This window comes from Lissotriton vulgaris, chromosome 7 (genome assembly GCF_964263255.1).
Source record: "Lissotriton vulgaris chromosome 7, aLisVul1.2, whole genome shotgun sequence".
Classification (NCBI taxonomy): domain Eukaryota; kingdom Metazoa; phylum Chordata; class Amphibia; order Caudata; family Salamandridae; genus Lissotriton; species Lissotriton vulgaris.
In genome coordinates this window covers 1,244,206,622-1,244,350,800 of record NC_141695.1, presented here as the reverse complement: position 1 = coordinate 1,244,350,800, position 144,179 = coordinate 1,244,206,622, and the positions used below count along the sequence as shown (strand labels likewise).

Below are 144,179 nucleotides of genomic sequence, written 5' to 3'. Positions count from 1 at the left end.
GATGTCCGACGTGGCCAGGCCGCCACAATACGTGGATAGAAAACACATGCGTAGCGCCACTCTAGCGGCTCCCCCTGCCCACAAAAAGCGGCCCAGGGCGGAATTGACCTGCCGGAACTACCGCGGTGCAATTGGGTGTGGATGGTTCTGCAATTGATAAAGGAGGCGCGGAAGGGCAACCATTTTAAAAATTGCCGACCTGCCATAGATGGTAAGGGGCATTCAAGACCAAGTTTTAATGTCCGTTTGGACCCTCTCCCATACCGGCAACACGTTGCGCTCCCATGAGACCGTCGCGGACTCGGACAAGAACACACCAAGATATAATATGCCCCCGGCCGCAGTTCGCAAGGCTGACGCCCACGAACCTGTGTCCGCCCCGTCACCCAGCACCCATAAGGTGGACTTGCTCGGTTTAAGGTAAAGGCCTGACACCTCACCAAAGATGCCCATTATCTCCAGCACTCGGGGCCCAGATCTATTCAGGTCAGTGAGGAAAAAGAGGACGTCGTCCGCGTAGAGAGCGATTCGATCAGTAAGGCCCCCCTCCCATACAAAGCCCCGCAGCTGCGCATCAATGCGCACCCAAGAGGCGAGAGGCTCCATGATAAACGCGAATAAATATGGGGACAGCGGGCAACCCTGACGGGTCCCCCGGCCGATGGCGAACCTCTCCGACATCGCTCCAGAAACACGCACAGACGCTGTGATATCAGTATAGAGAAGTTTGATATAGGATATAAACACCGGGCCCAGATTAAGATGAGGCAGAAGCGCGAATAAGTAGGTCCAACTTACCGAGTCGAAGGCCCTATCTATGTCTGCCAAGAGCAGGGCCGCCCGCTCTCCCGTGGCCCTTATCGCGTCTACGGCAGTCTGTGCCCTGCGAATATTGTGTTGCGTCGCTCTACGTGGCATAAAGCCCGCCTGATCCGGGTGGACCAAATCGGCTACATATGGGAGGAGACGATTCGCCAACGCCTTAGCCAAAAGTTTAGCCTCGATGTTAAGCAATGATATAGGGCGGTACGAGTCGTGACGATCAGGGGGCCTACCAGGTTTCTGAAACACCACCACCTCAGCATGTCGCCAGTCAGCCGGCAGTCTACCCACTTCCCGCGCTGCCTCTAGTGCGATCCTATAATGGGACCCCAATTGGAGATGGAACTTCTTGTAGAATTCACACGGGAAACCGCTCGGCCCGGGTGCCTTCCTGCGTTGAGCTGCCCCAGCGCATCACCCAGTTCCTCCGCCGTGAGGGGAAGGTCCAATGCCTTTGGAGTCTCAGTGGAGACTTCCCTTGCGGGCAAGTCGGCGATAAATGTATCAATCGCCTCAGTCGAAAGGCAATCCTGTGGCGCATATTGCTCCGCATAATAGCTGGCAAAGCCAGCCGCCAGCGCCGCCGGGTCCATAATGGTGACACCGTCTCCATCCGTAATCCCTGGTAGGGCAAGCGGTTGCAGAGTACCCTGGCACAGTTTGTGAAGCATAGTACAAGACTTGTCACCCCATTGATGTAACCTACTCCGCGTGGCCAGCCACGCCTGCCGAGCCTCGTCTAGTAACACCGACGCATAGGACTGCTGCGCCTGCAGAAGCCGCACCACCACCACTGCGTCTCCACCCGGGCCGCCGCCTCCACTATAGCTTCTCGACGCCTGCAACGGGCTGCCGCACACCACGCAATATCAATTCCCCTCAGGGTGGGTTTCATGGCTTCCCAGACTACCACGGGATCCGTGCCTTCCACCAGATTTTCTCGCCAGTAGTTAGCAATCGCACCACGCATGTGTTGCACATAGTCGGCTTGCGGAAGGTGCCAGGAGGACATCCTCCACCGGAATGGCTGCCTCGCCCTATGCAGGTCAACTACCACGGCCACAGGGAAGTGGTCAGACAGCCCCCTAGGCAGGATAGCAGCCTCCCGTACTCTATCCAGGAATCCACAAGGCACGAATACATAATCCAGCCGGGAGAAGGAACCATGGACTGCAGAGACATATGTGTATTTGCGGGCCCTGACATGCATGTGTCGCCAAACATCCGCCCAGCCAAGCCCCTCCACCATGGCGCGCAGCCAAGTAGGGACGGCAGCAGCAAGCGCCCCCTGCATCCTCCAACGGTCCTCACGCATATCCATCACATAATTCCAATCTCCCCCCAGCACCGCTAGGGAATCCGGAATGTCAGCCCATACCGCAAACAAACGCTCAGCCAGGGACCACTGCAAGGCGCGGGGAGCATAAACACAGCCAAACACAATCGATTCCGTGCCCACCATCCCCTGAACAAACACATAACGGCCCTGGGGGTCTATCCACTGTCTCTCGTGCACGTAAGCCAGCATCCGATGGATTAGGATAGCAACGCCCCTGGAGCCCCTGGAGAACCCTGCATGAAAAACTTGTTGGTAGCCATACCTCTGCAGGCTCAGCACTTTCGTCCCCATCATGTGAGTTTCTTGTAACAACAAGACATCGGCTGCTTCCCTCCTACCCCACCGCAATATCGCCCCCCTCTTGATTTTGTCCAGCATCCCTCTAACATTCCAACTCACTATACGTAGTGACTCCCTGGGGAGCCCCGGGGTGGAAGCCTCAGCCATAGTCCCACGAGACCCAATACCAGAGCACCCCGCACCAGGCCCAGGCGCACAGCACATCATAGAACAAGGCATTAAAGGTCGCGTGTACCCCCAACCAACCCACCCAAACCCCCCCTCACCTGCCCCCCACACAAACCCCTCAACTTCCCACCCCCGGTTCTACACCCCCCACCCCAACACTGAAGTATCTGTCGCGGCATGGGCAACCTCGGGCCCAAAACAGAGCGCCCAAGGCCAACCATACCAATGGATCCCAATTACCCACTGAACCAAGAACCCCCCTCCCGAGTTAATTCCCACTCACGTAGGAGGCAGGTAGCCCCTGTATTGAGGCACCCCGAACCCTTCCCCACAGTCCCACCCAATGTCAGGAAAACAAACTAGTCGTGGCAATATATTCAGTGTTCAATCAGCAGTACAGCAAAGCACAGTTGAAAAGCTCCTCTACGCTTGAGCACATGGCCTCCATAGAACGGCATAGATCCCCACAGTCTCTCAGCGGCCCTTTCCTGAGTGATCAGAGTCAGTAGGTGCAGCAGATTGAGTTTCACTGCGAGAGGTAGAGCTTTTCCGAGATCTAGACCTCCTGTTCCTTTTGCCACGGGCATTCTGGTCCCCCCGGTCCTGCAATGGATCTCTCGAGTGTCCCAGGTCCAAGCCCGGTTGAGCATGGGGCCTGACTCTCACCGTTTCATCAGTCCACTTGAAAACGTCATCCGGCGTATCAAAAAAGTGAGTCCGTGATTGGAAGACCACCCGTAGGCGGGCCGGGTAGAGCAAGGAGTAGTGAATTTTTAGGCCTCGAAGTTTCGCCTTAGCGGCCATAAAGGAGTGTCGCTGTTGTTGTACAATTCTGGTGCAGTCGGGGAAGATCATGATCTTCTGATTTTCAAAGAGAAGGGAGTCTTTGGCACTCGCTTCCCGCAATATAGTGTCCCTGTCATGAAAGTTCAGGATTCTAGCAATCACCGGTCTGGGCCGCTCTCCCACCGGCGGCTTCTGCGTCAGAGCTCGATGGGCGCGTTCAATCACAAAACAGCGGGACAGGACATCCGGAGGGGAGCCAACTCTCCAGCCACTGGGCCAAGAACTGTTCCATGTTGCCCTTCTCACAACCCTCCGGAAAACCCACAAAGCGAAGGTTGTTTCTGCGCGCCCGTCCTTCAGCATCCTCCACACGAAGCGCTAGGCCCTTTTGAATGTTTCCATCACCGCCATTTTCTGCTTCAGGGTCCCAACATCATCCTCCACCACCGAAATCCTAGACTCGGCAACCGTGATTCGCGCCACAGCGTTGCGTAGGTCCTGGCGCAGTCGGGTTACGTCTTCTCCAACCGCTCCAATCTTGGCATCTAACATATCCCTGGACTGGGTTATCGCCGCCATCAGCGCCGTGTTGTCTGGCCCCGACCCTCGGCCCCCCGATGCTCCGGGACCCCCGCTCTGTCCCGTAAACTTGTCGATGGGACCCTGCTTAGCAGGCCCACCCCCCCTCTGGTCATGGCTGAGGCCCACTCCAGTGCCGCCGCCCTCGGAGCGTTCGCGGATGTTCATGGCGGGCGATCCGCACCCCCAACAACTGCCAAGGGTAGTCCACAGGCAAGATGTCCCCACTGCAGGCACACACCTCCCGCACACCGCTGCCGTCCGCCACTGGGGGGGGGGGCACGCGCAAGGTTCTTCAGGTCGAGTTTCTGCACGACCAGGATCTGCCAGGGCCACCTCTCCCTATAGGTTCCACCGCCCCAGAGTGTACAAGCTCGCCTCGTGGTCCTCCAATATTGCCCAGGGACGCCTCAGGCCTTTACACAGCTTCTGTTGAGTGTCCAGGAACACTGCGTGGTGTTAATCCGGTCACACCGGCCACTCTCGCCCACAGGTCAATCACACCAATATGGGGGGGCCCGGGGGAATCACTCACTGTTTGTCGTCCGTCGCCAGGCACGGGCTCAAGTCTCGCCGGTCAGTCTGGCCAGGCTCCAGTCTGTGGCCCAATGGTGCCCCGCAGCGCTGTGTCCAGCTATCAGTTGCAGCTACACAGCAGGGGCCGCTGCTCCTCAGGCCCCACAGTGTCTCCGCTCAGTCCGATATCGGACCCCAGCACCATCAGGCGGGAACCGCCAAACTCAAGGCCCCGGCTTCACTGGGTCCAGGTAGGGGGCTGCTCCCCACAGGCGTCCGCTGTGCACTGATCTCCGCCCACCGCACAGCAGGGATGACCGAGGACACGCTCGTTACTCCGCCAACACAAAGCAGCTCCTGCCCCAGGCAGAAGGACAGTGCCACCGGCCCTCGAGCGAGCTCTCCGGCTCGGACGCGCCAAAATTGAGGCCCCGGCTTGCCGTCCGGGACTAGGCCGCAAGCCACCGCAGCCGATTCCACCGCACTGGTCGGTGTAGGAGCGCCGCTCTCTGTACCGGAGGACTCCGGGCACCTTCAGCCACACTTGCCCCACAAGCGGTCTGCTGTTCGGGTCCGGGGGCCAGGATTATATGTCGGATAAAGATCGGGCCGGCGGGAGCTCTAGAAAGCCACGTCCGCCATCAACGCCCGCTAAGCCACGACCCCCACATTGTTTTATTTTTGATAAACAACATGTTTTTTTTGCTTTATTTTTCTTTAAACTATCAAAATTCCAGTACAAATTAATGTGGGGACTGAATTTATCCAGTTTGTTCTCTAAATCTCTCTCTAGCGCTGATCATCCGAATATAGTAAATTGGGGGCATTTTCACTTCTTTTCAGGTTTTAGATTAGTTCAAAGAGAGTAAGGGTGACACTCTAAAATGAATGCGAGTGTGGGGTTTAAAGTGTTGGCATGACGCTGGCTGACATTCTGCTATTTGCAAGATACCTCTAGCCTCAGAGATGGATTTACCTTGAATAGAGGCATTTCTGCCTCCAGAAGAGATTGAGTATTACTCAGCCCATGGTTAAACATAACTTTTTAAAGTACTCATCTGAAGGACACCTCCACCCTGCCTTGAGGGCACCTCACTGGTTACCAGTTGCGAGAAGAACCTCCTTGAAGCTGCTTTGTATCTCACACAAAGCAAATCATGGGAAAAAAACGCTCTTCATAACGAAGAAAATCAACAAATACATACAACAAAAGAACCTACGCTCAAGGTCGCCCCACCTCATTAATTCTACATATAAGAAAAAAATCAAGGGTAGAACATCTTTCGATGTTCAAGCAGCCGAACTATGGAACTTCCTACCCACAAACATAACATTCTCAGACGACTATCTTCACTTCAGATGATCAGTCAAGAGTTGGCTCTTCCCCACATGATGTCTATACTGACAGCTCAAGAATGTACCTCAACAGTTACTCAGACATGACAAACTATACTTTTCACAGTATGGAACAAAGCTGTCATAATACACATACACATCATTGAAATTTGAAGTATGTGTTCTGTTATAAGCAAGATGCATTTATATAAGGGGAAAATTATATATTACATCACAAGATAGATACGTATTTCATGCCATGTCAAAAATGCTACACCTATGTACATATTGGTACATGCATAGAGGGTCATGCTTGCTACTAACACCTACAATAAGTGCCATGTGTGTATATTTAGATATATACAAGTCAATTACAATTACATGAAACCATAAAAAATGTAATGCATAAAAAATGTGGAAAGCAAGCCATGTAAATATTGCTACCTCAATGTATATATGGTAGGCATTTATATAGAGGGGCGTCATCAAGCAAACTTTACCAAACATAGTGCGTGTGTGTATATATATATGTGTATATATATGTGTGTGTGTATGAATTAATTTCATTTTGCTATTAACAAACCCTTCCTGTCTTCCCATCCCTTCTCCCTCTTACTCATTTCAAATCTTTCTAACTGCTATGAACTCCCAAACGACCTTCCCAAACTTCCACCCCTTCTTTTTAGCCATGCCACCCAATTAACAAGCACACATGACCACTGCTTACAAAAACAGTCTTACTACTTCTCCTTCTCAAATGTACTCCTAGCCTTCTATCCCTATTACAAACTCTACTACACACACAAGAAATCAAGAGCACAATCATGTCAGAACTAATGCACAAAAAAATAAAATATTATATTAATTACTAAGCTTAGATTCCTGAGTAGTGTGCTACTCGCCAAAACCCCACTACAATGCCTCGGCAGTTGTTATAAGAGCTATATAACTACATTTACAATGACATTTAAAATGAAAACATATGGAGAATAGGACAGAAATATAAAGATAAAGGAAAACAACGGACAAATAATGCAGGCTGTAAACCATTGGAAAGGAGTCAGAACAAAAATGGAGAATTACGAATAGTTCAGCATGATTTTTCAGCAAGAATTCATACTGGGTGATTCTCATAGCAGCTATTATGGCTTATTACAAGACTGTGTAGTCTCTTGAATTATTTTATGTCAAATGACCTGATTGTACTTGATGCTTCCCTATTCTTTAGCCAAGCTAAAGTTTTAGTTTTAAGGAACCTCCAAAGGTTCATGTCTTGTCATACTTGGGAACATTTGCGTTGGTAATGCTCATTTTTGGGTTCACTAGCTGCGCCATCCTCTGTTGCTTTATTTTTGGCGTTATAACTGTTGTTATTTATTTATTTATTTATTTATTTTTGACATTTCTAAAGCGCGACAAATACCCGCAGGCGTCTCGGCGCTGAAAATGCACTTACTTGTAAAGAGGAGACCTAAAGAGAGTAGTGGGGAGTCATTGGTCAAACAGCCAGGTCTTTAAAAGTTTACGGAAGTAAAGAAGGGAAGGACTCAACCTGATATTTTGGGGGAGGGTATTCCACAATTTCGGAGCTGCTACTAGAAAGCGGCGATCGCCCCAGGACACTGTTTTGGAGCGTGGAATGACTAGCTGGTTGAGGGTGGCAGATCGAAGCAGTCTACTTGGTTTGTAGAATTGGAGTTGCTCTTTCAGAAAATGTGGTCCTTGATTTTTGAGTGCCTTGTAAACTATACATAAGGACTTGAAATGTATTCTGTTCCGGATTGTCAGCCAATGGTATTCCTTTATGATTTTTGATATGGGCTCATATTTGGTCTTTCCAGAGAGCAGGCGTGCTGCCGCATTCTGTATGGATTGTAGTTTCCTTATGACTCTGGACTGTGCATTGAGGAATAAACCGTTGCAGTAGTCCAGAGTTGACAGAACTAAGGAGCTGACCAATGTTTTGATGGCTGTCTCCGGGAGAAAAGGGCGAATCTTCCTGATCATCTTCAGTTTGTGATAGGCCGTACATACTGTTTTATTTGCATGGTGCATAAAGTTAAGTCCTTCGTCGAAAGTGACTCCTAGATTCCTGACCTTGGCTGTCGGGCTCGGGGGAGTGCCAAAGGCTTCTGGCCACCAACAGGATGGCCAGGCTGGGAGAAGAGGTCCAGAGATGACTACCTCAGTTTTTTCTGAGTTCAATTTTAAACAGTTGGTAGCCATCCATTCTCCTATGTCAAGCATTCCATTTTTAAATTTCTTTGCCACTAGATCTCCATCGCCTTTAATAGCTAATACCAACTGCGTGTCGTCAGCATAGGAGGTTAGGCTCATCCCGTGTGCTTTGATGACATTAGCAAGGTCCGACACATAGATGTTGAATAGTGTCGGACTAAGGGATGAGCCTTGGGGAACTCCACATGGTGACGAAAGTTGCGCCGATTGGAAAGGTCCTAATGTGACCGCCTGCGTTCTTCTAGCCAGAAAAGACGCAAGCAGGTCTTTGGCGGAATGACAGATGCCGAGCTTTCCGACACGGTCAACCAGTATGGTGTGGTCGACCGTGTCGAAAGCTGCGGATAGATCCAGCATTACCAGGATCGCTGTCCCACCTTGATCCCTGATTGCCCTGATATCGTCAGCAGCCTTAATCAAGGCTGTTTCGGTCCCGTGGTACTTCCGAAAACCGAATTGAGTGTCGTCCAGGAGGTGATGTTTTTCAATATATTCCGATAACTGGGAATTCATAGCCTTTTCAATTACTTTAGCTACGAACGGGAGACTCGCAATGGGCCTGTAGTTTTTCAGTTCATTTTTGTCAAGGGAAGGTTTTTTTATTAGGGGTTTTAATAAGGTGTTTTTTAGCTGGCTCTCCTTGAAGGTGATTTGGCAGTGAAGGCTTGATAAATATCATCAACCTTGGTGAAGAAAAAGGTGGCTAGAGAGTCACACAATGCTTGTGAAGGAGGAGGAGTAAGATCAGGAGTGTTGCCTGACAATGATTTGGTAATTTGGTACAATTGTCTGCTAGAGTTTTTAGCTTTATGAATTTGGTCTGAATAAAGCTTTTTTCGCCTTTATAATCATAACTTTATAAAGCGCCAATGACTCTTTATAGCACATTTTGCTGGCTATGTTGTTAGCACCAGTCCGTCTAGTATATTTGTTTTGTCACTTGATTGGAACTCCACGACCTTCATATTGAGCTGTCTGGAAGTGACTATGGCCATGCTTGGATTTGGCACTAAACTAGATTGGGAGCAGGTGACTGAACTTGGAGGAGCAGGGCTCCTTATCATCCATGGAGGGTCCAAGGTCTCTGCCACCTAAGAGAAGATTGAGGGTGTCTTGAGAGTTTACATCCTTTCCTTTGCGAACCAGGATCTTCTAAATTCTGAGATTTGTAAATTGCATTTTGGAATGCTGGGAATAGCAGGGGGAGGACTTGGGCCTCATAGTCACTGGACTCATCAGTATGCCACTGTGGTATTAACAGAACATGCCGTTAAGGCGACAGTGAACCAGTGCTGATCAAGAGGGTCCTATGAGTAGTTGGGAAAGAAGCTGAGGGGGGATGTAGGGATGGCAGACAAGCTTCCAAATGCCCTCTTCTCTTCTACCTCCCGCCTGCTTTTAACCAGCATTATTTGGATTCTTTGTTCACTTCTTTAAAACAGTGAGGCAAACACCGCAGGCTCCTCCAAGCGAACTCCTCAAACAGATGACTGTCTCGCCTGATGGCTTGTTTCAGAGGTCTGAGTAAAAGGTTGCGGACTTAGGGTTAGCTTTCTGCCCTCCCTTGTTTCTCTTACTTCTGTCACATTGGCTCTACTCTTGCCCTTTGTCATTTTACCCCCTTAAACTTCCAACAGCTGAAAGAAAATATAATTCATTTGTCGCCCTTTGTTGTAAGTTTTGCTCCTTTATCTGATGGGTTCATTATAGTTCATGAAGGTAAGGGAACGGCTGAGTCTGGACTTGCTATTGCAGTTGCTAAGGATGAAGGTTTTTCTGTATTATGACCAGGGACCCATTAACTAGTTTAAATCTGTACATTTAAGTGTTTTTTCTTTGAGCTCTGGATTTGGCGTGATTGATGGATTTTCCCCTCCTCTTCAAGGTGTTCAGTTCTGAGGTAGGGATGTCTGAGGTGACGGTAATGAGTGGATTGCCTTTTACTTTTTACGTAAAAAGCATCCTTATGGGGATTTCTCTTAGACCTAACAGTGCTTCACCATTGTTAGGATGGGAATGGCTTGTGTGTGGTGTACAGGAGTGTTCCTTGCCCTGAGTGATTTTTAGCCCTGGCTCACACTAATCAAGTTTGTGTTCAGAGGCCTTTCTTTGTCCCTGACATAAGTAGGCCATGGATTTGTCCTGTGACTTGAATGGGTGCACCAAGGTCGCTCTGATTTACTGACAGTTGACTACTGTCCCTGTCATGGGGTTGGCATCCAAAGTGATGGTAGCATACCATGATTTGAGAATCCCTAGTGTGATCAGATCTTTTTTTATCTGAGTCACTGTAGTGGACACCTGCTGACCCACTCATGTAAAGTTCATCTTCTATGCCCTTACCAAGTCCCTTGCACTAAAATCCTGAGTGCTTGTTTTGCATGTTTATGTGCTGTGCATGCATGCTGTGTGTGAGTGACTCAGAGTAATGGAGGCCAGTTGGATTCATTTGTTATTCCCTTGGCCTGGCTTTGCACAATAAGGAGGTGCAGATTGTGTTTCCAGACAGTGGAAGTGTATTGCTGACATTCCTGAAGCTGGAGGGAGATTATCTACACTTTCAAGTGAAGGGTCTTCAGACAGCTCTTGTTTAGATATTCAATGAAGCCTTAACTAGGAACTGCTGATTAGTTCTTTAACACTGCCATTTGGTGGAATGTAGGGGTGAAGATTGGAACTGCAGGCTGTATTGTGCCAGCAGGAAGGTTAGGAAAGCTTTTGAGAGTGCCTGCCCCTTTTCCCCTTTGCCCGTTCAGTTGGGATGATGACTACCGGTGCAGAAACCTCATACCTGTTTGTGCCACAGTTGTGGGCACTCCAGTTTGGAGACCACCCTGCAGTGAGAAGCGTCACTCTACAAAGAATGTACCTGGAGGTCAGCCTGGAAAGGACACTTGAGAGGGAATTCTACAGTTTCTGACAGTTGATATGTATCTCCTGTCTACCAGTTGTGTATAAATGTGGGACCCACACTGGTTGTTCCAGTTTCAAGTCTTCTATGGCCAAAGAATGGAGTGATCCGCTGAGTACTCAGAAGACTGCTGTACATCTAGGATCTGTGTCTGAGTGACAGCCAGTCTCCTAGAAATATGGGGATAATGATCAAGCTTGGGATTTCTTGCTTGGGGAGCTGTATACCTATCTGGTATACAGCTGGTATACGATCTGAAGTGTCTAACTACTTTCTTGCTGAGAAAGGGAAGGAAGCTCCCTACCCTGCAGGAGAAGAGACTGTCCAGGAACGAGCAAGGTCAAGAGCATCACCAGTGGCTGTAGGGTGCCCACAGTGGTGCTGGAATAATTTTCGCAGTGGGGGTGCTGCCATCAAAGTTACATCACTGACGTGATAGGAACTGTGCAAAATTGAAGCATCACATGAAAAACAAGTGTAGCCACAACCATTCAGCAGGAGAGTGGTAAGTGTGTGATATGTAGCCGGTGGTGCAATTTGGAACCCACGGTTGCAAATATATTACTAATGCACTGCACATTTTTCATTGAAATGGCACTAAATTGAACACATGCAGGCTTACTTATAACTCTTTTCAGCGCAAAAATGATAAAGTGTGGTAATCAGCTTTCAGTAAATATTCATCTTTTGCACATCACCAAGTAAAGTTTCTTGATTTATTTTGATCCTAATATAATACATATTTCCATCACACTTCAGAATTACAAAAGAAAGGGCTTCATTCAAGGATTCATAATTATTATTATATTTTGAAACATTTGTACAATTAAAGTTTTGTTATGAGTAAGATAAAAACTTAGTCATACAGCCTTTCCTTTAACACTCAGCAAGATTGTCACATACTTTATATTGCAAAATCCGCTCACTTGGCAGTCAGAGCTGAAACCACAGTTTCCTTAACCCCTTCTATGCGTCGGACAGCCAGGAGCCGTCCGACGCTAAAGTGCTCATGTGCGTAGGACAGCCAGGCCCGGACTGGACATAGCGGGCACCGGGCAATCCCCCGGTGCGCCGCAAGGGTGGGGGCAGGTTTTGAGCCCCTGGGGGCCGTTTTTGCAGCATAGCTGCAAAATCGGCCCTGCAACAAAACCGGCCAAAAACCGGCCCCTGCAAAGCGCTCAGCGGCACCTCCAGCCCCCCGCGTGGGGAGGGGGGGGGGGGGGGCCGGCCGAGCACTTTGCCAGGGCCGGTTTTGGTTCCCAGTCCGGCCCTGAGGACAGCCACCGGCCAGCCGCGCACATGGCACAGGAAATCCATCTGGTGCGGGCACCAAAGGGATTTCCTTTTCCCCCCAAACAGCCTTCCCCAGCTCCTGAGGCTGCTCAGTTTTTTCACTGAAATGACCATCAGCGCTCAGGTTGCGCTGACTTAATTTCAGTGAAACTGAAATGAGCCGATCGACTCATATCAGTTTCACTGCCTCTGTGCTCAGGTGGCTATCTCAGCCCCCTGAGCACTGAGGCAGAGAGGTATCATTGGAAAGGGACCATTCTCCCCTTTCCAATGGTACCCCTCCGAAGTGGATCCCAGCTTGGTGATCACCGCTGGGCACCAGGGAGGGGGTAGCAGTACCTTGGACCAAGAGGCCTTCACTCCCCCCCCAAAAATTTGGGCAAATTCAGTCTTTCTGCCCCCCCCCCCCCCCCCGGGGAGGGCAGAACGCTTACAAGATGGCAGGGATTTATTTTAATAGTATTTAAGGGTGGGGCTGCCCTAAATGGGCATGCCAATGCCCCCCCAAATAACCTTCACAGACTTTCTGCCCCCAATAAGGGGAAAATGAGGATTATTATACCGGTCTGTCCGCCGGGGGCAGAAAGCCCACTAGATACCAGAGATTTTATTTTTTTTATAAAAGAGGGGTGTGGGCTACCCACAAAGGGCAAGACCATGCCCCCATCTAAATACATTTGGAAATGTTCTTTCGGACCCAGGGTGCGGTGGCAGAAAGCACACTAGGCACCAGGGATTTTTATTTATGAAAATGTAGGGGTGGGGCTGCCCAAATTGGGCATGCCAATGCCCCCATCCTTCTAACAAAATGATCACAGTATTTATGGCCCCATGAGGCAGATGGGGGCAGTATCCCTTGATCTGCCCCCCCCCCCCCCCGGCCGGGGGACAGAAAGCCCAATAACCACTAGCGATTATGTTTTTTTTTATACGTAGGTGGGAGGCACCCCTACTAATTATACAGTCTTACTGCCCCCTTTGGGGGCTGATGGGGGAAATAGTGTTATTGCCAATTGACTTTCTATACATGTTTGCCTTCCAAATGTAAGACAATGTGTGAAGAAGAAGTCACTTTGAAAAAAAATGCTCTAATTCACATGCTAGTATGGGTACGTACCCACAATTTCGGAGATATGCAAATAACTACTGCTTCTAAACTCTATATTTTGTTCCCATTTCAGAAATACATAGGTGCTCTTGATACCTATTTTCACTCTTTATATTTTATCAAATGAATTGCTATATACCTGGTATACAATGAAAACCTATTACAAGGCATAGCTCAGTTATTGGCTCTGTGTACCTCAGGTTCTTGGTGACCCTACAAGTCCTATATATCACCACACCTAGAAGGGTCCAGCGGACGTAACAGTATATTGCTTTACAAAATCTTCCATGCCTAGAAGAAGTTACAAGTAAAAACGTTGGCACAACTCACTGTTATTTTCTTTTATTGTTGTACACACATGATACTGAATAGTGACTGATCCGCAGACCGTTCCGAGTTCTTATCTACTGCCTGCGAGGGAACTCCGAGCACGCAGCTGGGACTCCCCTTGGAGATAGGTGGGAACACACTGAGAGACGTGCCCTAGAACTCAGGAACACTGCTGACTAGCTCCTCTGATATTACTGGCGGACTCACTTGGATGAGAGACATATTTTCTGTGACATAGATGTGTTAATGTGTTTATCTTATACTGTTATAACAAAGATGCAGTACCAGACATTCTACCACTAAACCAAAATACGTAGGACACGTTGTTATTTACCACTTTATTCGGAATACTTCATATCGCTGTCTCTCCACATAGACGTATCTAAACTGTGTGTCACCATGGACATGGTGACAACCGACGTGGATGTTTAACTTTTTGCACGCAGTTATCGGTTGTTTAAAAAAAAAATGAAAAATTGTTAGACCTATGATTTATACCAAATGTGAACTGATCACTAATACGTACGCTTGATAACATTATGCCGCCGGACCCCAGGGTTGTCGGCTCAAGGGCTGTGTTTCATCCGCAAGTCTTAATGGACACCTACAGATGTCGCGGCCGGCCCCCCCCAGGGTTGTAGGACTTAAGCCGTGTTTTTGTGAGAATGTACAATAAAGGTCTTTTAAAAAAAAAAAAATGACTGTTATTTTCAACTCAATTTCAATATTGTTTTTTTTTCAACTGTTAGTTTCTATAGGAAAACCTTGAAGGATCTACACTAATGACCCTTGCTAAGTTTATAATTTTGTCTACTTTCCAGAAACATATAGCTTCTGGGATCCATTATTGCTTCATGCCAATTTCTACCATTAACTGGAAGGAGGTTGAAAGCACTATGTCCCAGTAAAATGCTAAAACTGTATAGAAATATTTGTTTTTTCTAGAAAATGTCTGCCTGTCCCTTTTTATTTGACCATACTGGGATATAGTCACCAAGTATCTGGCTCAGTGTACGGAGCGCACCTTTGATTAGACGTGGGCGACATGCCTACTAGGTTTATATCAAAGGTCCAAAAGAATAAAATGACAACCCGTTATATAGATTGGGACTCATAGTGGCAAAACAACTGCTCACAAGGCGTTGGAAACCCTGAGCCACCAGCCGCGAATGCCTGGTTCCAATCACTTGGAAACAGCCACTGGCAGCACTATGGGATGTGATATTGTCAGATTTCCACACACTGTGACAGTATTACTCCGAAAATCTGAAAAACGTGTCTGAAGACGATGAGGAGTGAGTCTTAATTAATAACATAGGGCGCATGGCAAGTAGGCATGCTAATAATAAACAGAGAGGCAGATTCTAAAGACTGTGGGAGTGGTGAGCCTCTAAGATCTGTTCAGACGATCTATCAGCTATTCCAGAATTCAGAAAGCCAACACTTTAATGGATGGGCAGTAGAGGGCTGTGGGAGGGGGTGAGTGAGGGTGGTACAAACATAGCGAGATGATGACGTAGAACTCTTGAGAGTAAATGCTTATTTATTGACTGGAAATGTGAGAGGGGGTAACTGTATTATTCTTTTTCTATGTTATGTTAATGTTACAAACAGATTGAAATTGTTGGCAATAGGCATCACGAATACTGCAAATATGTCAGGCATGACTTAATCAAGCTGAAGCATCGTAGACACAAGCCCTGAAACATTTATAGCTGATCCTCAAAATGTTTTGTTGAGCTATGACCCAATATGTGTAAAACACAATATTCGACATTTGAAAAGTTGAAAACTTCAATTAAAAAAGTTAAACAAAAAAAGAAATATGTGCTCCATAAAGACAGTGGTGAACCTCGGAACAATCCCTCAAATTCCAAAGGAGCGCGGGAGCAAGAAGGTGAATTACAAAACTGAATTTAAAAAAAATTCTGATGCCACGGGGAAACTAAAAGCTGATTTTGTTACTGACCATACATATACAATCTCTGAGTCCAATTTTGGGAATGCTGAGACTGTGAACAACACTTGAGGTGGAGATGACCCAACACAGAGTTCGATTGCTTCTAATAAGGGCAGATATCAGAGGTTATGACAACCACCAGCCGGTGGGGGAGGGGGGGAGTCGCAAAAGAGCACTTTGTTCAGAAAACTGTGACCAGTATATGAAGCCCTTAGAGGCTTAGATGATATGCCCAGGTTGTTTTCATTCACACTTGAAGACGTTGTGCACCCTGTCGTGTCTTCCTCGTTATAACAACAGACTACTTCTTTATGTATCTAAGAGCTTTATTCAACAGGTGCTCTCAGGTCCCTACTCTAACTGACTAGCCCATCCCCTGGATCCTCCTCTTCCCCCAGCCCACTAACTCCGCCCACCCAGCTACTAGAACGTTTACAATACCACATCTAACCCTTTCTTGACAAAACGGAATAACAAGTTAATTCACAGTTCCTCAATTAGTCGTTTAGGCCAATGAACAGTTCGTCGGGGCCGTTGGGAGCCTCCTCCACCGGCAATCTCATTCTCAGCCTGGGTGTCCGTATGAATAGGGTTAATGTTCAGAACAGAACTCTCACTGCATTCACCATTAGATGGCTCAACTGTTGTAGCGAGGGCGTCTCTCAGGACTGGGGCACACTCGGGAGTGCATGCGACATGCTGTTGGGGATTCTCTGACCAGCAGGTGCTGTGGTCACTAGGGCGCCCTTCTGACATGTGGTAGTCAAAGGATCGTCCCAGAATTGACAGTCTGCCTCCACTGATTGTTCTTGCTTTATCACCACAGGGTAATCTGTTTCTGGTTGTTGCTCTTTTGGAGGAGGGAGAGAGAGTGCGGATCCTTTCAGTCTCCGTTTAGTTATTCAAAATCAATGGGGAAAGGATCACTAGTCCTGCATAACCAAGGTCTGCAGGTAGGTAGATAGGTGTCTCCCAAATAAAAGACCCTCATACACGTGTTTTTAGAAGATCTCGTAGCGGAATATGATGTGTCCCCGCTCCTTGTTACACGTGTGTGCGTAATCCTTGGGTCAATTTTTGTATGCACCCTCCGCCAGGAGGTTTTACCTTTGGTTAAAACAGTAGTGATCGTGGATTGTGGGTGGTGAAAAAGTGAAAAAGGGGAGGATATTAAAATACCCGGACAGCCAGGGATTCAACTTTAATAGGTCTGGATTCGGGCAAAAAAGTTATGTTTGTGCAGCTGTGGAATTGTCTATGAATTCAAGCGCACTCAATTAGTGAGATTAAAATACGGTCGACGTGTTTCAGCCTTGGTTGCCATTTGGTCAGTAGGCTTTCTTCAGGACCAATAAGTGATAAAGTGAATAAAGGTGAAAGAATAGGTACATTTATAACCTGATTCTTCTGACAATAGGAGGTCGCATTGTACCTCTAGTTTTCCGAAGCATTGCTTCTTCAGGGATTACGGCAATTGGGGGTAGGCTTCACTCTAGCCTTCTCCGCCCTTCGTGCAGCATGTGCTGTCTCTGCCCGTAGTCACTCGTTTCCGTTTTCCGAGGGATAGCCATGAACCGATCACTAGTGCCATTACCTGGTGGCCACAGCGAGGTGATCTTTTGATGGTGAATGTTGAGCTGCTTTGTAAAATCCTCGAACTGTGAACTAGTGAATGGGGAACCATTTTCTGTTTTCAGCCCTTTGGTAGCACCCCATGCATCAAAGACTTCGTCAAGCATGGCCATAATATTGAGCACACTCGGGGAGGAGACAAGCTGAGCAACTGGGAATCTGGAAAGTTTGTCCATCACCACGAGGACATACTGGCCCGAAGGTAACGGGCCATGAAAGTCTATGACTAGTTCTTGCCACACTTCTTGAGGTAGTCCAGTCTTTGGCAGAGGCTGGTGTGGACCTCCAGCGTTGACTACTTTGCATTGTTGGCAATCCTGCAGCGCTAGTTCAACCATGTGATCGAGTGAGGGAAACCAGACCCATTCTCTCACAGTTCTCTTGGTGGCCCCCACACCACGATGACTGGTGTGCGCTAAATTGATGATTCTCTGACGTAATTTACTGGGAATGATAATCCTTTGGTTCCTTAACAGAAGCCCGTCAGGGGTGACAGACAATTCCCTCCGAATGTTTTGGAACACTTGCAGTTCCTGCCGAAGTTGTGGATCATTCGCCCCTTCTTTGTTAACGTCTCTCCACCGGTGGTTTCGTAGACAATATAAGATTTTTTTGAAAACAGCATCATCTCTGGTGGCTTGCCAAACATCCTCCAGGGGAACTGCCGGTGACTTGACTTGATCTGCCACACGATGATAGCATTCTACCGCTGCTGCTAAATCAGTGGCAGAAGATGAAAGCAGAGAGCGTGGCACATGATCACCAATGTCGGCTGACTCCCGGGGTTGAAGGGTAGCTGCATAAAAGTCATCGGCCATAACCACCTTGTCACTGGTACCCTTTGTTGTAGCCTCTGACAGAATGTGCCCAGAGAACTTGAGGGTGGAACAATGAAACTCACATTTCTCTTTGTTTAGCGTTAAGTTAGCTTCCACCAGAGCGTGATATACTCTATCCAGTGCCTTGTCATGTTCTTGTGTGCTGGACCCATATACTAGTATGCTATCTTTGTGGTTCAGAGTATTGGGTATATGCTGAATGACTTTTCCAATTGCTTTCTGCAGTATTTCTGCTGCTGCAGGGATGTCTTCACTCATTGGTTTGTAACGGAATAGTCCCATGTGTGTGACAAAAGTCGTGATGTATCGCGACTTGTCGTGTAGTGTTAGCTGGGAATACCCACGGTTGAGGTCAAGTCTGGAAAACACTTTAGCATTATTTAGTGTCCATCTCATGTCACTCAGATGGGGCCCTACAGGGCGCTCCTCGCCAAGGGCCATGCCGGGCGCTCTCATATCCACACACAGGTGTACTCTTGTGGGCGTCCCTTTCCTGGGGACGATAAGAACTGGTGACACCCAGGGGACAGGACCACGTGCTCGCTCAATAATGTCATCTCTCAATAGTTCTTGTATCTCCTTTTCGACAGCTTGTTGGAGATGCCAGGGCACCCTTCGGGGTTGTTGAGCCACAGGGCGGATTTGTTCATCTATGCGAAGTTTAATCTGAAACTGGTTCATCCTTCCCAGACCCGAGAATAGCTTTGGGAACTGGTGCACTATGCCTGGGTCATCACCACCTCTATACAGCATTTCTATCAGCCGAAGGCGCTCGGTAGTAGGCAGGCTGAGGAGACAGTCCGCCTCTGGACCCTCGATAACATGAATGACAGCTGGTATTGACATTGCTTTGTATTGACGTGTCGTGGAAAACTTTCCAAGACAGGTAAGCGGCTCTTTGGCCATCCACGTGTACACCCGGACGTAAGCAGGGCTTAACTGCGATGATGCTTTCATTTTTTTGTATTCATTCACTGATATATAGTTTAATGACGCTCCGCTATCTAACACAAATTTGGCGGCGTGACTCCCTACCCAGATGTCAAGGCGGGGATACTTCTTTAACTGATCTCGGTCGGTCACCATGCTCACGTAGTCATCCGTGTATTCAGGTTCTCTGGATCCTGACCAGGACTCTCATGACGACGGTCTGCGGGTCCACTGAGATCGTCTCGACTCCCTGCTGGAGTTTGATGATCCGGACAAGGATTTGATGCGATCTTGCACTGCTCGCGCATGATGACGCCAAGCGCCCGGCCGGGACGCTTGTGCGGCGTCACCTTCCTGTTCACGTCGGTGATCTCCACACATAGCTTCAAAATGATTCTGGCACCCACACTTCCAACACTGCTGGCCCATCGCTGGGCAGGCGTCTGTATGTGGAAAGTCATAGCCACATCTATAGCATTTCTTGGCACGATCCACCCTTTGATCATGCCAACTGATTTCATGACGCCAGCGTCTGGCTGGTTGGCAATGCGAGGATGGCCTGGTTCTTCTGGGCCTTTCGCTGGAACGCCGGCGGGATCGGACATTCTGAACCCGGTTGGCCTGTTCTCTTTTTCCTACACGCCCTGACTCCATTTTCTTGGCGTGCTCCTCGGCCTGATCGTGCACTCTTGTCATCTCTTCGATTTCATCAAGATTGTGACTTTTCTTTAGCAGTTTCCGTCTAAGTGCTTCAGACTGACACCCATCAATGATTCGAAGCCGTATGGCATCTTCAGTGGAAAATGTGTCAAAGTCGCAGTATTGGGATAACCTACGAAATCGTGTTATGTACGTGCTCATCAGCTCTTCTGGGTCCTGACGAGCCTGGTGAAACATATATCTCTCGTAATCAACATTACGCTTGTGCAGGAACTTTTTGTTTAGGGCCTCACGAACCTTGGCATACGTCCCGGTTTCAGCCGGGGGCAGTTCTTTTATCACTTTGCTAATGTCTTTTCCAACTAAATTACGCAATGCAATCAACTGATCTTCATCCACCGTCACCTTGGACCCTTTGATGTAGTCCTCGAAGTCTTCAACCCACTCCTGCCACCGTGGACCCATGCTTCCACCAGCTATCAGAGTCAATGGCTCTGGGGGCCTCAGGTGGGTCATGCCCACCAGGATTGGCTTGGCTTCTCTTTGTGGTGAGTTGTGCGTTGACATGATGAATTATTTATCTAATGTTCCTGTTTCCTGTAACACTCTATCTCTCTTGACCACGTGTGGTCATTTGGATTGTCTTGTGCTTGTTCAAGAACTCTGTCGCTGCCTCTGAGCAGTCGTGTTATTCACTGTTCACAGTTTCAAGAGATGCCCTTATTCACGCTGAGCAATCATCTCATGTTATTCATGTTTTCATCAGTTCATTACCGTGTGGCTTGGAATGTCTCGGGCTTGTCTTCATGCAACAGGGTCACCTCATTCATGTGACTCTTCGGTACACTGTACTCGTGACACTTTATGTCTGCAATTCTGTGCAACACTACGAACACTCGTGTCCTTCTTTGTCTTGCCTCTCGGGGTGATGCGCTCTTGGTACAGTCCGTTATTCGATCATTACTGTGCTCGAATTTCTTTAACTGAATGGCGCGCACTGATGCCTGACTCCAAGATGGCCGCTTCACTATTGACCTGGGAGGTCCTTCCCGTCTTGCCTGACTTCAAAATGGCCGCTTGACTGACAGTTTTCACTCTGCGATGTCCGACGACATGCACTCTTCACTCGCACGATGCGTTGCAACAGGGACTCACCGGTCGCCACCACACTGCTGGCACAACGATCTCTCCAATCGTCTGCTTGTCTCTCACCGGCCACTCCGCTTCACCAGGTACGCTTGGCCGCAATTCAAACTTCGGCTTTTCGCACGCATGCCACTTCGCACGCTTTGGGGTGAGGTTCTCTCGTCGCGGGCTATCTCATCTGTTAAGTACTTTTCCACGCATTCATCCTGATCTCACACTTCTTACGATTTTGTGGCACAGTGGTACTGGGTGACTTCAGAACTTGTCAGTAGGCCTCACACCATGCCGGGCCTCTTAGCTTCTCACCGCTTCAGGCGCGGACCGGCGCCAAATTCAAAACTTCACCAATGCTCGACTGCGCTTCTTTGCTGGGGGCTCTACGCGATCTCCCGATCATGGAACAGATAGGAACTGCTGGCCTCTCTTCTCTGGGCGGCAATTCTTCTTGGGGCACTTGCGTCGCAGCAGGGACTTTCTTCCCAATTTCTAGGAACGGGACCGAATGTCATTTGCGGGTTCAGGGACAGCAAGCTGTGCAACCCACCCTCGTCGCCAGTTGTCGTGTCTTCCTCATAATAACAACAGACTACTTCTTTATGTATCTAGGGGCCCGATGTAGGTGGCCCAATACCGATCGGTAACGGCCGAAAATACCGATTTTTGGCCCTTACCGAGCGGTATCCAGCCATCGGGATGTAGGAGCCTGAAATCCGGCCGAATCGGTCTTTTTACCGAATCGGTATAGATACCGAATCGGTAAAAAACCGAATCGGAAATACACCGAATCGGTAAATGAACGAATCGCTAACATACCGAATCGGTAAATATACCGAATCGGACCATTTACCGAATCGGTAGAGTTACCGAATCGGTAAATAGTCCGAATCGGACCATCTACCGATTCGGTAGAGTTACCGAATCGGTAAATAGTCCGAATCGGACCATCTACCGATTCGGTAGAGTTACCGAATCGGTAAATTACCGATTTGGACAGGCCAAAACTCTGATAGAGATGTAGGGAAGCACAGAAATACCGATTTTGCCTCAAAATCGGTATTTCAAAATCGGTATTTACCATGGATTGGAATCAGGTGGTAACCAACTGCAACCTATAAAATGAGACCCAAAATGCAATGCAACTTGCAGGATGGCGGCATTTTATGTCATTGCAAGGCGGCTACGGCTACAGCAGGAAGGAGAGAGGGAATGGCAAAGAGAGGAGCATGTCTACAGACAGAGGATCACCCTGTTCATGCTCACAGAGGCAGAGATTCTACAGATGTACAGGCTGGACTCAGACACCATTCTGGAGCTCATCAGGGAACTAAAACCACTGTTGGACCACCCCACCCCAAGGGCACACGCCATCCCAATGCACGTGCAGGTGCTATGCAGCCTACACCTGCTTGCATCTGGCAGCTATCAAAGTGCAGTTGCTGCGGTAGGAGGGGTGACCCAGAGCAGCCTGTCAAGGTTTTTCAACAAATTCCTTGACGCCATGATACAGAGGATGGACCAATACATTTCTTTCCCTGCAACCCACTGGTACAAACAAAAGCAGACTTTTACCAGATGGCACGATTTCCCCACATCATCGGCTGCATTGATGGCACGCACATTCCCATTTTGCCCCCCTGCTGACACAGAATACATATACCGCAATAGGAAGTCTACGCACACCATCAATGTGCAGGTGATTTGCAATGCTACGTGCACCATCACAGACCTGGTTGCAAAATTCCCAGGGAGTACCCATGACTCCTACATTTTCCAAAACAGCGGCATCTATGCAGGGCTGACGGCTGGGGAATTTGGTGAAGGATACCTCCTAGGTGAGACACATCATCAGACCCCCATAACAAAATGTAGCACTGTGAAGTACATGTATGCATGTGAGTAATGTTACCCCTTTTCCTTCTAGGCGACAGTGCATATGCCCTCCGCCCATTCATACTCACCCCCTACCTCAACCCCTCTACATCCAGCCAAAGGAGGTATAACTGGGCCCACAAAAGCACAAGGAATGTAGTAGAACGGACCTTTGGTATCTTGAAAAGCAGGTTCAGATGCTTGCACAAGAGTGGAGGTGCAAGGCAGTATGCCCCCATCACCTGCTGCAAGATCATAGCTGTCTCTGCAATGTTGCACAACCTTGCGGTGAAGAAGGGCACTGAGGTGGAGTTGTCAGACTACGAGGACCATGACGACGACGTTGCTGTGCCACAAACACAACCTGCTGGGGTGTCTACACCAAGTGATGGCAGATACAGACGTGAGGAGATAACAGAAAACTATTTCTGAGTGAGTACAGATGCACAGACAGGTTATGGATGTGAATTTTTTTTTATAATGTTGGCACAACGTTACAGCACTGATGTGCAACAAATGAAATAATTACAGAAAAGGTGGAGAATGGAAATGGGCCGGGTTGCCTCACCCACACTGGCAGTGTAATTTCCTGCTGCGCTTTGCTGAACCACTGGGATGTGGCTCCCCCCCTTTCTGCATGGCCGGCTGCCTCAGCGGAGCGCCTGGTGCTCCGGCACGGCTCGGACACAGCGCTGGCCGGGCTGCTGCCGCTGCTGCTGTCCCCAGCCTCGGCCACGTCCAGGGCAGGATTCACCACTGTGTTGGAAATGATGAGGGCCTCCATGGCAGTGGTGATGCGGGCCATGCCCCTGGTCACCTCCGCAGTGTTTTGAGTGAGGCAGTCTTCCATATTTGCCCCTCGGCGGCATAGCAGGGCCGTTGCTGCGGCAAGCCGGTTGATTGCCCGGTTTTGTACACGGGCATCCCTGCGCCTAGTGTGCTCATTCTCTTCCATTTTGGCACACAGCTGTGTTATGGCAGTTGCCATGCGACCCAGTCCTGTTGCAATTTCCCTGTTACTTGCCACAAAATCAACAAATCCTTTTGACATTTCCACCATCTGCAGGTTGTGTTCCGGCAATTGGCGCTGGCAAGCCAGGATGGACTTGGCCTGCATCCGCTGGATCCGCACCATGCTCCCCTCAAGCCCTTGGAAGACGGTGCCCTCTTGTGCTGGAAAAGCACTGCTGGAAGTGCGTGGGCGGCGGCGATTGGTGCTGCCCTGCTGGGTGGCCTGCTGTGCCACAGGTGTCGCAGGTGTGGGTGCTGGTGCCTGACCCGCAGCTCCCTCCATGATGGTCAATGGGGCCACAATAATGCTCCTGGCAGGAGATGTGGCAGGTGCTGGCTGGGACCGTGTGGGTGAGTTCTCTGGTGAGAACTGCAATGGGGGAGATTGTGACAGTAGGGGGGAGTGTGGAAATGAGAGGGCATGTCCTGGGTCATCCTCATTGGCCATGGCACTGCTGTCCTCCTCCTCCTCCTGCGAAGGAACCATGCTGCTTGGCCCTGCCACCGCACTGTCCGCTGTTGCTGGAGCTGTCGCTTGCGGAGCTGCTGCTCCACTGCCTGATGGCGCCCCTAGGTATAAAGAAGCATTTGTGAACTGAGTGCAAATGTCTTACAGTCACTACAATAAAAGCATTGCACATGTCATTTTCATTACTCTGAATCTTTTTTTAAGTGCATTGCAGTTTAATGTGCACTGACATTTGTTACTACATTAGCTGACTACATTTCCCATGATGCATTGCTCATGTATGTTGCTAGCAGTACTGGACTGGGGTTTGGCTGTACATTGAGGCTAAAGGGGAGGTGTCTGGTAGGGTGTGTCATGCTGCGCATGCTTCTTACCTTTTGCTGTAGCTCTGGCTGAGCTGTCCATGTCCCCAACTCCCACCACACTCTCGGTCTCGATCGTTGTGGACACCAGTTCCTCCAGTTCAGTGAGGGGGGGGGCGCGGGGTTCCTTCCTCCACCGGTCAGACGTGCCTGCTTGTGGAGCTCCACCAATTTCCTCTTGGTGAGGCTCCGGATATCATAAAACCTCTTCTTGAGGTCCTCACACCAACTGCATTGACCCTCTCACTGATGGCACTCCACAGTTTCCTCGTGGTGGACTCAGGGACTGTGAGGGACAGCCTCCCAAACAGCTGCCTGTGGACCCTCACCACCTCCTACACCAATACTTGCAGCTCCATGCTGCTGAACTTGACCTTGCGCTTTCTCTCAGCCTTCTGGCTCTCAGTGCTGCTTGCCATTTCCACTGTGTTCACAAATCAGCTACCACTCTCTCTGCTGCTCACTCTGACTGCTCAGCTCTGGCTGCCTCTCCAGAAGGTTCTAATGAGTTGCACCTGCCTGGGTAGCCACTCCCTGCTAGGGTGGGGGAGGGTGGTTCCACCTCATTGGCTGTTTTCATTAGTTTCACTTTCACTTGCTTGCCGATTCCGTATTTACCGATTCGGTATTTACCGTTTCGGTATTTACCGAATCGGTATTTGCCGAATCGGTAAATACCGATTCGGTATTTACAATGCATTCCTATGGGCCTTTTGGCCCATAGGGTTGTATTGTCATTACCGATTCGGTATCTACCGATTCGGTGAATACCGAATCGGTAAGTATCGAAACACGATACCGATTGTTTCCGAATCGGTATTTTACCGATTTTTTTTTCTCTACATCTCATTTTCCGATTTCAGAATACCGATTCGGTAAAAATCGGTATTTTAAATTCGGTAAATGACTTTTACCTACATCGGGCCCTAGGAGCTTTATTCAACAAGTGCTCTCAGGTCCCCGTCCCTACTCTAACTGACTACCCCATCCCCTGGATCCTCCTCTTCCCCCAGCCCACTAACTCCGCCCACCCAGCTACTAGAACGTTTACAATACCACACACCCTAAGTCAGTGGATTGGGTTCCATCCCTGGCAGTAGCTGCATATGTCCAATCTTACCTTAGAAAGGTGTTTTACAAAAGAGTCTGGAACAGGCTAAGGGCAGAATACCCAAGATCTTAGTTGCAAGGTAAGGTTGTGGCTACCCCAGATGTAGATCTAAACATGTTAACCTTCATGAACAAGTTCACAATAAATCCCAGATAGAAAGTGACTGGTCATGGAAGACCTGTCAAGACAAACTGTTGGATCTTTCAGTACCATTAACAAAAACCATGCATTGTCTTACTAAACAAAGGATGAGTGCTCTATTAGAGGTGAGATGTTCTAGAGAGTTAGACTCTGAGAGCTATTTGTTTCAAAGGAATGTAAAGTGTGCCCTTTCTGCTGAACAATGATCTCCTTTTGTCAATTGACCCTAAGCTGGCAAAATTGGCCTCAGCTGAAGCGGGTCCAATGGCACCTGTTCAGAAATCCTTTCATAAAAAACCAAGGAAAGCTTTTTGAACACCTTCACAGTGCTTGACACAGGTCATCTAGTCTTGGCAAAAGTGTTCTAGCCTATCCCTTATGGTAGGACCTGTCGAGGCACAGGGCAACAGGCAGTGCATTTTTTCAAGGCTCCCAAACAGGTTTTTGACATGCAGATGTGGCGTAAGGTATGGCCACTCCAGAGGAGGCTTGTATTTTCCATCCCATGATAGAGAATGGTGTGTCACATATAGCAGAGGAAGAGGTATCCTCTGGATTTGTAGGTAAACATTATTCCTTTTTCACATGTAAAATTGAGGGGCAGAGTTTTTTGGTTTGTTCACAGTCGGCACATGCTGTCCCATCATGCTTAGATTTTTAGTAATGATTGACCATATACGTTTGAAGTTTTATGGAACTCTGACAAAAATGTTTCTCTTCAGGTTCCTAAAATTTTCCCTACGTAACTAATCTTTTAGCGAAAACGAAGGTCAATATTTGCTCCAGAACAGGGTACTCTGACCCACTTCTCTTCATCCAAAAAGGTTCAAAAAGAGGGCGGAAGTTTCAGATTGGTTTTGAATCATCAAGACTTCACTGTTTGGATTCTGTCTGTCACTTCAATATTGAGTGTATCCATCTTTTAAAAGATCTTCTGAAAGATAATGACTGAATTTTCGGCATGACATGGAGGCTAACATTATGCAAATCTCCTTTATTGACAGCTCACAGCAGCAACAATTGAAGAATAGGGAACTTCAATGAACATTCTAACATACTATAAAGTCCCCCCCACACGCAGCCATCTTCATTCTTTGTTGCTGCTGCTCACAAGATAAGTATTACATTCTTTAACCTTAGATTCTGTATACTTTTCTGTATAATATAAATTCTGTATGTCTTTACCTATGCGTTGTATAGAATGCAATGAGGACTAGCTTTTGACTTCCCTACTCATTTTATTCCCCTTTTCAGCCTTTTAGGCTGGAAAACTCATCACCTTTAATTACATCGGTTTTACTCTAAACCGGACCCTTTAAATCTTTGGCTGCCCCTTTGCGCATACCCCCCTAATCAGGGAACTTCCCCTCCCTGCCTTCACCATCTCTGCTTATTTATAAAAAGACAAGTGGGTATTTGTATACCTTCAAATGCGCTCCCGCGTAGCCTAGGAGACGCCTTCTCCAAACGCAAGTGGCCTGATTCCTCTTTGGCTACTATTCTTCGCCTAGGATACGCCTTCTCTGACCGCAAGCGGGCTGATGCTTGTTCTGCTTAAACGGGCCAGGAAACCGCGTCTACCACCCCTGATAATGGAGAGTGCGTCTCGCCGCGCAAAGCGTCAATAATAAGACAACCCAAAAGCATTTGAGGAAAGACTATAAGCAGACGGATCACGCACGTTGAATACGTGAGTGACTGCCATTTTACCATGTTGGGATGCTCCAATGCATCCTAATGCAATGTCCATTTTGCCTCTTTGGTCACCATGACGGTGACAGTCAGTTTTTTTTAAATACCCGGTGCCGATCAGCTGTTTCCTCCAATCGAACATCTGATAAACACCTCCTACCACTACGCTTATAGAAAGATATTCCTAACAAAGATATGCAAACAAAGGTTATTACTATAACTTTTACTACCTCCCACTGCAATTATGTCTGCAGCAACCTCAGAAATAAATATTGAGGAGATATTAGACAAAGTGTTGGGTTCACTTGATGGCCCCATTAATAAGAAAATAGAAAGCATCTCCAACAAAGGATGGCCGTCAACAAGTGGCTTGGACTGGGCAGGTAAGGCGGCAAGAAAGAGGGCTGCTGGAGGAACCTTCTATAAAGGGCAAAGAAAAGTAAAATCCCCCTAGGGGCGCCTTCACGTTTTCCAGGCGGTGACAAGAACGGCAAGAAGCAGGCCCTGAGCTTCCCATCCCCATTGACAGCAATGAGAATTTTGAACCAGAAATGGAGCTTTGATGCTCTTCTGAGTCCGACACTGATATTGAGGAGGTAGAGGTAAAGAGAATGGGAAGCTCTGACGAGGCATCCAAGGCCTCAGGGTCCAAAATGGGCATTGTGGATCCATTTGGGGATGACATGTTTGACCCTTTGCTGATAAAACACCCCTTATCAGCCAAGTGGGCACCCTCACAACACGTTGGGTACTACCTCTTTCTGGTTGAGAAAGGAAATCCCAAAAGAGGTTAGATCCAGACTACGCTCGGAGTGCCCACGGCCCTCTTTACCTGACAAAGTGGCTATGACCCCTGAATTAGATCCTAAAGTAGTAGCGTTCATAGCCAAGAACGCGAAAGACCCTAGGAAAGGGATTGACAAAGGCCTAAAATCCTGCCAAGACTGCCTCCTTGATGTCATAGGGCCACTTACAAAAATATTTGAAATGGCAGAACTAGCCTATCTCGGCAAAGCCCCAATGGAACTCTGTCAATGGGTCCAAAGAACCATATGCCTCCTGGACAATGCTAACAATGCAATCTCCACGGAGATAAGAAAGGGCGTTTTACTCAAAATTGACCCTAAGTTAGTAGAATTAGCTAATAAAGATGGGGGACCTGGCTCCAAGGGCCTCCTTTTCGGGGAGATGGCGAAATATGTAGGAGTATTCAGCTCCATCCAGAAATTCCAAAAGGATATTAATAAAGTTTTCCAGGAAAAGGTTTTTGGCAGGGCCGGGAGAATGCGGGGTTGGTTCCTCCGCCATGGACAACCCTCTACGAGACCCTTCCTTGACCGTGGTACCAGATCCTCTCAAACAGCCTACGCTATCCATCAACACTTCTACCCACAAAGACACTGAAACCGTGGAAGATCATTCAGAGGTGAACGGAGTCAGCGAAGTTTCTTCACAGGTAGGAATTTCGAAAGACCTTTCAGGTACCCCTACAAAGGAGGGAGGCAGATTGGCCCAATTCTCTGGGAACTGGAATTTGGTGAAACAGGATCCCTGGGTTCTGAGTCTAGTCAGGGGATACAAAAAAGAATTCCTGAATACCCCTACCCTAGCGAGAGACCACAGGAGATATCCTTTTCACTCAAAGACAGAAAACTAGTGTTGCAGGAAGTAAAGGATCTATTAGAAAAAGGTGCAATAAGGAAGGGCTCAGAGTTAGGTTTTGTCAGCAACATCTTCTTTGTGGAGAAAAAGGACAAAGGACTGAGACCAGTAATAAGCATCAAAGATTTAAACCAATGGGTAACGTACCACCATTTCAAAATGGAAGGGATACATCTTGTATGAGACATACTAAGGAATGTGGATTGGCTGACAAAAATAGACCTGAAGGATGCCTACCTGACTATTTGTGGTGGTTCAGAAGGAGGGACACGGAGACCAGAGCGGGGTAACTGAGGTTTTATTTTAATGAAGGTCTTTTTCTTTCTTCGGGTTCGTCTTTCTCGGGCTAGCGCGGCGGGGTCTAAGGTGGCAGCTAGGTTGCGTGATCTTCGGGGACTCGTCCGTCTTTCTCCTCTCTCTGGAGAGACCCGGTCTCTTTCTCTGGTTGGGTTCCAGCGCCACATGGGGAGAGAGAGAGAAAGCCTCTTAGTGGATTGCTCACAGTAGCGTTCTCCTAATGGGAATCCAGGGGGAGTGAGGACACCGGTGCTCGTGTACTACCTTCTACAGAGTGGTACAAGTGGAGGGTAATCGTGGATGAAATAAGGTACGGGGATGTAGGGAATGAAAGGGAGGGTAGGCTGGAGATGATATATACACTATTCACACTGCGGCTCCCCGCCTCCCCAACCAGCCTGACACACGGTCACGCACCTGAGAGAGCCACACTCCTCCTCCTCCGTGAGTGTGGCTGGGTGCTTAGCCGTATTGTGGGCCTCCTGGCACAGCTCCTCTCATCCTCTTCTCCTCTGCTATATCGAACTCCGTCCTCCTCCGCTCACCACGCTCTCGACTCGCTCTCCTCTCTTCTCCTCCAAGGTGCTGGGACACGCCGTTTCTTCCACTTCCTGCATTTTTACCACTCCCATGGTCCGTGTGTCATCAAAGGGCGTGCCTGTTCTCTCGAGGCTGTCCATTCCGCATAGTAACGCGTCACAGGGGGAGGTGCTTTCTTCGTAACGTTCAGCCCCATTAAAGGAATATCCCTCGGTTTCCAAAGCCTGCTGATTCCACCAGTCTTCGGACTCCGATTCCCAGGTGTCCTGAGGTGGCGACAGAGAGGAGGTGGAAGGTAAGTCAGTACACCACCAGTCTTTGAGAGAGATATCGACCGTATCCTCACCCGCCTCCGCCTCCCTGCTACACTATTCCAATCTGGGGCACACACCAAACATTACTCAAATTTACCTGGGAGGTGAAAACTATGGCAGTTTTGCAGTCTCCCCTTCGGACTATCGTCGGCCTCTTGGTGCTTCAACAAGGTCCTACGACCTGTAACAACCTGGCTCAGGGAAAGGGGAATGAGATTAATAATATACCTGGTCAATATACTAATAATGGCTCAATCTGAGTTAACGGTATCTCGTCATACAGACCTGGCCATACAACTGTTAGAACACCTGGGTTTTATAATAAACAAGAAAAAAATGTGTACAGTACCGAGCCAACAGACACAATTCCTGGGTTTTGTGGTAGATACAGTAAAAGCAGAACTGAAACTCGCAGGATACAAAGTAAGGAAAGTTTGAAAAGAATTGAGAAGCTGCATGCTTCGTTTCACCAGAGGTGCATAGAAATAGAGAGACGGGCATTCTCAATAGAAAGGTTATTTATTGAACAGTCTTCTTTCTCATGCAGAGGAAATGAACTGCTACAATAGTAATACTGGTTGCAAAGTATAATGCGTACATGAGTATTATAAAATAATAATAAAAGCATGGGTAGACAGTGAAAATATCGAGTTGTTAATGTCGATGTACCATATTATCGAGTCCAAAATATCGATGGTAAGAAATTTCGAAAACAAAAATATCGTCGTAGAAAATATCGATTTATGTGTGTGTCAAAAATATCGAAGACATGAATTTCGAAATCAGTAATATCGATGCTGAAAATATCGATTGTCAAAAATATCGATATGTAAAAGTGATGTTTTAAAGTATGTTAAGTAATGATCTAGTTAAATGTTGTTTATATATAAGGTAATTTTTACATTTAATTTTATTATTTTTACTTAGAAGTCTAGGAGCGGGATGTAGAGTTTATAGGGGATAAGGGTGGGTAGTGTATTAAAAAAGTATAGTGTAAATATGGAATAATAAATTTCGCATTTGAAGTAAAATTTTAAATTTGCGAAATTTTATTCAAATTATTTAAAAAAGCGAAATTTTATATAAATTTATTGAGTATTGTTAAATTATTTGTTCTTTGCTTTTGGATATATATTATTAAATTGTGTAAATATATCTAAATATTTCATTTTTTACTAAATAATTGTATATTAATGTTAGGAGCGGGATGTAGAGTTTATAGGGGATAAGGGTGGGTAGTGTTTTAAAAAAGTATAGTGAAATTGTAAAATATTAAATTTCGCATTTCCTTTAGATTTCAAAATTTCGATATTTAAAAAAAAAAATTTGTAGTAGTCGAAATTTGTTCGAAATTTAGGGAGTACATTAAACATTATGATTAATTTTTGTGTATGTACAAAAAAGAATTATAAATATTAAAATATTACATTATATTTTTATAATATTTGTACAATAAATTTAGGAGCGGGATGTAGAGTTTATAGGGGATAAGGGTGGGTAGTGTTTTAAAAATATATAGGGTAATTATATAAATTAAAATTTCGCAATTTCATATAAAATAGCGAAATTTCTAAAATTTAAATTAATATTTCGAATTATGCGAAATGATATCGATTTTATTCGAATATAGTACTTATTTTTTAAGTTTGCTGTTCTGTATGTACTAAAATAGATTTGTAATTATAATATTTTTATATATTTTCTAAAAATATTTGTCTAATTATTTTATGAGTGGGATGTATACTTTCAAGTGGATAAGGGTGGGTAGTGTATAAACAAAGTATACTCTAATCATAGAAGTAAAAATTTCGCCTTGTATTTAATTTTAGTTTCGATTCGAAATTTTATATAAATATTATTTAAATACGAAATTATGAACACTATTATGTTGTTGTTCTACATTGAGGTATTTTGTGTATGTAGTAAAAAGAATCAAAAATATATAATGTAGTAGATATTAAATAAATAAATGTATCATATTTTTAGGAGTGGGATGTAGACTTTATAGTGGATCAGGGTGGGTAGTTTTATCAAAGGTACATTTTGTGCGTTTAGGGTCTGTTTTTTGTGTATGTGCGAACGGGTATTTTAAGTGTTCAGGGTCAGTTTTTGGTTTGTGGGTGAAGGGGTTTTGTAAGGTTTAAGGTTCAGTTTTTCGTTTGTGGGTAAAGGGGTATTTTTAGGTTTCAGGGTCAGTTTTTAGTTTGTGGGTGAAGGTGTTTTGTAAGGTTTCAGGGTCAGTTTTTAGTTTGTGGGTAAAGGAGTTTTGTAAGGTTTCAGGGTCAGTTTTTAGTTTGTGGGTAAAGGGGTATTTTTAGGTTTCAGGGTCAGTTTTTAGTTTGTGGGTGAAGGAGTTTTGTAATGTTTCGGTGTTAGTTTTTAGTTTGTGGGTGAAGGAGTTTTGTAAGGTTTCTGGGTCAGTTTTTAGTTTGTGGGTAAAGGTGTTTTGTAAGGTTTCAAGGTCAGTTTTTAGTTTGTGGGTAAAGGATTTTTGTGAGGTTTCAGAGTCAGTTTTTAGTTTGTGGGTAAAGGGGTATTTTTAGGTTTCTGGGTCAGTTTTTAGTTTGTGGGTAAAGGGGTATTTTTAGGTTTCAGGGTCAGTTTTTGGTTTGTGTGTAAAGGGGTATTTTTAGGTTTCTGGGTCAGTTTTTAGTTTGTGGGTAAAGGGGTATTTTTAGGTTTCTGGGTCAGTTTTTTGTTTGTGTGTAAAGGGGTATTTTTAGGTTTCAGGGTCAGTTTTTAGTTTGTGGGTGAAGGGTTTTGTAAGGTTTCAGGGTCAGTTTTTAGTTTGTGGGTAAAGGGGTATTTTTAGGTTTCAGGGTCAGTTTTTAGTTTGTGGGTAACGGTGTTTTGTAAGGTTTCAGGGTCAGTTTTTAGTTTGTGGGTAAAGGGGTTTTGTGAGGTTTCAGAGTCAGTTTTCAGTTTGTGGGTAAAGGGGTATTTTTAGGTTTCTGGGTCAGTTTTTAGTTTGTTGGTGAAGGGGTTTTGTCAGGTTTCAGGGTCAGTTTTTAGTTTGTGGGTAAAGGGGTATTTTTAGGTTTCAGGGTAAGTTTTTAGTTTGTGGGTAAAGGTGTTTTGTAAGGTTTCAGGGTCAGTTTTTAGTTTGTGGGTAAAGGGGTTTTGTGAGGTTTCAGAGTCAGTTTTCAGTTTGTGGGTAAAGGGGTATTTTTAGGTTTCTGGGTCAGTTTTTAGTTTGTGGGTAAAGGAGTTTTGTGAGGTTTCAGAGTCAGTTCTCAGTTTGTGGGTAAAGGGGTATTTTTAGGTTTCAGGGTCAGTTTTTAGTTATAGGGGTACAGGGAAAACATAAATTAAGATTCTATTTAAATTAAATTTATTATATTAAATTAAATTTAATGATATTACATTATTCATTTTTTAACATTTGATTTTTTATAGTAATTAATTATTATTTAATGTCCTGCAGTTACTTAAATTAATTGTTAATTGGAGTTGGAAGAGTAAATTTAATATGTTCTGTATCCTGCACTTACTCTAATTAAATGGTGTTTGCATTTCGAATTGTAAATTAATCACGGTTTTTGAGAAGCAATTACCTAAAGTAAATGGTTATTGGAGTCGGAATATTTAAAAATTTAATTATGTGTCTTTCAGATATTGATATTATATGTATATGGGTGTATGAATAATAATTGTTATAACTTCAGTGTATAGTATGTTATTTATTTACATGTGGTATATAGAAATAGATAGAACATTACAGTTATAATACATTTGCAAAAATACATAAAAATGATTTTGTCATAGGTAATACAAACTAATGACACCAGTTTTCTTTCCTGTAAATTTTTTTATTCAACACTTGAAATATACGAACATATATACATTTTATTAAGCTATCTTTGGTATACATATAAACAAAAATGGAGGACAATGTTCTTTTAATAATCACATTATACAGTAATTTTCTTGACAAGTACTTTTAATTTGTAGAGAAAAAATGGTTAGTTCACATAATGCAATGTATGATATTATACATACATAATACTATTATTGTTTCTTAATAAAACATCAAACATGTGTAATGAAAAACATAAGTCACACATTTTTAATACATATAGTGATATACTGATGATGATATTAACATATGAACACTTTTAAATTTATAATATAATATAAATATCCTAATTAGAACATGTACATCATCATCAATGATTCTTTTAACATTACAATATTCTTATGTATGATTATTATTATTAATAAATACGTTTTAATAATAACAATTTTCACATATTAGTCATATTGTAAACAATTAAATCTGATAAACAAATACAATATTACACATTTAGTTATATAATAATTTTAATAAATATTACATTAAATATTTTTATATTTTCATACTTAATGTAATAAATATTAAAAGTATGTAATATATAATTAATATACAGGCAAAAACATTTTCTATTCACAATATACTATACAATTTTTTTAACATTACACATAATTTCGAGCCATATATATAACAATAATGGACATTTATAGTAGTACTTTTCACAGTTACATATAATTTGGATAGTTTATTTTGTAACCACTCTTTGTCTTTTTGCGTTATTTTGGTAAAGGGAAAGTCGCGGTTGGAAGCAGGTTCACTTTTGAGTAGGTACGAATCTACTTTAATATTTTTAAAGTATTGTAAATTAAAATTAAAGGTTATATTTTGTTATTTTGGGGTTGGTAATTAAAGTATGACTATTTACATATAATGGAGTGGAATCAATACGTATTTTCGTTCACGACTTTTTGAGCCATTTAAAATAGTTGGAGTTAATGAGTATGTGGTATAATTTAATTAAATTAAAAATAAATAGGAATGTTATGTTTATATATTCTGGGATACTCGTTAGTGTTATGTCGGTGGGATTGTTTAGCTGTTTTTTTTTCTCGTATTTTGAAACAGCTATTTCCGTTTCCGAAAATTTTTTTTTTTGGGAAAGGAGGTGTGTTTCAGTTGTTAGAACGGAGATGATTTACATTCTTCCTTTATATTTTGAGTTCTGTGAAATATTTTTCACACTTTAAGATAACAGTCGTTATTTTAAATGGCATTTAAATAGTCGTTTAATTTGGATGATGGATAGTTTTTTCAGAGTTCAAGAAAACATAATTAATGATTTGTTGGATTAAGTCTTTGATATTTACACATTGTATTGTCGGTAAAGGATTATCTTTATGATGTTCTATTTAAAGGTAAGTTATAAATTTATGTTATTTTATTTGGATGGAAGCAGTTTTTAAAAACAAATATTGTGATATAATAATATATTTATTTAGTCTTTTTAGAATAGTGTTAAAAAATAAATTAGACTAAATAAATATTTTTTTATTATATTAAAATATGTGTTTTTTTAGATTAAGGATATTGTTTGATCTCTATCAATTAATTTAGTTATAGCAATTAGTTCAATGTTTTGGCTATCATTTTTAAATATTCCAGTCCTCTTGTTGTAGGATATAGTTGGACTTGCTGTTGAAGATATAAATACATTTGAGCAGTTTGTCTAGAGAGTTTTGGCTTCAGTTGTATGACTGATTGCTGCATACGTAGTTCCTGAAAGCTTTGCTCTTTTTGTATAGCTGTGACTAGCTTGTGTAATGTGGGTGTTGTACGTCCAGTAGAAGAGAGGAAGGCATTGTGCCAACCTTCAACAGCATTGTTCGTTTTTGCCTCTTGGTTGAGTGTTGGTAGATAGACATTCCACCAGGGAATTGCAAATTTTGGCTGGCGTCTGTGGCCTGACCTATGTAGTCTTCCTACCCAGTTGTCCTCAAAGTAATCTAAAAGTGGGGCGAGTCTTTGCTCATTTTGGGTGTAGAAAGGACTTTCAATTAACAAATTGTAATGTTCGGCCACATCAGTTACTGGTACATATGCCAGAGCAATGAGATGTTTGATTTGGCATGCAAAAGTTATATTTGTTGCATACTCAACACTAAGGGCAGATTTTTGTAAATGTCTCCAGAGACATTGATTGAAATGAAAATAACATCCTTGAATGGATGTGTGTGGGTAAGTTTTCAAAATAGAATTAATCATAGCTTGCTCGAAGTCTATGATGATTTTCATTGGGAAGTAGTCAGAACTTTGTTCCTTTATTTTTTGTAAGATTTCTGAGTAAGTTGTGGCTTGTTTGTTTGGTAATAAACAATATATGAAGGGGATACAGGTATTATGATATTGCCCATGAATTGTGTATAACTGGTAGAAAGGTTTTGGGCATATAGAAAAAGTACCATCCATCATCCAAGTAGTACTTTCAGTTAATTTTTTATATTGTTATTAGTTGCAAACATGATTATTCTTTTGTCCTTGCTATGATTATCATAAAATATAAATGGCTCGTCATTATGAGTAATTACAAGCTCTGGCGGAATTATGACTTCTTCAAAAGTTTTAGGAGTTGGTATATTGGGTCTACTTGCTTTTTTTGTTCTTGCTATTGTTCTTTTAATGGTAGCAATAGATGGTAGCTGACCTCTTGCTTCTTTGGGAACTTTAGGTAGTAATTCTTTCAGAATTACGTTGGTAGGTAGTTCTGATCTGGTACTTAATTCCTTGATATTTTCAAGAGTGGATCTCACTTCTATTTCCGAGATGTTTGGTGGGTGATTATGTTCAGTGGTATTTATAACACTAGTTTCCTTTGTTGTAGCACGGCCATAGCATTTATTGGAGTAATATTTTGTACACTTCCAATTCACTTTAAGGTCTTTTTGTTTCTCCTGAGTATAAATGTAGCCCATATAGCATAACAAAAATTTGCCTTTCTGAGATGTAATAAATGTTGCATCATCAGTCATTCTTGACTTCTGGTATCTAGAAAAGTTAATATACAAATATTAATACAATCTGAAATGTATAAAAGATTTTAAATAAAGCTAGTATTCTTCTAGTAATTTACTTACCACTAGTAATGTTCTATTTATCGAAAGTAGATGCTTGTTCAGTTAGATGTTGTTCTTCTATTGCCACGGTCTGTTGAGAAATAATTAAGTATGTTATAGGAAAAGTTACAATTTGTTTTTTGGTAACATTTGTTTTACGTTATAACGTCTCTAAAAATAGTTTTGTTTATTTGAATTTAAAAAGAGAAATTTCCAAGATTATACTAACAGATGCATAAAAAGAGTCATTTTTATTTCTAGTACATTCTATAGAGTTTATAAAGACTAGTTATGTTTTATTTATGAACTTACCAAGAGAATTATAGTAGTAGCAGAATGTTTGTTCTTTGATGTGAATTATCTGTTTTCTGTACCTTTGAGTTCTGTTTAGAGAGAAAGTTGATGAAAATTACTAATGCGTTTATATGTGATATAAATAATACACATTTGTTATAAAGCATAGTTACTTAATTGCTAAAAAGAACCGGGGATGATACATGTATTATGAGTAAAAGCACAAAAAAACATATTTAAGAGCAGGAAGATTATACTAACAGATGCATAAAAAGAGGCATTTTATTTCTAGTACATTCCATAGAGTTTATAAAGACTAGTTATGTTTTATTTATGATCTTACCAAGAGAATTATAGTTGTAGCAGAATGTTTGTTCTTTGATGTGAATTATCTCTTTTCTGTACCTTTGAGTTCTGTTTAGAGAGAAAGTTGATGAAAATTACTAATGCGTTTATATGTTATATAAATAATACACATTTGTTATAAAGCATTGTTACTTAATTGCTAAAAAGAACCGAGGATGACACATGTATTATGAGTAAAAGCACATAAAAACATATTTAAGAACAGGAAGAAAACATTTTTTACACAGCATTGTAACGTTTTTTCCTCAAAAAATTCTGGCTTCACACTATGGGGCCGATTAGGATGGAGGATTTTCCGCCTCCTCTGGGCCGGCGGAAGCCACCTCCGGCCCGGAGGAGGCGGAAAATCCATTGCGGGCTCACCAAAGACCCACCGCCACATTACGATGGCTGGTGGGTCTTGGTTTCTGTCCGCTGCTTTTCCGCCGCGGTCGGATTACAACCGCGGCGGAAAAGCTCTCATTTGGCTGGCAGTGTCTATCAGACACCGCCGGCCAAATTAGGAAGCATTTGAAAACATGCTTTTCCGCGGCGGTTTTCCGCCGTGGAAAAGCATGTGTACTTTTGATTTTGGGGGCCCGTTGCGGGCCCCCAGGGTGTTGGTGGGTGGGGGGTGCACATGGGGGGTGCCTATGGTACCCCCCAGCATTTACATGCACAATGCGGCAGGCACCGCGCGGTGCCTGCCGCTTTGTGCATGTAAATGTTACACATGCACTTTTAACATTGCGGCGGGTGCTGCTTGAAGCGGCACCCGCCGCAATGTTAAATATCCAGGATGTGACCGCCAGGGTGGCGGTCACATCCTAATCGCACATGAGGGAACGCCGCAGCCCATGCGGACGTTCCCTCATACTCTGGGGTCGCGGACGGACTCAAGTCCGTCCGCGATCCTAATCGACCCCTAAGTATTAAGATTTACAGGCTAAGAAACAAAGTATAGAGTTTTAAATTAGGCCAATAATTGGCAAAGAACGTTAAGTAAATGTTAAACATATGTAGATACCTTTTTTAAATTTAAAGTGTCCTGTATCTTGAAGTTGAAGTATAACTTGATTTGTTTGTAGAGTCTGTTTAAAGGTAAAGTACATAAAGAAATAACAAATTAGGTTACAAATCTTGGTCTATAATTAATAGACAAAAAACATTAGAATTTATTAACAGAGCTATATGATTACTTACTTGTAGTTTCAGGACGAATTTTCTTGAAGAGAAGAATATAGATGGTGCTCCCAAAATTGGCAGTATGTGGTCACGAAGAATATTTCCTGCAACTTGTATGGCTGTTTGTGATTGGTTTATATAGTCTATGTGTAATTAAGTTTGCCATCTGATTGGTCAGATATGTAAAGACGAGTTACTATTGGTTAGTTTGAATTTTTTTTAAGTAAAACATTTAAGATATATCTTCTTATATAGTTTATGTTGAGGAATTGAAATGATATATTTATGTAAAAAAAAACTCTTGTAATAAATAAAGATTATGTAAAATGAGTACTAAGTATTAAATAAGTATGTTTACAAAGAGTTTATATACAAATTTCGTCAGTTTGCGAAAACACAATTTTTTACACTAAATGTTACTTAATAATTTGAAAATACATTAGTGAAGTCATTAGAAATGTGTTTATTACTTAGAGAATAGATTTATTGGTGTTATATATAAAAAAAATGGAGTATAATTTAGCTATCGATATTTTGATATAGACGAAAATAGTGCTATCGAAATTTTTGTATTCAATATTATTGTAGTGTGTTATATGTAGTATTGAGTGTCGATATTATGGTATTCGAAAATAATGCTAACGATATTTCTGTAGACGATATTTTTGTGCATCGATATAGTTTGCTCGATATTATTGTAGTTTTCATGTTAAGTATAGGGTGTCGATATTAGTGCTATCGATATTAGAGACTCGATGTTATAGTAGGTCGATTTTTTAGAAATCGATAATCTGTCAGTGATTCAAAAGCATGATATGGTTTCTAAGCCATAAAATACATACATTAATAAATAAATACTAAAAAGTACTCAACTGGTGCTTCTAAAATACGCCTACCCCAGTGTACCTAACCTAAGTCTTGTACGAGGGAAGAAGTAAGTGAGGTGTAGCTTAGTTTCAGTATTCTTTTGCCAAGTATCTAATCTAAGAATTCTCTAAGGGTCTTAATCAGCTCCGTACCGTGGTTTAGAATGAAGGAGGTCTGGTATCTCTTTCTCAGGACTCGATTTCCCAACAACCCGCAAGGGTAGGTTGGAAACACTGGAGCTGGATTTCTAGGTAAGAGAAAATACAACGTCTCTCTCAGTGCGTCTGCTGGAGGGTCAGCTTCCTTCGGCATTTGCTTCGGCGAGCTGTGTCGTGTAGGTAGGAAGTCGAACTGCTCCAAACCACTGTATGTTTGTCTAGGCAAGTGTTGGCATATTTATACCTTGAAGGTGCTGAGTTTGACGTAAGATTGGACATAATAACGTCATCAAAGACTTAGTTCTTTAAAAACTCAATGAGTTCTTGGATAAATCAATATTCATGCAGGGGGAAGTCCCGGACTGCTGAAGGAGGGTTTTTCCAAGAAATCGTTGTAGATTTTCGGAACTAGTGGAAGTAGCCAAGCCGTATTAGGACTACGTGATCTATGTCTTAATATGGTTATAGTTTCTATGCCTATAGAAGGATACGGTACTTCATACCTATATAAGGGCATGAATCGGGAAAATTACACTAGGGTCCTAAAACGCTATACAACACCCACTCCACGTATTGTGTCTGATATTACTAGATCTGTAAGCATCTAAAACATAACTAAAGCATGTGTTCATAATCCCACCCAAAAATATATGAAATGCATTAAAAAATGGTCATACACATACATGAGCATTTGTATTGCACGCAATTTACAAGCAATGGCTATCATTCAAAAAACGCTATCTAAATAAATCATGAAATGACATTTATGAAATGGCTCTAATTGTGACAGAAAAAAGTTCAAGACCATTCCATAGCAGAATATATAAACTGCTATCGTTTTATAGAGGACAAGGTCAAATATTGTGTCTAGGAAGTGTTTAAAAGAATTTCTTGTTCTCTAAGAATAGTTCTACTTTAAGCAGATTACTCTGTGCCAAAGGGAAAAAGTTCTATTTCGGAAAAAGTTCAAATTAAATCGTAGAAAAATAGAGTTCCCAAGTTAGAAGGTTTGTTTTGAAAAAGTGAAGGCCTAATTTCAGAGTTCATGGAATGCTGTGTGCAAGTTTTCATTAGTTATTCTCGGTGTCGGTAGAAAACATCAAATCGTCTAGGCTGGCAAAGAAATCGTCTACCACAGTAGGTGAAAGTGGAACTACTTCATTAAGTAGATCTATTGTGCACAGATGAGAATCATTGCCGTCAGCGTCATCCGCATTAGCAATGTTCGCTGTAGATGGTACCTGTGTGCCTGTTGTTCCACGTCCCTCACCACGTACCTCACCTGTAGCTGGATTCGCAGGTGAGATCTCAATGAATGCCGTCATCAGAATTGGCAGCCGTTGGGGGCAGCATGGTGCATGAGTTGTTACCGGACCTAGCAAAGCGTCAACATCCGATGGCAGGACTGATGGAAGTGTAAGACAAATGTCCAACATGCATTCCTCTCCACAAAGCAGGCATCGTAGAACAGGTAAGATGCAATCTTGCCAGATTGGTCTGAATGAAAGAAACCAAGTGGTATTCAGATCTCTTAAATGAGCCAAGCCAAGAATCTGTGTAATTCTGTCACGGTACCGCATGGCTAGGAGAGCATGCTCCATGGTAGTCTGAGTATCGTCGGTGACTGGACTTGCCCTATCGGAGCAGAAGGAATAAAATAGAATTCCTGCTACAAGTCCCAAGATGAGAGGCAGGCCGTCGAACACAGAGTGCACGAAATTTGGAAAAATGCCAAAACTGCTTCAAATGGTGTTAACATTCCCGAAAAAATCATCTTGAATACATGTGCAATGCCACTGGTATCAGACATGTTTAAGATTTGACCTAACATTTCTGCGAAATGTACTGGGCAGTTTGTTGATAATAATGCATGTATCTCTGCAGAAGTCCTTGCAACTTGCAGATCATACGTTTCTCTAGACGAGGTCAGTGGTACAGTTTTTTGCAAAAGAATGACTTTTATTCTGCTTAAAGTATCAATTCGTAAAGAAGAGATATTCAGTGAAGGCCATAACGCCGTCTCCCTGTCTGTCTTGCTCTTTTGCTACAATACTTGCATACAACAAGTGACCCTGGATGACACACTAACTAGATACCCTTTTCCTGGCAACATGCCACAACAGCTGTGGTCATTGAGCATAACGTAGCTGCCATTGGATGGCTGGCTGGAAATTGGTTCTATCACTATGGAGGGTGTACCGTGCAGGTGGCAAGAGAGGTTATTTGCAGAACTCTCAAAGGTTCTGTGTAAATTAATACCTTGGCACAAAAGTGTACCACTTAGTGTGTTCTTACAATTTTTACCACTAAGGAATACCTCTTTTCCCCCATTCCAACATTTGTGTGTGTAAGGTAAAGTCCAGGTCGACTTAATGTATTCTTTACCCAACCTTTCATACAGGCCTGCTGGTATATGCTGTAGACAATACTGAAATTGGAAAATCGTCACTAGTATCGGGATGGTGCCACGTATTATCCATTCAATGACAGGCTTCTCAGAAACTGTCAATGGTAATCTTTCCAGTTTTTCAATGCTCAGCAGCACTGTATAGTCTGCTCCTCTTTGTGCCAAAGAGATTTGTTTATCTGTAAGGTTAAATACAGCAAACAATGACATTGTGTTGATTAGACGCCATGGCACGTAGCCTGAATGAAGATTTTGTAACGTCCAGCCTAGCTGCATTATAGAACGTAATTGAAACTGGCATGTTGTAACATTAGCAAGTCCTGCTCTATTATGTCAATTGCAGAGGATACAATGCTGTCCAAAGAATATATTCTGGAGGACAGAGTCGGTAACCCATTTTCCACTACAGAGAGAGTTTTCTCTAAATTAATACGATCAATTTCTCGTATTCTTTCTGCAGTTTCCATTTGCGTTATTTTCCAAGCTTCGTTGTACACAGCGTATATACCGGCGTATATGAAACGTTTTTGACGTGGTTTGCGAGGCCCCATTAAGAAATCTCGCAAATCATTGCCTTCTTTAAGTAAGGATAAGTGTTGTTTGATTTCTGGAAGTGTAGATTTCTGTAGCCACTCAAGGCATAGCTTTCCTACACTGTAAGTAGTTACTATCCCTGGATGTTGTCTCTGGGAATATCTTGGATCTGGCCTATTCACTGTGAACCCATGTGTTTTGTTCAGGAATCTATCTTGACAGTTATTGTGGGTTTAGGTATAGACGGTTTATTTAAATCTTTTATCTTAGCCAAGCCAAGACAAGAAGTTTGTTGAACAGTGCCATTTAAAAACATTATTTGTTCTGGTATAATGCAGACTCTGAACAGGGCTTCTAAACCTTGCACCTGCCAGTCTTTTGTGCCCCAGACAGTTTTTGTCTCAATGTTGTCTTTCCAAAAGTCAACACCTAATGTAGACAGCTGAGCATAAAAGTTTGCAGAATAAATTTGTTTTGTATTGGTCAACATTGTTTTCATTCCCGTCTTATTCATATTTTTATAATAAAACGTTTCTAGATTTGTAACATTAAACCCTGAGAAGTATGGAAATGTTTCATAAAATTTTTTTGAGCTAATCTTTGGTGGCATTGGACAATGTTCCCATTGATTATAAGTATAAACATTCCTAGGGCTTGCAGATTTATGCAAATAATGGCGACCATAATGATTAAAACAATACATTTGTTCATAATCTGATGAACCTTCTAAGTATTCATGTTCTGTGAATTTAGCTGACATTTCATAGTCTGTCATCATGTTATTAACCGTTTCAAAGTCCCAATCATCACTAAATGTGCTGGGTGATACACAGTCACTCAAAGAAACCTTGAACTGGTATGGAATCTTCAGCAATTCCACCGGGCCATAGATGTCATAATCAGTTCTGTCCCATGCTATACCACCAGGTATAGGTATGGCTGTGATGTTCACTGATGATATGTCTCTTCGTTCACGATGAGATGATTTGTGAGGCTTCAGGAGCAAGTAGATTTTTTTGCTTGCTGTGTCCATTGTATTGTATTTTCCATCTATCATTTTTCCCAAGCTTAAAACAAGAATGAGCCAGAGCAGGAGGAAAAGTACACCCAACACAATCCAAAATTCAATCCACGGTGAAACCAGATATGTTTTCTCAGGTTGATGAAAGAGTTCTGTTATTTTTTCTTTGAAAGTTTTATTTGCTGGCGTGTTTTCAGGTTCACTGGGATCCTCAGAAAATGTATCAAAGTTGATGAAATAGCCAGAGGCAGTTCTGTCAATTGTTGGAATTGCATCAGGATTGTTATTAATCTTTGGAGCTAATTCTTCCTTTGTCATATTTGTATAGTGAGAGGCTACATCATTGTAGACAGGAGTTTCTTGACAAACTGTTATTTGGGTTTCAAAAGGCACAAGTTCCATGGCTTTGTTGCATAGTCCTTCTTATATTACTGCAGGTTTATCAAAGGTGATAAGTCTTTCAGTTTGAACCACTTGGATTGTAGCAAGATTTGGTCTTCTGCTACTTCTTGGGAGTCAACTGGGCCTACTTCTTATTATTGGCCACATGATGTGGTTTGACCAGGTCGATGGACACAACTCTGTTCTCCCTTTTACCAGCAAGTGGCGGTAATAATACTGATCTTGTTCCGTGGATTGCAAAGACAGGTACTGCTTTTTGGTAAGAAGGCCCAAATTCCTTCTTTACCGCAATCTTTTCCCTGACTAGATCCCCAATCTTTGGAATCCAGACAGGTCTTGCTGGGACAGGTGTTTTTTCTTCAGTGGTTGTTGCTTCTGTATCATGTTACTCAGACTTCTTCTGATTTCATTTAAGTCCTGTAAAAAACAGCCAAACGATCTTTGACATCAAAGGGTTTTTGTTCCACCACTGAAGTCTGACAATCGAGGTCTTCGATTATCATTCTAGTACCAAACAGTAATTCATATGGAGTGATTCCACCCAGAGAATTCCTTGCCAGATTGTTAAGACTACGTTGGACACTTATTAGATGTTTGACCCACCCATCACCTGAACCTAATACCACAGCTGTTATGGATTGATTTACGTCACAGTTTTTTCTTTCCACTACTGCATTACCCTCAGGATGGAAGGGACTAGACTACCGTAATGCAACGCACAAGCTAGCCATGGCCTCTTTGTAAGCTCGAGAGCTAAATGCAGGACCCTGGTCAGAATGTAGCGTGCCGATTGCGTATGTGCCGATAAAGACTCGCAAATCCTTTATAACAGTTCTGGCGTCCGCCGAGCGCTGGGGCCACATCCAAATAAATCTTGTGCAGGAATCCATTGCGACCATAATATATTTATAGTTACCATCCCTTTGTTAGGGACCACAGTGGTCCAAGTAAACCCACGCTAGTGGTTTATCTGAAGTTAGAAGGGGCGTCTGTGCAGGTCGTTTCACTGTTAAAACTTTCATTTTCTGGCAGATTTCACATTCTAGAACATAGTTTCTAGTTTGTTTCCTCATGCGCAGCCACCAGTACCTTTGTTTTAATAATGATACTGTGGCGGAAATTCCTGCATGTGCAGTAGCGAATCCTTGTGCTACTAAGATCAGCCTATCCTATGTTCCATGTTTGGAATTGCCCTATCCCCCACTCCAGGGATTCTAGCAAAAGGAACATTATTCGCATCAGTTATATATGAGTACTTTACTGGAAAGCCTTTCGGGAGTGTCTTACCACTGTCTGTTACTGAAGCAGTGACAGCTTGCATTATCTCGCTGTCTATTTTTGTTTTTGACCGAGTTATTGCAGATACGGAAGCCGTTTGTACAGCTGCCTTCTTGGCCTCATCAGCCAATGAATTCCCTGCAACGTGAACGCCATCACGCTGATGACTCAGTGTGTGAATCACGTGAGTCTTTTGTAGTTCTAACTGTAAAAGAACTATTTGGTCCAAAAGCATTTTGTGCTTAATTGTGCCACCTTTTGTGTTTTTGAAACCGTTTGAACCCAGATCTGCAAGTGCTCATTGTATGATTCAACGCAGAAATACGAATCGTACACTATTAGTGTGGGGAATTCGCGATCGGTATTTTCAAGCACCATCTTGAAAGCCTGTAGTTCAGCTCGCGACCTTTAACAATCGCGCACGCAGCACTATAGGCTTGTTTACCCCCAATTGCAGGCTGTACTGATCGGTCTGTATAAATTATACATCCGTAATGTTCTAGAGGTAGAATCTCTGTCGGCAGAGGACATTCGTGTTCGTATTGTAGGAACTCTTGTGTCTTCAAATAGGGGTCAAAGACGTATTCAACGTCTGTTGCAGCAAGAGAGTTAACCCATTGAATCCATCTCGGATGTAAAGCTTTAGCATTGGGAATGCTTGCTTTCGTCACTGCCTCTAAGGCAGGTACAGGTGTAACGATCATTATACGTTTTCCCTGCACAAGAGCTCTCTCTTTTGCTACTGCAGTTTGAACCGCTGTCAGAATTTTTTCTGTTGAAGTGAATTTTATTTCAGCTTGTGTGTACAAGTGTGATTTGTATGCTATTGGTACCTTTTCACCTTCATTAAAGGTCAGGTACATGAATCCGCATCTCCCTGGGATGATTCGGATCACAAGATTGCGCACATTGTCGCACATTGTCGCAGACATGTTAGCAAAAACTGTGTTTTTGCTAACATGTCTGTTTGCACTGAACACAACATTTCTGTAGGGTTTTGTGTCGAATTAGTTGGTTTAAAATCAGGTTTGATTAGTTCATAGAGAGGTTTAACCCTTTCTGCGTAATTCAGAACATAAGTTCTCCCAAGATTCAGGAAACCTAGACGTTTTTCAGTGTTTTTGGAGGTTGGAGCAGCGCACATTTCTCTAGAAAGTTAGCTGCCAGGCTTTTGCCTTCACTTGAAAGTTCGTACCCTAAGAATAGGACGTTGAGGTGGGCAATCCGTGATTTCTTAAAATTTAATTTGTATCCCTCAGAAGCGAACCCAAGTATTATGGTGTTTACTCTTTTCAAGTGCACATCCAAATCGTCGTCTGTAAGATAAACATCATCGACATAAGATAATGCCTCATCATCATACATTTGTAGTAACTCTGTCACCCTGGTTGAAAATAACCCTAGACTATTCTTGAATCCTTGGGGGAGATGGCAAAATTGTCGCTGTGTCCCCATTATTGAGAAAGCGGTCAAATGCCTGCTTTCAGGTGCAATGTTTTGACAGAAAAACACATTTGAAATATCTAATGTGGTTTTATATTTTTTCCGCACAATGTTATTCATCAATGCTGCACTGTGTGCATTTTGTACTGCAAATGTTTTGCAACAGGAGTTTAAATGTTTGTAATCCAAAACTAGGCAATATGAATTGTCCGGTTTGGAGACAGGAATCAAGGGATTGTTCATTGACGAGGTGCATGTTTCAATCACCCCTTGGTATTCAAGTTGATTTAAGATCTCCCTGACTTGTTTTTTAGCTTCTTGCTTAACTGGATACTGCCTTTGTGCAGTAGGCTGATTTTTTACCTGGATTTTATGGTGAGAAGATTCCTTATCCCATCCTGCATGATTTTTATATAATGCTGAACCTTGAGCTACTGCCCATTTCCTGCCATATGTGTATATTTTATTAATTGAAATGTGATTTGAGAAGGCTGGCATAATTATGTCTTCGCCATGTGGGCACTCCCTGACAAATTCAGGAGGCCAGTCTTGTTCAGCTAGAAGAATGTCATAACCCTTTGATAGCTTCTCCCAAAAGAGTGCTTTTATTTTCCTAGGCATGTCCCCCTCCATCCGGAGTGTTATCTCATATAACTTGTGGGGTACACTAACCCTGGTGTCGGCAGTTTCAACTTGAATGGATTCATTCAAGTCCACTGTCTCCAGATGATCCTTCAGGATCTTGCGAGCTATGGTGACTTCTGCTGCGCTGTCTAGCATTGTTGGGCCCACTCCCCGTTCTTGAGTTGTGTCCTCAAGATCCTCGGCATATCTGATTTTTACGCTTGCTACCTTCTTCTTGGTGAATTGAGTTTTCTTATTTTTTGGAACGTGCTGTTCGTCTTTGGACTTCACGCGTTCTTTTTTGTTGTTCTGATCCTTCCTCCTCTCGGATTTCTGCGAGGAAGTCTGAAAGGTACGAGAGGAACGTGCATCAGTATCTTGATATCTGTCAGGTTTTCTAAGATTATCCCTATTTCTAAGGTTATATCTTTGTTCAGAGGGCTCCCGTTGTGGAGACCCACCTCCCCGTTGGGGAGATCTTCCTCTGGACTGAGAACGCTTCTCTTTAGGAAGTGTCTGTTTAGTATTTTCCCACTTCTTTTTAGGAGTGGTGAGATTATTATTTAATAAAAACCTTTTCAGGATTTTCTGTTAGTTGGGATTTTAATGGTTTCCCACCCAAACTATCTATACCTAGTTCTCCATATGATTTTTCAATAATTCTTGCAAGCTCATATGGTTGGTGTGTTATATCTGTTTCTTTTAATTTTTGGCGGATTGCCACGGATGCTGCTTCACCTTTAATGTTGGCTAATAGTATAGCCGAGACCTGTTTGAAATCTTTTAGTAATTTCATACCAAGATTTAAGGCCAGTTCTGGACCATATTAATTTTGAATCTGTCTCAGAACGTCTGGTATTACCTCCATGGACGGTACACCATGTGTTTTTGTGTAGATTGAAGCAAAGACTGTACCCCAAGTATCACAGTCCTCCACATGTGGTGCTATCCCCATTGGTAAACAGATTGTCAGAATTCTGTGTTTCTCATGAGGTGTACTATCAGGGAATACTGCTTCTATCTGAGGGATTTTTTGTGCTAGCCAAAAAGGAATTTGTTCTCCTCTTTGCGGGCAATTTACCAATGACTGATTGTATAGTCTGTGGTGTGATTTTGTTTGTGTTCCCCTGGTGAGGGGTGTGCTGTGGAATCCTTACAGTAGGTTGGACTGTTAAAGTCTGCATGACATATTGAACCAATTGTCTATGAATTTTAATTAACTGTTTTAGCTGTATTAACAGTTCTGGACCTGTAATTTTTTCAATGTCAGGATGTGGTGTATAGCTGGCTAGTACCGGTCATGTTGCTCCTGGTCTACCTAGTGGACCGAGCCTGGTTATGTGATTTTCATATTGTAGGGCGCCTTTAAACCAGAGCTGATGCTCTTGGTAAGTTAAAGGAATTTCAACGTCCTCGTAAGGAACGTATTCCTCTGGAGGTTCCTCTACTTTGTAGTAGTGGAACTCGTGTGTCCCTCTATCTGCTGGAGGAAAGTGAATCCATGAATAGAATACTTCTGTCTGCTGATATTCATGTGCCTCTATAACAAAGATTACTTTACCACCTCTCTATTATACTCCATTATTTATGAGTTTGTAAGTTATAGTTTTTCTTACATTTACCGGGAGGATTATACCCTCCAGGTCATTCTCTAGCAGATTTCTGTCATCTAAGACTGCTTGTGCTGCTGCTGCAGCTCTTACTCTTTCTCTCTCGTCTTCACTTTCTGACATTTTTGTTGACCGAATGTTTGGAGAGCAAGTTTCAAGGAAACAAAGAATAGGCGCACAATATTTTGGAACACTGTATCCTTCAACGTTGAACAAACCAAAAACTAATACATAGGATTTTGTCCTACTCAGTTTTGGCGGATATTTATCCTTTTACCCACTCAGACGTTTATTTGAGTATTTCACGGGAAAAAGGTCTGTGTGAAAAGCACGACTGAGTTATTCTAGAATCTAGCGTTGAATTATCGCCTTACCAAACGTTGGGCGCCATGTAGTGTAGATCCTATATTCCCAATAGGCTCTGCGTATTGGAATAATATATCCTGTAGTTTAGACGTAGGACTGAGGTCAACTAGGTCTCTACCGAATCTATTAGACTTAATTGTGAGTGCCAGCTAGCTCAGAGGTCACTAGATACGTTCTCGAATTCACAAGAAGGGATTAATTTCTGACATCCGCATAAACATGACAACTTTGTTTCCCAAGAATAAGAAATCAATCTCTAGGGTCGTGGAAACAATAGATAGCTATTTTACTCAGTCAATTGTGCGTGCTTCGTTTCACCAGAGGCATTTTCAAAAAAAGGTATTTATTGAACAGTCTTCTTTCTCAAGCATAAGAAATGTACTGCTACAATCGTAATACTAGTTATAAAGTACAAGGCATATAATACGAAGAGTATTATAAAATAGTACTGTAAGAGCATGATATGGTTTCTAAGCCATAAAAATGCCTAAAACATATCAAATACATACAGTGATAAAATAATGACCAAAATTACTCAACTGGTGCTTCTAAAATACGCCTACCCCGGTGTACCTAACCTAAGTCTAGTACAATGGAAGAAGTAAGTGAGGTGTAGCTTAAGTTTAGTATTCTTTTGCCAAAAATCTTTTTCAAGAATTCTCTAAGGGCCATGTGTATCAAGCCGTTTTTGAATCGCAAAGGCCGAAATTCGCAGAATTTTGGCCTTTGCGACTCGCAAACGGCCGTTTTGCACGTTTTGGAATGTATGAAAAATTCCTAAAATAAGGAATTGCAAACTTGTGCGATTCCTTATGTTTCCATAGCATTTAGGGAATCGCAAATGTGCGATTCCTTAAATGCTATGTATGTAGCAATTTTAGCTTGCGAATTTTGTTTAAGAATTCGCAAATTACCACCAACTTTCAGTTGATGGTAACTTGCGAATTCTTCCAGAAATGCACAAATTGGCATTTTTAAAGGTGGCATATGATGCACACACATGCCCATAGGGCATTTATGTGTGCCATATGCACACACATGTTCTTTTCAGGGGTGCAGCAGGGTGTCTTTGAGACACCCCTGCACCCTTGCAATAATTCTCAAATTGCGATTAGCAAATTGCGAATTTGCAATTTGAGAATTATTTTGCATTCATTCCTGTGGGCCTCCTGGCCCATAGGAATGCATTGGAAATGATTCCTTAATTGCGAATTCGCAAAATGCGAATTCGCAAATAAGGAAGCTTAAGGAATCGCAAATAAAAAAGCGATTTTGTTCATACATACCATTTTGCATTTCCTAAAGAGCGATTCCTTAAAATTCGCTATTTAAGAAATGCAAAATAGTTTGATGATACATATGGCCCTAAGGGTCTAATCAGCTCTGTGCCTTGGTTTTAGAATGAAGGAGGTCTTGTATCTCTCTCTCAGGACTCGATTTCCCAGCAACCCGCAAGGGTAGCCTGGAAACACTGGAGCTGGATTTCTTGGCAGGAGAAAAGACAGCCTCTCTCAGTGCGTCAGCTGGAGGGTCGGCTTCCTTCGGCACTTGCTGCAGCAGGTCTTGTCGGGCAAGTGGATAGTCGATCTGCTCCGAACCAAAGTGTGTTTGTCTGGGCAAATGTAGGCATATTTATACCTTGAAGGTGCCAAGTTTGACGTATGATTGGACATAATAACGTCATCAAAGACTCAGTTCTTTGAAAACTCCATGATTTCCTTGATAAATTAGTATTCAGGCAAGGGGAAGTCCCTAGCTGCTGAAGGCAGGTTTTTCTAAGAAATCGTTGTGGATTCTTGGAACTTAGTGGAAGTAGCCATGCCGTATTTGGGCTGCATAGGCTCAGTCTAAATATGGGTATGATTTCTATGCCTATATAAGGATCGGGTGATTTATACCTATATATAGGCATGAATCGGGAAAATTACACTAGGGTCCTAGATTCGTACATAACAACAGGTGGTGGCGTAAACTGACCACAGTTGAATCCAACTGTCATAATCAGAACTGTGTCTCGCGTGCCACAGGCAGCTCAAGACGGTAGGCATAACAATGCCCTCGCGTGGGTTGCACACGGGGGGAGAACACTACAAACTCCTATGGTGGCTAAAGAATGCAGAGGCATGGAATGGCAGAGCCATTTTTGGGAAGGAACCAGAGTTAATAATAGAATCGAATGCAAGTTTAGAAGGATGGGGTGCAAGATGTGGCAACTCATCAGCAGGGGGTCGCTGGAAAGATCAAGAGAAGGAATTGCATATCAACTGCTTGGAATTGCTTGCAGGTTCATTTTCAATTAGTTGTTTCACCGAGAATTCAATGAAATGCTGTGTGATGTTATGCAGTCAGATATATCAACAAGGTGGGTGGACCTCACTCCAAAGTACTTGCAGATCTAGTGATGGGCTTCTGGGGCTTTTTCTTGAGCAAAGGAGTATCAGTTATAGCAGAACATATTCCTGGGTTAAGCAATCGTGTAGCGGACTGGTTCTCCAGAAATGTCAAGGATTCCAGGAACTGGAGATTAGACAGAGAGATATTCCTGACAATCCAAACCAAATTGGGTCCCTTTAGGACAGACCTTTTGGCAGACAGACTGAACACTCAGCTGAAAGAGTTATTCACCTGGAGGCCGGACCCTCAAGCTCAAGGGATAAATGCTTTCATCCAATACTGGAAGGGTTTAGCACCATATGCTTTACCTCCATTTGCCATGCTGCCTCAACTACTTCTACATGCACGTCGGTACGGAGAGAGCCTCATAGTGATAACTCCCCTCTGGAGATCACACGCCTGGTTCCCACTCATTCTGGAAATGAGCATAGACGTCCCAATCCTATTACCATTATTTAGAGAAATACTCCTAGGGCCAGAGGGAGACTTTCACTCCTTGTAGAAAAGGGGCTATTGGTTCTGATGGCCTGGAAGATTTCAGGAGACAGTGTCGAATTCAATGACTTTCACCAGATGCTTTCCGACTCATATCTGGGCGTCTGGAACAAGGAAAGCACATCGACTGACTTGGAAGAAATGGATTCGGTGCTGTTTTCAATGAGGTCATGATTCTGTTTCAACTGATCTAGTGCATGTTGTAAATTACCTATCAGAGCTTTTCACGTCAGGCTTAAGTTACAGAACAGATAACGTTTACAGATCAGTTATAGCTGTAGGATGCTTGATTCCGGTCCAGGAAAGACATGGCTTGGCAGTTCGGGCTGGACTGTTCCCATGAGGCACAGGGTCAAGGTTGATTTGCATATGGCCATGTCTGAACTTGGGTGGTGTGGCGTGCAAAAAAGCGATGGATTTAGGCCCAGATCTCTGTACTGGGGTGAATGTATGACATTGTTCTGCATTCTCTCCATCAATTGTTGTTTTTGCATTTGTCACCCTGAGTGGGATGGGTGTGCTCAGACGTGAGTCACATGCTCTCCAAACCATTGGAGTCAAGTTATCCAGGCTGAAGGCGGCTGATAGCCAGAAACCGGTCCTAGGATGCTTGATTCCGGTCCAGGAAAGACATGGCTTGGCAGTTCGGGCTGGACTGTTCCCATGAGGCACAGGGTCAAGGCTGATTTGCATATGGCCATGTCTGAACTGGGGTGGTGTGGAGTGCAAAAAAATGATGGATTTAGGCCCAGATCTCTGTACTGGGGTGAATGTATGACATTGTTCTGCATTCTGTCCATCAATTGTTGTTTTTGCACTATTTAATAGATGCCATCTCTGTGGGACAAAATGTATAGACTAAGAAAATAATGAGAAATATGGCCGTACTAAAACCTCCAACTGCAAAATGCACTGGCTCATGGGACATTAGTGACAACTTACGTACCCTAACCTCCTGGGGCAAGAACTCAAACCTATCCCTAAAATGTATCTCTTATAAACTCACTGTACTATTATGTCTAGTATCTTTTGGACAAACTTCAGACTTAATAGCTGAAGACTTCTCCAGCAGAGCATACCAGCCAGAAGGAGTTTTATTTTACTTCAAAAGAGAACCAAGACTATGTCATCCTCTATCTTCTATCCTTTTTTCCCTCAGAACAAAAGACTTTGTGTTGTGAAATGCCTGATAGAGTATGAAAGAAGAACAGAAAGCATGAGAGGAAACGAGAAACAAGTAATAATTTCTCATAAATGGCCTCATAGGGGAGTTTCTTCACCCAGGTTGGCAAGATGGGTGAAAAAAGTTAAACATTAAAGTAGTGTGGATGTCACTGTTTTCCGGGCACATTCCCTTAAAGTGGCTGAGTCTTCCAAAGCCTTTATACTTGGAGGGGGTCTACAAGAGATCCTCAGGGCACCAGACTGGTTGAATGAAAGTATGTTTAAGAACTTTTATTTTAGACCAATCACAAACGCGATTGATAAGAGAGTGGAGAAGTGTGGCTCAAATGGTTAGAGCGGCAGACCCTGATGCAGAGGTCTGGTCCGGGACCAGGGTTCAATACCCCGCCTTGGCGGGTCTTGGGCTCAAAATGCCACGGACCTGACAATTCTCACCTCGGTGCCTATTCCAATCATGAAGTCCCACTCTGCAACTCTGGGCAATAGCTTGCTTAATCTCCACAACGGCCCCCACAATGCTAAGGATGCCTGCCCCCCACCTTGGGGGTGCCCAGGAGTGGACGCCTCACAGGGAAAGCCAGGATGGGTTCCACAGCGGTATTCGTACAAGCGCCTTGAGACCCTTGCGGGTGAGTAGTGCGCTATACAATTATCAATTTACATTATATTACATAACGTACTTATTGCACTTTAAACTTGCATAATGTTAGCCTCCATGTCATGCCATAAAATTAAGATTTTATACAGCCTGGTGAGCAGAAAATCCGGATTTTATTAAAGACACGGAGGCTAAGATTATTCCTCCACATACCGTTGTAACCCACCCTGATGATACTAAAGATATTACGTAAACCTATTCTTTTCTCTTTCAGAATAAAAAGCTTGATCTTCTTGGATCCTGTTCTGGAAAACTGTTATCGACTGAAGTTTAATCTTTTTTTCGGTGAAGTAATCTTGTTCGCAGATACACCAAGAAGGAAGATGGCTGTGCGTGGGGGGACTTTATAGTATGTTAGAATGTTCATTGAAGTTCCATATTCTTCAATTGTTGCTGCTTTGAGCTGGCAATAAAGGAGATTTGCATAACCTTAGCCTCCGTGTCTTTAATAAAGTCCAGATTTTCTGCCCACCAGGCTGTGAAAAATCCTAATTGTCCATCTGGACATCAAAGATGTTTACTTGACGATTCAGTTGTTTTGCCCTCAGAGACAATTGCTTCAATTTCAATGGCAGGATCAAATGTATAAGTACACTGTTCTCGTGTTTGTCCTGTTGTCCGCACACTAATGTTTAACTAAGGTAATGAGGCCTGTGGTGGACTGCCTGGTTATTTCTATGTCGCAGGATCTGCTAGAGTTTAAGACTTTTCTAGCTAGGACAATTCGCCTCCTACAGGAGTTAGATTTCATTAACGAGAAATGTGTTCTCAAGCTGACGCAGAAGATATAATTTCCAGGCTTGTAGGTTTGTTTGTTTCCTTGATCCAAGCAATATTCCCTGGACCTATGCAATACAGGCCTGTATAGAGGCTGAAGATTCAGCATCTGAACAAAGGGCTAACATATTCAGGTCCCAAACTAATCTTATCATTCAGACGCCAGCAGATGGGGCTGTGGTGCAGCATGTGTCTTCCTCTTTACAGGAAGATGCTGGTGGTGGAAGAACTAGAATTACACATCAGTTGCGTGGTACTACTGCCTGGTTCATATGTTATCAGAGCTCTGTTGCCACAGAAAACAAATTGTTGCATTCTCCAAGGATGGAAAATCAATCAGTGGTTCAATATATTAACAAGCTGGGAGGAACAATGACTCAAATGTAAACAGAGAGAGCAAAATACTTTTGGCATTATGCAAAAGACTTCTGGGATTGTAACAACAGCTATTAGCGACAGCGAAATATCTTCCAAGCCATCTGGCATTATAACAACAGCTATTAGCGACAGCGGAATGTCTTCCAAGCCAGATAAATTTAACAGCAGATTGGAACTCCTGAATTCCTGATCGATGCTAGCAATTGAAAACTAAATGTGCAGCTGTTCCAGTCAATGAAGTAGGGATCCATGTATGATCGATTTGTTTTCCTCTTGTCTGAATACGAGAAACAAAAATGGCAATCTAATAACCCCTTGCAAACTTGGGTAAGGTTATAGATAGGTAAAAGGGCTAACTAGGGAGTTTTTAACCAAAGTACTCATAAACAGATTTCTTTACAGCTCCGTTGTAAAAATAATTAGTAATAGAGTACAAAATCGTATTGTTCTAAGCAATATCCTAAAAGTAGATCATATGAATAATACATGAAAAAAACCAAGAAAAAAGGCGGGTGTATATCGTTATGTGGTTGAAAAAAATTTACTGTTCAGAAAACGTAGAAAATAAAGGGGTACACAGCAAAGCAAGCAACTTCCAAGAATACATCAGCACTGTACCATCACAGTCCGAAACAGTTGAAAATAACATATGAACATGGGTTGATGTATGTAATGTCCACTCTCACAGATATATGGTATTGATCTTCATTGAAGCTTGAATAGTCCAAAAGTTAGGAGAAACAATTTGTAAAGTAGGAGAGATGGACAGAGAGAAGAGGAGAAGTGATTGTCCTCAAATGTTGTGGATATATGGGGCAGATGGATAACAAAGAACACTGGTTTATCAGGACAGAATCCCCCAAAGGTGATTCAACAAAACCCTGATCTTTCAACTTCGAACTTAGAATCCTCCATCTCTGGACCCTCGCCAATGCCTGATGTCCTTATTATCATTCAAAAGACTCTATAAGGCCTTCTGGAATCAACAGTTTCAACAAAGGAGAACCTGAAATCAGAGGTGTGCCTCTTAAAGGAGATTTTGTATGAACTAAAGTCAATAAATTCATGTATGCCCTTTTTAGTAAGGATGGTGTCACCCCCGTCACTCAAGCCGCAGGATGAGGGGTCTGTTAAATCTAGGAAGGTGAGAGAAAACGGTTCTGAATATGTGTCCAGATGGCCTATGTTAGTACATAGGTGGTATCAAGGTCGGGTGGGGAAACATTATCTATCATATCATAGGGGAAGGAGACATCCACCAGGGAAACAATGCTCTAGAAATGTCTTACAGGGGACTAAGAAGATTATTCCATCCGGCTAATTGTCTAAGATGGCTAGTATGGAAGTAAAGATGGGGAGAAATAAAGGGTCAAAGGGAAGAGACCAAGAAAATAAGGAACGGGGAGGGCAGATTTTGGACCCTTACAAGTCCAACGTTAAAAGCAGGGATGATGAGCCAAACAGTTCTCAAGGTAAAATGGCTAAGAGTAAAAAGGCGACTGGGATGATGATTTTTCATCCCTACAGGAAAAACGGTAGAATCTCAGTCGTGCTTAGATAGGTCACACTATGAGTCTCCCTTTTGCCACCACTGCGGCCTCTAATGCAGAGCCTGATCTGAATCATAAACTACCAATTAACCAAAAAGAGTATCCTGTATGATCTTATGTTTATTTGGATATTTTTTTAGAAAAGGGAAAACAGAGAACAAGCGGAAACTGCTAAATAGGTCAAATCTGCTGAGGGAGGTAAGTTGCGAGAGTTACCTTCAGTTCACCAGTGTTTGTAAAATTAATTTGAAAGGTTGAATATGAGCTTAAGTAAATTGACATATCAGTACTTGGGGGATCAGGTTGCCTTGACAGATGCACAGACAGTGGCCATGAACGTGGATCGGACACTCACTGCCCTAAGACGTTCGGTGACACTCTGGAACACCCTTCCACTGTCCCTGATGGGCAGGCTAGCCAGCTTAAAGAAGGTAATACTTCCGAGAACCCTGTATGTGCTCCAAAACTTGTTTTCTCCGCTTCCGACACGTAATTTTAAACAACTGAATATGATCCTGACCTCACTGCTTTGGGCGGGATGAAGGAGTAGATTGGCCCTAAATACATTGATATGCAGTTGTGAGGAGGGAGGCCTGGAAGCTCCCCGCTTTGATCTATATTATTATGCAGCTCAGCTCCAACACAGGGGGAGATCAGAGGAGGCAGAGGAGGATAACTGGGAAAAATGTCTGTTAGCAGGTAGGGCTCACCCGTTAACACGTCAGACTGCACTGATGAAGGGTAAGGGAGCGGAGGGTACCCTCCCATATGTAGTGCGACACACGGAAAACAGCTTGCAAAGATATGTCGAGGAGATTTTAGGGAAAGCACCATTCCATAGAAAGTTGTCGATATGGGCCCTAGCCCCCTTCCGAGAGATTGGTACACACATGCTGTTTCAGGCCTGAAGAGAGGGCGGCGGTGAGGTCCTCACAACCTTTATCTCCTATGAACAGGCTGGTGAGTGTTTTAATCTAGGGCAGGGGCACTACCTGCACTACGGAGGTATTCAGGAGCTAGTTAAAATTACCTGGCCACAATACCCAGATATCCCCCAAACAACACATGCATTAGACATCCTACTTACATGTGGTGCTGGTAGCAGAAGGGTCTCCCTCCTGTATAAAGCAATGAAGCAAGACTCTACACATCCAATACCACCGTCAAGAGCGGTTTGGGAACAGGACCTCGCTATACACATAGAAGACTGGACTTGGGCTTCCGTAGGAGCTCTCACACACACTGTCTCCTGCAATGCTAGATTTAAACTAACACTTTATAATTTACTTACCGGACACCTGTAAAGTTAAAGCGCATTTCACACAATAAAGATGGTAAGTGCGGAGGACGCAGTCTTTCTTCTTCTGGCGTGTGGATGCTCTGTGGTGAGACAGTTCTTAATGGGGGTGGTACATAAAGTACGGGAGGTCACGGGGCTTCAGCTAAAGGAGGAACCACCGCAATGTTTACTAGCACACATATACAGAAGCCCAAAAACGGATGTTACCTTATAAATTGTTGCAATTAATGCTTGTATTAGCCAGACGCAGGGTGGCCATAACATGGATGGGGCAAAGAGGCCCAGAGATGTCACTTTGGGTCAGGGACATTAGAGAATGGGCTGTTATGTTGTATGTTTTTTTAAGTGCGCGAGTTAGAATGTAGAATGATCTTGCAATGTTGATTCCATGTTAGGAGTCATTCTGTGGCTAGCAGTTGATACTGAAGACATCGCTTCCCTGGCTCCCACCTGTTTTATTACCTATCTTATTCTTACCATTAAATATCCTTTGCTACACTTGCTCGTCTGGATCTCTTCACTACAAATTGGCGACGAGGGAAACTGGACATTTAAACCTCTATCTATGGATTCTAACTGAAGAGTGAATTACCAAGGATATTACCGAAAAACGGATTGGAAGAGTTTGGATTTTCGTGAGTTATATGATTTTTTTTTTTTATGTACTTCTGCTGGTTCGGGCTTCGCGTTACACTACTGATGTGTCATGCCTTAATCACTGTAACCGTTGAAGCACCGGTGTCGCCTGCATCTTTTTAACTCGTGTTGGCGTTCTACTCTGCGTGGGCGAAGTAAGCGCGAAGAAGACTGGAACGCGCAATTGAATGCGCATCACTACGCATGCGTGAAAGTGACGTAGGATGTAAGGTCACGCAGCGTGACCCAGCGTGGCGGCCATTTTAAGAATTGCCTTGTTTACTTTCACGAAGGAATTAACGGCGTGAGAAGAGATTTTGACACAACGCGAAGCATTTATAAATCCTGCAGAAGAAGTACATTCCGGTCAAAAGGAATTAAGGAAAAGTATATAAAGGATTATTTTTCTTTGACCAGTACAACAGGTGAGGAAGTCGGGAGAAGGTTGTATTTATTTGTATTTTGTTAATATATGGTGCTTAGTTGTGCATGGCAGAAGGTGATTGCACTGTAAGCACTGCTATTAGAGACAGAGACATGGCGCAACAGAATTTCTCAATAAGCCCTCCTGAACCATTTTGGGTTAAAGGCACTCAACCCAGTATTAAGTGGATAGAGTGGAAAGAATATTTTATTAATTATTTAGAGGCTGTTGATGTAACCAAAAAAATGAAATCCGAACAGAAAAAGAGAATTTTGCTACATTCTTTAGGACCTATTGGGTTAAAAACCTTTTCCAGGATGAGTAAATCTGATGACCCCAATTTGGATGAATTTGAGAATGCTATCAGAAATATGGATAAATATTTTGTACCAAAAGTGTGTATAGGGGTCATAAGACATAAATTCTTTCAAAGGAAACAAACTAAAGAGGAAACTGTGGATGAGTGGATGGATGTCCTAAAAAAACTTGCCATTGATTGTAAATTTGACAATTTACATGATGACCTGATACGCGATCAACTAGTGATGCACAACAACAACTCTCTCTACAAGATCATCTTTGGGTTAATGGAGACGCACCTCTAGATGATGTGGTGGCCATCATGAGGAAGTCTGAAATGTCTGGGAGGTGCGCTACTGTAGTGAAAGAAACTGAAAAAGACTTGTCCAAGACTTCTGGAACTGTTTGTAAAATTCAGGGTCCTATTAAAAATTTTTGCCAACAGCAACAACAAGGGAAATGGACTAATCAACCTACAAGAGTTCAGAATAGGAGCATAGAGGAGAGAAGATGCTACAGATGCGATAGTAAAGAGCATCTAGCTTTTAGTAGACTCTGTCCAGCGTTAAAAAAAAAAGTGGAATATTTGGACTTTTAGGTCATTTTAGTAAAATGTCTCGCAGACGTAGTAATGTGAAGTACGTGTATGAGGAAGATGTAGAGAGTATGGATGAGGTAGAAACTGAGGATGAATGTTGTGTTAAGAATGTTCGAGGGAACTATGTGATTAACATTTCAGAGAATTCCCTAAAAGGTAAACCAATTTGTGAAATATCTCTTGGTGGAGTAATTGTGAGTGTTTATGCAGACTCTGGTTCACCATACACGATTGTGAATGAAGAGGTTTGGAGGAAGAAATTTGTAAACAAAATTGGTTGGCAATTGGATACACCTGATGTTTGCCCAATCAGTTACACAGGAGATAAGATTGGCATGATTGGTTTTAGATGGCTTACTTTTTTATTTAAAGGCAGGTCTACAAGAGGAAAGTTCTATGTGGCAAAAGTAGGACCATCAGTTTTGTGGTGGTTTGACCAGAAAAATTTGCACATTATTTTGGACCCCAATTCAAAAGATAAAGTACTGATTTTGGATGACTGTAGCAAGATGGGGGAAGCATTGTCTGAAAGCTTTCCTAAAGTATTTAGCAGTGAACTTGGTGTTTTAAAAGGGTTCGAACATAGAATTATTTTAAAGGCTGATGCACAACCTAAGGTTCACAAAGTAAGACCTATACTTATACTAATAAGGGTGGAAGTTAAAAGGGAGATTCAAGGATTGCTCGCTAAAGGTATTATAGAGGAAATTGAGACGTCTGAATGGATTTCTCCGATTGTGGTTGCCCGGAAACCCAATGGAAAAATCTGTTTATGCATTGATTTACGCCACCTGAACAATAACATCGTGGTTGAGAAATTTCCCCTTCCTAAAATCAACAAAATGGTATCTTCCCTTAAGGGTGCAACGTGGTTCTCCACGGTTGATCTCTCCGCCGCATACCATCAGGTTATGTTAGATCCCGACTCTAAGAATCTTACGGCATTCATAACGCTATTTGGTTGCTACCAGTTCAGGCGTATGCCGTTTGGGTTGGCCTCAGCCGCTGCTGTTTTTCAGCGGCTGATGCATAAACTGTTTGGAGATATGGACAAAATTTCGTTTTTTCAGGATGACATTCTGGTGGCTGCGAGCGACAAAGTGGGTCATGATTTAAAATTAAAACAAGTTTTGGAAACCCTACAGTCAGCAGGCCTGACTGTGGAGTTATCCAAATGCAAATTCAGCCCGAGGAGTGTTTCCTATTTAGGACACATTATAAGTGAAGAAGGTGTCAAACCTAAACCTGCATTAGTAGAAAATATTGTAAAGTTTCCTGCACCTGTTTCAAAAGATGAAGTAAGAACGTTTCTCGGCATGGCTGAGTATTGTGCCAAGTTTATAAAAAACGTTGCTGCAAAAGTTTTCAATATACGTGCACTTCTGAAGAAGAATACTAAATTTTTGTGGAATGAATTGTGTGAGGAAGAGTTTAAATTGGTTAAGGTCGATCTACAAAACGTGAATGCACTTGCTAGTTTTGACCCAAATATTGACTGCCTGTTAACCACTGATGCAAGTGACAAAGGCCTGGGTGCTGTGTTATCACAATGTAATCTGGATGGTAAAGAAAAGATAATTTTGTTTGCCTCTAGGGCTCTTTCTCCGGCTGAGAGTAGGCACCCTATTATTGAGAGGGAAGCTCTAGCGTGTGCGTGGGCTTTGGAACATTTTCGAGCATTTGTTTTGGGCAAGCCTGTGATCATTCATACTGATCATAAACCGTTGATCCGTATTTTGTCATGTGAGGGTATGTCAGGTGCGTCAGCAAGGTTAGCCAGACTGTCTATGCGTATGAAGGAGTACATTTATAAAATGGTCTACTTACCTGGAAGAGATAATCGCATTGCTGATTGCTTATCTAGACTTCCACCTCCTCTAGAGGAATGTGATGATGATCCCTGGTGTGAATACTGTGTGGCATTGGTACATGATTGTGGTGAACCTGCCATAAACAAGACGGAATGGTTGGCTGAACAGGAAAAGGATGTTGTTTTGAAAAATTTGCGGATTTTTTTTTTTGTGTTCGCGCGGGTTTCTGCCAGTTCGCGAGGGTTTTGTACAATTTCGCAAACGCGAACTTACCTGTCGGGTCGCAAGTTTTGCGAACTTGTTGTTTCTACGTGTCCAGCCTGTTTGGGACACTCTTCTTTATCACTGCCACTCTCTGTCACCACTGCCACTCTCTGACTACTCATGCCACCCTCTGGCCCACCCATGCCACCCTCTGTTTCATCACAGCACCCTCTGGTTGTCCAGTGTACATTATTGTGGCAAAGCAAAGCACACCTTCCCTGCCTCAAGTGACCTGAATTAATTTGGGGCTGATTAATGTGTCACAGAATTTTTTTTTAGCTGGCACCTGCTTCCTTAGTGCTTCCTGATTAGTGATCTTTTGCACTTGCTAAGTGCTTTCATTGTTGCAAAATTAGTTACAACACCTGCCCTGCCCCAACTGACAATAATGAATTAGGGGCTGATTAATGCGTCACTGGATTTGAACGTCCAGCCTGGCTCCTGCTTGTCTGCCTTAGCTGTAATTCAGGACCTTTGTGTAACTATTCTGAGGGTCAGAGCAGGGTCACATAATAGTTGCAAGTAGGCAACTGAACTCTGGAGGGGCCCCTCAGGAAGCACTACAGGAAATGGCTACTAATGATGAGCTTGAACTTTTGAACCTGGTAAGTAGTTTCAGTTTTGCTAAGATCGTATTTCTGCAATTTAGCGCTTATTCGCGGGGCGCGAAGTTGAACTGGGAAGACGCGAACAGTGCGAGCAAGCCATAAAATCCGCTGCTCGCGGATTTGTGGATTTTGCGGGAAATTCGCGAATCTCGCGGATTGCGAATTTACCGAAAATCCGCAAAATCCGCGAGCGGAACGGATTTTCCGCCCATACTTAATGTTAAGAATAAGTTGGTGTCTACTCATGATAAGAGCAAGGAGTTTTATGATTGTCATCACAACACTAAAAACGTTCTTGTCAAGGTTGGAGATTGGGTGAGGGTTAGGAAACCTTTTAAGGGACCTAAAGGCGTGAGTCGCTTTGAACCACCATGTAGGGTTGCAGAGGTTTTAAAGAATTCTGTAAGACTAGACGATGGAAGGGTGTGGAATCTTAAAAGCATTGCCATGAATCCTGATCAAGATTGTGTAGAGGTGTGTTCTAATCCTAGGGATAATAATTTTGATTGGATTGAAGATCATTTTGAGAATAGTCATGTACAATCTCAACTTGCTAATGATTCTATGTCTGTTTCTGAACAGAGAAATTTCAGGCAACCCAGTTCTTTTGTGTGTGATGAGGGGGGAATGGGCGAAGGTTGCAGTTCTGATGTTCAAACAACAACTCGTTTGGATGTATGTGATACTCTTCGGAGCAAGGTAGTTGACGTCCTACCTGATAAAAGAACTAGAGCCTTGCCAGGTTGGCTTAAGGGGTTTGTTATTTAAATTTATTGACTTATTTTTTATTGCTCTTGTTCCTTATTTTTATTTCTTTTTTTTATATATTTGTTTTCCTTTCATTGTATAGGGGGGGATGTGTTATGTTGTATGTTTCTTTAAGTGCACGAGTTAGAATGTAGAATGATCTTGCAATGTTGATTCCATGTTAGGAGTCATTCTGTGGCTAGAAGTTGATACTGAAGACATCGCTTCCCTGGCTCCCACCTGTTTTATTACTTATCTTATTCTTACCATTAAATATCCTTTGCTACACTTGCTCGTCTGGATCTCTTCACTACATGGGCGTTAGCTGGAGAGACCCCTATGAATCTCACACGCAGGGACGAAAACCTATAATCAGATTTAATGGAATGGAGGGAATTGTGTATCGCTGGGTTTTTAACAGCGGGGGGGGTCTGATCTAAGAGCCTCAGACAGCGAGGCAAGCGAGAATGACAAGGAAGAGCATCAAGAGAGGGGAACACAGGGGGAATGAATGTTATAAGTGTATGACCTATGCATGTGTGGCCTAATCTATGTTCCATTTAATATTGAGACATAGTTATAATATGATTATGGGAACCCTATTGTTCTGTACACGCCTCAGCACTGTTACGCCAGTTCAAAACAAGGCGAAGAATACTCTGTATGCTGTACTGTTGATGGTCTGTTTTATTGGAAAATAAAGGTTTTGTTTTTTTAAGTAAATTTACTTATGCTTAGTACCTGAAGTGGAAGTAGAGAACCAGCAGGCTAATAAGCCCCTCCTAATAAATCATGGTGGCTTAAACACAGCAGCTAAATCTGTTTTTTGGGGTGGTAAGCTCACCCCCCCAGTGCCGGTAGGGGGATATAGGCAAGGAAGCTTAGAGGTAACCATAGGTTCCTCTTTAAGAGATAGTGTAGTGGATCCCATCATGTTATGCAATAGACACGCGTGTTTAAGCATTCATCAGAAGAGTGTTTCTTCCTGGGTAGGGCAAGTGGATTAGGTAGAGGGTTCCCCTGCCAACCTTGTTGTTCTCTATTGGAATGTTCATGGGCTTGAACGTCTGCAAAGGACAGTTGGTCTTGTGAAGGTTTGGGAGGAAAACATGAATATCTTTTACCAGGAGACTTTGTTAGCGGTTGAAATGTTGATTCAAGGTGGCTTAAAGCAGTTTGCAAAACAGGAAACTAAAGTGGGGGCAGGGCACCAAAAAGGGGGCTGTTGACTATGGTTTGTTTGAAATGTATAAAAGAGGCACGTCTAGTACAAACCAATTGTGATTGGATATTGGCACGTCTTCTACATTTGCAAGATGGACATCTCTCAATTCATATTTTAAGAATTGTGAATGTATGTGTGAATCGGGGAGGCGCGTAACGAGATTTGGCAATGGCAATAATTTATAAAAGATTTGGTAATTTTGTTAGATCTACCAGGGCTCTCCCTATTCTGATGGTGGGAGATTTTAAACATTGATTGTCCCTGGAGAGAGAGAGACATATACAATAAAGTAAAGAAGGATACAAGGCATTGATTAAAGCTAAGAATCAAGATTTTTATAAAACAAATTGGGAAATGATGATTAGTGTCCTCCTTGCGAAAGACATGAAAAAACTTTGGAAGTTAGCCCAGAAAGGGTGCAAAATGGAAAGAGAACCAATAAGGTGTACAATCCCAGACGATGTGTGGATGTCCTATTTGAGTAAACATCAGTAGGGCCCAAGAAGGGACAGATAGAAGGATGTGGATACCCCCAGAGGAGGAGTTATTGAATTTATTTACCAAATAGTCCTTAAGTAAATTAATAACTTCTCTCAAGTTAACCAAGGCGTCTGGTCCAGTTAATTTACCTGCAATTATTTTTAAATGTAATCCCACCCAGATGGAGGCTAGCTTTTTCTCTAAGGTTTTTATATATGTAATTTAAACAGGATCCTTTCTGGCAAGCTGAAAGGGAGCAATAATTAAACGCATACACAAGAAAAAGGATCCAGCAGATCCCAGCAATTTTCTGTTGATCAGCCGGATTGATGTAGGAGCGAAATTATATTCTAAAGCTATTTTATTGTCTTTTAAGAAGTGGATAAGCAAGCTGGTGCCCATTGAATAAGGCTGCTTTAAACAGGGTCATTCGGCAGTAGATCTTTGCTTTAGCTTGTGGGCCATTATTCACAAGGCAACGGAAACTTTAGGGAATGTATTTTATTGTTTTGTAGATTTTAGCTCTGCCTTTGACCTAGTCAATTGAAACATTTTGTTGTCTAAAGCTGAGGAATATGGATATTCTTTTAGGCCTCCTCACTACCCTTGAAGAATTACATCGGGACAATTGGGTTCAAATGGAGCTAGATTTTACATGTTGCATTAGCCAAGAGAATTTGTTTGAAAACAGATTGATGCAAGGATGGGTATTGGCGCCTATGTTGTTTTCTTTGTACCTTGCAGATCTGCCACAAGCCCTGTTAGAAACAAAATCCTTTTAACTGAAAATAGGGGTAAGACCTATTCCGTGACTCTAATATGCGGACAACTTGGCAGTCTTTGATTTGACTCCGGTGGGTCCTCAAAGAAAACTTGAAAGCTTTATCAGGAAATGTGGGGTGATCAACCTGACCATAAATATGGATAAGACAACTGCCAAAAGAAAGGATCCGGAGACACAAGGGAACCCCAACAATACTATGTAATTTACTTATTTGCACTGACGATTGTAAGATGCATGAGTAAGTGTTTAATAAAATATGTTTTAAAAAAATATAGATAAGACAAAAATAGTAAAGTTTGGCAAGAAATTGAAACCGTATAAATGGGTATTGGTGAATAAATCTGTGCAGGTGGTAGCCTTGTACAAGTGTTTGGGGATGATGTTTAACGACAAATTAAATTGGTTCTTACACAGGCTTTGTTCACAATTAGAGATCTAGTTAAATTCAAAAATGATTTGACGGGTTCTTCTTATTATCAGTAATCACAGCATATAAAGCTATGGTACCTATACAATGTTCATATGGGGCAAAAGTGTTATGAATTAGTTCTGATCCATAGTGGAATAAATGTGAAGGAAAATATCTGAAAAAATTGTTGGGATTACCAAAGAGTGAGATGAGCTTGGCTGTAAGACTTAAAGCAGATGTTCAGTCCTTGAATTTTCTAGCTTTAAATCCACATTTGGGTTTCTAAATTATGAAAAATGCCATTCTTTCTTTGACAGGGATTATTATAGATGTGGGTTATGGTTTAACAATTTTAATGTTCAATTATTAGAAGAGTGCCTTCATTTTTGCAGAAATGGAAGTTTGAGTCTCAAACCGATTTTTTTAAATATAAAATTCAAGATCGTAGCAAGGCAGTCTCCCTGCTTTTAAATATGGAGTTTTTAGATGTAAATTGCGCTGTGGGAAGATTTTTAGAGGTAGATACATCAAAGACCCGTTTTGGGAGTCTTTAATAGCGATTCATAAGGATTCGCTATTACAGACTCGCAAAACGGGATTCATGTAGGAATCGCAAAATAAATTGCGATTCCTACACATTCCTTATTTGCGATTAGCAAATTTCTAATCGCAAATAAGGAATAACTCCCCATTCATTCCTATGGGCCTAAAGGCCCATAGGAATGAATGGGGAGAATTCCTTATTTGCGATTAGCAATTAGCTAATCGCAAATAAGATAGCGATTTCAAGGGTGCCAGGAGTGTCCAAAGGACACCCTGTAGCACCCCTGAAATGCAAATTTAAACAGGTGTTGCGCACACACATTTCCAAAGGACATGTGTGTGTGTAACATGCAACAGAAAAAAATGCACTAAAGTGCTTCTAACCCAGGTGGGAAAGGGATCTGGGGAGGCAGCTTACTAGGAAAGAATGGGAGGGGGTGTACCACAGGGCCAGACACTCGGCACATCACACTGGGCTCACCGAGACACTTACTAAAGTAGCCACGTATTGGTACCACACCCCTGAGAGACTACACCGCTGGGATGCCCGAGTGAGCGACAGATGCTGGAGGGGGTGCGGGGAACTAGGGACACTGGAACACTTGCTGTGGAGCTGTGAGGCACTTCGGCCCTATTGGGACCCTATCCTGGACCTCATAGACGCACACCTAGATACACAGCTGCCGCGCTTCCCGGCATACATTATTCTAGGCCTCCCGAACGCCCTCATGTATCCTCTGAAGTCATGGCGGGGACGACTGATCGCGCTTGCGCTGGGGGCGGCGGTCCAAAACATTGTGGCCCACTGGAGAGCGGTTCAGGCACCGCAACAATTGGGGTGGCTCCACCGGCTCTGGACGATACTGGGGATGGAGAAACTGTCACTGGAAGCGGCGGGGAGGGGAGCGGACTTTGCGGAGCTCTGGCGACCGTTCCTCGCCCTACTTACCGGGGAGTTTCGTGAGGTGAGCTGCCCTCGCTACCTGCGTCTGCTGCGCCTTGCGGAAACACCTCTCCCAGAACCCAAGTCACGCGCCCACAAACGTACAGGCCCTGCGCGCGCAGCACCACCTGACCGTTAATGGATGACGATAAGCCGGCAACTTATCCCAGGAATCGGACAAGGAGAGGGGAGGGTAGGGGTGGGACGGGTAGGGGGGTTGTTTGCTGTTCTTTGTTTTTCTCAGATTGCACTAGTACTACGTAGCATGCACCGCTGTAGCACCTCTTATGACGCGGCCGGTCCAGTTGGGTTGTAGGCGGCTTGCTGTGTTAACTGATAACGTGCCCGCTGGCCTTGTGATGGGTGTTGGTGGGGTCGCGGGCTTAGGCCTCCCCGATGTGGCGACGGCCCCTATAACGATCTCAGAGGTGCTTATTGTTTGCCTATGCTCAATAAAAGATTTAATACATAAAGTGCTTCTAACTATTTTTTCGCTATTTACCACGAAGTCAGACTTTGTGGTAAATAGCGACCAAATATTACGAATTCGCAATTTCCAATTGGTTAATGAATTGCATTTAAGGAATCTCTAATAGAGATTCCTTAAATCCAATTCCTCGCAAATATGCGATTTCGCTAATAGAGATTTTTGCATTTGGGATGATGAATCCGAAATGCAAAAATCGCACTCGCAAAGGGCCAGATTCTCAGATTCTGGCCCTTTGCGAGCGCAATTTACCTTCATGAATCGGGCTGTTAAAGATTATTTTTGCATAAGTATTGGGATGGTTGGTGTCTACATGATTTTAATATTGTACATATTGTTGTATTTATTCTGTTATCATAGACAATAATCTACTACAAAAACTGAAGTATTTTGTCCTGAGCCATGTGGTTGTGTGAGTATACTGTGTTTTTGGGGTGGCAATGATAAAAAAAAAACTCTAGTCTTGTTGTTGTATGCATGCCAAAGTCGCAAAATTAGCAACAGTGTGCTTCATTGTGGTGGGAATGAATGTCCACATTAATTTAATAACGCAAACGTACATTTTATATAGCACGTTGTGCTCGTTTCAAGCGCTTCAATGTTGACACACAAAAGAACCGATTTACAATCAAATAAGATATTTTGCTCAAGAGCTCCAAATTTGAAGAGATGAAGCTGGTAGAACCCACTCATGTTACTCATCCTCCCTGCTGCCCCGATGTTATGTTATTTTAATTTATTACGCGCTTGAATCAGCCCCGAAAGGATATCTCGGCACAAAAATCAGTTGGGTACATGGTTGGGCCGGAGTCCTAACTTCTGGCTTCGGGTGCTGGACTCCTGATTCCAAGGAGTGTCTGTGTCCATGCTGGTTGCACAAGTGTTAGTGTACATGTTTACTAGATCAGTGGCACTCCTGGGGCTCGCTGCTCTTGGTGCTGCCTCAGCACACTCACACCACAGAGGGCTTGGCATCATGGTATCTTCCTCCAGTGCTTTGTTTACTCCTCTGTGCCGTCATCCTGATCCCTTGACTGTGATCCAATTCGCTTTTACCAGGAGACATTCCTGGCTATGATGGATAGGCCTCTCTGAACGGTGACCATCGTCCCTTGGATGTTGATGATCTCCCACACCTCCTTCTCAAACGGAGTGCAAAACTTCCACCCTGGTTGTTGGTCCCATATAATCCCCACTGCCTTGTGGCCCTGGCTTGTGCGGTCATTCGTGGACTTTCTTTTCTCCTGTGCAGCTTGGATATCATAGGTGGCTGGTCTCCAGCTGGGCCCCTAAGGGATGACATACCAGGTGGGTCTTTGCATCAACAGACCTCTCGGGGCACAAGTTGTGGTACTGTGCGGTGTCTGCCGGTAGGCTCTTAGGAATTGGTGTAGGCAGCACTCTGCATCTTCCTCTTGCTCCGTTCCAATTCGTAGAGCTCTTTTCAGTGTGTGCATAAATCGATCCACTTCCCCATTGGCCTGTGGCCACTGTGAGTGTCACTTTCCTGTGCCTTTCTTTGGGGCTACATAGGTAAATTTGGAAGTCTTGCCCCAGGAACAGGGATCCAATGTCAGGTTTGATCTCCTTGGTGATCGCTAGCAAGGAAAAGATCCTCTTGAGTGCGGGTATCGAAAATGTAGTGGAGAACACTAGCTCCATGCAAGGATATTTAGTGTTGTTATTTATCTATCACTACAACCGTGAAATGGTCTTCCAGAAAACTGCCCAAGCCCATGCTGACTCAGGACCATGGCTTCGGACATGGTTTTTCTGTAATCATTGAAGCAGACAGGGGTTCTCCAATCATTTTTGCGCAGGAGTGGCAGCCTCTGTCCTTGTCATCCACCCATGTGTACATGCTGGGGAACCATACCTTATCCCTTAGCCTGGCCTTTGTCTTCACTATGTCCTGGTGGCCTTGGTGGGCCAGTCCGACGACTCACACCCACAGGCTTTTACGTATTACGATCTGTCTTCCACAAGGAAGCAGACCCTCTCCACTGGTGCTTAGTTCATCTGATCCTCCAGAGTTGGCTCATTGTTGCCTGCTCGTCGGCAGTCAGTCATCCAAGAAATTGCGCTACTGCCTCCTACGGAGTGCTACTTTTGCTTCACTGCTGCTGCTGCTTTTGGTACACGTCCAATATTGCACTGCTGCAAAAACAGCCCCCACTGGTCCAAAACCCCCACCCTTCCAGTCCACTGGGGAAGCGCCCGGTGCCTGCTATGGCTAGTCCGGCCCTGGGCACTTCAGACTCGCCGGTTAAGCGTGGCTTTCCAGGATTTCTTTCGCAGCCTGCAACTCGTCTGCCTCAACTGTGGTGTCATGGGATTACACAGTGTGGCAGGACTCAGTGGACCCAACAAGCATGGGCTGCGACCATTCTTGTCGTCGGTGTGGCGTCTGCTGCAGGGGTATGGTCTAGGCCACCCCGACACCAACAGAATAAAATGAAGCACACACAGGTATGCCTACAACAACTACTTTATTTTATTTTATTTATTTATTTATTTATTTTATTTTATGCGTTTTTATATAGCGTGGACTTTACCCGCAGGTGTCAGAGCGCTTCACAATAGGAACAGTAATGATACATGAGGAGAAAATTGCATGAGAACAAATTACACAAAAGCAAACGTTAAGTTACATGAGGCAAAAGTGACAATTGTGAGCAAACAAAACACAAGCCGTAGCAAACGGTACATTAGAGGAGGAAAAAGTGGCATATGTGCAAGTTACAAAGGCGTACAAAGTAGAAGTAGAGGTATCATACTGCAATAAATGGCAGACACTCAAGCACAAGAATGTAGTGTTGCGCTCTAGTCTCCGACGCGCCGGCGTGATGACGCGGTGCGCCGGAGCCAGGGCGGAACACTCGCGCATGCGCAGCTAGGCATAGAGAATGCGCGCGAAGCGATGTCAGAGGCATAAAGCGACCGGAGCTGTTACCAGTCAGACGCTCGGCGCTCCCTTGCTATAGCTGTTCCAAACTTTAATAAAGAAACCTGTTCTTGCAACCGCTCTCTCTCAGTCTTCATTGTGGGGCGACTTGACAACATTACAGTGGCGACGAGGGTGGGATCGCCCCTCACCAACTCCACCCCTACAAATCAACGATCGGAACGTTGACGCGGCTACCTCAACGATGTGTAAGGTCAGAAATCGTTGCGGGGAAGACACCCAACAAGAGAGCACACCGGGGAACAAACACGCTATTCACAAGGGAGCGTGGCAGTAGCGCAAAGCCTCACAAGCCTAGGAGCCACGTGGGCCAGGGCCTAACGCCACTTCCCCAAGGCGACCACAGAGCGGGGAGTGCACACAGCTGAGACCCTGGCAGAAAACGGAGATAGTGACACGGGGGACGACAGGGGAAGCCCCCCTAGCAGCTCACGTGGTGGTAGCACCGGTGCACCCGGCAGCCCCAAAAGCCAAGGGGACAACCCAGACCGAGAGGAAAACCTCAGCACACCAGGCAGCCCCGGAAGCCGAGGCGAAGGACCAGAAAGGGTGCCCAAGATGAGCAACCAGATGACGGCCCTCACTGCACCCGTTCCCTTCCTACCCAGACCAGGAGAGCCCCTGATGAAGTGGGAGGACTGGAGGGAATACTTCAAAAATTATGTGGAGGCATTGGAAGATGAAAACGGGGAACCATTTCCTAGCGCTAGGAAGAAAAGATTACTACTGCATAACCTGGGGCCGGAAGGCGTAAGAGTATTTGCGAACATTGTACCAGCGACAAGACAAGCTGCGGACGACGATGTCTTCAAACACGCTCTGGAGGACTTAGACAATCACTATCACCCAGCGGTGTATGTATCTATTGACAGGTACAACTTCCAGCAAAGGAAGTAGGAAGAAGGCGAGTCGATAGATGATTACGTAGCAGCGCTGAGACGGCTAGCCATCACGTGTAAATATGGACAGCTCCAGGTCGAATACATCAAGGACCAGACGGTCATGCACACCACAAACAAGTCTGTCCAGGACAAGTTATGGTCTCAAGGTGAAGCATCACTAAAGGACGTGATTGCTATGGTCAAGAAGGCTGAACTTTCCAAACGCTGTGCAGAAGCGGCGAAAAAAGAGAACCCCCAGAAGCAGATGGTCAACAAAATAGACGAAGCTCAATCCTCAACCAGGCAAAGGAGACGCACAGGAGAGGTGAGGCACGAATCCAGGTGGGCAGGGAAACCAGGTTCAGCTGGAAAACAATCCATGGACAACAGGTTCTCATGCTACCGGTGTGGGAGCACAGCACACACGGCGCAGGATAAGCGGTGCCCAGCATTTCGCGCCAGGTGCTCGTTCTGTGGGCTGGTTGGCCATTATGAGAAGGTGTGCCGCAAGAAGGGAAAGAAATCCATGGTGAAGTGCATTGAGCAGCATCAGTCTGAAGACCAAACGGAAGACGACCTGGAAGACGGTGACATGGTCTTATGTGTAGAGGAACAAGTGCTGGAGGTAACAGGTAAACATTCAGACAAACCCCGTACAGACATGCTGATCGGAGGGGTGAAAATTCACATAGCGATAGACTCTGGGTCACCGTACTCCATTGTGCAGAGATCGGTATGGGAGGAAGACTTTGTGCCCACCCTCGGCCCGCAGTTAAACCCACCTGACATACGACCGATATCTTACACCAGCAACGCAATCCCTATGGTGGGGTTCCGCACCCTGAAATTCGAATTCAGAGGAAGGTCAGCATTATGCAAACTGTATGTAGCAGAGCGAGGGCCCTCGGTACTGGGATGGAGAGACCAGGGTGACCTTGGGATAAAATTGGACCCAGGAGGCAAAGAACAAATACTGCTGACGGAAGACGGTTGTGGGCCAGAACTAGAGAAGCTGAAGCAAACCTTCCCCAAAGTGTTTGTGGCACGGTTGGGAAACTAGACAAGTTTGTGCACAGGATCCTGCTCAAGGAAGACGCTTGCCCGGTGTCCCACAAAGTCAGGAGCATTCCCATTGCCGTAAAGGATGCTGTCCAACAGGAACTACTTAGGCTGGAGGAGCAAGGGATAATTGAACCTATCGACAGCTCGGAATGGTTGGCCCCCTTAGTCGTGGTCAGGAAACCGAATGGCAAGGTACGCCTATGCGTGGACCTGCGCGAACTCAACAAATGCCTGATAGTCGAAAAGTTTCCATTACCAAGAATTGAGGAAATGTTGGCGAAAACAAGAGGAGTGTCATGGTTTTCTACTATCGACCTCACCTCCGCGTATCATCAAATTGACTTGCACCCTGCGAGCAGGTGGCTCACCTCCTTCATCACGCCCTTCGGGTGTTACCAATTTCACCGAATGCCATTCGGATTGGCATCTGCGGCTGCAGTCTTCCAAAAGCTAAAGCACCGCCTGTTCAAAGACACACAAGGCGTCCAGTACTTTCAGGATGACATCCTGATTATGGGCACAAGTCGAAAAGACCATGATGAGAAACTGACCAAAGTCTTGACGGTGCTCCAAGAGAGGGGCCTCACTGCCGAGTGGAGCAAATGTAAGCTGGGCATGTCTGCAGTCACCTATCTGGGACACGAGATAGGGAGTCAAGGTATCACACCCAAGAGGCAAAATGTGAGAGCCATTTGTGACGCCAGAGCTCCGACCAACAAAGAAGCGGTGAGGTCATTTTTGGGAGTGGCGGAGTATTATAGCAAATTCGTCAGACATTTTGCCACCAAGACTCATAAGCTCCGACAACTGATCAGAGACAAGTCGACATTCAAATGGGACGAGGAAGCCCAGGGAGAATTTGACGAACTGAAAAATGACATAAGCCAGGCAGTACCTTTGCATGGATACGATCCGTCGGGTCACACGATCCTGACAACAGACTCCCCTTTACCAAGGACAACGTGGTTTGGAGAGAGAAAATGGTAATGAGCAAGTGGTCGCCCGCTGTGGTACAGCACAACCTGGAAAGAGCGCAAAGGGTGTACACTGAGCACTTCAACAGGAGGCATAACACCAGGCCCACTGATCTGGATAAAGGGGAGTGGGCCAGAGTCCAACTTGCAATGATCAAAAGAAAAGGCGAAAGCAAGTACAGCAAACCCCTGCAGGTGGAAGAAGTGCGGGGAAGAGCGGCGTTACTCAGTGATGGCAGGGTGTGGTCCCAAGACCGCATGGCGAAAATCAACCGGATCATGCAGTGGCCCGCCAGCAAGGATGAAGAGACACAAGCCAGCGAGGTAGAAGAGATGCCTGCAGGGGGAGAGAGCCAGGAGGAAGGACAAGTCCAAAGAGACAATGAAAGGTGCGAGGAAGTCGATGCAGGAGGAAGGGCGGCCGGTAACAAAACGGCTGCGAATGAGAAGGAAGCTGAAACACCGAAGAGAGCAAGGAGTCCTGCGTGTGAAAGAACCAGGGAAGAGTCCACTCCGGTAAGACGCACCCGCGCAGGAAGGGCCGTGATCCGGCCCTCTCGATTCAAAGACTATGAAGTTAATGACTGTTGAATTTTGGGACTTTAATGATTTCTCTTTTGTGAAAAAAAGGAGATATGTAGTGTTGCGCTCTAGTCTCCGACGTGCCGGCGTGATGACGCAGTGCGCCAGGGCGGAACACTCGCGCATGTGCAGCTAGGCATAGAGAATGCGCGCGAAGCGATGTTAGAGGCATAAAGCGACCGGAGCTGTTACCAGTCAGACGCACGGCGCTCCCTTGCTATAGCTGTTCCAAACTTTAATAAAGAAACCTGTTCTTGCAACCGCTCTCTCTCAGTCTTCATTGTGGGGCGATTTGACAACATTACAAAGAACAAACGTTACGTAGGCAATATTGGCACTTGTGCAAGTGTCTAAAGCAAACAAAATGTGAGAGGTAGCAGCCAGTATGTTACACCAGTGGTAGTCTTATTTATTCCACTATAAAGCAGGACTACAAGTCCCACAATTCAAAGAAAACCCCTGCACCGGAGCAGCACATCACGCATGGACCTGGTAAACTTAGCAGCCAGCGACGGTACTCTCTTCTACCCTGTGGTGTTTACTAGAGTGCTCAGGACCAATGATGCTGCTCTCTGCTGCCACACGGTGGTCGGAGAGCTGTGCGGCGCTGGCGGTGACGCATCCCTCTGCAAAAGCTCCACCTGCCACCCGGAGAAGGAGGAAGTGCCGTCCTGTTCCTGCCCCTCCTGTGCCTGCGAGAGCCCGAGACCGACCGCTGCGTCCCGGGGCCACCGACCCACACCCACCTCGAGCAGCAGTGAGCGCGGGGGCACGGAGCGGACGAAAACATGGCCGATGACTTTGGCTTCTTCTCCTCTTCGGAGAACGGGGTGCCCGGGGAGCCCGCAGAGCCGGAGGAGGACCCGGCTGCCGCTTTCCTGGCCCAGCAGGAGAGCGAGATCGCGGGAATCGAGAACGACGAGGGGTTCGGGGTGATCGACGGGGGCGCCGTGCCCACCGAGGAACCGCCCGAGCTGGGTGAGCAGAAGGGGGCATACCACGGGCTCATCGAAGCGGCCAGTGAGGACAAATGGGCGGCAGGGAAGGAAGGCACCGAAGAGGAACTGAGAGTTGGGGGGTCAGTAATCTCAGGCCAGAGAGGCTTCGGACAGGACGGCAGGCGGGGAGGGATTCTAGTTGTAGGGTGTCTAGAGACAAGTAGGATTACCAGGTGACTGCAGGCTCTTGGAACCGTATAGTTTCGAGCGCTAGACTTTTACAAACCATTTTCATTTTAAGTGTCCAAGACTACAGCTCCCAGAATGCATTTTGTTCTAGAATTAAAGGAAATCACTGGGACATGGTGGCTCTGGCATCATCACGTAAGTGAGGCTTGCGCTGCAGGGTCGAGTTGTTTTCCGACGTAATCGGAAGGGAGTGTACAAGGTTGGCTCCAGTGCAGGGTGGGGGAGGGGTGTATCGTGTTGTGCTTGAAGGGTGGCGGCCGGTGATGGACGGTGTTGTGGTGTGCAGAAAAGAGACTGGGGCTTGAAAGGGGGAGGAGTGGGCCCTAGTATGTGTGCATTAAGAAGGAATGTGGCATTGGCAGGGGGATGCAGATTGGGCTAGCGTCTGGTGGCCACAGGCCTGAGAGCTGGCAGAGAGTGCTGGTTTGACCTTGACATCTGTGCGTGTGTAAGAAGGGGGTGTACAGTCAAGCACAATGCAGAGCGCTTTATTGGCATGAACACCAAGACATGCGGTGCCAAAGTAAACACGCTACCTATTATACTCCACAGATCGCACTAGTGTGTGTGTTGTTCTGTGGGCAGTGCGGTTTCGATTGTGCTGCCTTTCGTCTGTCTGTTGATGCTTGTTGCCGACTTCGTCTGTGAGCAGCACTTCTTACAGGCTGTTTCTTGGCATCTACTATTTTACTGGCAGTTTCCCCTCAGTTAACAGCACAGACCTACCATAGAAGCATGTCGTTTCTTGCTCATGAGTGCGGTTGTGAGTTTGACCTTGGCTTTTGTGTGAGTAGGAATCCCAGTCTATTTGACTTTGAGGTGACTGATGTGAGCAGTGCGATGCTCATAAAGAAGGGGGGTGTTGATGTGAATGTGTGTCATAAGGTGACTTGAGCGTATGGTTGCTTCTGACGTAGCCCACGTGTATTTTTTTAGATTAACGGCGGCGTTGAGTGTGTGTAGATCGATGATGTGTGAAAACAAGGGGAGCTAGCTGTGTGTGACTGTCTTGTGTGTTTGTGAGAGGGCTGTTGGTGTATTTGGTCTGACACATGGCAAATGTCTTTGTGATGACATGTGTTGTGAGGGCTGGCTTTAGTGTGCTTGTGATGAGGGAGAACATGTCACTGTGCTTGCTTTTCATGTCGGGGCTGTTTAGTGTCGTGCCGGTGTTTAATGTGTGCTTAGAGAAGTTTTTGTGTTTGACTGCACAGCGCTTGTTGGAAGGGGAGATTAGGATAACTAAGTTACGATCGTAAATTTATCTTTGTCTCCTACATCATCCTTCATATCAGCAAAGACATCCCTGGATCTCTCAATCCCGCGTGACAATGTATTAAATACACATACGCTTATTTTATTCTCACTAGAGAATTTAATTAAAATGTCCAGCAAATTCTTGTTATGGTAAGAATGGCATTGGAACTAATTATTTCGTGCAAAGGCACCAGTTAGGATTAGATATGAACAAAAATTTGGGGTATGCAGATTATTACTTGAATTTCTGCTCATATTTACTCCTATACTGAGTTTATCCTCATTCAACGGGGAATAACTGTTCAGACCTTGATTTACCTGGCAGTATTTCACACTGTATTCCCTTTTCTGTGGAGTTCAGTACCGACGTTAAGAAACTGCCTATGAGCGGGTGTTGAATCTGTGCATAGTGGCTGACTTAAAGCATGTGGTTGGGGTTGGTAGAGGTATGGAATCGGAGAAGCATGGCTGTCAGGGGTACTATCACCTGCTCCCGCTATGCCGCATTTGACTGTCGATCTGGACCAAGGAACTGGTCCAGGCTTCATCGTTGCCCATTTTTAAGGTGATTTCACATGCTGGATTTTTCAGCCAGTACAACTGGGTCAGATGTTCCATCATTTGGCAAAGTCAGGTGTGGGAAAAACAGCCCACTCCTAATTGAGCAGAATTCCATGTGGGAATTCCTCTTATCTCATAATTGGGGTCATCTTGGTGCACCTGACCACGAAATGCATGAGCTGGGATAGTCAGCTCTGGTCTAAGAAGTACCAAATTACAATTTTATGCCATTCCTGGGGACACAAAAGGAACACGTCCACCGTCTGTGGAGTTTGTCTAAATCTAGCAGTGAGAGCACCTCCTTCATGGACTTTGTTGCTTGCTTAACGAAAGAATATACAAATCTGATATGGAAAGCAAGAAAGAAAGTGGCTTGAGCTCTTCAAAACACACATTTCTAAAAAGTTCCCCAAGTTTATCCATTATCGTTATAGACCTCTGTATGCAACTGGAGCACATTTGGTTCAGGTCAGCTGAGTGGAACTGAATATTCAAAAGACATTAATGGCTTCTTGAAACCTGCCAGGGCATTTACTGCTTGAGTTTATATTTGGATGATTGTTTCTGTTTTCAAATGCAATTTGTGAAACTGAGCTGCTTTACTATCTCCTCTCTAGACATCAGGTTGGACCACAACACCAACTCTTGATGTGGTTCAGTTTTGGCGCCATTGTTCAAGAAGTGAAGTCTGGGTTGCCCAAATAACTATTGTATTATCACATCCCTGGATACCAACGCCCAAAGTTACTCTAAAATAATATTGTGGGGAACGGCCGACACATGCCAGGACATTCTCCCATCTTATCAAAATGATTTTGTTACAGGAAGGGTACTATAGACAGTGCTTTAAATGGGCCAGTACTGTCCGGTACGGAGTACCGGCACTTTATTTTAAGAGGAAGAGTACCGGCACTTCTCAAGAGAAATGTAATACTTTTCATTGGAGAGTACCGGCACTTCTCTGAAACAAGCAGGTACTCTGGCACGGAGTACCTGCACTTCTATTTTTCCATTTCAAGCACTGAATATAGATAATGCTTTTGCTCTGGCTTTGCAGGCTAGAAGGGCTGTCCGTGAGCTTTGCACACCACTGTAGACTAGCCGAATTTTTGTTGGTCATTCCTTAGTTGTGATGATTATGGTCAATGGTGGTTGAAGCTCTCCTGTTGGGGTACCCCTCCCTTTCCTTTAGGGCTATTAATCTATTATGTAGTGGCCTTTTGGTTTGAGTAAACGTGGGCAAAGGGTTGCAAGTCTCAAAAAGAATTATTAGAATTTTTGGGTTGAAATAGGCTGTGCCCTGGCCATGTTGTTTTTTCTTTAGGCATATGATGAGGACCAGGCACTGACCAACGTTAGATCTTTTCCCCCTAAATTAGCATCAACCCCAATTCAAGTAATGTTATGTGCTGATGATACCGTCATTTAAGAGGAATCCATAACGCTGTAGATTTATCTTACATATGCACTACTGCATCTCTGGATGTTTTGGTTAGTCCAACGATTGGTCATTCACTGAAACTAAGGGGCATATTTACAGTGCCCATGCAGCAGTTTTATGCCGCCGGAGCGTCACTTTTGTGACTCTCTGGAGGCGCAGTGTGGCGGCCCATATTTACAAGGCCACGTAAAGCCGCCCTGCGTGGCTTTTCATGGCCTTGTAAATATGGCCCCCATTCACACATTGCTCCGCGTGAAAGGGGCGTTTCTTGGGTGTTGCTGTGGGTGTTCCCACTTAACACCCATGGAATCTGATGCATTCCCAGATTTGCAAGGTTTTGTACTCCTTAGAGCGTTAGATTCTAACGCATCCTCAAGGGAGGTGTCAAAGTGGCAGAACGAGGAAAAATACCTTTATTACTCCTCGTTTTTAGGTCGAGCAGACCTAACCATCAATGCGTGAGCATTGATGGTGTCTGCTTCAGACCTAATGCTACCCGTATTTAGGAAAGTGAACAGCAATGTGCCACGCGCTTTTTGTTTCCAGTTTTCACCGCGGGAGCGCGCGTCTGAGCTGCGCTTGCGCGGAGTAACACACAGCCCTTGCTCACACACAGACACAGGCAGCCCCCACCCCTCTGCATGCACGCACGCACACACACACACACACACACACACACACACACACAGGCGCGCGCATGCACACGGCACACATACAGGCACACGGCACACTATCCCCTGCCTCGCATTCTCTCTCAATCACACACAGTCACGCATGTGCACACACATTCCCTCGCGCACACACTCCCCCCCCCCCCCCCCTCGCCCTCCCCCACAGGCATACACACAGGCAGGCACGGAGTCCCCTACGGGGGACTCTAACTTCACATCAGCCCTGGGCCCCACTCACCGGCTGCGCTCTTCCGGCGGGGCTCCTCTCGCGCTCCGCTCCTCACGGCGCGTCTCCTCTTCTGGATCGGGGCTCCCTCAGGTCAGAGGAGCCCCGCAACAGGCGCCACACTCCTCCTTCTCCCCGGCCCCCTCCTGGGGACCCGGGCTACCCAGGACCGGCAGGGCGCTCCATGCGCCGGCAGGTTTTCTTCTCACGGACCTCAGGAGGCGGGACTTCCGGTCAGCCGCAAGCGGATTGGCCGGCCGGCCAAGAGCTTCCGGGTCGCCGCGGGCAGCGCGGCGGCATCCTCCCGATCACTACTAGGACAGGAGATGTGCATGCGAGTGGCCGCTGGCGTCTCGCGTCTCTTCCGCCTTGTTTTTTTAAGTCATGGTCGAGCAAGGATTTTTTCGAAATGCCTGTTGAAAGCAATTGGGTTCGTCACGTTTCCTTGTTCGTTTATGGAGCGCCTCTACGCTACGGCTTTGCATGATTGTTTTCTCTTCTTTAGTCGGTTTCTGCTCTTAATCAGCACTATCAGACGCCTGTCTTCTATGGACACCGTATATGTTTCACGAAGGCAGGAGCGGCGGACTCAGGTGAGGCTTCCTCGGCATACAGATGTGGGATAGGGGCGCTGTGACCTCTGTCCGCATAGCCAGGTAATGCATGACGTAGTTGGGGGGCTTCCCCAGCTCCGCAGTCTCCAGCTTTAGTAAACTTTCTATTTTCTGCCCGACATGCTCTTTCTTCGTCTCACTCCATCGTGCCTCGCACTCCTACACATTTCTCCGCTCTTTTCTTCTCTTCGTCTCTACGTTCTGTTGTCCATCTTCCTGACTCCTGTTTTCTTTCCTTGCTTCTCCCTCTCTCTCTAAATTGCATCTCTCGCCACCTTCTGTGTCCTCTTTCCTTCCACAACTCTCTTCTTTTCAGGTCTACTACTCTCTCCTCTCTGTACTCTTTACTAATCTCCAGATTTTTCTCTTCCTCCTTTTTTCTTCTCTCCACCGAGCCCTTCATTTAAAATCTCCCTTTTGCTCCTTATGTATCACCTCCTCTTCTCTCCCAGTTACCCATAGCAACTCTTTCCTCTCCCTCGTTTTACCCCCTCTGTAGCTCCTTTCTGCCCATATGTTCTCTATCGCCACCGTAGCCCCTTTCGCCTGCTCTGTGCACGCATCCACCACCCTTGACTTACATCGGCATTTGTTATCCCGGGACTAGAGGGTGTGAGTTACAGACAGACCTGCCGAATTTGCAACTGGGAAAACCAGCTCCAAGTCCCGGCGTCGGCGCAGCATCCTTTGATTCTGGGCAAATGACTCAATATCCCTGTGTTGAATGTAACTAGTGCACCTGTAAAGTCCACCAATACGCAATATAAAACTGTGAAAAACAATAAATGTCTGTTCTCGTCTCTCCGTTCTTTTCTTAAGCCGCTCTCCCTTAAGTTTCTTTACTCCTTTCCCGATGTTTCTTGTGTTGTTATGGTTTTTATGTCTTCTTCTGTCTCTGCACCTCTCCTATTTGCTCGCTATTTTTTATTATTTGTTTTACCATTTTAAAGCATTCGGTTTTGTTTGTTGTTTTTTTTAGCACACTGGATCAGTAGTTTAAGCAGTGAGGGCTGACACCTGCTTGTTGAACTAAAGGTCAGAAGTTCGAATCTCGATAGGGCCACTTGAGTCTTTTATGCTTCCCAGGTCGACACTTTAGGGACGATTACATTGGGTAATAATCATAGCAGTTTTTCTAGCACATTGAAACGACAAAACCCGTGTTCTGCCCAATGTCTGTAGACGTTTGGTATGGTCATCTGATCTCTGGTTGTCTTGTAACACCCATAGTCTCTGGTAGTGCAGGTTTGTTTTTTCATCTGGCACACATAACCCGCCCCCACACACACAATTCCCCCCCCCCCCCCCCCAAAAACACAACTCCCCCCACACACCCACAACACCCTCACACACACCCACAACCGCCCCACACACACACACCCCCACACAACCCCCCCCACACACACACAGCCCCCACACACACACAGCCCCCCCCACACACAACCATCTAGCTATCTTATCTATGGCCCTCACTCTATCCATCTATCGCCCTCATTCTATCAGTCTTATCTGTCTTGTCTGTGTCTGTATATCTATCTATCTATCTATCGCACTCACTCTATCTATCGCCCCCCTCTATCTAGCTATCGCATCACTCAGCACCACCACAGCTTCAATCTGTAAAAACCATTCAACAACAACTGGTTCAAATATGCTCTCAATGTTTCAAGCTTTATTACAAATGTCACAAAAAGATGTTAATATTTCACTTCTGTTCTTGGATTTTGGTCACAATAAAATACACTGAACATAATCTTTACAAAAGTTTAAGCTATTGCCATTATAAATTACAATAACTTTTATTTAAGTATTAATTAATTATTTAAAAAAATTAAAAGCCATTGTTATTTGTAATATCAAAACGTCTAAGTCACGTAAATACAACACATATTGCAGTACAAATGCTATAGGTGTCACATTTGCAAAAGTTAAAACTATTGGCATTGTAAATGACAAACAATTAATTTTGCTATTTTCAAAACCAACACATAGATAAAAAAAATTGTCATTTACAATACCAATAGCTCAAACTTTCCTAATGCGAGACCTATTGCATTGCAAATGCTTGTTTGCTCTTTCTGTGTATACTGCATTCTACAGCACACAAAGAATGAGTAAATCGTCAACAAAGGTTATTTTTGTGCAGGAAGGTGTCGCTTCCTGCACAAGAACAATCATCCCTGCAACGCAGGCACCCTTGCACCATGGTGCAAGGGCACCTGTGGCAATGCTAGGCAGTCAATTGTGCCCCAGCGCAGAGGAAAACACAGAGATGTGTCCTATTGCTGTAAATATGACACATCCCTGCACTTTCCCCAATGACGCAGCTCGGCACAGCAAGATGACTTGCATTGCTGCGTAGCGTCTTTTTCTAGTAAATATACCTCTGAGTCTATACGAAATTCTTCCAAATGCTAATTTATGGTGTTTATAAGTTTGGCAACCAGCCCATATATAATGTTACGCTGCCTTTTCGGTGCTTAAACTTGGCCAGTGATGTTCTGTGTCTTCATCCAGCTAGAGTGTGGCTTGCTATCGATAGCTTGTTCAATAAAAAAGAATTTCAAATGAAAATACTGATTAGGAGTTTCTCCTGGTAGTAGTCCAAATGCTTTCTGTGGAATTAAATCTATAATAAATAAATGAGCTGTTCGGTACAACCTTTGGATAGCATTGGTTGCTTTTGAAGAATTTTTTTTTATCCGAGTTTCTTATATTGTTTATAATTTTTAACGAAATGTTAAAAGTAGTGATCCAAGTTCTGAAATGTGGATTTCTAAACAATCTCTAAAACAAAAAACATTAAGACTGCCCTGTACAAATTCAAAATACGCATTTTGCTGATGTAAGCTATGTAGGTCTAGGAGTGAAGATATATACCCCATATTTTATTGTGTTCAAGTGGCGACCTAAACCTGGACAGAATGCAGCCCGTTGTCCCTGTATGTCATACCAAATGGCTGAATACACTCAAGAACTGTCACTAATTGCTTTGCTGAAGAGAACATGCAACCTTGCGCCATATTTTTAAATTCATGAGATTAGTAGCCAAGTATTTGGGCGAATGTTCTGATAGTTCTGCTTATTGTCTTTTAGCGGAGGCCTCGAACTGTATAATTTGTAACTATTCACAGTTGGTTGCTTCTGTTTTGTAGGTTTTCCACTCCCCCTGTGATGAGTGCGGGTACTTGTTATGTTTTAATTTGATACTTATATTGGGCTATGAGAAACTTATTTTTCTGTTTCTGTTTTAAAAGGGTGGCCACTGTTGTTCTCTGTTGCTTGTCAATCTCACAAGCGGACATTGTGATGTTTTTAATAGAACAGAATACAAATATTTAACCTCAGTTATGAGTTGTACAGCCCAAACATCAGTTTTGCTGACATTTCGACCTCTCGTATATTAATTACTGGGATTTTCACCAGGACTGCCATCATGATATTCTTATAGCAGCCCTGTAAACAGAAAATAGTTGTGTCGTTGATGGGGTGTGGTCTCAATAGGAATCCTCCATTGGATTGAAACTATCACTCGCAGGAGGCATTTAGATCAGTTCTGAGAAACTTAGTGTTAGAAAGAGAAAGAAGTTACAGGGCAGCTGTCCCAGTAGAAAGAATATGCCAGGCAGCTCTGCCAGTTAAAAGAATATTCAAGGCAGCTGTCCCTGGGGAAATATAGGCAGGCAACTGTCCTACGGGAAAGAAGATGGAGGGCAGCTGTCCCAGGGGTAAGCAGATGGAGGGCAGCTGTCCCAGGGGTAAGAAGATGGAGGGCAGCTGTCCCAGGGGTAAGAAGATGGAGGGCAGCTGTCCCAGGGGTAAGAATATGCAGGGCAACTGTCCCAGAAGAAAGAAGATGCAGGGCAGAAGTTCAGGGAAAGGAAAATGCAGAGCAGTAGTCTGTTGTGGGAAAGAAGTTGCCGGGCAGCAGTCCCAGCGGAAAGAAGATGCCGGGCAGCAGTCCCAGGGGAAAGAAGTTGCAGTCCCAGGGGAAAGAAGTTGCCGGGCAGCAGTCCCAGGGGAAAGAAGTTGCCGGGCAGCAGTCCCAGGGGAAAGAAGTTGCCGGGCAGCAGTCCCAGGGGACAGAAGTTGCCGGGCAGCAGTCCCAGGGGAAAGAAGTTGCCGGGCAGCAGTCCCAGGGGACAGAAGTTGCCGGGCAGCAGTCCCAGGGGACAGAAGTTGCTGGGCAGCAGTCCCAGGGGAAAGAAGATGCCGGGCAGCAGTCCCAGGGGAAAGAAGTTGCCGGGCAGCAGTCCCAGGGGACAGAAGTTGCCGGGCAGCAGTCCCAGGGGAAAGAAGATGCCGGGCAGCAGTCCCAGGGGACAGAAGTTGCCGGGCAGCAGTCCCAGGGGAAAGAAGTTGCCGGGCAGCTGTCCCGGGTAAAGAGATTCCTGGGCAGCTGTCCTGGAGGAAGACGATGCAGGGCAGCTGTCCTGGTGGAAAGAAGAGGCCGGGCAGCTGTCCCGGGAGATAGAACATGCAAGGCAGCTGTCTCGGGGGAAAGAAGAGGCTGGGCAGCTGTCTCTGGGGAAAGAAGGGGCTGAGCAGCTGTCTCTGGGGAAAGAAGAGGCTGGGCAGCTGTCTCTGGGGAAAGAAGATGCACAGCAGCTGTCCCGTTTTATTAGTGTGCATTAACGGAAGCAAGCTAACAGGGACAGTATAAATGCTCTGGCTCCTAAAAATACATGGTTGCCCAGTTTAAAAAAATGTTTTAAATACATATATTGTGAATTTTGAATTGAGCACACGGTTGTAACAACATTTCCATGAAATAGTTGAAAACGGCTCCATAATAAGACATTTATAAATAGGTATGCAGATGGTGCCAAAGTACCATAAGCATGTTAATAAATATATATCCAAGCCAGAGAGTATCTATTGTCCTATGAAACACGTGCTCTGCAACCATTGCCAAAAGACTGCAAGTAGATTACAGATTCTTGCCTGAAAAAGCACACAGCATGCCAATTTGTAAAATCTCTTACAGGAAACAATAACATTGTTATGTAGCAACAAGGCCCAAGTTATCCTGGTCTAAAATGAATGAAGCTAGGGCAACATAACAAGCCTAATTTTTAATTATTTAATATCTCCCCAAAAGAAGTCAAGGCATTAACAACTCAGAAATTAGTCACTGGAAACAAGTGAGAAGTGAAGGTGACAAGAGAAGAAACATGGACGAGCAAAACATCTGTCAGTCTGATGGTCTAATTCATGTCTGATATCAAATTTGATTTAAAAGAGATTTAAAAATGCAGGCGGTGGACCGGAGGAATACCACCCCCAGTGTTGCTGTTGCAAAGCTGCAAGATAGGATGGCAACTTCCTTCAGATAATCGGGCTGCAGAAAAGTCCCGGATCACTTTGCCAAAGGAGCTAGTCAAGGTCCCATCTGAATGTCAAGTTACGATCCTCTAGCTGACCACCAAATGTGGGTTGGCGTCCCCAGATGCAGGTGGGCTAGTGAGGACTCTCAACTGCAGGTGACCAGTTCCATGCGGATGAGAGTTTGGTGTGCCTTCCTTAAAACTACAGAGCAGGAGGATCAATGTCTCGCCACAAGATGACAAGACATTTTAAACAAAAGGGAATAGGGAGACACACAAAGGATTTATGAGGGTGGGCTTTTCTGGAGTTGGAGGTTGACTACGCTTATCATGAACCCACAATACCTTGAAATGAATGACATAAAATCTGATTGCAAAACCTTTTCTTGGTTTGTGAGTCCAGCCAACTCCTTTCTTTATCTTCATGTGCAGAGTCCTTCATGCTCGGGGCTTTAAAGACTCCGGACCTGATTTAGATCTCGGCGGACGGGTTAGTCCGTCACAGTGGTGACAGATAACCTGTCCGCCGAGATGTACATTTCATAGGATATAATGGGATTTATATTTTGGCGCATGGGATATCCGTCACCGTTATGATGGAGTAACTTGTCCATCAACATCTAAATCGGGCTATAAGTAGGGATGTGTTTTAGAGTGATACCAAGAGAGTTAGGTGATTAGAGAGGGCCGCACTCTGGAAGGAAATGGGTCTATTGGCTGATTCAAATTGGCCTGCTATATTCTTTGAGTGAGATATACCCCGTTCCACTACCACCCCAAAGACTACTGCCTCCATCCTGGGACCTCGCCCCACCAAGAAATCGGAATCCGTCCTTGACAATGTAATATTGACTATTCTTTATAATGCTTTTCCCTCTTTCTCCCAGCACCCCCTCTTGTGTTATCCTTCCTATTGTTTACTTTGTGACTCTGTAAAGCGCTCTGATACCCTAACGGGTCAAGTTTGCGCTCTATAAAACTCTAAAATAAATAAATATATAGAGCCGTTATCTGTATGCGTTAGTGCTCTTTCATCACTACTGACCACCCGTGCTTCTATCTATATTTCAGTGGGCTTTGGAGACCTTGTCACCACACCTGTGAATGGAGGGGACCTGTTCCCGGTGAGTTTCGGATCTTCATCTGTGATACGTTCCGAGTTGCTAATCTTTGCCCTTGCCTGCTCTTCCAATTACGTATTTGTGCTTATTGTTTATCCTGACCTTACAAGTAACTATGTTGTTTGCATGCTCTAATAACTGTGTAACCTTTGTAATGATGCAACCTGTAACTATGATCTGATGCTCATGTAAAGCGCTCTGATACCTCCGGGTCTAGCCAGGGCTATATAAAACTTTTGAAATAAACAAATAGCAGCCGGGTGAGAAAGGAGTGATTGCGTAAGAAAAAACAAGAGATAGAAATAAAGTAAGATGAGGGTGATATAGAGAGAGTGCAGACAAGAGAACAGTGCTTGAGAATCCAGTGAAGCTGTAGAGAGAAACGAGGCAAGATATAAACAATTACTACATTCATTGAGGCAGCATTTTGTTGCATTATATTGCTGCATTAATATAGCATTTCCCTTTCCAAGCTGGGTGATTCATTCCTACATTTGTAGCATATGGATAAGAAAAGGGTGTTGGTACCCGTCAACTCTATTCGTGTTGAGTTTTGATGTTGTGTGTGAGACCCCTAGAGTGTACTCCAGACTTGGTGCAGGCGCACATGTATATGGCTTAGGTTTGAATTTGAGTAAGGATCGGGTTGTAAGCAGCATTTACAAACCAGTCCATGGTTGTGATACAAGTTTAGTTGGTTTCAGTATTTAGGAAAAGTTAGGTCTTTGTTTCTCTCCTGAATTCTCAATATTTGCTGATGATCCTTATCCTCTTTGGGAGTATATTCCAGAGCTTGCATGCCTGTACTGATAATCACCTCTTATTCAGGCGAGTCTTTGACCTAAAGTTTCACTTTTTGTTGTTTGACCCAGGTTTATATTATAAGAATTTTGGACATGCCCCATGGATTGTCCTATGTGTAAAGTAAAGTGCTCTGAAGGATATTCTTCATACAACTGGTGACCCCTGAAGAGCATTGAGAGATGGCGTAATGTTGTACCTTCTGTTTGCGTTGAGTACTGGTCTGGCTGCTGTATTCTGGATTCTTTGGCGCTAAAGAGAGCATGTAGAGTCGATTTGCATAGGCTAGACAAGATGTCGCTAGGGACAGAGAGGCCTTTGTCATGTGGGTGAATTCAAGGAATGCAAAGAAGAGTCCATGTGTTCACATCATTGAGAATGAGTCTGTGATCACATAGTTGATTTGAAATTCAAGTGAGAGCTTTGTCTTTGAACCCTACAAGATTTGTTGATTCCACTTGGACACTCCATGGCTGTTCAATTTTGAGAAACCAGTGGGACGTGTTTATGACCGGTCTGGATTCACAGATCAGGAGCCATCTTTAAGGTGGGTCTTTTGCATCAATTGTTTGACAGCCGTTCTACATTTTCTGAGTCTTAAGGCCTTGCCATTAAAAGGTTGGTCGAGATTTAAGCATAGTTATAGCATGTGAGGGAGAATGCTTTCACAAGATCAGAACGAAGGGTTAGATACACTCTTAACAAATAAAAGTCCAGTGGTTGATTTCTGTGGGACGTCTACTTTATATAGAGTGACAAAGTAAGTGGTGGCAGGGAGGAAATTTGGGATATTTGATTAGTTCGAATTTTATCCATTTCAGGACAGTACCCCGGATTGCTTTGGGTCATTCCATATATAGATCAGTGCTGATTCAGTGCGTTTTCATAGCCTGAATCTAGTTTGTTCATCCAATAGGAGGATGTTTTGCTCAATGAAGGATGAGATTTGGGAGAACACTGTATCTTCGATTAGTTTACCTACACCGAGTCCATTGTAAATTGGTCTATAATTTGTTGTCAGCTTGATTAAGACCTCGTTTCTTCAGTATTGATTTAACAAAGGATGTTTTCAATTAGTGTGGACGTTTATTTGTTGATAGGGAGGAGTTAATACGCTCTCTAGGTGGATGGCAGCAAAGGATTATAGTAGGGTAATTTTGTATTTGTTTGGAGGGCATGGATCTTCTGGGGAACCTGCCAAAGGTATTCATTTGATTAGGTAAATAGTTTATTTCAGACAGTTAAAAGTGTACAGTAATAGTTGTGTATTTGTGGTCAAAAGTTTTACTTGGAAGAAAGCAGGTTAATGTTCGCAATTGCATTTGACTGGAAAGAGAATTTGAGGTTGGCAGCTTTTTCAACGTAGTGTGTTGTTAAGGCATTGCCTAGCCCTCCGAGTCCTTTACACTTGCTTGGTCAAATGCAGGGTTTTGAAATTTATGAGTATTTTGAAGAGTTCTCTGTAAGTCATGCAGCCTCCATGAGGCATGATCATTTTGTCTCTTTGTTGGATGTGGTATAGTGATGGAATGTTGTTATAAGTAGAAAATGGAATGTGTGGGTGTTTCTAAGGGTGGCAGTTAGGAGTTGTTGGTGGTGGATGTTTCTGCCGCATGCTGCTGCCGGTCCTTGCGAGGAACTTTGTAATTAATAAAATATTCACTATCCTCTTACCTTGTGATGACCCCGTTTCTTTCAATGATGGCGATGAGTGAGGGATGGAGTGGCACCAGCAGAAACATTAAAAAAAAGTTGGAGAATTGGTGAAGTGCTCAGTGTTGTAATTATCGCGTGGAAACCGGGTGCAGTGCCGTTTTACCAACCACCGATACCAAGCAAGGATTTTGAGCTGTTTCTGAAGACCCTCCTTGCAGGAATTGTGTGGCATCTTCAATTCCAGGGGGAGCGAGCCATCCTGTGCATTGGTGCGGAGAGTGACGTCAAGGGCAGAGGCATTTATGCTGATGACCATCTTGCTGGGGAAGTTATCAGACTAGCGTTGCAGCTGAGTATGACGTTGTTGCGTTTTGCGTTCACTTTGGTGACCATCTTTCAAGTGGAAGCAGTCTAATGGTTGTGGTGATGGTTTATTTTGAAGTCGTACCATCGAGGAACCTCTGTGGTTGAGCGTAGATTCCAACAGCAGCAGTGATTTGGTCAGCGAGGTGATGAGCCAAGGCCGAAGGCGTTTTCCTGTGAACAGCATACCTTGTGCTCGTTATTACCCGCAGGCACTCCCTGTCCTTGTCACGGGCTGTGGAGCACTTTCTCGCATTGTCCTGCAGTGTGAGAGTTCCTGTTCAATGTGTGATATTGGGAAGTTTTATGGACAGTTAACTGGTCGGTGAATGGCACACCAATTTTTGAAGTACACTTAAGGCCAGTTATTTCTATGTGATTGGCACACCTATATTTTTTTAGTGCTTTGGGAATTGAAATGGCTCTGGAGTTACTGTGGATACTTAAATAGTACTGCTTTCAGCAATTTTTGTGTTTTGGGGGGTTAGTGTATCTGCAAGGGTTCATGCTGGTCAAAATGTGTTAATACCATTTGCGCAAGTGCCATATATAATTGTTGGGAAGTGCTGCAACTATCACATCATTATCGTGCATACTTATTAATAATAGCCTATTGTGTGTGTGATTATGGCTAGTGTTCAACCAGCCCCTCCACCCATTTTTCCTAGCAGAACAAGGTGAGCCACTTATATCGTGGGATTTGTGGTTAGATTTATTTGAAGCTTATGTATAGGTTCTAGAGGAGGATGAATGTTCGGTGGAAAGACATTTGTCATTATTGAAACAGATTACGCGCAATAGGTTTGAGAGAATTAAAACATGTACCATTATTGGAGAATGCTGGGAACATTGGAGTGTATGAAGATGCAATCAAACAAATGCAGGAAAGATTTGGTAGGAAAATTAATGTGGTCGTGGAACGATTTCAATTTTATTCTTGGGTGCAGAAGGAAAATGGGACCAGTGACCAGTTTGTACTATACTCGGAGGTTTAGCAGTGACTTGTGACTTTGAGCACATCATATGACCAGGTACTAAGGGACCAGATTCTCATGAGGACAAATTCTAAAAAAAAATACAAGAGAAGTTATGGTCTTGTCGAGAGATATCATTGAAGGCAGCTGTTGATACTGCCAGGAGTATTGAAGTATCAGAAAAATGTATTCAAACAGTAAGAAGTGAGGGTAGTGGAAGTAGTTGAGTAAGTGTAGTCAATGAAGGATCCGGCCCCTAAGACCGAGATAAAGAGCCTGGGTATCTGGCTGGATCAGGACCTCAGCTTTAAAGTTCAGGCCAGGAAGGTTGTAGCCTCTTGCTATGGCATCCTCCGGATGCTATGCAAAGTGCTCCGCCTTCTTCCCTTCCAGTCCAAAAAGCGGATGATCCAGGCACTCATCCTATCTCGGATAGATTACGGCAATGTCTAATTTCTAGGGGCGCCGAGCTCGGCTATCGTGAAACTCCAGATAGTGCAAAACTGTGCAGCAAAGATGCTCATGGGGATCTCGAATCGGCATTCTGCGAGGCCTGCCCTGCAGTCCCTCCACTGGCTCCCTATCCAGGAGAGAATCAACTTCAAGGCTCTGTGCATCACCCATAAGTCGCTGGAAGGGAATGGCCCCCCAATCAATCATTCTATGGTTCAGCCCTACGAGGCGCTGGTCTGCAACATCGATTTGAACAGCCAGCTGCGACGGAGATTGACCACCCCCCATCCTCCAACCCCCTCCCCCCCCCCCCTTCTTGCTGCTGGGGCCCGACCTGCCTTCCTCCGCGGCCGGGGGTCCGGAGCAGCTGCGGCGCGGAGAAAAGACCTGTGCTGCGACTGGCTGGGTGGGACGGGACAATTTATATAGCGCCAACAGGATGGTATATCAAGGTGCCGAGAGGCACTTTGGCGCTTTGTGGGCCGGCGCAGAACGAATAGTTGGGCCGGATTCCAATCTACGTTTGCATCAGCACCTCCGCAGCAGGCGCAGTAACCCACCGAGCTCCCGCATTCTTTCCTTATCTGGTGACCTCGTAGAAGATACATTATCCTCGCCGGAGGGGTGGCGGACACACTCCGTTGGACTTTCGGAGCCGGGCGGTCGCTGAAAGCCCCCCCATGCTGGCACTGAAATTTGATTTTGAGTTCTTGTGACACGGGGAGAATTACCCAGGGTCACCGGGGCAAGGGCCGGCTGGGCACGGGCGTGAACCATCTGAATAAACCCTGCACGTCCCGGTGAGACCGGATGAAACCAGCTGTCAGCGAATTGAGTTTCCCGGGCCTCCTAAACAGGACGATTTGTTCGAAGTTTTGCCACTTTCTGCATTGACTGTGAGAAATTTCCTCGCACTCTCCATTCAGCGCCCGGAGTGTTGTTTTCACAAAGAAAGCGGCTTGCTTCACCCAAAAGATTTGTACTTTTGATGTTTGTAAAGTGCCCACAAGGACCGGTTATAAGGTGCTTCCGGACGAGCTAAAACGTGGGCCGACTGCTTGGTCCTAAGATGGCGGCGCCCTAAAGACAACGGTAACGCTGACTCTGCCTTTGTGTTCCATCAATGCTGCGGCAGTCCTGGGGAAATGTGACATGGGAGTGCTTTTGTGTGTGCTTCTGTGCGTGTATAAGGGGACTTGTGCGGATGCACGTATGTGTGTGTGCGCCTATCCGTGTATGGAAGACTGTTCACATTTGTGTGTGCTCGTGCATGTCTGTGCGTGTGATGGTGTGGACATGTATTTGGGTGTTTTTGTATTCGAGCCTATGATTGTATGTGTGCTTGTGTTTGTGCGCGCAGATGTTTCTGCATGTGTGCTTATGTTTGTGTGTCTGATGGTGTATACATGTATTTGAGTGGGATTGTATGTGTGTGTGTGGATGTTTCTGTACGTGCGCCCTCTGTTTGCCTATGAGAGTATGTGCGCACATTTGTTGTGTGCTTGTGCCTATCTGTGTGTGTGTGTGTTTGTGTGTGCATGCATGCATGTATTTGTGTGTACGTCCTTGGGTATTTTTGTTCTGGAGCATGTGATTGTATGTGTGCTTGTGTTTTTGATAGTCTCTGTATTGTGTGTTTGTGCTTGTCTGCGTGTATGAGAGTGAGCGCATTTGTGTGAGCTTTTGCATGTCTGTACATGTGATTGGTGTTTGCGTGTGCAGGTATTTGGGTGTTTTTGTATTAGTGCTTGGGATTTTATGTGTGCTTATGTTCTTGGATGTTCCTGGCTATGTGCGTGTCTGTGTGCATCAGTGTGCATATGAGAGTGTGTGCTCACACTGGTGTGTGCTTGTGCATGTCTGTGCGTGTTATGGTGTGTGCATGCTGAATTTGGTATTTTCTGGCGGCCGCTGTCCTGGATATTGATTTTAGATGCCTGACCTTAGGATGTCCACCAGTGTACCGTACAGTCCCCTGCCTGACCCCATGATAGCTTCCATAGTGGACCCCTACACGTTGTTTTACTTCCCTGGGACAGCAATTGGACATTGACCAGACCTTGAACCTATCGCCTACACATCAAGACTTGGAACCTGCGGAACTTACCCCAGACTTGGAGACCTAGCGATTTGGCTGATTCCCGGTGGAGCTACCAAATACCGAAAGAGGAGATGGGTTGTAGACTCCCCCTCCCTGCCGTCACCTACCCAGCCGAACCTTGGGCAAATTTTCCCCTCGTCTCTACGTCCTATCTTCCTCCTGCCCCTTTACCCTAACCCCTTACCTTCCTTGCTCCATTCACCTTGTCTCCTTTGTTCTTTAAATGCTTTTCTTGATACATATGTAACTTTTAATTGATGTAAATTGCAACACTTTTGTCTCTCAAGTAAAGCGCTCTGATTCCATCTGGTCTAGCCAGTGCTATATAATAACTCATTAATTAATTTTGTTCCCATTTAGTACTCTTTCTCTATTTGTCTTCCTCCCTAGCTCCTATCCACTCTCCCTGACTCTCTCTCACCTTGCCTCTTAGTCTGCCTACCCCCTGTCCTTTGTGCCCTTTGACTAAGCACTCCTTCTCCCCTTGTTAGGGAAAAATCCAATATTTATTCTCTGGAGTCTCAGCGTACCCGCTGAGAGAGTCCACTGCACCAAGGGAGACACTCACAGCTGAGGAATGGTATGGCACCCCTTGCCAAAGCACTCCCTCTCCCCTTTTTGGGGAAGGATCCAGTATGTAGGCCCTCGAGTCTCAGAGACCCCTCTGAGAGAGTCCACTGCGTAAAGGGAGCCTCCCGCAATAGAGATAGGGAAGTGATACCACTTCCCCTGGTATCACAGCTTACTGGACTTTGGACGTTGCTTTGACCCGTCTACCGGTTTGTGTCCCTGTCACCCTTTCCCCCCTTCTTTCCTTACGGTGTCCCTCACCCTCCCCTTCTCTTTCCCGCCTTCATTACCTGTCCACTTCCCCAGCTCCTTCTCCCTCCCCTGAATCTTTGACCTTGCCTGCTCTTCCCCTTACGTATTTGTGCTTATTGTTTATCCCGACCTTACAAGTAACTATGTTGCCATGCTCTAATAACTGTGTAACCTTTGTAACAATGTAACCTGTAACTATGATCTGATGCTCATGTAAAGCGCTCTAATACCTCCGGGTCTAGTTAGCGCTATATAAAACCTTTAAAATAAAATAAATAAAAGTTGTACGCAGGATCAAGAAAGCCAGAAGTGGCGGCCGGCTCATCTCTTACAATGCCTCCAGACTACAGAACTCCCTTACTCTGTACTTACAAAAGGAACCTAACCATCTGGCCTTTCCCCTAGGTGTTCTCTTCTGCCTCAGTTATCCGCATCAGCGTTGGGATGCCTCCGGGTAACTACGCGATATATTGAGTGCTATTTCATTCATGTGAGATTCAAAAGTAAATTTGGGAAAGCGAAGACCAGTGATGGGGGTTAAAAAACAAAACTGGTGATGCGAAGACTAATGAATGTGGACATACCGGGGTTAAACAACTTTTATGTTTCATATGTGGCTTAAGTCGCCATTTGGCTAACTTTAAAATGTGTCCGGCACTAAATAAAGTATGTAGCACTTGCAAGAAGGATCATTTCAGTAGGGTATGTAAGAACATAGGGGAAAAAAGTAAACTAAATAGTCGCAGATGTTTCTGATGAGGAAGGGAGTCTACAAGGTGTGGTACTGTGTGCAGTAGGATAGTGTGAGAAATGGGAAAACCAGGATTGGGGAATGTGATCAAAATATGAGGATGATTGTAGAGAAGTTGCAAGAACGTACTGAACACAAATGGAATCATAAGATCAGATGACCTGTGGTTAAGGTGGGGCAGTTTGTACGCATGAAGAACCCCAGATTTGTTGTGAAGGGTGCTGCTAATTGATCAGAATCGTTGAGGGTAAGGAAAGTGTTGGGGAGTGCTGTGAAGTTGGAAAAATGTAGACGATGAAGGTGGGTAATGGTGGGAAAGGTGAATCAAGTGAAGGATAGTGGTTACATTTTGGGGAAGGAATTGTTGGTGGATGCATGGAGAAGTGGTGGTGAGGTAGAAGGATGTGGCCATGATGCGTGTGTAGATGAGCCTGGCGGTAATGTTGAAGTACGAGGAGTGAGGAAACCTCCTGATTTTTTTTTTATGATTACCAGTTAGGATAATTAGTTAATCAGATTTCATGAATCATTCCAGTAGAACTGAAATTGTCCATATTAGTTATGTATAAAGTAATTTTTTTGTTGGTTTGGGTTTAGATGATGTGTGTTATAGTGATGGGGTGTTGGAATAAGTAGAACATGGAATGTGGGAGAGTGGGTTGTTCTAAGGGTGGTGTTGGGAGTTAGCAGTTGTTGGTGGTGGATGTTCTGCCGCACGCTGGTGCTGCTCCTTACGAGGACCTTTGTAATTAATAAAATATTCCCTATCCTCTTACCTTCTGATCACCCCATTACATTCAATATTGAACATTCATTAGATTCTGATTTGCCTTTGAAGTCCTTTGCCATTACTTTTGATATGGTTTCCTCCATATGTTTTCTGTCTTTCGAAGTTTTTACATCGGGGTTGAACCATTAAGCGTTCCTTTTGTGTGGTCGTGGGCCTACTGTTTTGACAGGGCGCATAAGGGCAAGGCAGTCATTTATTTTGCAGCACTAAAAATATGAACCGCTCCTCCTGGTGCTAAAATACCTTCACTGGCTGTACATGGAAGCCAGAATAACATTTGAACTGACATGCATTGGTACAATTCAGAAAAGGGGGTGGTGATGAACAGAGTGTCTGAATTAAGCAGACCACTCTTACCCAGTCCAAAGATCAGGGCTTGATCCATCACCGTTATTTATCTCACTGCACCATCCCAGCTCAGAACCTGACTATATGCAAATCAGTCTGTCCCTGGCCCAGTGCATCATGGGAACAGGGTAGACTAAACTACCAAGCCAATTCTTCACCAGAAAGGAGACAAGCTACCGGGGACCGGTTTCTGGCATTTCAGCCGTCTTCGGCCCGGCTTGCTTGAATCCTGATGGTGCAGTGAGAAAGGGACTCATGTCGGAGTATTTGTTGATGTTGTTTGCCAGTGGCCCGGTGGCAGTGGGCAGACCGGTGAACGCTAGGAGAGCCTTGCCTTTACTTCACGCATCTCGCCCCGCTGAATGCGAGCGGAGGCGCTACTACGCTGCTCGCTGTATTTTAAACTGTCACTAACCTTTTTAAAATTATGCAGGTTCTGACTTGATTTCTGTTCTGTTCTTAGAGGTGAGCTGCCGGCTGGGGCTGATCTTGCTTGCGGGCTGCCAGCGGCAGCGGGCGCCATCTTGGGTTGGGCTGACTTCACTATCCCAGCCCTGCCACTCCCCCGCAGCTCCGCCCCTATTTAGGAGCGCGATCCCCTCTCCCTTCGTGTTTGCCAGTGGCCCGGTGGCAGTGGGTAGACCGGTGAACGCTAGGAGCGCCTTGCCTTTACTTCACGCATCTCGCCCCGCTGAATGCGAGCGGAGGCGCTACTACGCTGCTCGCTGTATTTTAAACTGTCACTAACCTTTTTAAAATTATGCAGGTTCTGACTTGATTTCTGTTCTGTTCTTAGAGGTGAGCTGCCGGCTGGGGCTGATCGTGCTTGCGGGCTCGCAGCGGGCGCCATCTTGGGTTGGGCTGACTTCACTATCCCAGCCCTGCCACTCCCCCGCCGCTCCGCCCCTATTTAAACGGGCAGTATGAGTCAGCGCAGCGGACAAGCACAGCGGGCGCGACGAAGGCACGCCGGAGTTGCGCCTGAGTTAAGCCCGTCTGCGCCCGTCCGCGGCTGGCCGGGGCTAGGGGCACGAGATGCTGCCTGCCTAACCACGTACTCGCCTTCTCTGCTCGTATTGGGCCCCAGGCTCCATTGACCCCTCAACAACTACTCACTTGATGCATCTTGGTCTGTATACCCCCCTCCCTACCTCCCCCCCGGGATTGTATCACATCTAGCCTCGTCGTCCACTACACCTCCCCTTGCTCCCCTAACACCATCTGTCCCCCTTGCTCCGGTATTTAGCACCTCGGCCACACTCCTAAACACTAGGTCTGCGGTCAACCATCAGTACGAGCTATTCGATTACATCGACTCTCATGAACCAGATCTCTTATTTTTAACAGAGACCTGGTTCAAGGCCGACTCCCTGCCCAATGTGCTAGCCGCTTTACCACCTTCATATTCCGCCATTCGGGCGGACCGCTCAGAAGGCAGGCCGGCGGAGCAGTGGCCCTAATAGCCCGTACTGACCTCAATTTTCAGATTCTCCCTTCCCCTCCTATCTCTGACGTAGACCACCTTGTAGCCCGTTCGACCTCTCACCAGGCACCCCTCACTTTCGTCCTAATTTACCGTCCTCCTCAACCTACTCCTTCTTTCCTTTCAAGCATTCAGACCCTCCTGGCTACCCTGTGATCAACAACTCGTCAGTACTAGTCCTAGGGGACTTCAACTTTTGGCCCAATGATCCTGCCGAAAGCCCTCAATCCAAAGAGTTCACCAACCTCATGATCAGTTTGAACTTCTCATCGCTCATTTACAGTTCCACCCACACACATGGCCACACGCTAGACCAAATCTGGGCATTGAATGTCCCGTCCACATCCCCTACAATATCCCCGTGCTCCTGGTCAGATCATTCCATTATCACCTTTTCCCTTGCTCTAGCCCCTATGGCCAGACCCCAGCTCCCCAAGAACACTTGGGTCAGGAAATGGGGCAAAACCGACATGCCTTCTCTCTGCTCAACCTTGGCCAAAACCAGCCCTGACCTTTCAGGCCTTGCAGCTACTTCCCAGCTGGCCGCTATTAACAACTGGCTTACCCTGGCGGGTGACTAATTTGCTCCCCTAAGGCGGCTTACAGTCAAGCGGGCCCATGCAGCCAATCGGTGGTTTACCCCAGATCTAAAAGAAAAGAAATTAGCTGCAAGGAGGGCCGAGCGAGCTTGGAGAAGAACTTACAGCCCCGCGCAAAAGATAATCTATCTGTCCGTTCTACAAATCTACAAAAAGGGCATTCTCGAGGCCAAAACTGAGTTTTATACGAGCAGGATAATGGCAGCAGAGTCCCACTCGAAGGAAATTTTTTCTACTGTCCATGAATTGGCATCATCCAGCAGAGCTACGGCCACCATTCCCCCTTCCCAGTCCCTCTGCAACTCGCTCAACGAGTTCTTCATTGACAAAGTTGCCAAAATTAAACACAACATCCCCCCCGCCTTCCCCTACATTTGTCAATCCCTCCCCACCCCCCACTGCCCTTAAATTGACCACTATTCCGCTGTTAACCAATGACACACTTCTCCCGCTGCTTCATCGGGTTAAATCAGGTTCCCTCCTGGATTTTGCCCCAGCTCACATCCTTAGGGAAATCTATTCAGCCTGCCCCACCCCTGGCCCTTCTTAATGACTCGCTTACACACGGCACTGTCCCCAGCCCACATAAATCAGCGGTTGTCATTCCAATCATAAAAAAACCTGACGCCGACTCATCTTCCCCCTCCAACTACCGCCCTATCTCCCTCCTGCCCTACTTAGCAAAAGTTCTTGAAACCCATGTCACGACCACTCTGAGCACCCATGTAGAGGCAAATCACTTTCTCTCCCCCTGTCAAGCCGGTTTCCGTCCCCTGCACTCTACGGAGAAGGTGGTGATTTCAGTAATGGACAAACTGCGTGAAGGTATTGACATCAACCTTCCGCAAGCCCTGATCCTCCTGGGCCTGTCCGCCGCTTTTGACACTGTGGACCACTCCATCCTCCTCAACCGTGTCAGGGCGGCGGGCATAGAGGGCTTGGCCTTCTCGTGGCTCGAGTCCTTCCTAGCCGGGAGAGCTCAAGCGGTCCATCTGGCTGGCTTCGCCGCGGCCTCCCGCAAGGTAGAGTGCGGGGTCCCCCAGGGCTCATCACTTTTCCCTCTTTTGTTTAATTTATACATCTACCCCCTTATTTTTATATTACAGCAGCTGGAGGTCACGGTGTTCAATTACGCCGATGACCTTCAGCTAATCGTCAACCTTTCCCACTCATCTTCATCCGCCCAGAATGTCCAGACAGTTATGACGTTCATTCAGGACTGGATGAACTGCAACCACCTCAAACTCAACCCGGACAAGACCGAGCTGGTCTTGACCGGAGGTGGTTGCAGTCCGTGGTCCCCCTCCTTTAGGCCCCCGTCACTTGGTGTCCCTCCACTCCCTGTACCCGAAGTTAAAACTCTTGGGATCCTCTTAAACTCACAACTTTCTGTTCATTCACAAGTCGGTTCAGTGGTCTCTTCTTGTTTCTTTTCCCTCAGAATAATTAGGAAAGTCTCCCGTTTCTTTTCCCCCTCTGCTTTAAAAATCATTGTGCTGGCCATGGTACTATCTCGCATTGATTATGGCAACATAATCTACAATGGGGCTCCTGCCTATGCGATCCACCGCTTGCAGCTGGTACAGAACCAGCCTGCCCGCCTGATTCACGGCCTACCTAAATACCATCGGGCCACTCCACTGCTCAAAGCACTACATTGGCTTCCGGTGAGAGAGCGCGCCCTTTTCAAACTTGGCTGCCTCACTTTCCAGGCTAGGTCGGGCACTGCCCCCGAGTTCATATGCTCTGCTATCAAGCCCTACCTTCCAGGCAGAGAACTTCGCTCCACTCATTTGGCCCTTCTAGCTACCCCCCTGTTTTAAAAAACAGAAGGCTGGTGGAGCGAGGTTCGCTGTTCTTGCTCCAGCTTTCTGGAATTCCCTTCCTGCTGCCCTCCGCACATCACCTTCTTACCTACAGTTTCGGAAGGATAACAAAACCTTCCTATTTGCGCAAGCTTACACTGCCTAACCTCTTCCAGCTACTGCCGTCCACTGCATCACACATAGCGCCATTAAACCGCTGGGTAAAAGTGCGCTGAATAAATGTTTTTAAATTCAAATTCAAATTCATATACCCTGCCACACCTATAGTGGCCAAAAACGATTCAGAAAAGGGGGTGGTGATGAACAGAGTGTCTGCATATAGCCAAGTTCTGAGCTGGGATGGTGCAGTGAGCTAAAAAACAGTGATGGATCAAGCCCTGATCGTTGGACTGGGTAAGAGTGGTCTGCTTAATTCAGACACTCTGTTCATCACCACCCTCTTTTCTGAATCATTTTTGTCCACCATAAGCGTGGAAGGGTATACTCAGATGTGAGTCCCTAGCTCATTGCACCATCAGGATTCAAGCAAGCCGGGCCGAGGACGGCTGAAATGCCAGAAACCGGTCCCCGGTAGCTTGTTTCCTTCCCAGTATAAGAATTGACTTGGTAGTTTGGTCTGCCCTGTTCCCATGATGCACTGGGCCAGGGTCAGACTAATTTGCATATAGCCAAGTTCTGAGCTGGGATGGTGCAGTGAGCTAAAAAACGGTGATGGATCGAGCCCTGATCTTTGGACTGGGTAAGAGTGGTCTGCTTAATTCAGACACTCTGTTCATCACCACCCCCTTTTCTGAATCATGCATAGGTACAAGGCATAACACCTTTATGAACCTTACTACATATCAATCAGACATTTAACTCGCCAGCCTAACCTAAATCTAAGGAGCCTACAGAATTTTACTTTAGAATTCAGCATTCACAGAGAAGCCATCCAAGGCTTCTTCAGTTGCTGCGCCTCTATGTGTAATGCCTTCCCAGTCCACATGAGACTTGCTGAGGCCTTTATGACCTTTTTATGAGAAAAGAAACCTAAAAACGTGCATATTATACTTTACATAAGCTAGTACCACACATTTTCCCGTCTGCAGAATAGCACGTTTGTCCCTATTCATCTCTACTTTTTCTCTCTCTCCTATTTGTCAATCTTTTTCTCTCCTCTGCCCACTTTTTTGCCTGCCATCTCCCTGAGTGCTCTTCACCTAACCTTTGCTGCTATTCTCGTTTGCTTGTCTCCCACCTTTTCCCACCGCTACAATCCAAGAGCTAACGCAAATGTGTTTAGTTTCTGGGTTCTCTACTCATTCATTGCAAGTTATCCCTGACATAGCCATATTTTGTACAGTGTACTGACATCTTAGATTTGAGTGCGCTTTATAAGACTCTAAAAACGAATATAAGGAGATGGACGAAGCAAGAGAAGATGTATTGGGATGGCCGATGAAGATGAGAAAAGGGAATATGGACGAAGAGTATCAGAAGGGAGAGAGAACAGGCAGTATTAAAACAATAGTTCAAAATGAATATATCTAAAAAAGTAACACGTCTGAAGTAATACTTAAAGATACAAATATTTATAAAACTGAATGATCCTCAATTTTTTGTTCTTATGGGACAACAAAAGACAATATGCTTTCAAAGAGGTCTTCCTGTTTTTCCTAAAAAGTACAACATGGTCCAAATATTCTTCTGAAAAATAGTTCTATGTATTTAAACTATTTGTTTAACGTGTAGTGGAATTTACAACTGCGTTTTTAATTTAGAAGTATTGTCCTTCAGGTCTTTTTAAACGCCTGTTTATTTGGATGGTTAATATATTTGTGTTCCTTTCTTTGTGAAATAAACAATTTAGTTCACTTTTCTCCAAAGCATGAGAACCGAAATGATTTATGTGGTATTCATTTGTTTGTGTCTTTTGAGAGATAATATCCATGTGAAGTGTCACCCAGTGTTATGTCTTATCATGAACTGTGCAGGATAGTGACACATGTATCTTATTGTTATTTAGAACAAATTCATTTTTAATCTCACAAACGTTATTGTTTTAGGTTGTGATGTGCTATAAATTCTGTTTTAACCTTGTTTCTTTGTAAAAATGTGTATGCTTGTATTTTGAATTTAAACTCAGGTTATTTATTTATTTATTTTAGCGTTTTATAGAGCGCGAACTTGACCCGTTAGGGTATCAGAGCGCTTTACAGAGTCACAAAGTAAACAATAGGAAGGATAACACAAGAGGGGATGCTGGGAGAGAGAGGGAAAAGCATTATACAGGATAGTTAATATTACAATTGTCGTGGACGGATTCCGATTTCTTGGTGGGGCGAGGTCCCAGGATGGAGGCAGTAGTCTTTGGGGTGGTAGTGGAACGGGATATATCTCACTCAAAGAATATAGCAGGCCAATTTGAATCAGCCAATAGACCCATTTCCTTCCAGAGTGCGGCCCTCTCTTAATCACCTAACTCTCTTGGTATCACTCTAAAACCCATCCCTACTTATAGCCCGATTTAGATGTTGGTTGACAAGTTACTCCATCATAACGGTGACGGATATCCCATGCGCCAAAATATAAATCCCATTATATCCTATGAAATGTACATCTCGGCGGACAGGTTATCTGTCACCACTGTGACGGACTAACCCGTCCGCCGAGATCTAAATCAGGTCCGGAGTCTTCAAAGCCCCGAGCATGAAGGACTCTGCACATGAAGATAAAGAAAGGAGTTGGCTGGACTCACAAACCAAGAAAAGGTTTTGCAATCAGATTTTATGTCATTCATTTCAAGGTATTGTGGGTTCATGATAAGCGTAGTCAACCTCCAACTCCAGAAAAGCCCACCCTCATAAATCCTTTGTGTGTCTCCCTATTCCCTTTTGTTTAAAATGTCTTGTCATCTTGTGGCGAGACATTGATCCTCCTGCTATGTAGTTTTAAGGAAGGCACACCAAACTCTCATCCACATGGAACTGGTCACCTGCAGTTGAGAGCACTCACTAGCCCACCTGCATCTGGGAACGCCAACCCACATTTGGTGGTCAGCTAGAGGATCGTAACTTGACATCCAGATGGCGCGGCGGGAGCAATGAGGGGAGAAGGCGAGTAAAAGAAGCGGTTTGGGCAGTACAAAAATAAAAAGCCAGATTATTAAGAGCGGGATGGAGAAGCAAATGATGATTGGAGGGAGCAACAAGGAAACTGCAGAGCTTGGGATTTTAGTGTGAACAGCACCCCATATTTGACAATGACGATCAATATCTATATATCTGTGACCTTCTGATATAAGTAAGGCAATTGCTGGCCATCTCGCCATTTGCAACGAGTGTCCGTTTTATAAGCAATGATGAAATAGTGGGAAAAACGTTGCTAGAGAGCTTCAGGGCAGGAGGACATTGTCTTTGTTGATGTCACAGTGAAGATCCTGTGAACTCCTCAGTAAAAATCTGATGTCACGCTTTAGAGATGTCAAGACAAAGATCTGTAATGAGCCAGGTGAGCTAATTTAGGCTGATAGTCAAAGGCTAAAGAAGGAGTTATGAGGAAGGGAGATGTCTGGGTGCTGAACACTCAGCTTTTTATCATGAAGAAGGTGAGTAGAGGTATATCTGCCCACAATCTCAGAAGCCAGGAGGACGTCTCTTAGAAGCCTTTTGGGTTTGTGACCGACTCCTTTTAATTGTATGTTGAAGGCATCTCACTGAGGGCGGATGTGAGGGAGTGGACACACAAATAAAAAGAAAAAGTGAAAGGGAGTTGAGGTGAATTGAAAAGTAGGCATCGCTCATGGGGATTCACATTCTTGCTTTATACCTTGTAGGATTCAAACGGACATGGTGATGGATATTCAGCAATAGCCCGGGCTGACCGGTTGACCCAGGAGCCAGAAAGTATCCGCGTATGGAGAGAAGAGCAGAAGCAACGCCTGGAAGAACTTGGTGAGGACCGACAACTGATGGGCACTCAACTTGGGATAGATAGAGATGTTTAGTGGTTGCCTGGGAGACTAAGCTGGAGAAGGACTGTGCCTCAAGTACTGTGTTCAAAGGGCAGCAGTGTAACTTGAAGGTGCACAGGTTGTGGTATGGTGTGCTGTCATTGTGGACTATCACACAGTTTTCAGGACTGTTGACTGAGAAGTGAATGAGTTTACATTGCCCTCAGAAGGTCTTTCAAATATCAAAATGGTGACGGCATATCAGAAGGCTTTGTGGACCTTCGGAGGACAGGACCTTGGTTGCAGGGGTCACCGAGAAAAGGTGAGAGGAAATACTGGATCTTAAGGGGGTCATCCTGGGACAAGTAATGGGAACATCTCCACAACAAGGTGTAATAATCCAAATCCAGTTAAGTTTTAAGAGATTTATTTCAGCAGCACAACATGTAATCCAAACATGGCAACAGCAGCAAAGAACTGACAGGTAGTATGGAATGATACATGAGCAAAGCTCTGTTGGAACACAGAACCGATACAGAAACATAACATGTCGCATGCACTTAAAGAAACACAATATGAATGTAAATAATAAGTATAAATACATATGTAGAATGTAACATCTCCCTTATTCACAAAAGAACCAAAAGAAACAAAAAAATAAAAATAAACAAAATCTTGCAGAGAAACAGGCCTCCTTCTGACTCATGCATCGTTTTTCATTCTAGAAGCAACAGAGTCACATGCTGGTTCATGACCAGACTTCTTATGCTGAATAGGATCTTCACAAGCCTGCGTAACATTTTGTATGGGACATTTGCTACTTTTCTCGAATTCCAAACCTTACCATCCTTTGTAATCACAGAATTATTAAAAACCTTTTAAATCTGAATGGGTCTGCCATACTTACTCACACCTTTACTAACCATGAATGGTTTTAAAATCCTGACCCAATCACCCACTTTTAAATTATGTTCCCTTGTCTTCCTTTTATTATTATACCATAAAGCTAACTTGTCCTGCTTGCAATTAACTTTGTTTGAAACATCTTAAATATTTATCTCATTTTCTACCCTCCTTTAAGTAATTTAAAAGTTCTAATCTCCATGCTGTTATAGGGAGTTATGCGATACGTCCAAAGCTTTTCCCTAATGACATTTAACCAATTACATTTTTCTTTGATGGCAACACATATAAAGGATTTAAGAACTCGATAGAAGTGCTCAACCTGTCCGTTTTCATGAGGTTCATAAAGGCATGAGCGAAATCTTTTGATATTGCAACGTTTCAAAAATGACTGCATCTCTGAAGAAAGCAATTGCCCACCATTATCAGACACTAAAGTAGATGGACAACCTTCTCTTGCAAATACTTCTTTGAAAAAGGTAATAACAGCACCATTGGTAGCCTTGGCCACAAATTTCACTTCTGGCCATTTTGAATGATAATCGATGATCACCAAAGCAAAACGGGAAGTTTCCGGTAACAAATGAAATAGGCCTGAAATATCGAAAGCAATCTTATTCCACGGACAATCAGGCCATTTCATAGTTCTAAGAGGTGGGGTATGTAATTTCAACATCTTGTCACTAATACAGCATTCATTGAACTCCCTAACCATCCGGTCAATGAATCTATCCATAACTGGCCACCAAAAGTATAATCTTATCAACCGCTTCATGGCAGAGATTCCCGGATGAGTTTTTTATGCCAACTTTAATATCAAATCCTGAACACCAGTGGGTGGAATACATTTACCATCTTTAAAAAGAAACTCATCATCACACAATAACTCTTCTGCGACCTTGTGAAATGGGAGTAAATCATGTCTAATGTTGGTTTTGCTGGGCCATCCTTCTAGGAGATATTTTTTTAACAAAGTGAACTTATCATCATCAGCTTGACACTCCATCCAAAACTGTTCAGTAATGTCCTGATACTGAGAAGAAACTACATCAGACCTACTTAAAACAAAATCAACTTCCTTGAGCTCATTCACATTACCACTACTGCTACCACATGGAGGACGTGAAAGACAGTCCGCAGTAACATTTTTTTTTCCAGTTATATATTCTACTGAGAAACTATATTCCTGTAACTTAGATCCCAAACGTGCAATTCTTGCCGTAGAATTCGAACCTCCGTCTACTGATAAAATATATAACAGAGGTTTGTGATCTTTTCTAAGGACAATTTGCTTCCCCAAATGTAAATTCTGTAATTCTCAATAGCCCACACACAGGCAAGAAGTTCTCGTTCAATAACAGTATACTTGCGCTCCGTCTCATTCAACGTCCTAGATGAAAATGCCACGTTCCACTCAATATTACCATCGACTTCAGATAAGACACAACCAAGACCATATAAACTAGCATCAGTGGTGATAATACATTTTTTTCCCATCCTGAAAGGCTTTAAAGTAGGTGACCTGACAATATCATTTTTAATATCAGCAAACGCCCTTTCTTGTTCATCCTTCCATTCAAATGCATTACACTGCCTCAACAATTTCCTTAACGGTTCCATTTTAGTTGCAAAATGTTCAACAAACTTACTGTAATTCTCGCACATACCCGAGTATGACAGTAATTGTTCCTTATTACTCTGGGCTGGAGGATTGAGAATAGCATCCACATTAGACTTCTTGGGAACTAACCCTTCCCCAGAGAGTGTATGCCCCAAATATTCCACCGTTTTCCTGAATAGTTTGCATTTGTGTGCCTTGAGAGTGAGACCAACATTTTCTAGTCTTCTGCAAACCTCATCTAAATGTTACACATGTTCTACCTCATTTTTAGAAAATACCAATATGTCGTCTTGAAAACATTTGACAAACAAATCGAGATCTATAAAAATTTGGAACATGACCCGTTGAAAAACTGAGGCAGCGGATGCCAGGCCAAACGGCATCCTTTTGTACTGAAATACACCCATGGGTCTAATAAAGGCTGTGTACTTTTTTGATTCCTCCGTAAGTTCAATTTGATGGTACGCTGACCTAAGATCCAAAGTGGTGAGGGTCTGCGCACCATCAAATAAAGAAATAAGCTCATTAATGTTGGGGAGAGGATGACAATCAATGATGTTGGAATTAACCTCATAAGTGCTGCGCCCAGTCCAACGGCTGACGGCACCATTACCTCGGGAGTGCTGCCGTCGGCCGTTGGACGTTCCAATTGCACCTGCGCAATGAAACTTTCAGCACTGGAGCTGGACGTTCCATAGCTGCTAAGGTGTTAAGAGCCCTCAAATCAATGCATACTCTCAACTTTTGATCGGGTTTGCGTACTAGGACTATGGGCGAAACCCATTCCGATGATTCAATGGGTTCAATGATTTTGTCTTTTAATAGGTCATTTAACATCTCTTTTAACTCGCCCCTGATATTAAGAGGAACACCTCTTAATTTTTGTTTCACAGGAATAGCACCCTCCTTAAGGACTATTTTATGAGCAAAATTTTTTAACTTACCTAGCTGGTCACAAAACACTCTGCTAAATAATAAGCCATGTCATTTTTTCCATCTATGATGGGGCTAATAATATTTACCGTATCCTGTTCACTGCACAGAGATACAGGATCTTTTGCTCATGGATTTAAGGTAATACCTAATTCCCATTGGTCATGCCAACCGAGAACATCAACACCTTTTATGGCAATATATAATTTAACTTGAGCCAATCTGCCTCTAAACATTAAAGGTACTTTCAGATAACCTTCAATGTCAATCTTGTTACCATTAAAATTCTCAGAGAAGATGTCAGAATGTTGTAAATTGGAAACATCACACACTTCTTGTAATTTTTCATTAAAATATTGTCTGGAATTATTGTCCATGGCGATCCTGAATCGACCATGAGTTCAATTTCAACTGTAAAAATTTGAAAAACACATTTGGGTGACTTCCTGCTACATAACATCACACAGCCCCTTTGAACAATAGAGACTACATAACCTCTATCAAGCTCTCCTGATTAACCTCTTCAACATTGTTAATAGAAGAAACCTTTGCAGGAACAATATTATTGTTGGAAAAACGTGATTGTCCAACACGCTAAAATTAGAGCTCTGCTTAACTACGACATCCATCCATTTCTCAGACATTTCAGTGGATTTGGCAATAGCAATAGTTTCTTCTAATTTGGGATCACCCATACACCACAATTTCTCTTGGATTTTTTTGTTTTTGACATGAACAATAATCTGATAACGAATCATTTCGTCAGACATTGCTCCAAAATAACAGTGCAAACATAAGGCTCTTAAAGAAGTGAGAAAGTCATCAAAAGATTCATCCTGTTTCTGTGCTCTAGTATAAAATTTGAATCGATTGAGCTCAATATTTGCCACAGTTTTAAATCTTTTTTCTAGTCTATTAAGTGCTTCCAAATAAACATTAATCAATTCACCACTGCCAAAAGGTAGAATAGATTGAGGTAAAGTTCTGAAAATCTCTTGCCCTTCAAAACCAATGCAGTTAAGTAAGATGCTTTTTTTTATTTCAGCACCCATACATTCCCCATCAATAGCTCTCATGTAATTAAAGAATTCCTCCTTCCATCTTGACCACGGCAGGGGAGGATCACCCTTGACCTGCAAAAATTTTGCTGGGGGATCAAACTGCATTATAACACACAAATACCAACACAAACCAACGTAAATTGTAAAACAAAGAGAAATAAAAATTGGTAATATTTGTAAATAAACAGAATAATAATGGTTGTAAGGTATTCAGTCTAAGAGAAGTGGTGAAAAACAAGGTGTAAGATAAGCAGCACAAATATTGATGGCACAACTGCCAATAATTGTAGCTTTTCCTCACTGTTCATTGTCTCTCCTCACATTGATCCGAAGTAATTGCAACTGATGAGAAGCATGAAGTAAAAATAAGTAGACGCTGTAATAATAACACGCTATAAAATAATCACGGCGTGGAAACTAGTCTGGAAATTGTTAAAGGCAACAAAATGATCTAGACACAGTAAGCGCCGTCAGCTCCGGTGAATTGTTTGTTGCCTAGTAACGAAGGGTGACACGTGTGGACAACAACGTCAACGCGGTCAGATGAAGTCCTGTTCCTTAGCAACACCAAGGACGCGCGTACGTCAATGCGGCCGTGCCGGGAATGAAGTTCGTTTCCTTAGCAACCCAAAGAGACACGCGTACGTCAATGCGTCAGTGCCGTGAATGCCGTAAGCTCCCAACCAGCTCCAGAGGCTAGCGTGAGCCGAACTGAAGACACGTAGGAAGCAGTAGGGTTTAAAAGATGCAGGGATGCACAGAAAGTCCCAAAGCGTAGAAAAAAAGTATCACAGTCAGAAAAAATTTGCGTAGCACCGCAACAATTGAACACAGTACCTTGTAATAAACGAATTCTCCGTTTTTTAATAGAAACAAATGAAACCAGTAGATGTCTCTCATATGAAGTAATAATTGAAGAAAATGGGTCCAAACTCTGCTCCTGTGCTGTAAATGGCTGGAGTAGATTGTCCTCGTCGCCAAATTTTGTAATAATCCAGTTAAGTTTTAAGAGATTTATTTCAGCAGCACAGCATGTAATCCAAACATGGCAAAAGCAGCAAAGAACTGACAGGTAGTATGGAATGATACATGAGCAAAGCTCGGTTGGAACACAGAACCCATACAGAAACATAACATGCCGCATGCACTTAAAGAAACACAATATGAATGTAAATAATAAGTAGAAATACATATGTAGAATGTAACACAAGGGTTACTGAGACTTTAAAGGGGAAGCAGCAGAGGTCACCTGAAATCACATGGTGGTAGCCTCTGAGCATCAACAAGATGGCTGGAGAAAGGTTTATCCCCAATGCTCTCTCCCCATTCGTAGTTGTTAGAGAGCAACACATGAACAGGAAGGAGGTAACTGTATGTGAGAAAGTTATCTCTTTGTGAGGACAAAGTTCACTAGATACAAAAAAGGATTTTGCTTGACCAGTGAGAGTTGAAGAAAGCTACGGTCAGTAGTGGGCAGTGGGCATGATTACCATAAATGACAGGAAGAGTCCCCGTCGGGCATTGGTCTATAGCTCTTATTCCAAATACTGTTTTCAGCCTCTTAATAGATTTTCCTTGACTTTGATAATTGTAATAACCACTAATCCAGATGGTAATAAGTATTAAGTATATGTTTATTCCAAGCAGGTACAAGGATCGGGTAATCATTCAACCAGGTCCAACAGCTAACTGACTGTATACTATTCTAGAATACATAACCACAGTGAAGCATCATGGAACACTTACATAATGATGTAGCACAGAATCCTTAAGGTAACCAAGGAGACGATGATGCATGTATGCCACAATCATTTATTTGGGAATCCAGAAATGTCTCCTTATTTTTCGTTTTTCAGGTTGATATAAGCTGGACTTGTTTGCGGTTGCAGCCAAAACTCCATAATGATGGTGTTCATTTTACTTTTATTTGAACTTCTCTTTAATTTTAGATGCTTCCTCGAAGTTAGCTGAGCAAGAGTGGCGGGAGAAGGCCAAAAAGGATTTGGACGAGTGGTATGTGCGCCAGAATGAGCAGATGGAAAAAACGAAGGTCAGCAACAGGTGAGTCAGCAAGCAAGGGACACAATGGTGGGATTTGAAGTAAAGCTGTAGGAAGTGGGTCCTCGCTGATGTAACAGGGCAGATATATCAAAAAGAGCTGGAATCTCCCACCACTAATAGGAGCATGTATTAAATATAAGGTTATCTTATTACCCAGCTCTGTTGTGCTTATTTGAGTGATTTCCTGAAGGTTGAAAACTTGTTGCAGTGCCTGCCAGGATTTTATTATGCGAGGTAAATGAAACATGCAGACCTTAGTGAACAGTTCAAGCTGCTGAATAGGATAACATAACTTTGGCTTAAGAGTCCTTCTGTTCCGATTAAACTTGGAAGAAAAGGAGTTCTTTGCCACGGCTCAGTTTGAGAAATATGTAATGACCGGGAAACTTTGATCCAACAATGTATACTAACATGCAACAGAATTAAGTCCCCAGGGAGGTGGAGGAAGAGAGTTATATCCTTTTTTATTGCAAGTGTAGCTGCCTTGTCAACTTATACCCAGTGCTTTAAATGGAAAAAAATAAGTGCCTACCCACCAAATTGAGACGTGGACTAGGGGGTGGGGTTTGGGGCGGGTCTACTGGCAATGCTAAAGGGCCTGGCCAGAGGCACACATTTAATTTGACTGAGATTCAATTGATGTGCAGATATGCAGAATGATACTGAGATGAAAAACATACATTCACCTGAGCCACTCCTTGCAAATTTGCTTCTAATCCAGCCTGAGAACAATTTGATTACGCTTCACAAAATAGGTCACCAATCTTCACAGCCGCTAAGTCTACTCACAAAACCCAGCAAAAAGGAAGGAAAGCAGATGACATCAGAGTAGTTGTCCTATAACAGGGACGCCCCATAGGCTGCAGTGTCTCTGCCTTCTCAGAAGAGTGGGTGCCAAAAATAATACTGTTGGACTACAGCACTGGGTTTTCACCATCTCCGTGCAAGTCATAGGGGAATTTTGGGGACAAAAGAGAAGCACCAGCTTGGTTAAAATATCAAGGAAGCTTCTTGTACTGAAAAAGTTCACAAAAACGAAGTAAAGAATTTAGGCCAATAAAATACTAGTTTTGAAAAGCCAATGGACTTTGGTATAAAATTCTAGGTTCTTTCCTAGATCAGGTGGCCTTGTGAGTTCAAGAGCTTTAAGGTGCAGACTGCCAACTCATGGTCTTAGAGAACTTAGGATATTCCGTGGTCAGAGAAAAACAATTCACAAAGTGCTCTGTAGTATGGTTCGATCATTATTGAGGTAAAGTGGTTAGTTTCTCTTTAACTAGAGCATTAGTCCTTACGATCAATTACCTACCAAATAATGAAACATTTGCTTTAGGCAACACATTTGATACACAAATGAAGCAAACCTATTTGCTGGTTCACTCACACAGAATTATTGCTGTACTTCTGAACACAACCTATTTTCCCACAAAGCAAACTTCACTCTCTATGAGAAAGTTTTCATTTCTGCTCCGAGTATTTATTACTGAAAAGAAAAATATTGCTTCTGGTTGTAATTCCCCCTGCACCCTTACCTTTCACATCCAACAGGCATGACATAGGACAATGTTTCAAATGTGCCACGACTCTCCGGGGGCTTGAATTTTGGAAATTTCTCATCATAAACTCTTTGTGGTTGATACGAACCTGACGTGCAGGTGAGCAGGAAATCCTGTTCAGAGTCACAGTGTAGTTAGCAGAAGGGGTGACAGAAATCTGCATTCTAGACTGGGGGCCGCTCGCACATCAGTGCTGTCAATGACGTGTCTCCCTCAGAGTTTAAGAACTATTTAGCCTATACAAACAAAAAAAAAGCGAGACACAGCTGACGAGTCGGTCGTTTTCCTGAAGCACTCTGATCGAGTGCTAATCTCCCCTCCTGTAGCATCACAGAATAGGGCAGCATTTGTTTGAAGTTGGATAAAGGGAGTCTGCCCACATTACTAAGCCTTGATTCTCACCGGCTACAGCGTCACTGTCTGTCACCACCTTCCTCCTTTATCGGACTCCAAACAAATGCTACCCTATTCTGCTATGGCAGCACTCGATCAGAGTGCTTCAGGAAAACGACCAACTCGTCAGCTGTGTCGCACTTCTTTTTCGTATATGCTGAATTTCACTGAGCTTGGCTTGATGCCCCATGAGTACTGGTACTCTCTTTTTACAAGAAAAAGTTCCGGTACTCAAGGGCCGAAAATCTAGAAGTGCCGGTACTCTGTACCGGTGAGTACCGGCCCATTTAAAGCACTGCTTATACCCCATCACCACAGTGGGTACCATATGTGATTTCATCCCTCACAAAGTGCTTTAGCTACCTGGCTGCATAATTCACGCCTGCTTTTAGAAGGGCCGGGGATGAGGACACTTGTGATGCTCTTGCGTTTCTGCGGTGAGAACGGCATATCATTTGGTCTTGCTTCACTCTTCTTGTGCGTTGAAGAGGATAGACTGTCTGTGCCATACTATGAATTACTTTTATATGCTTCGAATCTAGTGAAAAGTATATCGGCTAGAAAAACCTTACACCTTCATGGTGGAGAGAATTTATATTTTATTCATAATAATTAACAATTGCTGTTCATATGGTGTTTTGCTTGACAATTCTTCTTTAAATTGTGTTTCCCCATAGTGCTTTGCTGACCATTTCTGTACCTATTGATTATTACCCTACATATTCTGCTTTGCAACTTGGTTTTTATTTCATTGATGAGGTGACCGTTTTGAGATCTCAGCTGTAGCCTGAGGGTCCCACACACATCTCAGTAGTGAATGCATGGACCTCTGAATAGGCGTTTAATGCTCAGAGAGAACAAATTAGGGGTTTGAGCAGAAATATTCAAAGATGCTCAGGGGTGTGGAATTCCTATAACCCGACTCACAGGACACATTGTTTGGGGTCAAGGACAAAACGTTTTTTGTTTCCTTGGGACAAGTAGACTCCACTCCCTGCAGCGCAAACCATTTGGCTGTCAGTTTACAGTACCGCATTATGGATCAGGGAAGGGCATCATTGCCTACAGTTAAGATAATATTTGGGTCCATATGTTAATGCTGTTCGAGCTTGTATTTATGGTTCATTAATACAAATCCTTTCATATTAGTGTGAGCACTCTAAGGAAATGTTGTTAGCTTGGATGGCACTGCTCACAGTCGTTCTAGTGTAAAATGCGTACACATGTTTGCAAAGTTTAACAATATGAGGCTACATACAATGCTCCCAGAAAGCTTTCAAATTAGATGCAAATATATGCAGAAGCTAAAAAGCATGACTGCTGTTCCTTTGATTTAAAAAAAGTGTTCACAAAGAAATGCACTAGGAAAAAAAACTTTTGCTAAACTGCTGGGAATTTGTAGGTAACATTTCTTTGAAGCATCATTTAGTAAAATGTGTTGATGCATTCTAGTATTCTCAAAAATATTCGAAATGTAAAATCAGTGGAACCAGTTTCAACAAGATCATGAGAAACATGAAAATAAACGAGCAGTGGTAAAACCAATTGATTTTGTCAATGTGTGTTTTGTTTGGTATGGTTTTTGTAAAACTTGGAGTGAGCTACCAGGTCCTAACCAATATAATAAACGCTGGCAAAAAGCAGTAATCGTTTTCGGTCTCAAAGTACACATCACCACAGTAGCCTCTGGTACTGAACAAAACTACTTTGTGTTCCGATATGCTCCTTGTGAAAAGATGGATGGTTGGATGAATGAATGTATGGATAGATAACATTTTAATAAAAACAAAAGGTCTTGGTGAAGTCCAGACCTAATTAGGGGCACAATTCCTAAAGAAAGTCACAAAATTGCACCCATGGTATATGTCCTTGGATTCGTGCAGATTTATGGCTTTCATGAACTCACAAGAATTCTGTGAAGTAGTCCAGGAAATCCCACTCTTATATTTGTGAGCTGCTTTTTAGCACTAACAAATATGCAGGTGTAGATTTGCTCATGCGAAAATCTGTTGAGTGCTTACAAGTTTACTTTCCCTTCAAACACCTTTTTCCCCAACCCTGGAAGACGTTTTTCTTCTTGTCGGGAGTAAATTTCGAACCTTTCTCGGAATGGGAAAGATTATAGAAGAGCTGGCAAAAACCCCTAAAACATGCAATTTATCAGGTTTGTACAGACTCAAAAGGGCAATCCAACCCAGGAAGTATTGCTTAGTATGTAGATCTGCAGAAAGGGGGCAACATAAGGAAATTGCTAGAATTCAACCCTTACTATAGTATGAGCCCTGGTATAATCAGAAAGGCTAATATCACAGCTTTTTATATCATGAGATTGCTGCCATAATGTATTACTGCACCACGTGGCACCAAAGGGACTAGTGGATTTCTAAAAGGAAAAGTAGATATATAAAGCAACCTGTCCCATGGCCAAGTAGATCTTTTATTTGATTGCATGCCCCTGAAAGCTACATAATCCTATTTCTGTCAGGATGTCTAGGCGGACCTTAGCAATATGAAATCATATATATATATAAAACTATCCTATATTGAAAAATGTACCTGTTTATACTATACCTCACCACTGACTTTAATGTAGACCTCGTTGTGTATATTAATTAATCCTGCACCCTAAATCTCTCTTAATCCTCACTCTGAATGGTTTATAAAAACCGCTTCATCTATGAAACCCAATATTGCATTTTTAGCTTCAATTAAATCTTTTCACAAGTCTTTGAACACTGGATCGGGCTGGTTGGAGGCAGTGATCCTTATGCTTATCGTGGCATTCCATTGGTTGATATTGTAAAATTAACTAAGTGTCAAAGATTGCACAGTTTAAAAAAGGAGGGATAAATAGACTGTTCCATAGGCATGGAGCATAAGTGTTGGAACATGCACTAAAGCAAAGTTCTTCAAACTGTGAGGTGAGTCCCCTGGCCGTCTATGGCTGTATTCCCTGGGGTGCAAATGCCCCAGTAAGTAATTGTAAATGAAGATGGCCTGGAAGCGCAAATTTGATAACTTAGTTCTTTTTAAGGCTGTCTTCGGGTACAAGCAGCAATGGAAGAGCATATAGAAAAAAGTATGAACTGTGATCCTGAATGCCTTTTTCGGGGTCTAGGATATGACTAAAAATAACTAAATATTCTGTAAATATTTTATCATTTTTTTCACCTTCAGTTAACGGCAAAATAACAAACATCCCTTAAATGATATATGAAGGCAAAATAAATTCATCGGTGGGAAAAGCACTCTCATACGTTTTGAAACATCGGTTGGTTAATGCTATCACTACAGCGCTCTGTGTTTGAGACCACAGAGTAACAGAAACGAATCCTGGTTCGCGCAGTGGGGAATATGGGCTTACGTATTTATAGTGCTCTGTAACCGAAAGCACTGTGAATAGGTATGTCAGTATTTTAATACTGTTTTACACACAGTATAAGATAAGCAGCCACTAAATAACTTGGTGTTTAAATAAAACAACTGTTTTCAAAAGTACATATTTTAGTAATAGGCAATCACACTGTACCTATGCAAGCATTTGTATATGTGTCTATTATAAAGGCACCTTCTGGAACGATGAAAACTTTATTTCGCCTTTCAAAAAGAATACATCTTTTTCATTATGAAACCTGAAGTCACTCATTGCATTTGGTGATTAACCATTTGCATACATTTACATTTCTTTCCGGCACCAGGCACCTTAGTGAAGAGGTTTATTTCTTGTCTAGCTCGGAGTCCTTCCTTCTGCTTCACAGCACCTAGGACCCTCACCTCTCCCCTTTCACCCAGAGGCACCTGAGATGTGGGGCATTTTATTTGGGCCTACCCATCCCACTTAGAGCGACAAGTGTTACAGCAAACAAATGACATTGTTCTGCATTCTGTCCATCAATTGTTCTTTTTTCAAAGTATACTTGGCAAATATGTCCTTTTGTCTAGTGTATGAGGCTGAATTATAGAGCCACATCATTACAAAGAAAATTTAATTGGTTCAAAATTAGTAACTTCAGTCTGTGTTGAGCGTCTTAAAAACCCCCACTGTATGATCTTGGAGTCTAGAGACTTTGCTTTATCAACTTGAGGAGCGAGCTCAGTTTGTCTCACGTTAAAAAAAACTCTTGCTGTAATCCTCAAAATGTCATCTATATATTATACTGAAAAATCAAGGGCTCAGATTCAAACAGGTATTTATACATGCTTTTTCTGTTCATGGAGTCTACAAGTGGGATTTAAGTGAACTAATTTTAACAAAAATGTTAAATTGTGCACTGTTAGGACAAAATATAAGCAAGAAATGTAATTAGATGAGCTTTGGAAAGAGTCTTATAGTAAAAGCTCTCTGCGGATGTTAGCAAATGGTGCACATTTGAAAGAATCCTGTCTCTGGTACGGGATTCCCAACTTGAGTTGTACAGATATGCTTTATTTAGTTGATAGATATTGGAGATAAGGCTACTCTTTGATTAACATGTGACTACGCGTTAGAAAAAAATAGGCCTGGGTTTGTAAGAGCTGCAGATTTAATGCAGGGTATTAAATCCGTTGAGATATACTATCTTTGCAGAATCCTTAGTATTTGCCCGTATTCCCAAAAGGCTGCAGTAAAAAAATTCCATGGGGGTTATGGAGAAGGGGCGTTGCGTATGTGTATTTGTTTAATTTTATATTTCTGTTCCAACTCTGAAAGAATTAAACCTGAAATAAATTGCTAATACCAGCAGAGAACTCGGTGAACAGAACCTTCAAAGAGATGCTAGCTCATAGCACTAGAAGCCTACTCAGTGTGACCTAAAGTAACAAGGCCTATGATTAACTTTTTCCTGTTTGTATTTAATCTTTGTTTTTCCTCTCTCTGTTATATGTCTGTGTATGTGTATTTAAGAAAGACTAATGCTTTCTCTTTCTCTTATTTTCTCTGCTTCTCGCTTGCTGCTCCAGGATTGCTGATAAAGCTTTCTACCAGCAGCCTAACGCTGATGTGATCGGCTATGTGTATGTTAATTTTTCTCCTCCATCTTTGCTTCTCTCACATGTATCTTCTTCTACTTGAAGGAACAAGGGGATTCCTCTAAGATAACATAAGAGACCTATTTACTGCTCTGACTGTCCCTTTGCACTGTTTCCCTGGGAGACATCCCACCAACCTATGGTTAATGACATTGTGACATTAACAGTTGTTCTACATGTTGAGCATTTCACTGACCGGAATGATTACATAGTCTTGTCCATTCCTGGCAAGAAAAAAATACAAATACATGGAACCCTGAATTTGTTAATCCGACGGCGCTCAGAAACGCAACCACACAGATCAAATTAATCTTTGGTCTAATAAGCCGGACCATCCTAGGAATGCAACCTTGCAGCTAAAGAAAACCCTGTATTGCAGACAGCTTGTCCCTCAGCCGTGCCATAATATGTATATGGTATTTCAGTCCCAATTAGTCTGTTCATCACAGAATTGCTGCACAGAGCAGAGGCTCAATTGGGCTGTGCCCGCTTTTGTGGTGTGCCACCATACTGGTGTAGAGAATCTGATCCTAACTAGCCTGCTCCTCTGAGGCATTGTAACTTACAGGCAAAGGGAATGCAGGATCCAACCAGCCCCTTCTCTCTAGGTCTTCTTGATGCTCAACAAGATGCAGATGTGCACCCTGGCCATCCCAGTGCAGAGCATACAAGACTCCTCTTACTTGGCACTTCAGCTAGACAAGGGCTAACACAGATCCTTGTTCCAGGTCACTGATAAAATGAGTAATTTCCACATGCCATTTGTGAAAATTAGTGTATTCGCATGAAGTATGCCATTCGCAAGGGGATATGGACTAAGTGTTTGGCCTCGGCAGGCCAGTAGTTGTTAAAGATGTGACGTGTAGAGCATTGACTGGTCCCATTATGTGCGGCTTAGTCTTAGAGTTTACAGAGCCCATAGAGTGGCAAGGGGCTTTACTATTTCAGGTGTAGTAAGAAGGCCCGGTCTGTGTCTAGTATTGGCAAGGCCCCTAGAGATGTCTGATTTTTTTCTTTTCTTTTTTCTACAAACAAACCTTATTGGGTTTTACATAAACCATCAACTACAATCAGTTCAAGGCAATAGCACTTAGTCAGGGGTTTCATTCCATAGTTTTGTGACATATTGCATGCAGAAAGACTAACTTAATCCTTGGTGCCCTCCCACTCATCCTTTCTTACAATTGCTACTCAGATAAATGTCTGGTTTTATACAATTTACATGGGTTGTATCTTATAAACAGTAACCTATTCTACCCTTCCCATCCAACCCGTTCCCCACCCTCCAGGCACGCCACATACATACATATCGCCAGGTTGCTGTAGGGTGGTCTGCCCCCCTTACTTTTCATATTTCTAATAACCAGTACTCCTAGCTCAGCTCTACTGCCGTTGGAAGCAGGCAATACTGTATTGGTCAGTGTATGCAGTCCTGTACCTCTCTCTGTGGCGCATAGGCTATACCACTGCTTTAGGGGCTTCCTCTATTTGATCTTCATCACTCATATCCTGAGGGTCTCGCAGCATGGCCACCAGCGCTTCCCACGCCTTTGCTATTTCCAATGTCCTCTCACTCCTCGTTCTTTTCGCTATTTGCAATCTAGTGGATCCCTCACATTCTGCCCATTTAACAAATTCTTTCTTCCATCTGGCCACCCCCGGTCCTCATTTTGCTCTCCAATGCATAGTGATGTCTTTTAGCCAATAGTAAGCCCAGACCTAAAAACTTGCTTGTAACTTTGTTCGTGGCTGTATGGGGGAACCAATGCAAGAGGCAGACTCCCACAGCGACTTCTATTTCGCGATCGGTTATGCCAGCCAATATTGCCACTATCTCTTCCCAAAAACTTCCCAACTGCGGGCTCTCCCAGAACATGTGACGAAAGTCTGCTCCTTCTGTACTACAACGCGGGCAGGCTGCTGTTTGGATCCCAAAACATTTGTTAGTCTTAGCCGGGGTAATATAGTCTCTATGCAAAACATAGTAGGTTACTAGTTGGAACCTAGCATTCCTGGTGCTCTTCCAAGCCCTCTCCACTAATTCTCCCCAGGCGTTTTCCGGGATGGCCACCTCTAGATTCTCCTCAGACTTCTGCCATAGCCCAGTCAGTGGCATTAGTGCTTCCTGTTTCATACGTCGGTATAGGCATGTGACTGCTTTAAAGGTGCCTGCTGTTGACGCCACATATTGACATCCCATTGAGGTATGTGGTGTAGTAAGCCCTCCCCCCGTGCTTTTGTATGGCTGCGGTGAGTTCAGAGTGAAATAAAAAAAATCACTGGGCAAGTCGTACCTGTCTTGGAGGTTGTTGAATGGGATCGTAGTGTCTGCCTCATACAAGTCTCCTATGGTGGAGAGTCCCTGCTCCCTCCAAACCTCCAGTCCCCGCCAGCTTCCTCCATGAGGTAGGGCCTCACAGATAAGCAAGGATATTTCTGGGGCATATGGGCATTGAATCCGTGCCCTTCTCAAGCTTCTATTGCAGCACTGGCACGCTGTTCTCAGCTCCAGAGTGATGGTACGAGCTCGTATCGGGAGCCTCAATACAATTTGGGAGAGCAATTTCAGAGTCGGGAAGTCACCCCTCAGTTTCTCTGGCCCCCTAAGTCGTCCCACCACCCATCGTGTAAGCCATTGTAACTGGGCTGCCAGGTAGTAGGCCTCAAAGTCATGCACCGCCAGTCCCCCCTTCCTACCTGGGCCTCATAAGTACTCCGAGGGTCACTCTCCTTCAGCCAGTTTGCCACAAGAATCCAAAGATCATTGTTTTATGCTGGGTAAAATATTTCACTGGTACTCAGACTGGTAGAGTCCCAAAATAATATAAAAGCATCGGGAGTGTGACCATTTTAAGAAGGGCTACTCGACCAGCCACCCTAGAGATGTCTGATGTAACATAAAGTGCCTTGCATTGCCCAACTGTGCTTGCGCTCTTCTGCCATCCTTTAAACGCTGTGTCTCTGTGCCTTGGGGTGGAGGCGAACTGACCTAACAAAGAAATGTGCTAAGATGTTGTAAGAGGGATGGATCTGTTTCAGTGGCTGGGACCTCTCGAGTGTTTCTTGGAGCCTTGATGACATTTGCTGCACACGCAAAAGGTTCAATTTTTGCCCCTACAGTCTTTGCAGCTGCATTATTTAATAAAAGTTGGATTACGATGTAATTAAATAACCTGGATTCCAGTGAGGTTTGTTTCCTTTTCGTCTGGTTCCAAGTACGTTTTTCCAGACTCTGTAGATCCGTACAAGTCATATCGGGTGGATCCTGTTGCTCTGACTCTCCAGACCACATCTCAATTGGTTTCCCCTTCACAATATATTACAAGATGGTTAGAAAAATTCAACCAGGATTTTTTGTCTTTTGATCTAAATTCTGCAATGTTTCAGTTTATTTCAGTGTTTCATGACTCCCCACCCCCACATGGTATAGAGAATATGCACTTTTGATATTAACAATGTGCATTTTTTTATTTAGACAGTTTCAAACTCCTTTCATTAAGATAGAACTGAGCTCCTGAGGCGAAAGCCGGGAGCGAGATTTTTACTTGTATTTAAAAAATGTTACTGCAATTTGATTGTCACTTGAATAACTTGTAGCACCACCCACTTACTTCGCTCCGGTTGTGTTCGCGCAGTGGATCTAGCGCTGCCGTGGCACCCCAAGCAAACAACTCTTCTTGCCGCCATCTCGGCGAGGCCAGAGGCCACGCCCCCATTTCTGAGGCCACGTCCCCCTCCCCCCCCTCCCCCCCCCCCCCCCGCCCTACAAATAGACGCTGAATACAAGCGCCTTTCATTAAGATAGAACTGAGCTCCTGAGGTGGAAGCCGGGAGCGAGATTTATACTTGTTTTTTAAAAAATTTACTGCAATTTGATTGTCACTTGAATAACTTGTAGCACCACCCACTTACTTCGCTCCGGTTGTGTTCGCGCAGTGGATCTAGTGCAGCCGCGGCACCCCAAGCAAACAACTCTTCTTGCTGCAATCTCGCCAAAGGTAAGCCCGTCTGTGCCCGTCCGCGCCAGACCGGGCCCAGGGACTCTCCACCAGGCCGATATCACTCAATATATCACTCAATACTCTCCTGCACAGCTCTACAATCTTCAAGGACCATGGCCTTTGCATAACTCTGTGACGCCACACATCGGCAGGTTGGGATTGTCGGCCCCTTGCCCTCTCTCCTCTCTCCCGGCCCTACCTCCACTTCCCCCATGACCCATCTCACGTTCCCCCCGCACCGCCTGTGCCTACCACTCTTTCCGTTTACTATCTTAACACCAGGTCAGCAGTTAAACACTGTCACAAACTCTTTGTCTTACTGGACCTACACAAACCAGATCTCTTATTTCTTACAGAGACCTGGTTCTGTGACAACTCCCTTCCTTCTCTGTTAGCTACTCTCCCGGCCGCATACTATGCGCTGCGCACCGGCTGACCCTCCGGTAAATCAGGAGGCGGTGTCGCCTTGATCGCCCGCAGAGAACTTTCTTTTCAGCCTCTATCCTTTCCTTCCATTGGATCATCTGACTTCTTAGTCGTCCGCTCACCATCCTTCAGAGTCCCTCTCACCTGTTTGCTTATGTACCGCCCTCCCCAACCCTCTCAACTTTTTCTCCCCGGTTTCCAAGACCTAGTGGCCACCTTAGCGGTCAACAACTCCTCCATTTTGGTATTAGGAGATTTTAACTTCTGGCCTTCCGACCCCGCAGAATGCTCTACTTCTAAAGAATTCTCGGAGACCCTCCGCTCCCTCAACTTTGACTCCCACGTTCACTCCCCCACACATATTCAGGGTCACACCCTTGATCAGATCTGGTCTCTCAACTGACCTATAACCCCCGTGTCCATCGCCCCCTGCACCTGGTCCGATCACTTCCTAATTTCCTTTTCCCTACACCTCAGCCCAGCCACTAAGCCCTCCCTTCCCAAAAACATCTCTGTTAGCTACTCTCCCGGCCGCATACTATGCGCTGCGCACCGGCTGACCCTCCGGTAAATCAGGAGGCGGTGTCGCCTTGATCGCCCGCAGAGAACTTTCTTTTCAGCCTCTATCCTTTCCTTCCATTGGATCATCTGACTTCTTAGTCGTCCGCTCACCATCCTTCAGAGTCCCTCTCACCTGTTTGCTTATGTACCGCCCTCCCCAACCCTCTCAACTTTTTCTCCCCGGTTTCCAAGACCTAGTGGCCACCTTAGCGGTCAACAACTCCTCCATTTTGGTATTAGGAGATTTTAACTTCTGGCCTTCCGACCCCGCAGAATGCTCTACTTCTAAAGAATTCTCGGAGACCCTCCGCTCCCTCAACTTTGACTCCCACGTTCACTCCCCCACACATATTCAGGGTCACACCCTTGATCAGATCTGGTCTCTCAACTGACCTATAACCCCCGTGTCCATCGCCCCCTGCACCTGGTCCGATCACTTCCTAATTTCCTTTTCCCTACACCTCAGCCCAGCCACTAAGCCCTCCCTTCCCAAAAACATCTGGGCGCGCTCTTGGAGCCGGGTGGATGTGGCCGCTCTCTCCTCCACGCTCTCCGCATCTAGTCCAGACCTTCACGGTCTGTCATCTTCTGCACAAGCCGAATCTATCAACTCCTGGCTCCTGTCAGGCTGCGATTCCATCGCCCCCCTCAGACGAGTGTCCTCCAGACGTCTGAACGACGCAAATCGCTTGTTTAAGGAGGAACTCAAGGCCCAAAAACTCTCCATGCGCCATGCCGAGCGGGCCTGGAGACGAGACTACTGCCCTAATCTTAAAATCCAGTATACCGTCCTCCTGTCCCAATACAAAAAATCTATCTTGGCTACAAAAACGGACTACTTCTCCGCTAAAATTCTGGACGCCGAAAATCAGATTAGAGAAATTTTCGCCATTGTTCACGATCTTGCCTACTCCGACAGAACCACCCTCAAACCTTCTCCCTCCCAGGATCTATGCAACTCTCTCAACACCAATTTCCTGGACAAAATCTCTAACATCAAAGGTAACATCCCCCCCCCCCCTTCCTTCGTCGACCCCCAGTGTCCACCAGTCGGGGCACGCGTTTACTCTCTCCCCCCTCTGACAGAGGAGGATTTTCTATCCCTCCTCCCTACGGTCAAATCAGGCTCACCTCTGGACCCCTGCCCTGCCCACATCCTTAGGAATATTTACTCGGTCTGCGTGCAACCCCCTCTTACATTCCTCAACAGTTCCCTATCCCAGGGCATTGTTATTCCACCTCTAAAGACGGCCACAATTGTCCCAATCCTAAAAAAAACGGGAGCGGACCCCTCCGCTCCGGCCAACTACCGCCCCATCTCACTATTGCCCTTTCTGGGGAAGGTACTAGAGCGCCATGTCACCAAAACGCTCAGTACCTTTGTTGAGAAGAACGGGGCATTAGCCCCCTGTCAGGCCGGGTTCCGCCCGCACACTCCACGGAGTCCATGGTGCTATCGGTCCTTGACAACCTCAGAGAGGGTATGGACACCAACCACCCCCAGGCCTTGGTCCTCCTCGACCTCTCCGCCGCTTTTGACTCGGTTGATTATTCTATTCTACTCTCTCGTGTCAGGGCGGCGGGGATTGGAGGTTCGGCCTTGGTCTGGCTGTCCTCCTTCCTGAGGGACCGCACCCAGGCTGTGCGCCTGGGCAACTTCTCGGCAGACTTCCGGAAAGTACCATGCGGGGTCCCCCAAGGCTCCTCCCTCTCCCCCCTCTTATTTAATTTGTACATTGCCCCCCTTATTTTCCCCCTCCAGCAAATGGAGGTCACCGTCTATAACTACGCGGATGACCTGCAGCTTATCTTTACCTTGTCCCCATCCCCCGAGTCCATGACGAAGTTCCAGTCTGTCATGATCTTTATCCGGGAATGGATGAACTACAACCACCTGAAGTTAAATCCTGATAAAACGGAGCTGGTTCTGACAGGTGGTTGCTCCAGTCCCTGGACCCCCCCCCTCTTCTGGCCCCCTTCTCTAGGTCCCCCCCATCTCCTTCCTCCTCTGTGAGAACCCTGGGGATCAAACTGAATGACCAACTTACTCTACACTCCCAGGTCAGCTCGTGGTGTCCTCTTCCTTTCTTTCCCTCCGCACCATCCGTAAAGTCTCTCGATTCTTTTCCTTCCCTGCCCTCAAGCTCATTGTCCTGGCGATGGTAATCTCCCGCCTAGACTATCGCAACGCTCTATACTGCAGCATATCCCACCATGTCACGCCGCTCCTCAAATCCCTGCACTGGCTCCCTATTCGAGAACGAGCTCAGTTCAAGATGGGATGTATCACCTTCCAGGCCCGGGCCGGCGCTGCCCCTGACTTCATCTCCTCAGAAATCAAAGCCTATGCCCCCGTCAGGGAACTTCGTTCATCCTCCCAACACCTGTTGACAGTTCCCCGCTTCAGGCGTAAAAAGTGGGGGGGGGCACGACATTTTCCACACTTGCCCCAGCCTTTTGGAACTCTCTCCCTGCCCACCTTAGATCGTCCACTCACTATTCGCATTTCCGAAAGGCCCTCAAAACCTTTCTCTTCTCACAAGCCTTCTCACAATAACTGTTCTTTTCCCCTTCCTCCCTGTTCTCCTTATCCTCCCGGGCTCAGTACTTCATAGCGCCATGAAACCGCCAGGTGTACGCGCGCTCTACAAATGTTTTAAACTCAAACTCCTTTGGAATACACAGTATGGCTTTTCTGAAAAATGCATTTGTGATGTTGTGCTCCTCCCTGCAGCTTCGTTTCACCCTTTCATGACTGGGCTAAAGTAGGTGAGCACTGGAAGAGGCTAAGGATATAATGAATATTAAGCCTGGCTTAATGATGTACATGAAAGTACTTGCTCGTTCCATATTTAAAACAAAATCACTACAAAGATCAAATGCTGTAGGCGACTGTTCCTGGAACAATCGAAAAACAGACCAATTGTGCATAAAGAATTCCCATTAGTTTGTTAGCAGGTTCATCGGGAATGCACAGATATATTTCCTGATTTCTCCATTTTCATTGCTTCATATTTTATAGATCACTTGTTTTCTCTCAGAACTTGAGGCTGTGTCACAGATGGCTAAAGAGTATTGCTGCATATAGTTTTATTAAACAAAAATTGCATCAAAACGCCCTGAAAAACATTACTGCTTCAAATCTTTCTCAGGTTAACTCATACCAAGCGTCACTCATTGTGTGTGAGTTTCTCACTAAAAATTTATGAATCCTACTTATTCGGTTAGAGCTTCACTCCATGCCACGATGTTAGTGTTGTCTTACATTTGGAAGCGGCCACTTATCCTGGTCAAACATACCCTTTTTAAAAAAAAAAAAAAAAATTAAGTTTGAACCCCTATTGAGCTCACATTGTTGCCATGCTGCATGGGTTGGAAATAGATCCTAGTCATTGGGCAGAAGTACAGCTTTTAGAAAGAATGTGCCAATGTGGCGGACAAGGTTTTGTAAAAGAGACTGAAATTCCATTTATCCCAGGGTCTCTGTGCATGAAGTCATTGCTGTGGTTTCTTGTCTCATGCGATATGTACTTTTAGGTACTCTTTAGCCTAGAGTCATTCTTTTGGTTTGTTGGTCGTGTTATGAGAAGGACAATGGCGATTTCTTAGTGCTCCTGTTTGGTGACCCTGAAAAGTAAAATTGCTTAACGCCATTCAGGTTCCCTTATTATGAATTGTAATTGTTTATATGCTCTTGCCAGATTGGGCACGTGCTACCAGGTCCATGTTCCTCATGGCCTACTGTGACTCCTATTTTTGGACAGTTCATTAGTAGAAATCTGAAATGTCAAAATGGTGATGTGGCTTGGGATGTTGCTGCGGTGGGGTGGACTTTGTGGTCCCCTGGTAGAACGGGCTACTGCGTATAATAACTTTCAAGATCCTATGTGCCCTTTTCAGATTTGATTATGTATTCCAAAGTTTGATATCCAGTTTTGTACTAACAAATAAATGCAAAAGTGTTTCTATAATTTCTCACCTCAGGTGCTACACTGGTTTCCATGAAGGATATAATGGTACCTATGATTAGGAAGAAGTAGAAACCTGACCTCACTCGTTTACATAGTGCCGGGAGACAGCCAGCGCAGAGACTAATGTTGTGTATTTTCTTCTCATCTACAGAGCATCGGATGAAGCCTTGGCTGCTGACGCGACAGATGACTCCTCTGGCACAGAGTGGGAACGGGTGGCCCGGCTTTGCGATTTCAATCCCAAAAGCAGCAAGCAGACCAAAGACGTATCCCGCCTCCGCTCTGTGCTGATCTCTTTGAAGCAAGCGCCTCTGGTCCGCTAACACAGCAGGAACTGGTGGGATGGGGCTTGGGGAAGGAACGGTCTATTTAATCTTCATTACTGGGGTGGTGGAGGTGTTGTCCCCTCCCTGTGGTATGCCCCCCAGAGTTCTCCCAGGACTTTGCACTGTTCCTTGGAGCATCTCCTGATTATAGTCACTAGTTTTGGGTGAGGTTTAAAATTTTTGGTATGTGCGTTGCTGGCTTAAAAGAACACTTCTCTTTTTATGATGTTATTTATAATTTCTATTATTATTCTTTGCAAATCCACACTACATATATCTGCTGTGTCTCTGCGAGGCAGGCACCAAGGAAATGGGGAGAACGCCCAAGAGTTTCTCTACCAGCGAGTCTGGAAAATGGTTTTATTCAATAGCTAAAAAAAAATGTGCTTCTGTATGAAAGAAATAAGACAAGCTCTGGTATTAGGATAAACTTGCTTTCAGTGGAGCTGAGAAGCCTGATGCAAAAAAGCATGCATAGAGGACAGCCATTTGCTAACCCCAAATCGATTTAAAACAAACTGGCACGACTTTCTATGATTAACTTGGTTTGTTTGGTCTGAATAAGTTGCCTCCATAAAGGGGCAGGTGGGCTTGGCCAGTTCCATGCTGATAACTGTACAGAACTGCCTTCGCAGCGTCCTGATATTCGTCCACATCACCCCCTTACATGCCTACCATGCAAACATGATCACATAGAAATAAAAGCACATTTTCACAGAGACTGGAAAACTGCTATAGCTGGGGGTGAGTTCAGTTGAGTGATAGGAGTGCAAGTGGTAGAATGCAATATAAATCTGGAAATTGAACAACAGCAAATAAACGTATTTGTGACAATAATTCTAAGCTAACAAACAGAAACGGGTTACTCAAGGGGCAGCTGAGGGACGAGAAAAGCAAGCTGGAGTCTAGAGTGTGGAAAACGCAGGAAGAGAGACAGTCAATTACTGCTGGTGTATTGAGAATATACTGTGGTAGAAACCTGCTAAAAATGCAAAATAACGTAAGAAATTGGTTGCTTCTATGAGATACTGGATACTGAGAGGCGGAGATCAAACATTTGGAGCTATACTGAGCCAAAGAAGAGCGCAAACTATTGCACAGGTTTTTATCAGAGTCTATGTAAAGAACATTGCAGTTAGCCACACAATGACAAAGTTGCAAAGCCAACAGGTGGGCAGTGAAATGTACATTTCTTGAACAGAGCAGGGTACTGAATGGTGGTGAAACTGGGTACCTCTTTGTAGGAAATGAAGAGAACTGTCAAACTCCCACAAGAAATTGGTGTTAACTATGCATTGCACATAAAGTCTGGATCTTAAATCCAAACTCCTAACAAGTTAGAAAAGACTCGCCCAGGAACCCAACCTAGAGGCTCAAGGCCCTTCTCTTGCTCTAGGCCTGATTTGGTGGTGCCTGTTCCTCTTAATCATGATGTATACTTTTTTGGCCGCATAACATCCAACTTCTGGACACATGTTTGATTGGAATAGATTCAAGTGTAGTTATATTATCGGGAACATGCCAAATGGAACCAGCCTCTGAAATATACATTTGCACTACAAATCCACTATCAAACCTCTGATTCCCTACTAGCCTTGCTGTTAAAAAAAAAAAAAGGATCCCATTATCTTTGAGAATAGCATCCTCGACCTTTGGTATGTCCTTGATTAGGTATCCGAGAATCTCAAGACTTATTTCACAGACAGCATTGCTAGTTTCCGGTAGCATTTGGATATGATGCACCATTAAACCCTCCTTTCTTTAGGGGCCTGATTTTAGATATCCGAAGTACAAACTGATCTTCCTCGGTGTCTTTAGGTGGGAATATGTAAGATTGCTGGTCAATCGCAATGCTTTTTTACACTTGCACAAATACTTTTCAGGTGTGGTTGCATTTCATGGTATACTGGATGAGGTTAAACAATTCAGATTTTGTAGCACATTGTATTCTCACAGTATTATCTGTACTTTTTACAAATGATTTCTTCTTGTTCCAATTGCTGTGAGATAGGTTAGTGAAAATCTAACTGTTGTTGAGAATACTGCAGTACCTGTTGGAACTAGTAACTGGGACGTATGTAGTCCATTGTGCAAAACTCAATTTGCTGCTACTGTATCCAGTAGACATATTTGTACATAACCCACTGGAGCTTCTATCAAGGGAGAGGGAGCATAATGTAAAAGTTGAGAAGATATGGGGAGGTTGTTTGGAAAGCACAACAACTCGATGCATTTTGACTCCCCTGCAGCACAAGCAAGAAGAATAAACATATACTACTTTTTGCTGAACTCTGTTCAGTTCTAATTTTCTGGGGCTCTTTTGACAAATCCCATCTTTCCTCAATGCGTGCACATGCTATAAAGTGTAATCTGTCATTATGCACACACTTAAAAGGACAACCTCCCCCTCGGAGAGCATTTTGTTGTATTTGATTGCATAGAACAAAAAAATTACATTGCGTCATCAGATGAGATTTGGATTCTGAACGTTATGACTATATACGTACATGGTGCCGTAGCATTTGAACTGCTAATAGCTCCTATAAAATTCAGAAGATCTTTCGGAGAAGAACTGCCCTTGTCTTTATTCCTGCTCATTTAGGTCGATGTGAAGTTGTTAGAATTGTTTACTGCTAAGAGTGGCATCATGGATGCCTGGGGTAGGAGCATGTGGTGCCCAAGAGCTGAAAGAACATAAAGAAAGTTCAGTTAGTTCTAAAATAGTTTCTTCCCAGTTTCCATACTGAGCTCTTTGAATTCATATACTTGTGTTCGGGATCATGTAGCACATTTCAATTGGGAGAATTCAAATGTTTAAATGTAAATGTTCAGTTAACAAATACATATCTTAGGTACATTTCTGATTATACTTTTTTTTTTAATTATAATCAAATTCAATTAGAATCCTATTTAACAGAATAAACATTTAAATTGATGATAAAACTATATATGAAAATATGGTCAAAAGAGATCTTTGAACATGTGGCTTTCAACTTTTAAGGAGCTCAACGGCCTCGAAGACAGAGAAGAGTCCATAAGGGCAATTGATGGCCACAGTAATCTCAGAGTAAGGATCTAAAGTACCAGTTTATAACGGTGCTACAGTTTTTTTATGTAAAGACAGGCAGGTTATTATTGAAAGCCAAGAGGATCCTTTGATTGAATAGCAAGCTCAACACTGCTAGGTGTAAGGTATACTGGAAAATAAAGGAAAAGGCTGACCAGTTAAGCAAACGGAGGTCTGACCCACCAGGTGTTCATCCAGGGGGCAGACTCTAGGCATTAATGGATAGCAAAAGGGTTAACTTTTTCCCCACCCCTGAGATTTCACTTATCTGCCATAAGAAAAGCAATGACTGCCCTATTCCTAGCTGAATGATTGTCCCTGAGAGTGCGCTGGAGGTTCTATTCGGGTTTTGATGATAAGCTGTAATTCTGTGATTTTTTTTTTGAGCCACAGATTGTTTTGACAAGGCCACCCCCTGCACAAGCATCCCCATAGTTGGCAAAAACCTTCTTTATTTTACTTACTTCTTTGGTTTCACCTAGAAAGTTTGAGTTCTCTGTTAATATCCAGTGAATGGACTGACCTCTCTACGGGAGACTGAACTTGAAGAAAATAAAGTAGTCTAATTCATGTGGAAATCTGAAATGGCCTTAGGAAGGATGGCAGAATAAGTTCTTGAACCTTATTATGTTAGAGCGCAGTATTAGTTACAGCCTAATTCCAACATATGACTGACAGTGCTTCTCTCCAGCTGGCCTTTGAAAGGGTTACGGCCAGTTGTAGTCCAGATTGCCTCTATTTAAGAGGTTCTTTACATCAGTTGTTCTCAGACTGTTTTGGGTCATGTCTAATAAACAAACTGAGGACCATTTAAATGTTTTGTTGAACCCTATCCCTGATATGTTATTTATTTAGTCTGTCTTTGTTGTTCCTTTTGTCATTTGTGTGGATGCAGTTTGACCAACTGCTTACGTTTTTTGAGTTGGGTTTGTTAATTCCTTAAATACGTATTTTTTTCTTGTAGTTCTTGGTACTAGTGTTCCTTTGTTGTGACACCAAGTCACAACAATGACCGGAGCTATTGATGGGCTAAGCCCTTGGGAACCTGTACATGCCATTCATTACAGGCAGACAAGGAAACTCTTTGGCTTGCTGTCACCTTGACCACTGCTGCTTCTGGACTGCCTTACAATTTTAAATATATTCTCCTGAAAATAATGTCTGTGTCTGTTCCTTTTCTAACTGGATTGACTTGTGTTTGGAAAGTTTATGTGTACAGAAAATATCAAGATGAGGTGTGGGGGACAAGAGTGCGTAAGAGAACTTCACTCTTGTAGGTTATACAGACTGCAAGACAGTACTCTTGTACGTAAGGTTATTAAACCTCAAGGGCAGGTCTTGCTTTTCACCTGAACATATCCTGCCATTAAGGGCACCTTTATTGACCAACATAAAAGTATGTGATGAGCTATGCACAGGTTCAGACTACATGGTGTCTGCATAACTCTATGGTGATTGATGCATGCTAGAATCACAATTAATTCTCTGCATAATATATTTAGGAAAACGTGCGGACATCCTTTCTTATAGTTGCTATAAACAAATACTTGATACTGACTACAGCAGAATTTGGAGTGGTGCGCTACCGAGGTGGTCCGTACAATAAGTATATTCACTCATAAAGTTGTGTCAAAAAAAGGTAAGTTATATTTTCAAAGTCATCTGACAGAACTGAATTCCAGCCAACTTGTTTCGTTCATTAACAATTAACTTCTTCAGGGTGAAGTAGATGTGGCGGAATGGCCAGGGAGAATGGTACTTTCTAATGCTGTGTACTGTGGTCGCGTGGTGCGATTCTGATCAGTTGTGGCAATCTGGAGTAGTAACAACCGAGCATCAATACTGGATAAGATCGAATGTCTCCAGGTCTACTGCCCACACAGATCCTATGGACCTTGGCCTTATCAAGGAGGGCCGAACTTTTCTACAACCACGAACAACCGGCGGTATTGATGCATCCACCGACTCCTGCCTTGGCGCAGCTTCAATGGAATTAAGCTTGTCTAATGTAGTGGTACAACTGTTTTTAACATTTCTTTTGATGGATGTGGGTGAGGGGACGCGATGGGTAGCTGGCAGGGTGAGAATGCAACAGTGGCACGTGAGAGGCCAAAAAAAGACAAGGAGGGAGCAACACAACATATGTGGAGAGGGGTAGTTAGATGGCATCAACACACAAGGGAGAGGTCTAGAAAACAGTTGCACTCTTAAGGAGAGCTCAAAGAAAATTTTTTAAAAAGCAGTTCCCTGAATGTGAGCAGTGGAAGAAAAAAAGTCATCCAATCAAAAGAGTGCTTGAGTGGAGGGGCAGACATGAAGAGCGCAAGGCAAGCCATTGAATAAGAATTTCAAATGGTCGGAATAAAGACTAACAAATGTAAATGAATAAGAAGCAAGCAAATTAGAAAGGCACTAAAGCCAAGTAATATTAAGCGATGTGAGGCCTCTAAGCCCATTGTATGTTTTTGCTATGGTCCACACAATCTGCTTTCGTGCATAGACAGCTAAAAGCTGTCTGCTAGGTGAGACTTAGCAACCACTGAAAATGCCAAGATGTCTGGCTTTAATGTGCTGCATCATCCACACACGGAGGAACACCTCTCTCCGCCTCAACCCAAACTCACAGATTCACACTGCTCACCCTGCCGTCACTCAACCACAACTCACTTAATACTCCCACAGGATTCCCCACCTCAGGCAGGCACGCCATTTGTCTGGCACGTATATAGACACTCCGCCCAATCTTAATTTGTACAAACCTTTCACTCACACAGGCACGATCCTCGCTGTACCCACAGCAAGCACATCCCTCACCCTCTACTTATACATGCAGTTACTCTCTACTCGTACAAACCAAGTTCTTCACCTCTACTCACCCAGGTGCGCCACTCACCTTCCACTTGTTCAGGATCTCCCTCCCCAGCCTCCACTCACATAGGCACAACTCATTAAGATCTACAGCCTGATTCATGTACGGGCCGTTTTGCGTGGCCCTAATAGCGAATCATAGCGACTCGCTATTGAGGACACGCAAAACGGCATTCATGTAGGAATTGCTAAATCAATAGCGATTCCTACATGTTCTCTATTTGCGAGTAGCAATTTGCTACTCGCAAAAAAAGGAATTTCTCCCCATTCATTCCTATGGGCCAAAAGGCCCATAGGAATGAATGGGGAGTATCTCTTATTTGCGAGTAGCAATTTGCTACTCGCAAATCAGATAGCGATTTTAAGGGTGCCAGGGGTGTCCAAAGGACACCCTGTAGCACCCCTAAAATGCACATTTGAACAGGTGTTGCGCACACACATGTCCAAAGGACATGTGTGTGTGCAACATGCAACTTAGAAAAATGCTTTTAAAAGCATTTTTCTATGTTTTTGCTATTTACCGAGAGGTCTGACCTCTCGGTAAATAGCGGCCCAATTTTGCTAAATCGCAATTTTTGCAAGTGTCATGAATAGCATTTAAGGAATCTCTAACAGAGATTCCTTAAATGCTAATCCTCGCATATTTGCTAATTCCTCATTAGCGATTTTAGCATTTGGGATTGTGAATCCCAAATGCCAAAATTGCACTCGCAAAAGGCAAGATTCTCAGAATCTTGCCTTTTGCGAGTGCAATTTTGCTTCATGAATCAGGCGGCTACTTCCCCCTGTAGTCACACAGCCACTCTGGACCCTGCACTTTACACAGACACACTTCTACCCCTGCATTCACAAACACTCCACTCATCCTGCACGCGCCTGGTCACTCCACTCAATACAAACTGAAATGCTACGCTCACCCATGCACAACCTTCCCCCTCAAGGGGCTGGTTGTTACTTTCCCACAGCTCCCACGTTGGATTATTAATTAGCTTCTGCGGCAGGGACAGGCTGCTAGCACAACAGCCTTCAGCAACCCAAAGAAAAACCCTTCAACCATCGCCTACTGTATAGCACTAATATTTAAATAAAACAATGGACTAACCAGAAACAGGTGTGGCATAGACATAAAGGAAAGATGACCTGTAGCCCTGCTTCTGCCATCTTAGGTGAGGGGAAATCCTTCTATAGCCAACAGGCGTTCAACAAACACTCCTTTTTGGCTGCAGAACACCACTTCGGTACAATCAAATGCTTACTCATGGTAGCCAACGTAAGGGCACAGCCAAAGCCCCGCTCAGCAATGCTACTCAAAGCTCTATTTCTGTTCACATATTGTCATGAGAAAGCTGCATTGTCAAGGCAGACCCGAAAACAATGTACCCTCTGTGTTATCTTAATTGTAAAGTCTTATTGGGAAAGATATTTTTTTTTCTTCCCAATGGGAACAGTCCAGCCGGAACTGCTAAGCCATGTCTTCCTTCGACCAGAAACAAGCATCCTGGGACCGGTTTCAGGGTAACACCCTTCACCATCCAGGCTAGCTTGAATCCAGTGGCAAAGTGAGCAAGGGACCCACATCTGGCTGGACTGTTCTCATGAGGCACAGGGTCAAGACTGATTTGCATATCACGGTGGTGAAGTGAGCTAAAGAAACGTCCCAGGAGCTTGTTTTTGGTTCGGGAAGACCTGGCTTGGCAGTTGGGTCTGGACTATTCCCATGAGGCACAGGGTCAAGACTGATTTGCTTACAGCTGGGTCTGAACTGAGGTGGCGAAGTGAGCTAAAGAATGATGATGGATTCAACCCAGATCTGTGACTGAGGGTGAGTGTCTGAAAAGTTTCAGCACTACGTCCATCATATCCTTGTGTTTGCTTTGTTCGCCCTAAGTTGGCAGGGTATGCCCATACGTGGGTCCCTTGCTCACTTTGCCACTGGATTCAAGCTAGTCTGGCTGATGAGGGAAGACCCCTTCCCTTGCCTCTAACACAGGCCTTCTACCACTCTTTGCGCTGTTGCAGGAGCCAACAGAGACCAGGCAGGGACGGCATGCATTAGCAGAAGCACTGTCCTATCTGGCCTCATGGATGTCTTTCCTCAGTCTGCAAAGGCCTGATGGAGAGATCCAGAGCTGGGTAAGATAGGGAAACCTCATTTATACTTTCATTTATTGTATTTTTAGGATTGTAGGATAGCAGAATGTGCCACCACCAGAGACGGCTCCATTGCTTGAAACTCGCAAAATGAGAGCAATAAGAGATTAACATTGAGGGGCCAGAATAAACACAAATAAGATCAAACGAATACACTGGACAAGTAACAGCTATATTTGAGAGGCGATTCTGAGTAAAATGGCAGCCAAACTGGAAGAAGAGGAGCAAAACCTTCCTTTTAAAGGTGAGAGACATTGGTTCACTATGAGTCACACAATGTGGTAAAAACAGCAAACCTAAAGGAAACATAAAAGAGACATGTTTGGAAGTTAAGAGACACATTGAGAGAGAATGTGTGTAACATATTGGGAACATGAGAAACATTATGTGGAAGGTGTTCGAAATGCGGTTTCTGGTTGGCTAAGGTATGCACGTAAGCCAGGCAGAAACCACCATTCTAGTCAGGTCAAGTGAGGTACACACCAAAGGTGTGAAAATACTGGTCAAAATGCTTGCCAATCGTCTGAGCCAGCTCATGGACTCCCTAGTCCTGGCCAACCAGTCGGGCTTCATACCTCTGTACTCTATTTGCTCTAATGCAGAATATCAATCCTGATTTGTCCACGGTGGCAGTCTTCCTAGACGCCACCAAGGTGTTTGATTTCCTGGAGTGAGATTATCTTGTAGGCGTATTGCGCTGGATGGGATTTCCTTCCCCTTTCCTATCCTGGATAGAGTTAGTATATTGTCAGCTGCAGGCAAGGGTGCTGATAAATGGCATATGCTCCCCCCATTTTACCATCACACACAGCAGGGTTGCCCCCCTGTCTCCTCGTTTGTTTGCGCTGGTCATAGAACCGCTAGCAGCCAAACTTCGGCAACCCCACATGGACTATGCGATTCAATACCCCACAAGGCAACTTTTAGTATCCTTTTATGCGGATGACATTACACTGTACGTTTGGGACCCAGAGATCAGCCTCAACTCTATACTGCGGTAATTAATTGGCTTTGGGACACGCTCAGGAATAAATGTCAACTGATAAAAATCCCAGATCTTTCCTCTCACCCCTGCTGTTAAGCAGTATGTCATGGACTACCCATTGACTTGGTGTGGGGCGAGATTAAATACTCTGGGATAGTCATCACAAGAGACCAAGCAGAACTACTGCTAGCCGATTATGGCAGGACATTGGATGCCCTAACAGACTCAATCACAACATTGATTTCTATACCCCTTTCGCTGGCAGGCCGGATTTCATTCATAAAGATGGTTATATTATCTAAGCTGCTCTATGTTTTTATTGGCATTCCCTATTATCCGGGCAGACATTTTTTTTAAGGCTCTAGAAACTCAGTTTATATGCCTGGCATGGGGCGGGAAACAGCCCAGGTTGAAATGGGAGGTGAAGACACAACCATTCTTAGAGGGGGGTTTTGAGACTCCCGATATGGAACTCCCAGGCACACATCGCAGCATATTGCTTCCTTCCTCCCCCATATATGCTGCACCTAGCCATAGAGCAAGGGTACATAGGCCCTATACCAGTCACTGCATTCTTTGGCACAGCTTCCTGGCCCAGGGATGCTGACCCCTCTATGGTTACATGTACCTCCACAGCTTGGCAGGGTATACCTAAGCGCCTCAGTGGGCCCATGCTATACTCACCACTGATAGAGCTCCTCTATCACCCAGATCACGATGCGACACAAGAAACTGGTTGTCATCAGATGCTCCAGAGAATCAGGATGACCACATGGGGAGAGCTGTATGAGAAGGGTCTCAACTACGACACTTTTTTTAGAGGAGCTAGGCCCACCCCTATGAAACTTCCTGTACATCAGGTTGAGAACAAATGTTAGAGCGGCCACCCTTAACTTCCCTCACAAATTTTCAGCGCTGTCCCCCTTACATATACTGCTACAAAGCACTAAACCCACACATGTTCTTGATGCTCTATCACAATGTTCAGAAAGAAAGTGCTGAGCTATGGAGGGACACGTGATCGGACTGGGACAATGAATTGGGACTTCTCAGTGATGGACAATAGAGATATTGTTGCCAACAAACAGTAAACATAGCAGTAAGCAGTCGAATGCATATTATACACTTTAAATATTTGCATCGGTTGTATTATATCCCTGCTCGACTGCACCAATTCCACCTACGACCAGATGACAAATGTGACCGGTGTGGAAGGGTAGGGGCAGACTTTCTACATTTAGCATGGGATTGCGAACCTATTAGCAAATACTGGCACCAAGTTTTTTAAGCCCGGGAACAGATGACCAGATTTTCGCTACCCCACTTTTAGCCTTGCTGGGGTGCACTGAAGAGGTGGAAGTGCCTGTCTGGAAATACGCCTCTATTTGCTTTCTATTGCTAAACGAAAAGTGGACTGTAGGTGGGGGAGGGGTCGGCCTCCAAGTTTAAGGTATGGTTACAAGATCTAATATTTTGTAAGGAGCAATCACTCATCTACGAGGACTGTCACCGCAGACCTCCAGGCCAATATATATGTGGGACCCCTTGCGGACATTTTTGCTGAACTACCTGCACTGGGCACCATACAGTTTAGTCTGAGGAGAGAACCTTTGTATAAAGTGCTGGAATTGGACTGTGGTGTGGGGGTTGCAGGCTTCTCATGCTTCTAAAATAAGGTGCCTAAGGTATGGGGGGGTTATTCTAACTACCTCTGGAAAAGACAGTATTAAATGAGGGGACAACTGTCTGTGGTATGGAGACCACTGTTTCCTTACCTTGCTACGTGAATGTTACAAGGTCATGAAAAATGTAGGAGTAACCAGAATATGGGAAGTATTATATGTACAAAGTGTTGATGTACTATCCAGCTAATCAGATACAAGATGTTTCTTAAGTAATAAAATCTAATAAAAAAAAGGTACTCGCCAAAGGTGACTTGTGCTTACTTTCTGGTACCTTGGCACAGAGAAGTCAGGCTTATCATCAGAGACAGGCAGTGTTCATAACATTTGCGTAGCACACTCCCACAGAAACACAATGAACACACTACAAAACAGACTCCGCACAGGATTAAATAAAAATATATATGGTATATTGCACATAAACATGGACCAAAGCAATATGAATCATAAATACTGCGCATAATATGCAAATACAGAGACAGTACTCGTTATCCTGGACGATGCAAGAATAAAAACAACATACCTAATATCAAGGCATGAAATGAAGCAGTTAGGTTAGAGGCAAAACACATAAATCACTAAATACCACCTCTAAATGCAGTCAACACAGATACAGCGCACCTGCTCTTCCATTACATGGTATGTTCTAAAACGGTAAGCCCCTTTGAGATAAATGCAGATGTAAACAGTGGCCGCAGGAACACCTACACACCTACTACAACAGGTACGGTAATTTTCAGGCTAACATCCCCAGAACTTCCCTGTATCGGGCAAGTTTTCTAAGGCAACCGGGAGCCTCCGTCGTGGCTCCTTCCTGTCCCGTTATACTGGACAAGCAGCCCAAGGCATGGCCCCAAACACAGGGGGAGGGGGGTCACGCTCTCTGTTGATGAGAATAGGGAGCCCACCTTGGATCCCCCGTGTGCTGGAAACCAAGTGCAGCTGACTGCGATCATGTGGTGCTGCTGCTAAGCCCAAAATGCAGCACTTAGCGCAGTGGCATAACAAAAGTTTAAGCCCCCCCCCCCTACAATGTACACTGTACAATGTCTCAACTGGTATATCATTCAGGGGGACTGTTCATTAGAAGGGGTAACAGTCACATAGCACAGGAGGGGGTGGGGGGGACGAGGGAGACCAAGATAAGGTGGAAGCGTTGTTATTTGAATGTAGTTATAGTAGCACTATGATACAACTAGATTGCAGTAAGCATAACAACCAACTGTGCACTGTATGTGTTGCTGTGAGTGAACGGCGCAGAGACAAGTGATAAAGGAACTACGTTAAGCAGCGAAAAAGCAGTAAAACAATAAATTGTGGAGGTCAAACAGATGTTTTTACAGTTACAAGTACAATTTCATTGTTTGCAAATGACCCTTTGGTGGCCGCGAATGGCGTGGTGAAGTTGACGGCGTTTCGACCTATTTAAATCAAGGTCATCATCAGGACGATGGTTACATAAATTCTGGAATAGTGCTGTATAGAATCAGAAAGGAAACAAAGGATAATCAATTGGAGTAGAGCCTAGAGGAAGACGGAACAAGCAATGAAACGCTAGAGAATGCTAGGTGATTCATGAAGGGATACCTGATGGCACTTAGGGGAGGGAGAATCCACGAGAGAGCGAGGAAATCCGTTCGTCTGGGACTGCTGCAAGGACAGAGGACAAGTGGTCATGGTAAGGGAGTGGGGACACAGTGTGTCAATGTAAGCTGGTGCCCGCTTGGGAGTTACCTGTTGGACCTCAATGGATTGAAGACCGGCGTGTGAAGAGCTGTCGTCTAAAGGGAGAACGGAAAAGGGACTAACAGGAACCGGGCGGATAGCCTGTACGCAAAGGGACCAACACTGTAAAGCGACATGGTCTGACCTTGGTGTTTAATTCCACCGGCAGGAAACGATATCTGCAAGGGGATGTTCACGATCGGCAGTGTTGTGATCTTGGAAATCAGGCTTAGTCCGAGGTGACAAGTAAAGCATCTCAACCATTCTGCCTGGCATATCCATACTAATATAATAAAGAAAGAGCCCAAACCTTTGAGGCGGGTAATCTCAGGAACCACAGCACCAATCACAACACCCAATACAGCGTTGGAAAGGGCAGTTGCAGCAGAAGGACATAGGCTATGCAGACGCCCACCATATACATTTAAAAGGTAAAAGAACCGTGCCAGTAAAGTAGTCCCTTGTGGGCGTGTCTGAGTTGTGCTGTGGGCGTGTGCTGGGGGCGTGACAAACGCTGGGGGCATGTGGTACGTTCCGCCCTTCATGCCATGTCTCATATCATGTGCTAATCCCACCCTGCTCCCTTTAAATACCCCTGCACCCCATAATCATAACCCACCCTTATTCCTTAAAATACCCCAACACCCTTAAACACTAACCCATCTTAACCCTATAAATATACCCTGTACCCCAAAACCCAAATCTATCCCTAAACCCTAAAAATACCCCTGTACCCCAAACCCCAAACCTAGCCCTGAACCCTAAAAATACCACTGTACCCCAAAACCCAAACCTACCCCTGAACCCTAAAATACCCCTGCACCCCCAAACCTAGCCCTGAACCCTTAAAATACACCTGTACCACAAAACCCGAACCTACCCTTGAACCCTAAAAATACCCCTGTACCCCAAAACCCAAACCTAGCCCTGAACCCTGAAAATAACCCTGTACCCCAAAACCCAAACCTACCCCTGAACCCTAAAAATACCCCTTTACCCCAAAACCCAAACCTAGCCCTGAACCCTAAAAATACCCCTGTAACACCAAAACCCAAACCTAGCCCTGATCCCTTAACCCAATCCATGCTCACGACTAGCTCAGCTTGTCATGCAGTACACTGCTCGTGTGCTCATGACGAGCTGAGCTCGTCATGCAGTACACTGCTCGTGTGCTCATGACGAGCTGAGCTTGTCATGAACAATGGGATTTAAGGGAGGTCAGCACTCCTTAGCATTGAAGGTGTTAAAATACCCCTGTACCCCAAAACCCAAACCTAGCCCTGAACCCTAAAACTACCCCTGTACCCCAAAACCCATACCGATCCCTAAACCCTAAAACTACCCCTGTACCCCATAACTCAAAACGATATCTGAACCCTTAAAATACCCAAACACCCCAAAACATATACCTCACTACCCCAAAACATATACCCCTATATCCATACTTACCTTATCCAAACATTTAAAAAAACATGCTTTTACCATTCATGCATTTACAACGAATTTCGTTGTAAATGTATGCGTGGTAAAAGCATATCAAATGTAATGCCATGCGTTGTAATGGCATTGCGGAGTCATGGTACTTTCGTAATGAAAGTATGCGGAGTGATGGTATGTGGAAAGAAAGTTGCGGAATAATGGGTGTTTACCCTCCCCCGGTAAGTACATTGGTGGTGGGCGGCACACATCTCCAGCAACATACTCATATTTTTTCACCACCCATTTGAAAAATGCACAGGTCTCTCTCATTGATGGCCAACACCGACATACACTTTTAGACACACCTCCTGCCACAAGTTCTAGAATTGCAAACTTTAGAGCTGGGGAGCTACGTTTGAATCTCAGCATCAGCTCAACATCCTGTGATTCCAGGCAAATCGCTTTGTCTCCCCGTGCCAACCACAAATGAATGTGTTCTTCTGTTATGTAAATTGTGCTCATGCCATGTTGTCGAGTTTGCGCTACATAATATTGCAAGGAAAAATAAAGTAGGGAAACTCGAGTTCACACACTACTGAACGCGCACTCTTAAGTGCATCAGCAGTGCACTGTGAATCGGAGCGTTTCACAGGCCTGTCACAGATTAAAAAAAGCTATCAAAACGAAATCCTACAAAATAATATACTACTGGCCAGCAGCAATTCATACCTGGACAACGTTGGGACGGGCTGCTAGTCAAGTATAAGTGCAAGCCAGCAGGCTGGTCACGTGAGCGCATTTGGTATGGGAGCTAGTGCCTTGGAGCTGGTGAGTTGCATGCACTGGGGGGACTGAAAGGAGAGAATACGGCAGATTCAAGATGGCCGACTTAGTGTAGACACCGAAGTATAGTGACATTGCATATTACGAAGGCGGTCTCTGTGACTTTATACAATTAAAAGGAGATCAATGAGAAACAAAGAGTTGCAATCAGTAACGAAATGAGGAAAATATGAATTACAGTGTTACACTTTCAACAAATTGAAAATAATAAATGCAGAATACATTTAGGCTTGCATGACTAGCACAAGGTTAGCGAGGAGGACAATGTATGAATTACTTTGTATTAACACTTTCGGCCAAATCAAATTAATCAAAACAAATTATGCTATACATTAAGGTTTTCATGACTGGGGCATAATTGGCAAAGAGGGCAGGGTATTCATGATTAAGGCGTGACAATGTATATACAATTAAAGCGTAAATTCAAAGGCCAGGTACAGGAAAACAATTATTTGAATGTCAAAAGACATACATTGACCATCACAACCGTAGGCTTGACCTGAGAGAAAAATAATGAACAACGGTGTGGGAAGAAAACAATGAGTGCCAAACGGTTTGTATTAGGTATGCGTGCACAGTTATCGATGATTACAGACGATCATAAATATTATGTTCACGAATTAACATGCATCTCGAAAACATGGGTTCCCATTACATGTGTAAGAAGAACGGATTACCCACAGGCTAGGTCGCCGGGGTAATGTTCCTACATAGAGCAATTAGGAGTGGCAGGCTACTCAGTGAAACAAGTGAACCAAGTGGATTTAGACAAGGTACAGTTACCACAGGGTTCACAGTAGCAAGGTAGGGGTAGGTAAGGGGTATAGGATACAGAGTATGTAATCTAAACTGGGGTGATCACTGCGTTCGAGTAATCAAGAGAGTTGAGTCCCTGGACAACGGAGTTGCAGCGTGTGATTCACCTGCATTCACATTTATTCAGGAGTAGTTGGAGTTTGCCGCCACGGATGGGTAGTAGTGGACGGTCTATAACCTGCCATGTCATGTCTGTCTCAGAGTGATTGTGTTCTTTAAAGCAGGTCAACAGGGGTGTAGTAGTAACATAGCATCTAATGCGACTCTTGTGTTGGGAAATGCGTTGCTTCACCATCTGGGTGGTTTGGCCCATGTAGTAAATTGCAAGGGCAACAGATTGAATAGATGACGTTATTAGTGTGACAAATGGAGAATTGTTTCAGTTGATAGGTACGCTCAGCGGTCTGGAGGGCACAACAGCAGGATCCTTGAGTCTACACTCTCGTTCCCAGTCGGGCTTCTCACTCGAGGCTTCTGCAGAAGGGCCGTGTTGGCTTCTCCTGCAAACTACGGTGGGGCTAATGTAGTCACCATAATCCACAAGTTCTAGGCAACGCACAAAAAAGTGAGGCAACTCTTCGGCTGAACACTTCCTGTACAGGAAGCAGGCCAGTCCCACTCCCAGGGTACATGGGGTCGACAGAGCAAAGTGGTCGACACAGGCTTGGCAGGCAATCTCTCCTTAAAGGTGAACGCACTTGATACGTACTTGACAAGCAACTTCTTCTAAAAAGTGAAAGCGCTCAACACGTGTTTGGCCTAATAAAATCCCCAGAGGTCCCAAAAGAGTAGGGAGGGGCAAGCCTACCAGTCCCTGGAGAGCACTATTGGGGCTCCCATGCAGATGACAGGTCAGCACATACATGCAGTTTGTGAAGTGGCAGTCTTTCCAGCAGCTCAGCAGTCAGGCAGGTCGGCACAACAAAGCAAGTAGTCCAAATGGCGGTCCTACCTGTCAGCACAGCAGTCCTCTGGCAATGTGCAGATTGTAGAGCTAGCAGCATGTGGTTACAAGTTCCATTTAGTGTCTAACATCATGGGGTCAAAGTCCCTGTACTTCTACCCAAAATTGTCTTTGTTCAAGGGTTGACTTCAGAAGGAACCATTGCAAGTGCACAACCATCCCGTTCAACCAGCCCTGGCTCCAGGCATCAGTAGGGGTAAATCAGCCCTTTGTGTGAGAACAGGACACAACCTATACACATAAAAACTGTGAACACCCTCTCCCTCTCCCCGCCCAGGA

The 144,179-nt window shown here is 44.3% G+C and overlaps 1 protein-coding gene across 2 annotated transcripts; it reads left to right on the top strand.

Annotated features, from left to right (window-relative positions):
- The first annotated feature begins 75,841 nt into the window (after positions 1–75,841).
- Positions 75,842–131,605, top strand: CLTB (clathrin light chain B). Of its 2 annotated transcripts, XM_086931756.1 has the most exons (6): positions 75,906–76,232; positions 87,610–87,662; positions 104,441–104,558; positions 111,025–111,136; positions 118,027–118,080; positions 127,206–131,605. In XM_086931756.1, exons 1-6 carry the CDS (start codon positions 76,043–76,045, stop codon positions 127,375–127,377), a joined length of 699 nt encoding a protein of 232 aa, XP_086787882.1. In that variant the 5' UTR covers positions 75,906–76,042; the 3' UTR covers positions 127,378–131,605. The 2 variants fall into 2 exon arrangements, with proteins under 2 accessions (XP_086787883.1, XP_086787882.1); XM_086931757.1 differs by lacking the exon at positions 118,027–118,080 and having other exon boundaries at positions 75,842–76,232.
- The last annotated feature ends 12,574 nt before the right edge of the window (positions 131,606–144,179 follow it).

Coding starts and splice junctions, on each gene's coding strand:
- CLTB (XM_086931756.1), top strand. CDS start 76,043: ATGGCCGATGACTTTGGCTTCTTCTCCTCTTCGGAGAACGGGGTGCCC. Junction 76,233..87,609: donor CGAGGAACCGCCCGAGCTGG/GTGAGCAGAAGG, acceptor TCTATATTTCAG/TGGGCTTTGGAGACCTTGTC. Junction 118,081..127,205: donor GCTGATGTGATCGGCTATGT/GTATGTTAATTT, acceptor TCTCATCTACAG/AGCATCGGATGAAGCCTTGG.